Genomic DNA, 142,790 nt, shown 5'->3' on the forward strand with positions numbered 1-142,790 from the left:
GAAAGAACTGAAAACTGCTGTTCACAAATGCTCTCCATCCAACCTCACTGAGCTCGAGCTGTTTTGCAAGGAGGAATGGGAAAAAATGTCAGTCTCTCGATGTGCAAAACTGATAGAGACATACCCCAAGCGACTTACAGCTGTAATCGCAGCAAAAGGTGGCGCTACAAAGTATTAACTTAAGGGGGCTGAATAATTTTGCACGCCCAATTTTTCAGTTTTTGATTTGTTAAAAAAGTTTGAAATATCCAATAAATGTCGTTCCACTTCATGATTGTGTCCCACTTGTTGTTGATTCTTCACAAAAAAATACAGTTTTATATCTTTATGTTTGAAGCCTGAAATGTGGCAAAAGGTCGCAAAGTTCAAGGGGGCCGAATACTTTCGCAAGGCACTGTAATTGACAAATTAAGCATTTGTGTTTAGTGAGTCCGCCAGATCACAGGCAGTTGCGATGACCAGGGATTTTCTCTTGATAAGTGTTCAAATTGGGGCATTTTCCTGTCAAAATGCAACGAGTCCTTTTGGGTGTCAGGGAAAATGTATGGAGTAAAAAGTACATTATTTTCTTTAGGAATGCAGTGAAGTGATTAGCTCACTAAATAACTCTAAAGCCAAAGATGTGTTTGGGCTGGCCTCTACCTTTCTTAAAAACTACAAAGAGTCACTCATTGGCCCCATTACTAAGGTGACCAACACAGCTATTGGTCTCGGGGTGTTTCCAAGGGTATGGAAGTCGGCCATAATAACGGCCATCTTTAAATCAAGCGACCCTGCTGACGTGAGTAACTACAGGCCCATTAGTATACTACCTGTACCTAGCAGAACAACTGATTAACCACCTCAACAACAGCCCCTTCACATTACACTCCATGCAGTTTGGCTTCAGAGCGAAACACTCCACAGAAACGGCCAACTGCTTTCTTCTGGAAAATGTGATGTCCAAGATGGACAAAGGGGGCGTTGTTGGGGTTGTGTTTCTGGACCTAAGGAAGGCTTTTGATACTGTTAACCATGAGATTCTCATCACAAAATTGACCAAGTTCAACTTTTCCCCTGATGCCTTGAGATGGATGAAATCATACCTTGAAGGCAGAACTCAGTGTGTCAGAGTGAGTAATGAGCTGTGGCCCACTCTTAGCTATGATTTGAGCGTGCCACAAGGGTCAATACTGAGACCCCTCCTGTTCAGCCTGTACATTAAGGATCTGCCCTCTGTCTGTACTGGGTCTGAAGTTCAAATGTATGCAGATGATACAATGATATATGTGCATGCAAAGAGCAAACAACACGCTGCACAAGAACTCACTACTGTAATGGTCCAGGTTACAAAGTGGCTCAGTGACTCGTGTTTGCATCTCAATGTGAAAAAAATGTTTGCATGTTGTTCACAAAGAGGGCAACAGATGCCACTGAGCCAGATGTCTACGTGTCAGGAGAGAAGCTTCAGGTGGTATCTGATTTTAAGTACCTTGGCATCATGTTTGATGTGAAAAAGGTAATTCAGATAACCAAATTCAACCTAGCTAATTTCCGATTTATACTAAATTGTTTGACTACAGAGGTAGCAAAACTGTACTTCAAATCTATGATACTCCCCGACTTAACATACTGCTTGACTAGTTGGGCCCAAGCTTGCTGTACAACATTAAAACCTATTCAGTCTGTCTACAAACAGGCTCTCAAAGTGATTGAAGCCCAATAGCCATCATCACTGTTACATCCTCAGAAAGCATGAGCTCCTGAGTTGGGAAAATCTTGTGCAATACACCAACGCATGTCTTGTATTCAAGATCCTAAATGGCCTGGCTCCCCCCCCACTCAGTATTTTTGTTAAACAGAAAACCCAAATGTATGGCAGCAGATGCACAAGGTCTGCCATGAGAGGTGACTGTATAGTTCCCTTAAGGAAAAGCACCTTTAGTAAATCCGCTTTCTCTGTGAGAGCTTCCCATGTCTGGAATACACTGCCATCAGACACACATAACTGCACCACATATCACACTTTCACAAAATGCATGAAGACATGGCTAAAGGTCAATCAGATTTGTGAACATAATCCCTAGCTGTGTGTTGCCGCTTTCCATGCTGTCTGTTGTCTGTAGCTTGTGAGGTGTGGAAACACTTTGTTGCTTTTATTAATTTTGTCTTGCTGCTTTTTGTTCTATGTTGCTCTGTCTGTATGCTACGTCTTGCTTGTCCTATGTTGCTCTGTCTGTATGCTATGTCTTGCTTGTCCTATGTTGCTCTGTGTGTGCTCACTGCTCAATGATTGTATATATTGTAATTGTTTTTAATAACCTGCCCAGGGACTGCGTTTGAAAATTAGCCGGCTGGCTAAAACCGGCACTTTTATTGAAACGTTGATTAATGTGCACTGTCCCTGTAAAAATAAAATAAACTCAAACTCAAGTACAAGTTAAAGTCGGCAATAATATACATAGTAAAGTAAAGTACAGATACCCTCAAAAAATACTTAAGTAGTTCTTTAAAGTATTTTTATGTAAGTACTTTACACAACTGCACAATTTGAGAGAAATAAGCTTTTTATGCGCATGGAACATTTATGGGATCTTTTATTTCAGCTCATGAAACATATGACCAACACTTTACATGGAAATTTTTGTTATATTATATTTTTGTTCAGTATACAGTTCCAGTCAAAAGTTTGGACACACCTACTCATTCAAGTGTTTTTCTTTATTTTCACTATTTGCTACGTTGTAGAATAATATTGAAGACATCAAAACTATGAAATTTACACATGGAATCATGTATTAACAAAAAAGTGTTAAACAAATCTAAATATATTTGAGATTCTTCAAAGTAGCCACCCTTTGCCTTGATGACAGCTTTGCACACTTGGCATTCTCTCAACCAGCTTCATGAGGTAGTCACCTGGAATGCATTTCAATTAACAGGTTTGCCTTGTTAAAAGTTAATTTGTGGAATCTATTTCTTTCTTAATGTGTTTGAGCCAATCAGTAGTGTTGTGACAAGGTAGGGGTGGTATACAGAAGACCAAGTCCATATTATGGCAAGGACAGCTCAAATAAGCAAAAAGAAACAACAGACCATCATTACTTGAAGACATGAAGGTCAGTCAATCTGGAAAATGTTATAAACTTTGAAAGTTTCTTCAAGTGCAGTTGCAAAAACTTCAAGAGCTATGATGAAACTAGCTCTCATGAGGACCGCCACAGGAATGGAAGAACCAGAGTTACCTCTGCTGCAGAGGATAAGTTCCTTAGAGTTACCAGCCTCAGAAATTGCAGCCCAAATATATGCTTCATAGAGATCGAGCAACAGACATATCTCAACATTAACTGTTCAGAGGAGACTGCGTGAATCAGGCCTTCATGGTCAAATTGCTGCAAAGAAACCACTACTTAAGGACACCAATAATAAGAAGAGACTTGCTTGGGCCAAGAAACACGAGCAATGGAAATTAGACCGGTGGATACCTGTCCTTTGGTCTGATGAGTCCAAATTTGAGATGTCTGGTTCCAACCGCCGAGTCTTTGTGAGACGCAGAAAAGTTGAACGGATGATCTCTGCATGTGTAGTTCCCACCGTGAAGCATGGAGGAGGAGGTGTGATGGTGCTTTGCTGGTGACACTGTGATTTATTTAGAATTCAAGGCACACTTGTGGGCCGGGCGCAGTGCGTGCTAACCAAGATCGCCAGGTGCACGGTGTTTCCTCCGGAACACATTGGTGCGGCTGGCTTCCGGGTTGGATGAGCGCTGTGTTAAGAAGCAGTGCGGCTTGGTTGGGTTGTGTTTCGGAGGACGCTTGACTTTCGACCTTCGTCTCTCCCGAGCCCGTACGGGAGTTGTAGCGATGAGACAAGATAGTAACTACTAATAATTGGATACTACGAAATTGGGGAGAAAAAGGGGGGTCAAAAAAATTATAAAACAATAAATAAAAATAATTCAAGGCACACTTAACCAGCATGGCTACCACAGCATTCTGCAGCGATATGCCATCCCATCTGGTTTGCGATTTAGTGGCACTATTATTTGTTTTTCATCAGAACAATGACCCAACACACCTCCAGGCTGAGTAAGGGCTATTTGACCAAGAAGGAGTGTGATGGAGTGCTGCATCAGATTACCTAGTCTCCACAATCACCAGACCTCAACTCAATTGAGATGGTTTGGGATGAGTTGGACTGCGGAGTGAAGGAAAAGCAGCCAACAAGTGCTCAGCATGTGTGGGAACTCCTTCAAGACTGTTGGAAAAGCATTCCAGGTGAAGCTGGTTGAGAGAATGCCAAGAATGTGCAAAGCTGTCATCAAGGCAAAGGGTGGCTACTTTGAAGAATATCAAATATCAAATATATTTTGATTTGTTTAACACTTATTTGGTTAGTACATGATTCCTTGTGTGTTATTTCATAGTTTTTCTACAATGTAGAAAATAGTAAAAATAAAGAAAAACCCTGGAATGAGTAGCTGTGTCCAAACTTTTGAATGGTACTGTTTATGGTACTGTAGTTAAGGTAAACAAATGTCTTTCCATGTCTCCATGCATGTTGCTTTTTCTACCACTAGATGGCATTCTGACTGCAGTGTGGCACTTCGGGTCATGGTAAATATCTGAATTATGCATGGCTTACTTATTGAAGTTATTTTGACACTGATATATTAGTGTAACAATTGTTTTTTTGTCAGATGAGATTCACAATCCATAAAACTGAAAGAATTTAGTTTTGACTTATTTTCTCCGAAATGTCAAGTTACCGTTAGCTGAATTTAACTTTCTTAATTTCTTTCTTACAAAAAGAGAATGTCACTGCATGACGATGATGTTTAATTTCCGATAAATGTAATTGATCAAAAAAAGCAGGGTCTCCAAATACCGGACAAAAGTTTTCAAATGATACAGTAGCAAGAAAGACACCAGTTGAGTGTACATTTCTAATAATTCATTTTGAATGGCTATATCTACGAAAATACTTAATGAGAAAAATTATTTGCCTGTAATTAATTCAAATCTGGTCACTATACAGTTTGCTTAAAATGTCATGGTCATACCTAATGGCATAATTGCACATTGCCGTACAACTTCATGGATTCGACTTGGTAAATCTGATTGTGTAAATATAATCTATACACGTTTCTACTTTGGCATGAAACTCTCACCTTCTCTCAGCCCCAATTTAGCAGCCCTATTGACTCCCCTCACCTCCCGCCCTTACACCCCTCCCAAACTTCCGTCTGTTGTCTCTGTGACTCATACAAAACTAGTGCTTCGCTACTCCAACTAACTCACTCTTCAGTCTACCTTCAGCTCGTCTCTATCCATCCTCCTGGTATCCGCTATAACCTCCTGCTCAAACCTAACTCCTATCTCTGCAACCCAGCCGCCCTTTACAACAACGTCATCATGCTTTGGAAATCGCGAACGAAGACTGAGCCCTACTGTCTTCAGGTAACATTATTTGGCTATGCTTGAAGTTTATAAAATGGTAAACGAATTTGGAAAATTGTTTTCTCTCGTGCTTTTACTGGTAGGGCTGCTTGCAATGAATAGACACTTTTGTTTAAATAGTATGTGTAAAGTGTCAAGAACTCGTGTTAGAACTCGTTTGATGCTATAATGAGTTTGAGGACCGATTTAGCAAATGGTACATTTTCCAATTTGGGTGCATGAAATGCTATAAATAACATTCACTCATTGTAGAAGACAGAACTCTTAAATTATTCAAAATTCTGTAAATATATTTCAAGAACACTTTAAAAGTTGTTTTGAATTATCTGTATCATCTAACAAAAAGTTGAACCAGATGGATAGCGTGCGTAATGGTTTGATTACGAGGCAGTTAAAAAAGAAGGCTGGATATTGATTCATAGCCTAGCAAGTAGGATATTTGATGCATATTGCGTGCCAAAATTATTTTTAGATTGTCTGGGGACAAGACCTCTCATTTTTGGCGTTTAAAACAGGAGGCAAATAAAATGGGGGATGTTTGGCTAGTTTAATAACTACATTTAACAACCGTCTAATCTAAAAAGAAAGGAAAGGTAGGTAAATCATTTTTTTTAAACATAAATGTGGGAGAATGAATGAATGTCTGAATGAATATCTCTTTAAGAGAACTGGACCCCCCACCCCTCCCTTCATTCTGTTGAGCGCATTCAGAAACCTATAAGTAGCGCGCATGGGGAAAATTTAGGACACTTTCTGACAGCGTGTCGCAGAAGCATCCTTAAACCGCACGTGCTTGAGGGTTGACACGTTGAGACATTTCTAAAAGAAAGAAAAGAAGAAGCTTGAGCTACTTCCTGCATGGATCTTGTAGACAGATGAAAGTAGCTTGGATTATAACTATTTGGTGACGTAGCTAAGACATTGACGGCATCCATATCCTAGACTGTGAATTTTTGGTAACCAGAAGAGATGCTAGTCCACACATATTCGGCTATGGTGAGTCCCTGTACATTCAATACTACGCGCTAGTCTGCAGCCCAGATTAGGTCCTGTATGGTCTTGTCATCTTCAATTTCTACAACTTTGTCTTGATTTGAGTGGGCACAGATACGTGACGTTAACTTCGCACTGGCGGCGCCGCTACTGTCACTGTCAGCTGTCTGGATAGATCGGCTGTATGCGGAATGTCAGATGGAGGGAGAATCGGACCGCATCAAAGTGTCCGTAGAAATATTAATTTAAAGAGGGCCAACTAAACGAGGATGACACTTTGAGAGAAAAGTCCCATTGCGTTTTGCTGTGGTGAGCATAATGAAAGTTGAAACGGCTAAACATGTGAAGTGTACAAGGCATACAGATGGTAGCCTGTATTAGTCTAGTTGCTATCAGTTATATGTTGACATTTAGAATTGTATACATATTTTAAATGACCTTTTGCTTTTGCTTTTAATCCCCCCTTTGCTCGTTTCTAAAAATGGACAATGTTCCAACAACAAAATTGATCCGAGTGACCCAGCTTTAGAAAAATCGATTTTTTTAAAACCAGGAAGTGCATGCATATGGAGAGGAATGTAGGCTACATGACAATTGGAGAATATTTCAAAATGACTGCATTGATAATGGTATGTTATTACACTATTACATCATTACTCCCAAATTCGTTCAGACAAAATGGCTAAAGAATTTATGTTTAGGTTAAATCGCTTTATATTTCACTTGTAAATATTTGCAATATTTTGTAAATATTTCATAGGCTCTTGTAGTCATAAATGTGTGCACATATTTTATCAATTTGAGTGTTGTATTTCCTGGGGCAACATAATGCTGTAGCGCATTAGATACCTGTCCTTTGTTCTGTTGGGGTTCTCAGTGGCCATGACCTTTTTGACACTGCCAGGCAGCGATGCCAGGGGAACCTGCTGTCTGTCTGCATGCAAATCAAACCCTCCGTTTGAGTTATTTGGACATTTTAGAATTAAATAGTTGAATATTAGGATACACTGTATTGTTTTGTGGTCAAGATGTTAGACTAAGTTTTGTGCAGTTTTATATAGGCTATCGAACTGATTTAAATTGTATTTCTAACGTCCTTTTCTTTTTGTGTTATAGTTCAATTTCATTGCAGTTCAGTTAATCACCTAACATAATAATAACGAATTATAATGTGCTTATGATAAAGTTTAAGATACTATTTATAGTTTTGCAAAGATAATTTGAATCGAAAAAAATAAATATATAAACTTGAATTATAGGCCTGACATTTGGTGCATTTAATCGACGCATTTGTATGTAATATATAACATGCGTGGATTTACAAGCCTAACCAACTTTTTAATTTACGCACAGGACCGCGCAGACGGACTGACCGGCTCCTCGCCGAGTGGGCGACTGTCCCAACTCTCCTCGCTGAACCAGGCAGCTTACTCCTCGGCTCCCCCGCTTTGCCACACACCGGCCTCTGATTTCCAACCTCCGTACTTCCCCCCTCCATACCCACAGTCTTCGCTCTCATACTCCCAGAGCCAGGACTCTGCATACTCTCACTTATCGGACCCCTACAACTCCATCAACTCCATCCATCAGCATCAGCAAGCGGCATGGCACTCGCAGAGATCGCGGTCGGACGAGGGGGCGCTATTGTCACAGTCACACCGGGCTTTAAGCCTCGACCCCCGTCGGGAGTACCCCGGTGTACCCCGTCTTCTCCACGGACTCGGGGAGGGTGCCGCAGCTCTAGGAGACGGTCCTCTTGGAATGCATATTGGACATCACGGACTGGAGGACATGCAGGTGGGTTTATTTGTGCGTGGACCTTTTTATTATTCCTTCTCTCATTCACAAACACTATGTTGGTCGTGCGTAAAAGTCACCTTCTAGCGAAAAGCTTAAACCATGCACCCATTATATAGATAATTGCTGCATTAGTTTACTATTTTTTTGAATGGAATAATCTATAACAACTATTCTAATAATTGTGTGTATGGCAAGGATTCTTTCTGTCACTTTTCTTTTGTTATCGCAATCGTTTTTTCTTCCAAAGGGCCCACCCTACCAAAATACCTAATTGTAAATGCAATTCATATTGTAAAATATTGCATATTTACCAACATTTGGACTAGTAGTTGTCTCGAAGTGGTCACCTGTCAAATTGAAATGACCTTGCTCTTCACCCTGATCGTATTGTAAAGAGTATACGCACCGTTAACACTTTATTTAGAGACCGTGGACATCTTTTCCTTGTAAATAGGCTGGGAACGTGATGATTGCGTTGATGGATACATGTAGGCCTAGTCATGTTAAATGGAATTGGTCCACTAATTGCAGGGCCTCGCTTGTCTCGTTAGCTTAAAAATTATATTAGTTTAAGTGTTGTTAAGGTAAATATAACGAGCGGAGATCAAACAATTACATCTGATAGCAACTAACAATTACATTATCAGGCCTTGAATACATATCGTGATATGTTTAACTATATTAGCCTACTTTGTGGACGCAATTCTCAAATAGATGATTTGGATAAGCCATTTCTTTCAGGGAAATTTAAATAGACATGGATATCGGAAATATCAACAAAACATTATCAACAAATGAATAGGCTGATTTATACAATTGTCTTACATACACCTACTTTATTTCTAATTTCAATAGCCTATTGACAATGTATTAATTGCAGCGAAAACAATAACATAATTTATGTTAATCTCCTGAAGAAAAAAAAAATCTGAAATATCCTCGAAATGCATAATAGTAATAATATTAAATATAATATTAGGAATGTTGTAATTCTTTCCTAACTAAATAGTTGTTTTGTTATTTGTTTGGCAAAATTCAAGGCTGACTTAAGCCTATGGGCTATCCACAAACACATGAAGCAAGCCAACGTTTCGTTGATGGCTTTAGCCGACATCCATTGAAGTCATAGGGAGAAGTGTTCCACATACTATGGTATGCATTTTCAATTTAGTAAAAATAATTAGTTTCAACGTTGCTATGGATTTATTGAGTAGTCAACCACACACAAGCAGCTGCAGATTCAGACGCATTTGTTCAAAGAATCCTGCATCTCTGACACAATTCGGCGCAACAAATTGATTTCCTTGGTCATTAATACAAAGAAACACTTACTCAAGCAGGCAGGCATGGAGTCATCCAGGGCATGTTTGTGTTAAACGCCCTCTTTTGACAGACCCATTATTAGATTAATGCATTCAATTCGCACGTTTTAGCCCCTTGTAAAACATACTTCTCATGACACATGTAGAATTTCAGTAAAAGTACATTAAACGACGAATATCATAGAAAGACCCCAGAAATGGCCAACACTTCAAATTTTAACATGTTGAAATGTTTGTTGATTTTGTTATAGGGGATTATTGTGTTTACTTTATTTTGGAATTCAATGATATAAACAAAAAAAGTAATGCCAGGCCCCTGATGTCTGAGTGTATTAGTATAAACAAGCTACTTTTTTGTGTGTCTTTGCTGAATAGACAAGTAGGCAGCCTAATCCTCCCATATACAAATATGTGGGCTTAAGATAGATCATTATATAAAGATTTAGAGGGACTTTTTTTTCATCTACAACTTAAACATATAAAAAATACACACAACATAAAATGTGCAAAAGACATAGGCTTACGAAAGTGATTGATTCTCATGCCAATAGCCCTCTCTTAAGATCCGCCCCCCCCCCCCAGCTCACAAACACAAAACATGTCAGTTCTATGTCCAGGTTTTCATAGAGTAAAGACAATATTAAGCAGGGCCAATCATTGTCTTCTTTTCTGTTACCTGACCACACAACATTGTATATTTGCACTGCCAGTTTCAACAAATAGTGCAATTAACGTCTTTTTTTAACATCTTGGACCACCACTCCACTCTGTTCATAGAGCTCACATACACTGTAAATGTATTCACTTGGCCTTCGATAAAAGTGCCTGCTAAGTGGAATATACATTATTATTGGCCCTACAATAACCACCTCAACATAGAATTAATGCCGGCTTCTCAATAAACTGCACTAACGAAGCGCGAGACTGTAGCAAAACTGCCGATCAACTGTTATTATTTTCATACATGGTGATAAGAGCTAAATTATAGATTGCACTTGGCCCCAGACTGGTTTAAGATTGGCTGGTGAGGCTAGTGAATAAATGATCCTGACTGCCCACTGTATCTACCCAACACAGGGAATGGAGGAGGGATCAGCCTTGGGCATCCTGGACCACTCCGTCATTAAGAAAGGTAAGGGATGGCAGAACTCTGTGTGTGTGTTTGTGGGCAGCCTTCCCTATAAACACCAACCACCCCTCCAGCACACACACACACACACACACACACACACACACACACACACACACACACACACACACACACACACACACACACACACACACACACACACACACACACACACACACTATAAATAATTCTGTTTTGCTATTTCATTTGAAGTCCTCTAATACTCGGCTGCAGACTTCACCCTGAAGGCAGTCATTCTTAATGAACTGTTCATGGTCATATGAGAGAGAGAGAGAGGGAGAGAGAGGGGGATTAGAGCAAGGAGGAGAGAAGAGAAGTGGGGCAAAGAAAAAGGGAGGGGAAAGAAGTGATAAAAGAGGAGTTCTGGAGAAATTCACAGGCGTATGATCACTCTAATATTACCAACACTTTAGAACTAGGATTTTTCACAAGACACAGGGGCACGATTAACCATTTCAAGTTGAATTCCAAATCAGCTTGAGTGACTACACTGGAGACATGGTGCCTATGCATGAACAACGCTTAACATGTTGCAACCAACACTCATTTTCATGAGAAATGACTATCGTTCCAGTGATTCGCCGAGGTTGACTATGTATCAATTACAGCGCGTACTCATGGCCACAGATTTAAGAGCATAAGAACAAACTCAAAGCCCACACGAATAAGCGTCTCTGGGGATCTGAGGAGAGAGAGAGAGAGAGAGAGAGAGAAGAGAAACAGAAAGAGAGGGAGAGAGAGAGAGAGAAAGAGGGCTTAGAGACCTCTTCGCTGCTCCGCGGCCGGTCCTGGCTGGCTCTGAATGGGGGATCGAGAGAGCTCCCTTCTGTCCGGGAATCTGTGCCGCACAGTGGGGCGTCGCAAAGAGATGCACACCGCCCACGGAGAGAGAATTGAGAGACGGCATCACATCGGCAGCACTAGCACAGTTGGCAGTAGGCACAGAGATAATAACTCTGCAACAGCATAGCTAGTCACTGGGAGGATGCACTGAGCCAAAGGGATAAGGGTAGTAGGGAGCTGGGTATAGATTATATATGAGAGAGAGAGAGAGAGAGAGAGGGAGAGAGAGAGAGAGAGGGAGAGGGAGAGGGAGGGGGGGGGGGGGGGGGAGAGGGGGGGGGGAGAGGGGGGGGGGGGGGGAGAGAGAGAGAGATATTTGCAGACACACAGGGGCAAGAGAGGATACAAGGATACAGTTTCTAAACCATAGAAACACATTAATTCACACTCGTACATAACACACACAGACACAGACACATGCTCTCAGAGGGAAAGGGCTCATTCAATGCTCTCAATTCATCAGCCTTTAGATCCAAGCCCACAGTCCTGGCATGGGATGATATGTGATTAGTGGGCTCCACCAGCTAATCTCATGAAAACAAATTAAAGGTTTAAAAGATGATGTAACAAAGATGTTTGAGCACAAATGAAAAAGCTAAGGGGACAAATTTTTTTTAACGTCAACACAAATCATTATTAGGAACTGAATGGCAGTTTAAATCGTAATCATTTTCCGAATACTCCTCTCAAGTAACAGCAAATATTACCACAATGCTTCGATTTTGATGGTTCAAATGCTTTCTTAGCCATGGCAATTCTATAATTTGCGTTCATATGATAGTGTTGCCTGCCCCATTTTCTCCCCGATTTTAAACCTGTAAAGTGGCAATTGAAGTTCTAGCAACACTCAGTACTTGAGAATGAAGGTCTTCCAGCTTTAGCAGTCAGAGAAAAGTGACTGTGAAAGTAGTGAATAAGTTTTATATGAGATGTGTTACTTAAAGAAACATGGCACCCAGCTGCTGTGAACCCAACAACAACAATAGTGGTACCAGAATTAGAGCTGTAAACATGCCACTGAATTTATTATCCATGTGATAAACACATTACTTTCATTAGAACATCAAGGATGACCATTTTTCAAGTATATCAGAAAGGATTGTGGAAATATGATTTTTATTCAACTTTACTCTTTTTTTCTCCCTATATCATCTCTCCTCCTCTTCCTATCTTGCCATCTCTCTCTCTCTCTCTCTCTCTCTCTCCACAGTTCCCATCCCCTCCAAGTTGAACGGCTCCTCCCTGTCGGCTCTCCACCTCAGTAAGGATGGTCTAGGGATTGGTTCCGTGTCCAACCCAGGGGAGGTGTTCTGCTCCGTCCCCGGCCGCCTCTCCCTCCTCAGCTCCACCTCCAAGTACAAGGTCACCGTGGGGGAGGTGCAGCGACGTCTGGCCCCGCCTGAGTGCCTGAACGCTTCCCTGTTGGGCGGAGTCCTCCGCAGGTGAGAGGGGTGGGGTTTGGAGTTAGGGGTGGGGAGAGCGAAACAGTGGACAGGCTTCACACATGATAATAAATCAAATAAGGAAAGTCTGAACAATAGATATATTCATGTATTCTGAACCATAGAATACATTATTTGTCACCCCTGATTGCTTAATGTATCCAGTGAGAAAAGTCCCACTCCTCCTCAGAGATTGTAATAATGCATACATTATACAAAACATTTTAAATTCCTCTATTCATTTTTAATGCATCTTTTTTTTTTATGAAGCGCTTTTCCTGTTCATTGTTCATACGTTAGATTGCAGTGGTTCATATTTCAAATCATAGCCTACTATGAAATTCTTCAGCACCATATCTAACTGTAGAAAATGGGGTAAAAAGCAATGGAATCACAGAAATACTCTTTATCGTGTCCTAAAACGTCTTATTATTTCTAAGACGTCTTCTATATTTAAGATGTCTTGAGGTGTCTTTACGATGCGTCCATAGACATGTCAGCCAGACGTCTTTATTGACAGGCCTTAAGATGTCTCAGGACATGATGATGGCTGGGTATGAAATGAAACCCTCAAGTGGCAGCAGCACTAGACTATGGCCAAGGGGACACTCAGTGAGCAGCCAGGGACTAGGCTCCGTGGTTTGTTACGTGGCCACACAGACAGGTCTTAAGCTGCTCTCTCTGTCTCCTGTCTCCTCCCTCCAGGGCAAAGTCAAAGAATGGCGGGCGCTGTCTGAGAGAGCGTCTGGAAAAGATCGGGCTTAATCTCCCCGCCGGGCGACGCAAGGCCGCCAACGTCACCCTCCTGACGGCTCTAGTGGAGGGTAAGGGGCCCACAGTGACTTGTAGACGTACTGACAGACACGCACACACAGATTTAAAGAACAAATCTAAGTAGAGGACATAATTCCCAGTTATCGCTGAGTAAAAATCTCTAGTAAAATCTACTGCCACTGTAATTCACTTTTCAACAAAAATGTATTTGCACAATTAAATTGAATGTAAATTGGTAATAAAGTAATAACAACATATGTTCCTTCAGTAACATCAACCGATGGCGAATCCACACAAAGAGCTATGTTTTGCCTTATTTCCTGCCAACCTTCCAAATTGATATCCGGTCATTCTTTTCTATCTCTTCCAGGTGAGGCAGTCCACCTGGCCCGTGACTTTGGGTATGTGTGCGAGACGGAGTTCCCTGCCAGAGCGACAGCAGAGTATCTGTGTAGGCAGAGTGACCCCGAGCAGCTTCCCACACGACGCAGTATGCTGCTGGCCACCAAGTGAGTGTCTCATAATCCCCGTCTGGGCCTAGTATACTCTTACAGTAGATAGTCTCACTAATACTGAACAATCTCCAGTATCGCATATACAAACAGATATCTATAGTGTGCATTGAGTGAAGGGTAGACACCAACTAAAAAAGATTTTCAGCTCAACTTAAGCAGACAAAGCTATTTAGGAAATGTGTACAGTTTTAATGACCGTGATTATCGTCCCATTACATTGTTACATGTTGACCTGAAAATGTTGATCGGTATAATGAAGAACATTTTATTCAAAACTTAACGTTAGCATTGAAGAATTCTAACCCTTCTCCTACCTTTTTTTTCCTCAGGGATATCTGCAAGGAGTTTGTGGACCTGATGTCCCAGGACCGCTCTCCTCTGGGGGCGAGTCGTCCCAACCCCTGTCTGGAGCACGGGGTCCAGAGCAATCTCACCCACTTCAGCCTGCTCACCCACGGCTTCGGTACCCCCGCTATCTGCGCCGCCCTCTCCGCCTTCCAGAGCTACCTGGTGGAGGCCATCAAAATGCTGGACAAGGACCAGGGGGGTGGCAAGGGGCACCACGAGAAGGAGATGAAGCACCGCAAATAATTCAACGACGTCTTTGGAGGAGAATGGCGATTGGAGGTTGACGGACGGACTGAGTTCTCAATTCCATCTTCTCGTAGCCTCCTTTATGAAGACAATGACTGAGATTTTCTTTCTGAAATTCCTGCTCTGGCCCGATCCCTCACAGGGAAGGGCGTGGTGATGTTTGTGCTGTATATGTGTCGGCCACCTCACTCAAAGACGCATGGATTTTTTCTTCTGGGCTGCTGGTTTTCTAGGCAGTGTCCATTTCTAACTGCCAATGACATTTTCTGGATGAGTTCTGGTCTTCTGTCCCTGTCTGACTGTCAAGATGATACCCCAACCTGCTTTTCCCCCCTCTACTTCCCAAAGAGATACAACTATTTATCTCTATGCTTACTTCCCTTCAAGGTCTGTTTGACTGTCTGGACTTGGACCCACTTTGAAAACATCTCGTCACAAGAGATGAGCCATATCCATTACAACCAACTTTCTCAGTTTTGCTTGTTCCTCATCTGGACATTGGATACCGTCCAACTCCACCCCATAGGATGGGAAGTTTGTGTACTACGATTCTATGTGGGTGCTGCTGGGTAATTGAGTTTTTGGGGGTGGGCATGGGGGCGTGGTGTCAGAGGCAGCTATGGTTGAAGGGGAGGGTAGGTGTGGGTAAATTAAGAAAAAAAATGAATCATTTTGTACTTACTGTGTATGTTTATTATTAATGTTATTACTGTTATAATTATTGTATTACGGCATAAATGTAATATATTATTAAAGAATAACTGATGCGGACTGTCTGGGTATCATGTTTTATCATTCACTGTCGATAATGGTGAAAGGATGCTTTTCCTACGGCAATATTTTTAATGTCAATTCAAGGTTTATTCTAATACGTTTATTTATTCAGGAGTTAATACCTACAAGCCACGGGCCATAAAATAGATCTATCTTCAAAATATTAATGGTTAAAAAAAGTACAATTTCTGGTGATTAGAAAATGATATAAAAAATCTCAAGAATAATTTAAGATATTAAATTCAAATATTTACAAAAAGTAAAAATATAGATATTTGTTGCTAATCATTACAATAACAGAATATTCTGAAAAAGTAGCAATTCACCACTTGTGATTAACTGTAGACACACTACCCACCTCGCTTTCTCTCACACAAAATAATTACTGATGCGAACTTGCACCCCAGGGGCCACTCAAAATTCAGAGCCCATTTACGCCAAAGCGATGAGGTGAAAGCGATCCCTAACCATCACAGCGGCAACTGTGTCACCGCGCCAGGCAGCAGCCAGCCCCACCGGTACCTGGGAGACCGCCACGACCCCAGTGCACAACTCCACACCTCAGCTCCCGTCCTCCTCCCTCATCTGTTGTTACACCACCTCTCACCTGCTCGTTCTCTCTGGTTCTCTCCATTCTCTACACCTCCTTACCTGCCCCCTCCCTCCACAGTGTCAATTCCCCCATCCATCTATCTCCCTGTGACCTGCCCCTCCCCCCCTCCCCCCCCCCCTCCAATATCTTGACACTCAGCAGGGTTGTTCTCCATCTCCCTGTGCCTCCAGGCAAACATATGCTGCTCTTCCCGTCAGATTCCGGTGTGTTTGGGAGAGGAGGGATTGTTTAATGTTTATTAATCACCTGTCTGTGATATAGGAGAGAGGAGTAGGAGACACACTGGCTTGATGTTCACTACTGTGGCCCAGTTTTCCCATCCCGGATGTTTAGTTTTTCCTGAATGCAGAGGAAAATTAGGGTGATACTTGTTACAGCTAGATAATCAGTGGTGGGAAAAGTACCCAATTGTCATACTTTAGTAAAAGATACCTTAATAGAAAATTTAAAGTGAAAGTTACCCAGTAAAATACTACTTGAGTAAAAGCAAAGTATTTGGTTTTAAATATTCTTAAGTTTCAAAAAGATAAATAATTGCTTATATTAAGCAAACCAGACAGCAGTTATTTAAATAAATGTTCTCTTGATAATTGTGTGAATTGGACCCTTTTCCTGTCCTGCTAAGCATTCAAAATGTAATGAATACTTTTGGGTGTCAGGGAAAATGTATGGAGTACAACGCACAATATTTTCATTTAGGAATGTAGTTTAGTAAAATAAAAATTTGTCAAAAATATAAATATTAAAGTACAGATACCCCAAACTACTTTAGTACTTTACACCACTGTAGGTAAGAGTCAATAGCCTATTTATATAGTATATAAACATAATACTTAAAATATACTGTGTAAAGAATATACATCTGTAAAATGTCATAATTTATTTGTTACTTAACTACAGTAGAAATAAAGTCACATTTAATTGAGGTACTTTTAGATGAAAGGTCCATCATTATATATTTGTATTCATTATTCATTTCTGGTCATACGGCTTTTCACTTTCTCATGGTCGACAATGCACGTACAAACACAGAGGAGCACACAGACTACATCGTCAACAAGAGTACACAGCCAGAAGGCTGTTCTCTTTATAGGGAAGCCTGAAGAAAGCACTACGAGGACAAAAAGATATCTCAACAGTGCGTCACGTTTTATTGGAACATAAAGGGCAAGGTCTACGGTACAAAAATGTGGGCATTAGGGGTAAGCAGTGAGCGGTCACTTGGCGCCCACAGGGATAAGCTTCTCCAGGTCATGGGTGCCGTCCTTGTCAATCAAACGGACGCTGAAGGAGGGCAGGTTGAGGATGAAGCGGTGGTTCAGCTGGAGTGGAGAGAGGGGGGGGGGGGGTCATGAGTCATAAACCAATGCAAGTGTATAGGAGAAACAAAGCTATATGCATGTTATGGCTGTATGCATGTTATGGCAGTTCTCGCAAAATGTCGTTTTCCTAATATCAAGACATCTCTATTTGACAAATTAAAGTCACATGCACCCGACTGCTGATTGTGATTATCCCATAACATCTCCAAATGTGATGACTTGAAACCAACAAATAGTTTTTATTTTTATTTAACTAGGCAAGTCAGTTAAGACAAGTTCTTATTTACAATGACAGCCTTACAGGGGAACCGTAGGCTAACTGCCTTGTTCAGGGGCAGAATAACTTTACCTTGTCAGCTCAGGGATTCGATCCAGCATCCTTTCGGTTACTGGCCAAACACTCTAACCTCAAGGCTACCCGCCGCCCCATAAAGGTGGTGGTGATGAAGCACAGTGCCGTCATTCAGTTAGCTCTAAACAGGAAAAAGAAAGGAGCTCACCTCCTCAATGCACTTCTTCAGCAGGTCCATGGCTTCATCCCGAGTCAGATCTGAAGCACGAGTGATGAGAGAATTATGGTTAGCTTCACATCCAGATGAAGAAGAACTTAAATACAAGAACTCTTCAATCATTTAATATTAAATCCCGTGAAGAGTGTTGCGAGAGCGAGAGAGAATGGAGCAGAAGATAGTGGGCGACGGAGGCAGAAAGAGGCCAAGAGATAATGAGGCCAATAAAATAGAGGAACAGTAAAAGATGTGGAGAGAGAGAGAGAGATCCCACCTGGTCTGTAGTAGCGGTCGAGGATAGACAGGGTGAGGTAGGCTCCGTGGCCGTGGGCAGCGAAGGGGGCCTTGGCCAGAGCAGACAGGTGATCCATGTAGTAGAGCCCTGGGCCGTCCGTCTCATCAAACCCAGCCAGCAACAGGTTCACATGGTAGGGAGTCTGGTGAGAGAGGAGACGAGGAGGTATGGGTCAGTGAAGACATGGGAAAACAATTGGGATTGTTACGGCGATACTGTCGCCACATCTTGACATTATGGTGTTATGACAACGTTCTCACAATGGGCATGTGATGAAGGACGACACACACAATTACAATTCTTTGTCCGCATTCAAACAACAAAGGTCCTGTTTTCTCTTCCTCTGTTATTATCCTCCGAGGTTGGTGTTACGACATCGACCAATAGTCAGTCCCATAGAGACGAAACGATTTAATAATACACCTTCTCTAGCGATCTCTCTCTACGGTCAGCACACTTAACCATCATTGCACAAGCTGGGTGCCAGACACTAGGAAGCGGCAGTGTGATTAAGAGCACAACAGAAGGCAACTAAAAAGATACCCAGTAGCAAGTTATTTTCAGATTGTTCAAACGTCGCTGCTATTAATGATCAGCTTTGATTTGGAAGTAAACAAAACGGGAGGTAAAACAACAGCAGCACAAGAGAACAGGGAGGGGTGTGAAACTGTCGCAACCTGGAGGGTGGGGGGGTAGATGGGTTGGAGAGGACTGAGGGGGTTAGGTGGGTTGGGAGGGGTGTTGGGGGGGGTGTTGGGGGGGGGGGGGGTCGTGGTGTCACTGGCAGTGTGACATCTGCTGGGAAACGGACCCCCGCTGCTGCCCCCCCCCCCCCACTCCCGCCTTCACCCTATGCCCTGGAGTAATGCCAGGGCTCATTAAAAACTTCTGAAGTAGTCTCCCTCCTTCCCTCTCCCTTAAAATTACTTTTTACCCTTCTAGCCACTCCATTTCAATGAGCTCTTCTCCGCTTTCGCAATTCTCCCCTTTCACCATCCTCCCTCCTTGTTATAATCCCCCTATCAGGACAAATTGAAGTTACAGAAAGCGGTCATGGCGCAGCGCCCTGGATTGACGTTTGACAATTGCGGAGTTTCCTGGTTCAAATGAGTTAAACCCACTGACGCTATGAAACAAACGTTACAATTCAGCAGCTAAGCTTTGCATATGAACCCAGTCCTAGAGGGAGAGCGACACAGTGGATGTCCAATGTGACATCCCCCGAGCTGCAGTAACCTGCTGTCATCTGAACACCTGCCCCAAGTATCAACGTTGTGTACGTGCGAGACCCTTTCTTCGGGGGAAAGAAAGGCTGACTTGTCACGCTCCCTGTGGGTTACGTCTCGCCAGGCCATGCCTGAACTCATTGGTGTCCCCCGGGAAACACCCCAGTGGCGTCACCCACACTCACCCGAGCAACACCAGTCTTACAGGATACCACCCACACTCACGCGAGCAACACCCGTCTTACAGGTTACCACCCACACTCACACGAGCAACACCCGTCTTACAGGTTACCACTCACCCGAGCACCACCCACACTCACCTGAGCAACACCCGTCTTACAGGTTACCACCCACACTCACCCGAGCAACACCCGTCTTACAGGTTACCACCCACACTCACCCGAGCAACACTCGTCTTACAGGTTACCACCCACCCGAGCAACACCCGTCTTACAGGTTACCACCCACACTCACCCGAGCAACACCCGTCTTACAGGTTACCACCCACACTCACCCGAGCAACACCCGTCTTACAGGTTACCACCCACACTCACCCGAGCAACACCCGTCTTACAGGTTACCACCCACACTCACCCGAGCAACACCCGTCTTACAGGTTACCACCCACACTCACCCGAGCAACACCCGTCTTACAGGTTACCACCCACACTCACCCGAGCAACACCCGTCTTACAGGTTACCACCCACACTCACCCGAGCAACACCCGTCTTACAGGTTACCGCCCACACTCACCCGAGCCGTCTTACAGGTTACCACCCACACTCACCCGAGCCGTCTTACAGGTTACCACCCACACTCACCCGAGCCGTCTTACAGGTTACCACCCACACTCACCCGAGCAACACCCGTCTTACAGGTTACCACCCACACTCACCCGAGCAACACCCGTCTTACAGGTTACCACCCACACTCACCCGAGCAACACCCATCTTACAGGTTACCACCCACACTCACCCGAGCAACACCCGTCTTACAGGTTACCACCCACACTCACCCGAGCAACACCCGTCTTACAGGTTACCACCCACACTCACCCGAGCAACACCCGTCTTACAGGTTACCACCCACACTCACCCGAGCAACACCCGTCTTACAGGTTACCACCCACACTCACCCGAGCAACACCCGTCTTACAGGTTACCACCCACACTCACCCGAGCAACACCCGTCTTACAGGTTACCACCCACACTCACCCGAGCAACACCCGTCTTACAGGTTACCACCCACACGCACCCTAGCAACGCCCGTCTTACAGGTTACCACCCACACTCACCCGAGCAACGCCGCCTTACAGGTTACCACCCACACTCACCCAAGCAACACCCATCTTACAGGTTACCACCCACACTCACCCGAGCAACACCCGTCTTACAGGTTACCACCCACACTCAACCGAGCAACACCCGTCTTACAGGTTACCACCCACACTCACCCGTCTTACAGGTTACCACCCACACTCGCTCGAGCAACACCCATCTTACAGGTTACCACCCACACCCACCCGAGCAACGCCGCCTTACAGGTTACCACCCACACTCACACGAGCAACACCCGTCTTACAGGTTACCACTCACCCGAGCACCACCCACACTCACCTGAGCAACACCCGTCTTACAGGTTACCACCCACACTCACCCGAGCAACACCCGTCTTACAGGTTACCACCCACACTCACCCGAGCAACACCCGTCTTACAGGTTACCACCCACACTCACCCGAGCAACACCCGTCTTACAGGTTACCACCCACACTCACCCGAGCAACACCCGTCTTACAGGTTACCACCCACACGCACCCTAGCAACGCCCGTCTTACAGGTTACCACCCACACTCACCCGAGCAACGTCGCCTTACAGGTTACCACCCACACTCACCCAAGCAACACCCATCTTACAGGTTACCACCCACACTCACCCGAGCAACACCCGTCTTACAGGTTACCACCCACACTCACCCGTCTTACAGGTTACCACCCACACTCGCCCGAGCAACACCCGTCTTACAGGTTACCACCCACACCCACCCGAGCAACGCCGCCTTACAGGTTACCACCCACACTCACCCGAGCAACACCCGTCTTACAGGTTACCACCCACACTCACCCGAGCAACACCCGTCTTACAGGTTACCACCCACACTCACCCGAGCAACACCTGTCTTACAGGTTACCACCCACACTCACCCAAGCAACACCTGTCTTACAGGTTATGGCGTAAAAAATACAGTGCTGGAGCTGGCATCGAAAATAACCCTTCCTCCTCATGACACCTAGGAGGCCACCAGGCAGCAGGCTCGTTAAATCCAGCACCTGAACTCAGGCCAAGTCCCAAACACATATGTCTTCAAAAGAACCTCATCACACACACCAGAGAGATGGGGTGTCCAACGGTATTAGGCATTCAACTAAAAAGGAGGATGTATGGTTGTGTCTGGTGATGAACGAAGTGAACCGTGGTAAATCAACCCTGCTCGCTCTCCCTCTCGTCTTCCACGTGCCAGCGCTCGCTCCCCCACTCCTTCCCTCCCCCTCTCTGTGCACCGTGCCCTCCCTCCCACCCTCTTTGCACCGTGCCCCAGGACATGTTCTCTTTATTGGCATTTCCCCTCAATCTGCTGTATTAATTGTTCATCTGTGCTGGAACAGGGGAGTCATGTGCAATATGGCACTAGTAATTATTTGTGCCCGCGCTGTACTTAAAAACAAAAACCCCATATGCAACACTAGCACCAGGCAAACTGTTGCCGTGGCCTTTTTGCTAAATCTTTAAATAAAGCAAGAGGGCTTACTTGTTCTTTGGGATACAACCCAAGAGGCTACATACGACTGAGATAATGGTTTCTAACAGAGAAAGCCTGTAAAGTTCATCACCGCTCACGTTTTAAACAAGAACAGTGGCTGTGCTGTCCATTTTAAGAAAATCGTTTTTGAAATACATAATGCAGTTGACTTCAGGCTGCCCTTCTCTCACACCATTCCTGGTAGGTACACAGCACCCACCCACCCAATGCCAAGCACTATCACCACCACTCATCCCCTGATGTTTTCGCACCACAAGAGACATCCTCTTCGCTTAACAGCTTCGCGACCCTCCCCTCAGGTGGACGAGAGAGAAACATTCAGAAATGTTCCGGAACGTGTGGAAAACGTGTTTATCTAACATCTGTGCATGTCCAAATACTCTGGGGTGGGTGTGAATTGGACAGCACAGCTAAAGGAAGGTGTGGGATGTCGAGGAGAAACTGTTTGGAAGCCCTGCGAGAACTGAGAACAGCGTACGGAAATTCAATATACATTAACAAGGATATATGTACCACAGGGTAAAAAAATATGTTTTTACTGCCTTTGGGCAGGCATGAATTTCTGAATATTTTGTAATGTTATCCAATATCTAAAGCACATATTGAACCAGTAGCAGCCCAACTGTAACACCGACTCTCAATTGCACACGCCCTTCTGTGCCGTGTTGACTTCTGGGCCTAGTTCAAAGCCCTTGGGACTGGCCCCCTTTCTAGCCTCCCTCTCCCACTCCTTCTGCTCCCCCCTCCCTGTGTCCCACATTCCCTCAGCCCAACTAATTGTTTTTTGTAATTATTTTCATCCTTCTGCTATTGTGACAGGCAGGGGCTGCACTACTCCTAACATATTAACCTCGCCGCAACCATATGAGATTGAGAGGGACGGATACGAGGAGACTTGACTCGGATGTCCTTCCCACACTTTCCTTCCAGCACACACACACACAATCGTCATACACACACGTTCAATGCTTCACAACCAGGGAGTGGTAGGACAGGCACCCGATGGGTTGCGTTCTGTTTCTGCCGCAGGTGTTGCCTACCCTTGAGACTGGAGCGACACTTAGGCCAACTCACAACATATTGACAACAGTCTCTGGATCAGTCAAAATAAACTCGTCGCCCACATCTCAGACTGATATAGTAGAGGTACACAACGTAGAGACAAGATGCGTGTAACGTGTGCTACACGAGCGCGTCATGACAGCAGTAGTTTTTATTTTTGAGCTGCTTCGCTGGAAGAGGCAGGCATGAAGAGGCAGGCATTTCCTAGACCAGTTAACCCTACTGTTTCTAGACCAGTTAACCCTACTGTTTCCTAGACCAGTTAACCCTACTGTTTCCTAGACCAGTTAACCCTACTGTTTCCTAGACCAGTTAACCCACTGTTTCCTAGACCAGTTAACCCACTGTTTCCTAGACCAGTTAACCCACTGTTTCCTAGACCAGTTAACCCACTGTTTCCTAGACCAGTTAACCCACTGTTTCCTAGACCAGTTAACCCACTGTTTCCTAGACCAGTTAACCCACTGTTTCCTAGACCAGTTAACCCACTGTTTCCTAGACCAGTTAACCCACTGTTTCCTAGACCAGTTAACCCACTGTTTCCTAGACCAGTTAACCCACTGTTTCCTAGACCAGTTAACCCACTGTTTCCTAGACCAGTTAACCCACTGTTTCCTAGACCAGTTAACCCACTGTTTCCTAGACCAGTTAACCCACTGTTTCCTAGACCAGTTAACCCACTGTTTCCTAGACCAGTTAACCCACTGTTTCCTAGACCAGTCCAGTTAACCCACTGTTTCCTAGACCAGTTAACCCACTGTTTCCTAGACCAGTTAACCCACTGTTTCCTAGACCAGTTAACCCACTGTTTCCTAGACCAGTTAACCCCACTGTTTCCTAGACCAGTTACCCACTGTTTCCTAGACCAGTTAACCCACTGTTTCCTAGACCAGTTAACCCACTGTTTCCTAGACCAGTTAACCCACTGTTTCCTAGACCAGTTAACCCACTGTTTCCTAGACCAGTTAACCCCTGTTTCCTAGACCAGTTAACCCACTGTTTCCTAGACCAGTTAACCCACTGTTTCCTAGACCAGTTAACCCACTGTTTCCTAGACCAGTTAACCCACTGTTTCCTAGACCAGTTAACCCACTGTTTCCTAGACCAGTTAACCCACTGTTTCCTAGGGCCGTCAATGAAAATAAGAATTTCTTCTTAACTGACTTGCCTAGGTAAATAAAGGTTAAATAAAATATATAATTTCATTGTGATATTTTCACACGTCTTAATCCTGGAAAGAATTTTCTGAATGACAGTCAAGTAACCAATAGCTGTTTGACTATCACAACAGTCCCAGTGCTGGAATAAAGGTGTTGGGCGAGGAATGTCTAGAATATTTATGTCTCTCATTCGTTACGCCGGTGAAGACAGCCTGGATCCACATTGGATCTAATATCTCTAGCATATTGATGACCAGTTAACCCTACTGTTTCTAGACCAGTTAACCCACTGTTTCCTAGACCAGTTAACCCACTGTTACCTAGACCAGTTAACCCACTGTTTCCTAGACCAGTTAACCCACTGTTTCCTAGACCAGTTAACCCACTGTTTCCTAGACCAGTTAACCCACTGTTTCCTAGACCAGTTAACCCACTGTTTCCTAGACCAGTTAACCCACTGTTTCCTAGACCAGTTAACCCACTGTTTCCTAGACCAGTTAACCCACTGTTTCCTAGACCAGTTAACCCACTGTTTCCTAGACCAGTTAACCCACTGTTTCCTAGACCAGTTAACCCACTGTTTCCTAGACCAGTTAACCCACTGTTTCCTAGACCAGTTAACCCACTGTTTCCTAGACCAGTTAACCCACTGTTTCCTAGACCAGTTAACCCACTGTTTCCTAGACCAGTTAACCCACTGTTTCCTAGACCAGTTAACCCACTGTTTCCTAGACCAGTTAACCCACTGTTTCCTAGACCAGTTAACCCACTGTTTCCTAGACCAGTTAACCCACTGTTTCCTAGACCAGTTAACCCACTGTTTCCTAGACCAGTTAACCCACTGTTTCCTAGACCAGTTAACCCACTGTTTCCTAGACCAGTTAACCCACTGTTTCCTAGACCAGTTAACCCACTGTTTCCTAGACCAGTTAACCCACTGTTTTCCTAGACCAGTTAACCCACTGTTTCCTAGACCAGTTAACCCACTGTTTTCCTAGACCAGTTAACCCACTGTTTCCTAGACCAGTTAACCCACTGTTTCCTAGACCAGTTAACCCACTGTTTCCTAGACCAGTTAACCCACTGTTTCCTAGACAGTTAACCCACTGTTTCCTAGACCAGTTAACCCACTGTTTCCTAGACCAGTTAACCCACTGTTTCCTAGACCAGTTAACCCACTGTTTCCTAGACCAGTTAACCCACTGTTTCCTAGACCAGTTAACCCACTGTTTCCTAGACATAAACCACTCCAACAGTTTAACCCACTGTTTCCTAGACCAGTTAACCCACTGTTTCCTAGACCAGTTACCCACTGTTTCCTAGACCAGTTAACCCACTGTTTCCTAGACCAGTTAACCCACTGTTTCCTAGACCAGTTAACCCACTGTTTCCTAGACCAGTTAACCCACTGTTTCCTAGACCAGTTAACCCACTGTTTCCTAGACCAGTTAAACCCACTGTTTCCTAGACCAGTTAACCCACTGTTCCTAGACCAGTACCCACTGTTTCCTAGACCAGTTAACCCACTGTTTCCTAAGACCAGTTAACCCACTGTTTCCTAGACCAGTTAACCCACTGTTTCCTAGACCAGTTAACCCACTGTTTCCTAGACCAGTTAACCCACTGTTTCCTAGACCAGTTAACCCACTGTTTCCTAGACCAGTTAACCCACTGTTTCCTAGACCAGTTAACCCACTGTTTCCTAGACCAGTTAACCCACTGTTTCCTAGACCAGTTAACCCACTGTTTCCTAGACCAGTTAACCCACTGTTTCCTAGACCAGTTAACCCACTGTTTCCTAGACCAGTTACCCACTGTTCCTAGACCAGTTAACCCACTGTTTCCTAGACCAGTTAACCCACTGTTTCCTAGACCAGTTAACCCTACTGTTTCCTAGACCAGTTAACCCACTGTTTCCTAGACCAGTTAACCCACTGTTTCCTAGACCAGTTAACCCACTGTTTCCTAGACCAGTTAACCCTACTGTTTCCTAGACCAGTTAACCCACTGTTACCTAGACCAGTTAACCCTACTGTTTCTAGACCAGTTAACCCACTGTTTCCTAGACCAGTTAACCCACTGTTTCCTAGACCAGTTAACCCTACTGTTTCTAGACCAGTTAACCCACTGTTTCCTAGACCAGTTAACCCACTGTTTCCTAGACCAGTTAACCCCACTGTTTCCTAGGCCGTCAATGAAAATAAGAATTTCTTCTTAACTGACTTGCCTAGGTAAATAAAGGTTAAATAAAATATATAATTTCATTGTGATATTTTCACACGTCTTAATCCTGGAAAGAATTTTCTGAATGACAGTCAAGTGACCAATAGCTGTTTGACTATCACAACAGTCCCAGTGCTGGAATAAAGGTGTTGGGCGAGGAATGTCTAGAATATTTATGTCTCTCATTCGTTACGCCGGTGAAGACAGCCTGGATCCACATTGGATCTAATATCCCTAGCATATTGATGTTGATCATCTGTTCTCCGCTTGATTTTCAGCAGGGTGTCGTCAGATTTAACAGAGAAAGCGTCAAGGTAATGAGTTTGTGTTTTCGTGTGTTGGTGCCTTCGATTAGACACGGAGTATACTGTGCGCAATCATAGACTATTTCGCAACACCCAACGTTATTCCTATTAATTATTATGTATATAAAGATGACAAATTACATAGCCTAGTAGATCTGGTAATGAAATAACTTGACAAATACATGTTGGTTTCCATGTTACATCTGCAATTTTAAAAACAATACAAGGGGCTTGAAGTAGCCTAGGCTGCTTGAACTTGTTGGAGCTCAGAAATTCATGTACTGGAACAGACATACCTTGAAAATCAGACATTTCCTAAAGTTGGTGCTTGAGAAGTCCTTGTAATTATTGTAGCCAATAGGGTCTCCTGCTCCCCTATAATTATTTGCGATTTCATTTTAATATTTTTGGGGGGAGAGATGTGGCCACTGGTTGATTCTATTGAAAGGTGTAGCGCTACTCTGTTGCGGTAAAACTATGTGTAGTTTTGAGGACGACAACATCGAATGCTGGCTTTAACTTGGCTTCCTATACAAATCCCTCCATTACAAAAGGGAACAAGGTTTTTGGTTGGTTGCTCATTAAAAAAACAGCGATGGTGAGATTAATGCTACAGCTATTCGTGGCTTTATGATGTGTGCCTGTGTCGGCCACATAGGCTACAGAAAAATCTCCATGCATGTATCCAATTTATTTAGTCAGGCAATTCCACATTCTCACATAATTTTAAATGTAATAATAATTTGAATATCAATGCATTGACAAGGCCTACAAAATGCATTATTCTTAAAGTGGTAAGGGCCTACTTTTTTAAACACTTTTTTTAGGGGGGGGGGGTCTATATGAAGTCTTATGTACAATTATATAAAAATTACAATTAAGTGCTTGAAGACGTCCTTGAATTGGACTTGCCACTCTCTGTATGAGCCCTGCTTAAAGGATGTATAATCCTAGGCCTATGTTGTTGCATAGGTGGCGTTATGGGCAAATGTGCATATATTCCTCTAAGTACACGTGTGGACCTGGATAAAAGTCTGTTTTATTTATCCTAATGTCACACATTGGCCCCATGATTTATAGAAAATCCCTATGCAAAGCCCTCACTCACTCAGACACTTACTCCAGCGTACCTGCAAGCTGGAAATCTTTGCCTGTGTGTGTTTCGGCTACCTGCTCCTCTAAAGCATTAGGCTACTGTACTGACGTTACAAGCTTGATTCAGTAGACAGGGAGAGAGCTTTTGATGAGCTAGAGATGTATGGATTAACTTGTTCAATGCTAGTTAAGGATACTATAGGCCTAGTTATCACATTTCACATTGGATTAATTAACTACAACAAGGCAAAGATGTGTTTTTAATTCTGGTGCGCTCTGCACACATAAGCTCGTTAGCTAGCTACCTCGCTCAAGCTCGTTAGCTAGCTAGCGCTCAAAAGGCATTCAAAGTTCCTCTATAGAAACAGCTCCTAAGTATAACTCTGTGGACCTTATTCATATAATACGTCATAACAAGATGCACAGCGCTTCAAGCCGCCTTCTCTACCCTCCCTCGAGCCATTTGCTACACGTCTATCATGCATGTAAACAACTAGCTTGTCTGAATGATAAGCACTGATTGGTGAAGTAATGCAATGAGCAAAAAGTTAAATACTGTTGATTTCACAGGTTACAAAACCTACGATATAAGCCAGTACTTTTTTTTGTTGTTGCTGGTCAGAACATTGTAATGAATTTTTTTTGGGGGGGGGGGGGGGGGTTCTGTTCAGAACTAAACGATTGGAAAATTATTTTGGTTCCAACCAGTTTAAAACATTTCAATATCTTTGGCTTTGTCATACGCACTGGGGGTCGCAAGACTTCGAATGCAATTCTGATTTTCTTTCTCAAATGACACTGATAATTCGGGGCGGTCTCTGTATAAATGTCGCCGGACACACACCAATCCTCGGGTTTGACAGTCAAACTATCACTTAAATTTCAGTCAACTGTTGTCACTGTTGGTATCCTACTGTGGGTCGTGTTTCATTGAAGATAAGCAAAAAAAATTGAATAAATCAATTTTCCGCGATGGCAGCCTCCTGAAATAAACATCCACCATTTCTAAATATAGATGGGAGCCTTACAGGCTGACTACACAGCTTGAGACGCATGCGTGAGCGTCGCAAAATAAATGTAGCAATCTATATTATTCAATTATTGCACCCACACTGCTTGCGCGCGCCAACGAGAGTATGCATTGCCACGGGCTAAAACAGAAGTCAGTTCTATTTGTGACGCAGATCGCGCTGCAAGTCCTGCCTCTCCCATCTCCTCATTGGTTTCTAGAAGCAGGTACCCACGTGCCATCTCCTCATTGGTTATACCCACGTGGGTGTCTGAAAGATGAACGAGGTCAGTGGCGCTAATGCACCTAATTTCTTAAAGTTGCAAATCGCAATATAAAGTCAAGAGAAGAAAAAGCCTGGAAGGAAGAGAGATGACTAGAAACGATTCAATTGACCGTTTTTGTGTGGATTAATTGGCGGAGTAGAGAACCTTGTGCATTTCAGGTAAAATAACTAAATGTTTATATCCCAGGACAAATTAGCTAGCAACAGCAAGCTAGCTAAACAGGACAAATTAGCTAACAACTGCAAGCTAACTAGCCAAATTGCCATAAATGTTTAATGCTTTTCAACCTGTCCCCAAATTAATATAATTGGTTCAGACTTTGTTTTCGATATTTCAACCTGCATAGTATCCTGATCGTGTCTGGTGTGGGGGGTACAAAATCAACATGTGCGCGGTCGGTTTGGTCAGCATGTTAGTTTTAATAGGACATGCAACCTCATCTCCCCCCTCTAACGCAATTGATATCAAAGTGATAATAGATTTTTATTTTACCAGGTAAATTGACTGAGGACACATTGTCATTTACATCAACGACTTGGGGAATAGTTACAGGAGAGAGGAGGGGGGATGAATAAGCCAATTGGAAACTGGGGATGATTAGGTGACCTTGATAGTATGAGGGCCAAATTAGGAATTTAGGCATGATTGACTAAACAGTGTTGTGTTTTTCTTTCTGTTTTGGCGACCGCCATATTAAAACGCAACATTCCAAAATGTAGCCATCTGTGTCATGTTTGTTTTCCTCTAACCAATGATGTAAATATATTCAGTTTCCATGTGTTTTTTGCTTTGTGGAAGTTTCAACAGTGCCCCCCCCCCCCCCTCCAATCAATCAATCAGTCATTTATTGCCAATTGACAAAATAACAGGGTTTTTGGTGCGTGTGCAGTTTATAAGGTGTTCATAAAAATGTATGTGTAGATAATACATTTTATGTTTAAGTTTTCAATATATAAAATGTTCTGCATATTAGATATTGACTTGGACACTTAAACTGTTTTGACATTAGGCTATTTATCAATATGTCGTGTCAACAGGAAGTGGCATCATTTTCAATTTAAGTTTTAGGAATATATACTGAACAAAAATATAAAACGCAACACGTAAAGCGTTGGTCTCATGTCTCATGATCTACAATAAAATGTCCCAGAAATGTTCCATATGCACAAAAGGCCTATTTCGCTCAAATTGTGTGCACAAATTTGTTTACATCCCTGTTAGTGGGCATTTCTCCTTTGTCAAGAAAATCCATCCACCTGACAGGTATGGAATATCAAGAAGCGGATTAAACAGCATGATTATTACACAGGTAAATGCCCACTAAAATGTGCAGTTTTGTCACAACACAATGAAACAGATGTCTGAAGTTGAGGGAGCGTGCAATTGGCATTCTGACTGCAGGAATGTCCCCCAGAGCTTTTGCCGGGGGGGGGGGGGAGTACATTTTCATTTATCTGCCACAAGCCCCCTACAACGTCATTTTAGAGAATTTGGCAGTACGTCCAACCGGCCTCACAACCGCAGACCACGTGTAACCACACCAGCCCCAGACCTCCACATCCGGCTTCTTCACCTGCGGGATCGTCTGAGACTAGCTGATGAAACTGAGGAGTATTTCTGTCTGGAATAAAGTCCTTTTGTGTGTGTGTGGGGTGGGGGGGATCACTCCAATTGGCTGAGCCTGGCTCCCCAGAGGTTGGATTTCACATAACTGGGCAGGGGTGCAGCCATGTGTGGGCCTGGGAGGGTATAGCACAACCCCTTGGGAGCCAGGCCATGGCTGCGCCCCTGCCCAGTTAGGTGAAATCCATAGATTAGGGCCTAATTCATTCCTTTCAATTACCTGATTTCCTTATATGAACCTAAACTCAGTAAAATCGTTAATTATTGCATGTTGCGTTTATATTTTTGATCAGTATAACTTGAATTTTCAACATTAACTTCCAATAGTATTGTATTTATTCAGGTAAAAACTGCTGAATGAGTCCAACAATGTGCTGTGATTGATTTATGTTGATGACATACCAGAAATCACCAAAATAGGTTTGCTCAGCCAAGACACTGGCTAAGTGGCAATAGCACAGAGCAACTTTGGAGTATTGCAGTACAGTATGCTAGGCTACATTGGAAATAAATAAAAGCATTGGTCCACATTAAATAATTACCCTGCTTCGAAGGTAGTCTGCAAGGTTCTTGCGTGTGAAGTTGGCTGCTGCTGTTGGACTGAGTTCATAACCTGAAAGAGTCCAAATGAAAGGAAAGACCCATCAGATGTCACCATGGGGTAGACATTCATAAATATGGGGGAAAACATTCATAAATAAATATACAAACAATATTCACAATGAGTATTGAATGTACATATGTCAGTAGCGGTGGCATGAGTAGTACTAGGCCATCTTCATTTTGACACCAGAGAGAGAAGAAATGGGTGGCACTTACCATTCCTCATTTTGTATAGCTGAATATTCTTCTGAATATACTCTGCAAACTGCACTGTGTCTCCTGCCTCTCCCACACATAGCAACAGAATCTTATCGCTCAGCTTGAACATCTTGTCCTGGTCTGAGGGCGATAGACATGGTGTTAGTTATTTAATCAAATACGCACTCCAGTGACATGTTCAACATGACGTATGGAAATAAATCCAAATAATACATTCTTGAAGTTAGTTTGATTACAAATATCTCTACTCGTTCAGACTTTTCTTACTTTGAGGAAAATATTGCAAGTCATTTTGATAATAATCTGGGCCTGCTAGTGTGTGCGCTCCTTGCTGACTTTCACTTTCACAATTGAATGAAGGGAGTTAGCTAGATGGCTAGCATTTTTAGGTAGCTAGCGCAAATCTGCTTAGGGTTTGTGGACATGCAAGTTAACAAGCTTACTAGCTCTTCCAACACAATTGTTAGCAAACAAACGGTGATAACTGGAGGCCAAATCAATTCGGTAGCGAGTGTCCGCTTTTCTGATCTCGACTCATTGGCCAGGGAGGAAGCTTCCTAGCTGATTAGCTCACATAGATTCTAGCTAGTTTGCTAAACTACTGTTATCTCATAACATGTAAACTAGCATGCTTAGCTAACTAGGTAACAACAATTATAATTAATGTTTCATTAACGTTATATGATTCAAAACTGAAATGTGTGAGAAAAATATTTAGGCCATTTTGCTGATTTTACAAATGAGTTCATGGCTAACAAAAGCAGGCTAAATAACGTTAGCTAGCTGGCTAATTTAGCGACTAGCTAACTGCAAACGAGCAATGACTAGCAAACGAGCATACCCTGTTTCATCTTAACGATGCTGTGGGCTGCAACATTATCAGCAGCAACTAGGACAAAGTCTTGTCCCTGAATTCCGATCAAATATTCCATACTGTAACTTCCGAGTAACAATTTTGAAGTAAAGTTTTGCCTGAGGAACAACGCAACCTCGTTCGTTTCCTCAGATTACACAGCAAAACTTGAATGAGAGGCGCATAATGTTGACGTCATGAAATATGACGTTTTTCTCCTTCTCATATGACAAAGGTCTGGGGGTTTCCACTAGTTACCACAGCCACAAAGTCAGAAATGATTGAAAACAAAAAAACATTAATTTCAGGTTAGGGTTAGGCATAAGATTAGCAGTGTGGTTAGGGTTAGACTTAAAATAATATTTTAGGAAGATAAATTGTAGAAATGGGCGAGGTTTACGACTTTGTGGCTGTGGTAACTAGTGATGACCCAGGTCTGGGTGCTGCCACTGAAAGTCTACTGCAAATGATTGTGGTACAATCTACTGTATCTCTGGAATATACAGACTACTTAATTGTATTGAATTAAATTGGGATGTTTAATAGCCTAAAGCAAGATCAAAGAACAAAGACACATAAAAAAACGGTTGAACACAGACAGAAAGAGACACACACACACACACACACACACATTCTGCATAAAAGCAAAATTATTTTTTTATAATACATCTTAGATTGTATAATGAATTTGTCCTTTTATTGAGTATGATTTCCGTTTGCTTTGGTTTTCAAGTGGGATTGCTCGTTCAGTTTGTTTGGTCCAAACCTCCCAACTCTGTAGCCTGCTGAATGTCCGGTTAGAAAATGATCAACACACAGGTTAGAAAGCCATAAACACACAATTTGCAGATGCATTTAAACTGCTTGCAGAAAGTCTTAGCATTACTCATCATTCGTTTTCTGTCTTTTTCTGTCTATCTGGGCTTTGTAAGCCTCCAGTTTGAGCTCTCTGAAATGCACCTTGTAACATTAGAAATTGCTATGCAGTTGCTCAAGCTCCGACTGTCAGGCACCCTTTGTAGGCTTGTGTATTTTTAACAAGTTATTCATGTCTACTTGTCACAATGAGTGAAAGTTATAGATGTAGAGATGTGAGGAGTTTTTTATGCACAAGCTCCACTCAAACTGGGTGCTAGAGTTATTGATTTACAATTCTGATGTGTGTTGGCTTTGTGTGTTGGCAGGCTGACTTTGGAAGCTGGATATTTTATACTCATTTTCATATTTCTCTCCTCTCTCCCCTTATTTCACTCTCGGCAGTTGTCGCTGGTTCAGCTTGACTGCTTCGTTAGGGCTCATCATTTGCATTCAGATTAATTATCTAATTACCGACAAATGTCCGGCGGCCACCCCACACTGCGGCTCGTCAGCTCTGAGCCTGTAATTATTTTAATCATTTACTTTCATCTGGAGCATTCCTGCCATACTCCTGTGTTTAGAGGCCATTCTTAATTACCCTGCCAAGACACTCTTCTCCTCTTTTTGTGAAAGAGAAAGGGAGGGAGGGAAGGAAAGAGAGAGAGAGAGAGAGAGAGAGAGAGAGAGAGAGAGAGAGAGAGAGAGAGAGAGAGAGAGAGAGAGAAAGAGAGAGGGGAAGAGAGAGAAAGCCCAATGGGGACATGATCCAGGAGCACTGACAGCACAGAGGAAGCTCTCTCAGCTCTCCTAGTTGTTCACCCCCTTCTTCATACTCTCTCTTTCTTTCTATCTCTACCCCCCTTCTCTCTGCACAAACCCCCCCCCCCCCTTCCCAACTTCATCCCTCTCTTTCTCTCCCCTCTACAATCCCCCCCCCCCCCCCCCCCCCCACACACACTATCCCACCCTTTCCCCCCCTATCCTTCCTCCCTTTCCCCTTTATCGCAAGCACACACAGGAATCGCCCCTGGGCTTCAGTGCTCTGACTGCTAATACACTGACTCACACACACACACACACGCATATACACACACACAGAAAGCAAGAGAGTAGAGAGAGAGTAGAGAGAGAGAAAGAGAGAGAGAGACTAGATCAGAGTGGCGTGCACACGCACACTGTTTGTGGCACACATCACAATGCACACATCTTTCCACTATCCGCCTGGAAAATCTATACACCTCTCTGTCTGTCTATCCTTTATTTAGACAGCCATCAGCCAGCCTGTTCCATCTCTCAGTCTGGTTCCTGCCCAGCACATGAGAGATGGGTCAACTCCCCCATGACCACTCAGTAATGATGCTCTCACTGAACCCTTAAGCGAGATACACTCACCCTGACTGCTCTTGTTAAAGAAAAAAGATACAAGCTATGTAATTGGCCTCTTGAATATTTAAGTTAGCCCGGGATGAAAGTTTAATGAAAAGATTATTATCTACCAGTTTATCACACTATTTCATATTTCATTTTATTCACTGGCTACTGCTACAGCACTGTCCATTTGGACAGCCGTGGAAACAGCAGAGAGACTCACGGGTTGAAGCCACACGAGACAGCAAGTAGAATATGATGAATTGCATTAGTGAACTGAGCAGATTTTTTCTCCTTCTATGTATCTTCACAAAACCCTCAGTCAATACTTCTAACACACACACACGCACGCGCACACACACACACACACACACACACACACACACACACACACACACACACACACACACACACACACACACACCCACACACACACACACACACACACACACACACACACACACACACACACACACACACACACACACACACACACACACACACACACACACACACACACACACACACTGTAAGGTTGCTGTTATTTAGTCTTATTGTTTGTATTTATAGGGGGAATTAATCCTTTTTGCCAGAAATGGTGTGAAAAGCAGACAATGTTGTGCTTTGACAGACATAGCACTTTAGCCAAACCCCAGTGGGATACGTGACAGAGTTTGGGAGGATTATGTATGGACCCAATTTGCCCTAAGGGGAGAGCTGCTGGAATGGGACATGGTTTGAACGACAGAGATTAGGGATCAAGGTGCACGGAGCAAACCATTTGAGGGAATAGCCTACACTGGTTAAAGCCCCCATTTCACCATACAAAAAAAACAATAAATATGCTTGTCTTTTTGTAAACACTGAAAGATAAAAACAGTCTGGAAGACGAGGCTGTGGCTGTGAGGCTCAAGCATTTTGACATGGTTCAATTTGCTGAGATAAGATTCTTGATCTTCACACAGATTTTTCTTTGTGAATTTAGACAACATTCGCATGGATTTGTGAGATAGCCTAATTGGCCGCGTAGGCTAGACTGTAACCTGTTTCATTTGATAAGTTACTGCAATATTGCAAGAACAATTTCACACTAACCAACAGACTGGCCTATGATGTGGTGGATCATGATTTAGAAATCTAGGGGCTTGAATGGAAGTGTCGAGGGAATAGACAGAGTTATTGTGTTAAGACTTTGTTTAACCTTGCCTTCTTAGATTTTGGCATTCAATTATAGGTCCTGAAGAAATGCGAGGTCGGTATCAGTGGCACCGCTTATCGGTTTAATCCACAATTTCATGGCGCTGAGGCGGGATGGGTAGTGGCCCCCCGCTCGCTTTTGTTGATGGGATGTCACCGTTTAGTGGTCCCTTTCGTATCTAAACCGGGAGAGGACGTCGAGGGAACCTGGGCACGAGAGACCACTTCATCTCAAGGGGTTGAAAGAGAGCAAGCTAAATGGAAGTGACAAGCTCTGAAAAAAATCCTGCCGGCAGCTGCGCGCATTCGACATAGCCAGCTCCCCTACCGTCGCCGGCCGCACGACCCCCGTGCCTGGCACACACACCTGCCGCTCCTAGAAGCGCTTTCACCGACAGCCACATAATCCCTGGGCGTGTCGCGGAGGGGCTGCACTCAATGTGCTCTTGTGAAAACCCCTTATGCGTGAAAAAGCCCCCTTCCTCCATCTATTGTCCGACACAGTTTTATGGGACAACATTGGGCCTTATGAGGTTTCGGGATTTACATGGGACTTTATAGAAGGGTATAATCATTTCAATCAGAGAACGAATAAAGGTTTTAACACGCTGTTTTCATATTTATTAGCTGGTTAATGCAGCCGAGGCAGCTGAACCTTATACCCCAGACCCCACCAAAAATGCTCTCAGTCTCAGACCCCCACATTCAGAATGTCCCGGTGAACCCCCAGAGGACCCCTCAGACTTGGACAAGCAGGCAAGGAAATGATCAGTGATACAGGACTTCAGAAGGCCTAATATTTCCACGGGCATGTCAGCAAATTGAAATATAGGCCTATAGGTGCACTGCATCGGCCTAGGTTAATTTGTGGTACCAATCAGGGTCATCCTTTTATGTCAGCCAACAGGTTTGTTAAATCTGATATGTTAAAATCGGCCTACAATGACGTGCATTAAGATGATGATGCATTCGTCAGGATGAATGGTGACTTCGTTGAATTAGGCCATTTTATGTTCAACATAAAAACAAATACAGGCCTCGATGAATTATGCATTCATGAGGCCTCTTGTCTAAATGGTGGTTTACTTTATGGAGAATAACATTATTATTAGGCATAGCCTACATTTCAATAGCAACTTTACAACATGTATGCCTTTGGACTTCTGATACATTTGACCTTTATACATTTTCAACATCTTATTAAAATCAAATAAAAAATGTGTGGATTAATTAATTTTCATGTCATGCAAAGAGCACTTCCCATTCTCTATATGAGGACATATGTATCTTGTCCATCCCTGACTCTCCTTGGCATTTCTAAAGCACTCCATCAACACTTTTGTTAAGGCTCTCTGCACAATTTCTATCCTCACAGAACCCTAAAGGTTATGATGATATAGCCTAGTTGTGCTTTCTGTTGTAACGCTACAGCCCTCCAGTTGTACCGAAGGTAGTTTGAGCATTCACTAAGCATTTCCAATTTAGGCAATTCAGGAAGTGGTTTGATATTCAGTTCATTAATTAAAATGTGCCCAGTATTCCTATGAGGATCTTTTCCAGTCATTCATTTATATATATATGGAAGTGGAAAAGATCCTCATATATATATCAGTATCCACAACAGCGAATTAGAATTAAATGAATATATATATATATATATAAAATTAAATTATACAAAGTCTGGCTGGAAATGAACCAATAATTTGTTTTATTTTCAATGGGAAACCAAGAAAAAGCCCAGCACTCAAACCACCCACACAATTTCAAGATATATATACTATATGGCTCATGGGAAATATTAGTTCATTTTCAATTTGGTATGTGGATTCTTAGTAAAAGTGATGAGATATATCTATCTATCTATCTATCTATCTATCTATCTATCTATCTATCTATCTATCTATCTATCTATCTATCTATCTATCTATCTATCTATCTATCTATCTATCTATCTATCTATCTATCTATCTATCTATCTATCTATCATCTATCTATTCTATCTATCTATTCTATCTATCTATCTATCTATCTATCTATCTATCTATCTATCTATCTATCTATCTATCTATCTATCTATCTATCTATCTATCTATCTATCTATCTATCTATCTATCTATCTATCTATCTATCTATCTATCTATCTATCTATCTATCTATCTATCTATCTATCTATCTATCTATCTATCTATCTATCTATCTATCTATCTATCTATCTATCTATCTATCTATCTATCTATCTATCTATCTATCTATCTATCTATCTATCTATCTATCTATCTATCTATCTATCTATCTATCTATCTATCTGTCTGTCTGTCTGTCTGTCTGTCTGTCTGTCTGTCTGTCTGTCTGTCTGTCTGTCTGTCTGTCTGTCTGTCTGTCTGTCTGTCTGTCTGTCTGTCTGTCTGTCTGTCTGCCTGCCTGCCTGCCTGCCTGCCTGCCTGCCTGCCTGCCTGTCTGTCTGTCTGTCTGTCTGTCTGTCTGTCTGTCTGTCTGTCTGTCTGTCTATCTATCTATCTATCTATCTATCTATCTATCTTCTGCTGTATGTTTGCTCTTTCTCTTTTGGCCACAGGTCTTTCTATCCAGTTCATCATACACAGGCCGCGGGCCGCAGCCCTCTGCCCTCCCTCCCCCAATCCCCCACCACCCCCTTTCTGTCAAAGCTGATTGTTTCCACGCCAACAGAGTGCTGGGGGCTAGCACACTGTCACACTACATCAGGCAGAGGGAAGAAAGGGAGAGAAAGAAGAGAGGGACGAGAGAGTCTGCTCTATGGACTCATCCGACAGCACTGGGTAGTAGGAGCCTGTATGTCCAACTCAAAAAACACAGGGGTTGAACTGAAGCTACTGTACTTCATTGGATCATACAGAAGAGTGCCCCCTTGTGTTCTTCACACGCTATTTAATTTTATTTAAAAAAGTGACCAACGGGCTTGTGATGAATAGGCGTCCTCTGGTGGACTAAAACATATTTTCTTATTTCACTCGATTTTATAGGCCTACTCTAGGATACCAAAGATTTGTACAACTATCACTCATTGTTCTATCTGTGAGGATACTGTGTCATGGTGGGTTAAGCTTGTTGTCATTGTCATGTGAAAAAGACATGACGGAGTGATGGGGGAAAAAACACTTCAACAAAAGGCAAATAATTGAAAATCACCATCGTTATGGCACTATTACGCATAGGATGGACTAGCCTGATCTGGACGGTGATCGATCAATGCATAATTTACACAATTACAGGTGGTAGGCTAAATCAAGGCAATATCATTGATACAAAATATAATTCATGACAATGGTAAACGTTTTAGGCAGAACTCCACTGCTATTGAAATCCACGTTACCCACGAATGCGCGCACGGAGTGGCAAAGTTGCCAGATGTCTACACAATATCCCCAAAAGTCTGAACTGTAAATTCCATACAGTCCATTTTTTTGAGTTTATTGAGCAGGTGAATTGTTGTTTCGCAAATATCTCAGAGAAACACTTGAAACTGGGTGACAGGAGCCACAGCTGTGTGCACCTCTCTCTTTCTCTCGCCCGCGATAATTTGGGAGAAAACGCCTCAAACAGCGTTGCTAACGTTATCTTCGCTCGTTTTAACCGACAAAATTAGCAGTTCTGCTCGAGGAGAGAGACGGTGCGGCATCCCGCAACCCCCCCCCCCCCCCCCCCCCCCCCGTGCGTCTGCTTCTCCCCGGGCGGGGTGCTCTTTCACCGGTGTCGCTGTTCGCGCCCAGCAGGGCCCCCGTCACACATGCCTCGTGTCCCGCGGTGCGGCGAACCTATTATACAGTGTCGCTGAAACGAAGAGATGTGTTCAGGGTGAGGGCACGGTGTTTAACGTGAGACACTACGCAGAATACCGATTTGAGTTAGAATGTGCACCCAAGAAAACGTTGTTCCTTACAGAGAGAGACACAATATAAACATTTGCTTGAATTGGCCCTTTGTGGAGTTGAGGCCAATTCATGTGAAGATACTGCTCTTTTGCTTGGTATGGCAGACTAGGTAACAAGCCCGAATAAAATGACCATCACATCTAATTTTATAGGCTATAGGCCTATGGGTAACGTTTCCCTTCGCATTTTAACTTTAACTGTAAATACAAAGCCTAATTACATAATGGTAATTGTATATCATCAAAATGGGGTTTTGTTCTCCCCGTGTACTGTTTCTCTGCGCTTTTTGGAAACGGTACACAGGACAATAACAGAACAAACAAACGTGTTGGCTGGTTATCCCAGACGCTTCCCCGTTTGATGCCCTACATACATCCCGCTTAAAAGCCAATAAACAACAGATAAATATGTTAATTCTCTCACACTTTCACTGTCATGCCTGCGTCCAGGAGAGGCGATAAGCTTTAGAACATAAGCCTGAGCGCCCGGAGTTCGGAGGCATAAGCGAGGATTATCACAAACTTGCCCCGGGGTTTGGCTCATACTGCGGGACTGGACCGGAGGCTGCTCACCGGGCCGGATAGGACCACCGGGCCCTGGGGCGCAAACTGACAGATTCCCCGGGGGACTGGACTCTGCAGGACCAGCTCAACTCAGACTGCAGATTAGGTGGCGAAGGCTGGTATCTCTGGGAGCACACACACAGACACACATAGTAAGGCTAGACGTTCCCTGCCCGCGGCGAAGAGAGACGCAGTAACCATGCCTATAAAGATTGATGCATGTTCCTCACAGGGCTATCACACCCCCAACAGAACACACTCATGATGAGGCGATACAAACGAACTTTGTGCTGTTGATAAAGAGACGATTGTAGTAAAATTATCATGGACCAGAGGCTGCAATTTATGTATTTAAACAACGAATAAAAAGAGGCTTTAACGGTTCTATTAGTGCTTTATGAAAAGGATCAATTCCTTCATCTCAAATTGAAGATCAACATAATTCGCAAATAATTATCTCAAACGAAGGCCTATATCTTAGGTTTAGCATGTCTTCGTTCGACATAAACAATCTGACATTGCCTACTTGTTCTCATATTCTGCCAATCCACACCTTTCTGTGTACACCGACCTAACGTTGATGTTGGCTTTATACTGTGCGATGAGTGTAAATAGACTAGTAAAATCCCAACATCTTCTTCATAACTTTATACATTATTAACTCACAATAAACGAATATCTCTAAAAACTATTTTATTATGTCACTGGAGAAGACAAACATGATATACATATAATAAACATTTAAAAAACAATTCACCTCATATGTTGTATTTGGAATATTTTGGGATTATACCACAGTTATAGAGACAAATAAAACAGTACATTCTACACTTATATAGAACAGTTGAAGATACAGGCATATAATAAACTTCATATAATATGTTATATATTTGGATCTCAACACAGGGTAGGATGCCAACAAATCAAAAACAAACTGCATTACCAACATATTAAAACACCACATCAGAGTAAAATCTCAGAGGATGCTTGGAGATTGTCTAGTTTTGGGAAAAGTCAAGTCTAGGACACAATAAGCACAATAACCATGGCCAAGGCAACAATGCCTTTGTATTCCCCTTCAGCGACTGGCCGGTCTCTGCTGGTGACCACTTCCTGGTGACCACTTCCTCTGCTGGTGACCACTTCCTGTTGGGGCCTCTGCGCTTCCTTCCTGCTCTACGATTGGCTGGCTGTGGCAGTTGCAGTGGTGGCAGCGCCCATGCGCAGCAGCTCCTTCCTGTGGTCGAGGATGACGTCAAAGCTGGACTGGAGGCGGTTCTGCTGCTCCTGGACACGGCCCTGCAGGCTGCGGACCCAGCGGATCAGAGCCAGCCTGCGGTACATGGTGAGCTGGGCCTGGTGCTTCTCCATCTCCTGGGCCTTGAAGCGCTCGCGGTCCCTCAGGGTCCACACGGCATCCTCCAGCTCAGGCAGCTCGCCGCAGTCCGTGTCCGAGTCTGACAACGTTCCCCCGTCAAGCAGACTGTTCCCTGTTCTCAGAGGCTTGCTGCTCCTTTTCCTCTCCATTTTGTCATCCCACTTCCTGGTCAAAGAGGGGGTAAGGGGGCCTGCTGGGGTGGCAGGGGTCTCCTGGTTGCCCCCCTGGTGGTGGTCAGGCTTGGGCTCCCCCACACCGATGCGGTCCCACCCTCCCATGCCAGCCCCTTCGCCTCCGCTCTCCATGTTGAGAGAGGACAGGCTACCACTGGACCTGTAGCTGAACTCAAAGTCTGAGTCGCTGTCGCCCCATTCCTCTGGGTCCTCCACTTCCACCTCCTCCTCCTCCTCCTCCTCCGCCTCCTCTTCCACCACCACTCCTTGTTTCATGACACCTCCCCCCAGGTCTTGTTTCTCCTTCTCGTCATCGCTCATCCTCCCCATCTCCTCCTCCATCTTGCCCTCCTCCGCACCATCCGGGGGCACTCTTCCGTACCCATCGTCCCCACTCTCAATCTCAGGCAGGGACTCCAGGGGGCTCCAGCAGGGCAGGCGGGAGAGCGGGGACAGGGGCCCCGGACCGTAGTGGTTGGAGGAGGAGGGAAGGTGGGGCTGGTCGCGGCCCAATGGGCCCAGGTTACGAGGACGCACCTGGTTGCGATTCTCGTCTCCCCCCGTCATGACGTCATCGTCTTGACCCAGGAAGTTGAAGTTGCCGTCCTTCTCGCCTTGCTTCCTTTTGCCCCCCTGCTGCTGGCTGTTGTTGCTGAGGATCCGCAGTGGGGAGGAGGTGCCTCCCTGGCCTCGGTACTGGGGGTTTACGGGTCTGTCCTGGTGGAGCATTTTGCTTGGCTGAAACTCACTTCTTCTTGCTGGGGATTCAGTTCTCCGTGAATGAGATTCAAGTCTTCTTGACCGAGACTCAATTCTTGTTGAAGATTCACTTCTTGATCTTGACTGAGAGTCACTGTTTAGAAAAGCAGAGAGAGAAAAGGGAATACGATATGGAAGTTAATTAAGGCAATTGTTTCAAGGTTAATCCTTCACTATATATCAGATACATTTTGACTCATTTCTCTGATACAGTCCACTACCCTGCTGCATAACTCACAAGTTTGATATTAGCCTACTACCAGTTAATCTTCTAGCCATCGCTGCCATTCCGTCTCGTTCTAATATATTAAATCGTAGCTTCTCCGTGCATCCAATTGCACTCCACTTAGGCCTATATTACCATCAAATATTTACATGTCTCCTCAGAATGGAAATTTCACTAATCCTTACTTCGGGGTACTGCCACTCATTCTCCGCTCTGTCTCATGATGCGCAGGCACGTGGTGCTGAAGGACAGCGACTAACGTTCCGGGGTTGCGACTGGCACTGACGTAAATAAAGGTACTGGCACTGACGTAAATATTGGCGCTCGATTGGTGAGGATCAAGTAATCAAGTAAAATCGACATTGGGTGATGTGATATAACATATCAATATTATGCTTTATATTCGTTTGAGGTTCGTGCAATAGCCCAACAATAAAACGCACTCCCATCCTTCTTGTAGCCTATGTTTCGGCTAGGCTATAAAAGCTGTCAACTACAGAATGTTCTCTATGCACCATTAATTACGTCTTCTTACACTTGTGACAGTCAGAAGTGAAATACCATCAAATTCCTTCAAATTAATTAAGCAGATACAAAATTAAGATGTGCGATTTGACAGGAACGAACGACGACGCCCGATGAAAGCATATGCTTATAGCTTATCATAACACAAATCATTAGAATAGCCTACCTACACAATGTTGTTTGAGAAAAATAGATGACAAAAAAGAAACACGGTTTTATTAAATTAATATAAAAGAATTCATCTCCATTGTGCGTTACGTAATAGCCCAGACCTAGTTCATCAGCAGCGCTATCAGCTCACCCCATATCCTTGTTCTCCTCGCTCGTCCGCAGCGATAGCCTCGCTTCCACTTATACAAAACAACCGTTACCATTCCTTATTTCATTCGCTGATTACACAATCATTCGGATTGACAAATGTGTGAATCGATACATAAGAGGGCCTTGTCTTACCGTATGCTCGTAAAGTGCTTCGTAAAGGAAGTAGATTGGGAGCCCTCCCTATTTCCCCTCCTCTGGTCGACCCTCCTATGTGATGTTTATCTGCGACTACCCCCCCCCTCCTCTCTCGCTCTCTCATCCACTCTTTCTAGCACTCTGATAGAACGGACTACCCAATGACTCACTTCCGAAACTGGGCAGGGACGGTAGAACGAGAAAATGCAGAGAGGTGAGCAGAAAGTAGAGTGCAGCAGAAATTACATTGGAATGTCTCACCATATCCTTGTTTTTTTAAAGGGAAAGTACGACCAGAGAAGTATATACCACCAACTAATATTTGTTTAGGCTACTCAAATGTAACTAACCTATAACACATTCTCATAATTTTGCCAAGGGAGACAGACTGCCATTTGTTGCATTAAACTGGTGACTGTATCTGTCGGTATTAGATTAGAGAGAACGCCTGTGTTGAGTGCGAGTGTGTTTTCGGGTAGGAGGTGTGGCACATCAGACAGACTTTGCAAGTATACTCCCTCCCCATCTCCTGTCGCTTGCGGCAGAAGAGCGTACCCCCCCCCAACCCCCCCTTAACCCCTTTCCACTTCAACAACATCCCCATTCAAGTGCTGCACCTCCAGGCTGTCCCCTCCTCCCCATCGTTCAATAGTAGCCTAAGCACATGAAAAATACATCAAACACAGCGGCCGCCCGCGGCCTCATCACATGCAAAATCATCTCCATCTTCCAAAACCGAACACAGAACCGTGGAGCAGGACACCGATATAGAGAAACAGATAGCAACAGGGCCAGAAAATAGAAACATTGAGAGACAGAGAGAGAGAAACAGAGCATGCTTTTGCAGTGCATGTGGACCAAATGTTCACACGAAGGGTCATCCGCGAGGTCCCTCGGGGCGCTAAATAAATATTGTGCGTCGGTTATTGCGTAACCGAGGCAACTCATAAGCACCCATCTCACAACACAGGCATTGAATAAAAAGAGCATGACTTACCTAGTGAATAAGACCTTGTTATTTAAAAAATGTTTTTTTTTTACACAGCCCCGAGTAATGACCCACTTCCCTCAGATCTGCTTCATCTCCAGCAACACCAGTCCTTACTGTGACAGTGGCCAAGGGGAATGACCCATGGCTATACCGTCAGCTCACAACACCACAATGCATAGCGGCAGATACAGTACAGAAAACCAGAGTAGAGTGGACCTACAGCTCTCTCTTCTCGAACAGAGATCGTTCAATTAACCAAGACAAAGTAAATCAAATAAATAGATTTAGATTTTCCACCCCTTGGGAAGCATCACGGAGAGTGAAAGATCTCATGTTTCTGGTGAATTATTCTAGCCTCCTCTTAGTTGGGAGTAAAATAAAAACTTTTCCTTTAGATTTTGCGGTTGGTCAGGGCCCACATTTAAAACAAATGTAGATACTATTTCCCCATCTTTCAAACGAGGGGGACTTGGTTTGGGAGTTGGGATAATGTTATGACTGAATAAATAAAACCCAGGATTACATCTCCGCCTAAAGCTAAGAGGGTATACATGGGGTTCATTCCAGCCCCTATGCCTGCTCCTAATGTTGTGTAATGAGCCTTCCTGCATCCCCTAACCCCGAGACCTGCTGCTAAATCACCATGGACTAATGAGATGGAGAGATAAAAGCGGTCATTAAAAGTACTCCTAACGAGATCCTATTATTAGCCACTTATCATAATCATTAGATTATAAACTGCAATTATCTTTACTGGACCTATCTGAGCCTAGAGGTCAACAGAGAATGGATGGAAGTAATAAGGGGCAGTCATGATTCCGTCAAAAGTCAACTTATATTTATTCTATTGTTTAAATTCTGAAGCCAAGGTAAGACTGAGCAAAATTAAGGTGCAGAGAGCGAGAGTGACATTAGGGACACATTTAAGTATGCGATAAGTATGTTACTTATACTTTCGCACAATTCTACTGACATCGATGCAAAATTTGCACAAAATTTAGTGTGGTGGTGGGAGGGGCATTTCTCCAACTAGGGTTTCATCCGAAGCTAAGTCAGATACAGGTGCCTTCAGAATGTATTCACACCGCTTGACTCTTTCAACATTTAGTTGTGTTAGAGCCTTACTTTAAAATTGATTAAATTGAGATTTTTACACCATCAGTGGTGTAAAGTACTTAAGTAAAAAAATAAATACAAATACAACTTCAATCGTTTTCTTGGGGGGTATCTGAGCTTCACCATTTATACCTTGGACGACTTTTACTTCACTACATTCCTAAAGAAAATTATGTACTTTTTACTCCGTACATTTTCCCTGACACCCAAAAGTGCTCGTAACATTTTGAATGCTTAACAAGACAGGAAAATTGTCAAATTTACACGCTTATCAAGAGAACATCACTGTTCTTCCCTACATCCTCTGATCTGGCGGATACACTAACCACACGTTTGCTTCGTTAGTAAATGACGTCCGAGCGTTAGAGTGTGTTCCTGGATAATGATAAATATATAAATATAAAAAATTGTGCCGTCTGGTTTGCTTTAATAAATAATTTAAAAGTATTTATACCTTTACTTAAGAATATTTACTAGTGTTTAGTCGTGTTTTACTGGGTGACCTTCACTTTTACTTGAGTCATTTTCTATCTTTACTTTTACTCAAGTATGACAATTGGGTACTTTTTCCACCACTGTACCCCATGTCAAAGTGGAATTATGTTTTTCCAAAGTTTTAGAAATGAATTAAAAAGGAAAAGCTAAAATGTCTTGAGTAAATAAGGATTCAACCCCTTTGCTGTGGCAAGACAGGAGTAAAAATGTGCTGAAGTCACTTTTATTTATTTCATTGAACAAGATAAGTCAAATTCTTATCGACACGGGGCCATTTATGCGCCACCCTATGGGACTCCCAATCACAGCCGGTTGTGATACAGCCTGGAATCGAACCAGGGTCTGTAGTGATACCTCTAGCACTGAGATGCAGCGCCTTAGACCGCTGCGCCACTCGGGAGCCCCTATGGACTCACTCTGTGTTCAAAAATAGTGTTTAACGTGATTTTTTTAATGACTACCGCATCTCTATATCTACACATACAATTATCTGTTAGGTCCCTCAGTCGAGCAGTGAATTTCAAACACAGATTCAACCACAAAAACCAGGGAATTTTTCCAATGACTCGCAAAGGGTATTGGTAGATGGGTAAATAAAGAAAAAAGCAGACATCGAATATCCCTTTGAGCATGGTGAAGTTATTAAGAACACTGTGGATTGTGTATCAATACACCCAGTCACTATACCCAGTATTAACCGTTTCCGGAGAGGAAGGAAACCGCTCATTGATTTCACCATGAGGCAAATGGTGACTAAAACATTTTGAGCTTAAATGGCTGTGATACGAGAACTGAAGATGGATCAACATTGTAGTTAACTCCTCAATACTAACTGAATTGGCAGTGAAAAGCCTTTTTACATCCTGTTTGCAACAAGGCACTAAAGTAATACTGCAAAATATTTTGCAAAGCAATTCAGTGTTTTATTGGATTTGCCACAAAAATATTAGAGCACAGTAGTGGCTGCATCATGTTATGGGTATGCTTGTAATTAATCGTTAAGGACTGGGGAGTTTTTCAAGATAAAAAAGAAACAGAATGGAGTTAAGCACAGGGACAATCCTAGATGAAAACCTAGTTCAGTCTGCTTTTGAACAGACACAGAGATGGTCGCCTCGCTTCGAGTCCTAAGGAAACTATGCAGTCGTTTTGTTTTAGTCACTTTAAATTGTTTACATAGCTTAGATTACTCATATGTATATACTGTATTTAATATCTATTGCACCTTGCCTATGCCGCTCGGCCATCGCTCATCCATATATACATTTTCTCATTCACCCCTTTAGATGTGTGTGTATTAGGTAGTTAAGATTACTTGTTTGATATTACTGCACTGTCGGAGCTAGAAGCAAAAGCATTTCGCTACACTCACATTAACATCCACTAACCATGTGCATGTGACCAATAAAATGTGATCTTTCAGCAGGACAATAACCTAAAATACAACTGGAGTTGCTTACCAGTGAATATTCCCGAGGTCAATCTAGTTTTTTTTGACAGAGCTCAAGCTTTTTTTTCTTCTTTTTTTACAATCCAGGTGTGCAAATCTTAGACGTACCCCAAAAGACATCACTGTAATCGCCGCCAAATGGGATTTTAACATGTATTGACTCAGGGGTGTGAATAATTATGTAAAATTAGACTTCTGCATTTCATTTTCAATAACATTTGCAAACATCTCTAAAAACATGTTTGCACTTTGTCATTATGGGGTCGTGTGTAAAATGGAAGAGAGAAAATTCTATTGAATCCATTTTGAAAATAGGCTGCAGCAACAAAATGGGGAATAAGTCAAGGGGTAGGAATACTTTGAAGGCGCTGTACCTCTATTTACCTACAAGCAACCTGCATGTGAGTAGAATAGAACACACCAGGATAAAACAGATATTAGAGCATGTGGTAAAATACGCTTTAATTTACAAACTTAAAACAAGTACATTTAAAAATCCGAAAAATAATAATAAAATCAAACCCATTCTATTTACATGATAAAAAAAAATAAAAAAGATTCAGGACACAAATTAAGTAGGACACAATCAAGTGTTGTCCAAAAGAGTCAATAGGGTACCGGGAGAAAGTGTGAATGTTGTTGACACCAGATTTTACAAGGTAGTACACACTCTGGATGGGTGTATGATTGGCACATCAGGCACCTCAGTTCTCCAGGTAACAGAAAATACTTCTTTGGGGTCCTTTGGCTGCTGGTGCGTTGTTTTCTCGACATGGCCGCTTAGCAGCCGGGGCCAAAACCTTGATTTGTCCCCTCTTCTTCATCATCTGCGAAATAAAGAGATATTCAGAGTTAAATATCGGAAATGACTCCTGTTGCTAAAATAATGGACCAGAACTTGTCAGAGATACACAGAGCTTGTCAAACTCTCCACCACGTTAGAAGCAAACGCCCCATGACGATAATATTCAGATTTAGGGATTCTTCATTTCTTACTGGAATGTAATTATTTGGGAGATTTTAGCACCAGCGTGGAGTCCCATTAAAAATTATACATGTCCAGCTGTGTTTGTGGACGTCTGTATGACTCGGAGCAGTACTACAGCTATTTAAAAACATCAATTACGCCTCAGTTTAAAACAGAACTCCCCAAAAGTCTTAACCTGGTTAGCATGATCCGGCATCATTTTAAATTGTAATTAAAATGTCATCATGACAAATACAAATTTGAGCCAATTTTAAAAAGACAATGTTAATGCCCTGAGATAAAATACAATTTCACGTTGACGCTGTGTCTTCCCTGATCGGTTCAGAGATTATACATGCAATAATATAGATATTCCACACAGATCCAGTTTGGATTATGTCATGTTGTACACATTTTCAGCTAAAAACCCAGTTGCAGTATATGTAAACATAGTAAAAAAAAAGAAAGAAAAAAAAGGTATGGATAAGAGCGAGCAATGGTTCAAGTCAAACAAAGACTGCACTAACACAGTTTTTACCAGGGAAACATTGACAGCTTGGGCTTTTGGCACCACCCTATGGTCAGACATCGGTACTACACTACAGTCCAAAGTCCCATGATTAGAATTACAAGTACAGTAATGACCAAACCGTCACAAGTTCTAGAGAAGAAACTCTTAAAATGTGTAATGGATGTTTTTATTCTACAGAAAAAAATAAAAATAAACTGTTGGGAATGGAGTGAGGCTTTCAAGAAAAACAAAACATGTTTACTGAAACACTACACACGGTTGTAGCCACAATACTGACCAACTATCATCCAACTGTGTGCATTAGGCCCACAGGGTTACATATAACACCATTATATTTTCTCTCTATGGTTGGACCTGCCTGTTTTTTGGGGGCTTCTGCAGCCGAGGACTCTTTCTCTGGCGATAGGCTTTGGAAGACGAACCCTCGGGTGTTGCGGGGGGCTAGCGGGTTCCCCTCGGAGATACAGGCCAGCTTCTGCAGGACCGAGCGGGGCTGGCTAAGCAACGAGCCCCTCTTCACCTGAGGTGGGGTTCACAGGTTAAATGGAGGTGAAACGGTCATAGAGGCAGTCATCTAGTAAAGATTCTTAGAAGGCTCCGTCCGATTACACAACAGTGAAAATCACAAGTGTCACACTAGAGGAGAGATGGTGACTTCAAGTCCAGACTAGTATGAGGAAGGTACTGACCATGGTGGGTTGAGAAGGTCTCTGGAAGGGGTTCTGAGCTGGGAATTCTCTGTCCGCCTGGGGTGCAACAGGCAGCTCTGGAAAACAAAACAGAGAGACGGAGGGATTGAGATAAGGGGAGGGTTAAAAAGAGTAACTTGAGAAATTCGCAGTCATCTTTCTTATATATATATTTTATATCTCATCTCTCTTGTACATCAGCTCACCTTTCTTCTGTAGTTTCTTGGCGGTCAGTTTCTTGGCCAGCTTCATGAACTGGCTGTCCTCCCCGCCAATCTTCTCCTCCTCCTCCTCGTCCATGTCAAAGTCCTCCCCTTTCTTGGCCTTAGCATCCGACTAGAACGTCAAAGGGTGTTAGACAAACATGAGACACCACACACACACACACACACACACTACATAGGATACAAACCAGGGGAGTAATCATTAGTCCAAACCGTAGGAAAACGGTTCGCAACGAATATGAGTTTATTGGAGAAATTCAAGTAGGCTCCTCCCTGTTTCATGCCATTTGGTTCCTAGTGAGTTTCCCCTGACAGAATAGAATGACACACACCAAGTGTTCGACACACTCCCATATGCTATACATACACTACATGATCAAGTATCGGTTGGGCGATTAAGCATGGCTCGCACGGGGGCATTGTCATGCTGAAACAGGAAAGGGCATTTGCCAAACCGTTGTCACAAAGTAGGAAGCACAGAATCATCTAGAATGTCATTGTGTGCTGTAGCGTTCAGATTTCCCTTCACTGGAACTATTGGGCCTAGCCCGAAACATGAAAAACAGCCAGACTATTATTCCTCCGCCACCAAACTTGTTGGCACTATGCATTGGGGCATAATCACGTTCTCCTGGAATCCTCCAAACCCAGATTAGCCCTGACTGCCAGATGGTGACACGTGATTCATCACTCCAGAGAAAGCGGTTCCACTGCTCCAGAGTCCAATGACGGCGAGCTTTACACCATTTTAGGCAACGCTTGGCATTGCACATGGTGATATTAGGCTAGTGTGCAGCTGCTCGGCCACGGAAACCCATTTCATGAAGCTCCTGACGAACAGTTCTTGTGCTGACGTTGCTTCCAGAGACAGTTTGGAACTCGGTAGTGAGTGTTAAAACTGAGGACAGACGATTTTTATGCGCTTCAGCACTCGGAGGATCCGTTCTGTGAGCTTGTGTGGCCTACCACTTCACGGCTGAGCCGTTGTTGGTCCTAGACATTTCCACACAATAACAGCACTTACAGTTGACCGGGGCAGCTCTAGCAGGGCAGAAATTTGACAAACTGACTTGTTGGAATGGTGGCATCCTATGACGGTGCCTCGAAAGTCACTGTACTCTTCAGTAAGGTCATTCTACTGCCAATGTTTGTCTGCGGAGATTGCATGGCGGTGTGCTCGATTTTATAGCCCGGTCAGCAACGGGTGTGGCTTTAATAGCCCGAAGCCACTAATTTGAAGGCGTGTCCACATACTTTTGTACATGAAGTGTACCTGTTCTCGTAGCCACTGCTCCCTCTCCAGCCTCTCTTTCCTCCTCTGCAGCTCTGCCTGGTCCAGCTCTTCCTCCTCCTCATCTTCCTCCCCCTCTGCCCCCATTCCGTCCATGTCAAAGCCATCGTCTAAAGAGAGAAAAGCACCACAAAAACAGACGGCATTGGGTTAAAACGCGACTGTTGAATAAAGCTTGTGGAACAGAAAAGCAGGATATCTGTCGAAGGAGGACGCCAACTCAGGACACACCCACCTATGTTCTTCCAGCGGAAGCGGCGAGCTCGGCCCGGGCCGTCTGAGTGCAGGTCCCCGTCGGCTAGGTAACGCTCTTGGTACAGCCGCAGTCGCCGCTTGTCGTCGTCAAGGACCTGTTTCCTGTAGACGAGCGGGTTACACTAAGCTTTAGGGTAACATTTTTCCCCCCACACAGACGCCATGTGATCAGTTGCTTCTTCCAATAAAAATGAACAAATTAAACTTCTCTACTACCAAACATTACCTATGAAGATAAAGCACATTGTGCTTTGTTAAGGTAACCCAATAGTAATAGTATTGAGTATAGAAGTTCTTAAGATTTCTTTTTGTTCCGAGGTATTTAGAATGTTATTTTTTGAGGGTGTGGGTATTTGCGTCAGTACATACATGTGGATCTTGTTGACCTGGTCCTGCAGCTCTTCATCAGACGGCAGCTCGTCCAGCAGCTCCTCCTCCTCATATTCATTCTCACCGTCATCCTCATCCTCACTGCCCACATCACTACCTGAGAGCTCAGCCTCAGAGTCCACAAACTCTGCCATGCGCCTGCAGAGAGCGGAAAACACAACCAGACGACATGAATACAAAGTGGGCTTGAACTATCCTTCTGTGTGGAAACCGCACAGAAGGAAACTGATACATAAAAGGGGTTTACAGTTTGTGCAATTGAGTTCATTTTCAAAAACAGGACATTCGACAGACACTCATCCTAAGACCTAAAGTTATATTGACAGACCAAGCACCAAACGCATTTCACTGTACTTGTGCATGTGACAAACTTGAGCTGTGTAAGTTCATCATTCAGGAACAGTTCTCTACGTACATTTTCTTCCTTCCTTGCCGGGGTGCAAACACAGCCTCCCTTTCCTCCTCCTCTACCTCGTTCTCTTCATCCTCGTCGCCATCATGGTCTTCCTGGAAGGAAAGGAGGAAGGAGTTAAACTGATTGGGGTATACGTCATCAATGCAAAAGGTGCGATTGCATGTGCCTTACCTGCTCACTCTGGCTCTCCACGTCTGACAAAAGTCGAAACTCACAATCCTCTTCCGCCAGTCTCGTTCTACTGAAACAGCACAGAACAGCATTTAGCCTTACGGGGATACATTTTTCGATTTCTTTGAATGTATAGCCTGAGCATATCATAGTGGTAAGTACAAGAAGTATAACATAGTACTCCGTTACGGAATTTAATAAACTTTATTGATACCGAGAAGGTAAATTAGTCATCAGATACAATATTAGGGCCCTATCAAATCAGCTTCATTTTTTTTGCCTGATTTTGTTATTTTCTCTCTCCAAAATCCATTTTCTTCAGGTTTTCACCCTCAAAATCACTTTAAAAAAATAGAAAAACAAGAATGGGATGTTCTAAGTACACAACAATGCTCAAACTACATCAGGAGAAAACTTGAGGTCTGGTAAAATCTAAGAAATGTTGAATTGTAGGTGCACAGTTTTTAATGCATGTGCACACCAGCCAGAAAGCGTTGTTCGGTTGGCAGTGTTTCTGTAGCAAAATAAATTATGGTTGGTTTAATGCAAATAATCATGATATCATTCTGCCAGGTAGGTATAGGCTACTTTGTAGTTAACATTTAATTGAGAAGGTTTTTGGAAAAGCCTTTCAATCTACCAGTAGAGTAGAAGGTTATCATTAGCATTATCGCTAACGGCTGCACAGAGCATAGACTAGACATACGAGCACCACACAACACACAGACAGTGGTATATTCCTGTGCAGGAAAATACAAATTACTACATTTTGTCTTATTAACTTGGACAAATAAATTAACTTTCTAATAAATTACAATACATTTAGTTTATTTCCTAATAAGTTCACTACATTCAATATTGTTGAATTCCATTTTAAATGTCTGGAGTCAGTGATTGTCTGCGTTGAAAAAAATATTAGGGTAGCTGTTTTTACCGGTCTTCCGCAGTTGAAGAGTGTGGGGCGTAGCTAGAGTTGGATCGCAAGGGGGAGACACCTATACGGAGAGAGATTGAGAGGAATGGAACCAAAACATTATTACACCCAATCACCCAGACGTACACCCAGTACTTGGGAGACACGCTTACCTTGAGTAGTAAACTTCCCAGAGCAGAGGCCGAGCAGCTGATCCATGTCATCGTCTCGGTCCATTTCCAACTCCATCTTGGCTTCCTCCCTCTTCCTCCCTTCCGCTCCCTCCTTCTCCCTTTCTGCCTGTGTGGTGGGGAACACTCCCGAACACAGCCCCAGCAGCTCATCCTCCTGGGTCGCCCCCAGCCCTCTAACTCCTCCCTCGCTCTTCCTCTCCATCGCTCCCTCCGTCTGTGTGGTAGGGAACATTCCAGAACACAGCCCTAACAATTCATCCTCCTGCGAGGCCCCAAGCCCCCCCACTCCGCCCTCTCTGGCAGTCCCGAACCCCCCAGAGCACATTCCTAACAGCTCCCCCATGTTAGCGTCCATAGCGTTCTCATCCAGGCTGGCCAGTAGGAGCTGCCTCTTGTGGGAGCGTGGGGGGCCAGTGCGGGGCCCCACGTTGAGGAAGCCGTCGGCATCCAGGAGCTGGGAGTCCTCCTCCAGAGAGAAGCGACCCTGGGACGGTGCCCCCAGGGGGCCAGAAGACTCGCCGGGGGAGGGGGGAGCGTACAGGTCCTGAGAGTCCTCCACGGGCAGCGAGAGGGAGGGCTCGGAGAGTTTCCCTGAGCTCTGTGGGATGGAGAGAGAGAGGGGGATGAGATACTGGGGATGAGTCTCAAAGGAGTCCGTCTCAACATTTATAGAAACTGCCTTTCTGAATCCTAACTTAACAATAAACATGTCTGTATGGGTTTGGGGGGGGGTGCTGCTGCTCATCTGAACTAAAAATACACATTTGGACACAGAAGTTTTAGCCTAAACATAGCCTGAAATATAGACACTGACTGTAGGGCTATTACTCTCACATGTTGCCTAATATAATGTTATTTCTTGAAGTAAAATGATACACCAAATGTTAATTTAGTCTTGGGAATAGGAGTGGAGAAATGACTTTCTTTCAGCATCTTGAGAGAACCAGAATGCACAGTTAGCACGTTCGCACGGTCCCTGTCTTTGTCAGTGACAAAAGCTGACTGTAGGCTATTTCAACTACATAAACATATGTATCCAGGACAAACTGAAATCTAAATCAGATTCATGTTGGATTGTTTTCACAGCTTTTTGTTTCCTTGAAACCGGTGGAACCTACTTCATTTAGACATTTTGAAGGGAAAATCTTTCGGCGTTTTAATTTGTTTTATTAGAGTTAGGCTATTGCAGGCTTGCCCCGGTCGCTACACGTCCTTGCTCTGTGAGTAGAAATGGAAGACAAAACTTTACCAATGTCAACTGGATTAGGTTTAGGACTTTTACTGATACAGCCATTCTATTCATTTATTACATTGTTCTGGTGAGCTCGGATTTTTTGTCTCCTAAGGCAACAAGTAATGAGAGAATAGTAGCTGCAGGCCTAAGTCGATCAACAAATAGCCTACAAAATGTTGGAAATTTAATGCAGAATTCCCCCCCTCGCTAAAACAGGGGTGAAAGTAGACTGAGACGACTGTCTGGGACAGTGACGCATGCGATCAGCAGTGGAGGCATCAATGAATTCAGGCTACATGTGTGCCTAATAGTCGCTGAATGTCATTACACGTTCGGTGTTAAGAAATAATAATAACAAATATTTTTTTTAAAACATGTCTTTCCATCGCATTTTCAACTCGACCGATAGTTTTGTTACAAAAACCATGCCATTAAATAGTCAAATGTGCTTACTGTGGACTTTGCACGTGCGCTCTAGCCAACAGCTCGCAGACAGTGTGGGTAGGCTAGGTCACACAATGAGACTAGCTTATTATGGATAATGATTTTTAGATTGTCAAATGGCAGTCAAGCGTCGATCACCATGTCACCAGAATAAGACCCTCGGTATTTATTGAAAGGGAGCATCGAGCTCGTCACCATCCACCTTCACCACCCTGTGAGATTCATCGTAACTTATTTAATCAGTAGCCTAATAAACTGAGTTGTAGTGGAGGACCACACATACACACCATAGTTTACTTCCATATGATGGTTATTATATCAATACTGGCCCAAAGGCGTTTCCACCACCATTTCTCGCGTAATGAATTTTACCGACAAAGATCACATGTTGAACAAACAAATGATCTGTCAGCGGTTTTTTTATTTTAACGGTCCTGAAACTTCCTGTTTCCATCACAGCGGACGTGATGGAAAGGTGGTTCATCAGATGAAACATCATGCCTGGTTGTGTTCATGACACCTTAAAATGCAATACATTTTTTTACGGTTAAATTAGTCTTTACTATGATGCCCAATGAAAACAAATTGGCAAGCACACACATAGGTCACTGCACCCCCCAGTCAAAATCGTTCCGCGGTCCCTGATTGAATTCACATAACGCATGCATTACTGGGAGACATGCATACTTGGGTCTGTGTGGTTCCGATAGGCTCTCTTCTGACACTGTCATACAGTGGTAAGGAAAACACTGTGCCCTAGACATACAGGATATAAACCCCCCTAAACGGTCAGCGTCTCACCTTGGAGGCAGATCCCAGGAAGCTGGGTCTGAAGAAGCAGGGTGAGGGGGAGCGAAAGGTTCTGGCTGACAGGCCCCTGCCTCCTGTGGTGCTGCGGTTAACAGGCTGGTAGGACGGCAGCATGGAGCCCAGCAGCTCAAAACTACTGTTGTGACTGTTGTCCTTGGCCAGGGACAGAGAATCTTCTTCCTCTGTAGTAGAAAAGAGATATAGAACTTGCAATACAATTTTACCAGTGAAATCTCCCTTTTTCAAAACCATCAGCCCCCCCCCCCTATTTTTTTTAACCTAGAATGGAAAAGAGACACCTGATTGCATCAAGGATGAGAGTATTTTATGAAGTAGCATAGTTCTGATAATTTACTATGAAAGTGAGATGTTCAGTCTACTCACCCATCTTTGTGTAACTGTCTTGACCACCGGGCCCTGTCCTCTTTACACCATCCCTGTAAGAAAGACAAAAAATTTCACAACTTGGAGGGAGAGATAACACACACATACTAACTCACTTAGTATATGCATTTAACGTACACCAGGGTTCATTTCGGTACTCTATTTTAGATGTAGTCTAGTCTTAGTCATTTTGACTAAAATATCATTCAGTCTGTCACATTTGTGCCATTTGAATAATGGATGGTCTAGTATTGCCTCATTAACCGATAGCTTACATAAACCACTCACTTCTATGGGCACAAACATACATAGCCTTGTCCTACCAACTTTTTGGGGAAGAACATCCTATTCTCTCCCAACAGCAGAAATATGACAAACATAACAATATATAATTACTTGGCCATGTGATAATTATCTTGCTCTGCGAGAGCGAGCTGGTCACAGATCACCAGATGGTCCCCTAAAGTACTATGGGTTGCACCTCCGTCACGTCACTGCCATCGTTATGAACCGGTTCAGATGCCGCAGCCACATTGCTGTCCAAAAGTAGAATGGGAGCTAATGACTGTTTCGCCCAGTGATTTAGTCAAATCACAAAACCTTGAGTCCGAATCGAGGCCCAAGTCCCTATGGCTTAAATCTGAGTCCCAGTGCGCGAGTCCTGGTCCAAGCACTCAAGTCGAGAGTCACTGGGTCCAAATTAACTCAAAATAGAAGTCATTTGCCCAGTCAGTGTAATGGCAAGAGGAATTTTGTCAATAACTTGTGTGCTATCCCATTTCCTTTCTGTGCCACCAAATGTTTCCACTATAAGCTACTGGTAATGTTACCTGGGAAACCGTAAGTTGAAAAACGTTCTTGAATGTTGAAGATAGAAATTCCATTAATATATACTTTTTTATATATTTTATGATTCAACACGTCAGTGGCATGTTTGTTCTCCATAGCATATTTCTAGCAACGTTCCAAAACTTTGTGTCCTGCTGAGCGTGCCCCCAGGTTGTTAGCGATAGCTAGCTAATGAGGTATAATGAATGAACAAGTGTGTAGCCTAATAAAACGGTTAACGGTCCAGTCCGCCAGTAGCCAAATTTTAGAACACTTTTTTTTTAATGCAAAATGCACGATAGAAAAACAAATACGCTTGTATTACGGATCATATCTTTTGAATGGTAAGAGCTAGAATGAAGCCATTTTCTCCAAGGAAAAGAGAGTGACTTGGCTACAGAACCTGGCTAAGAAATACAGTGGGGAAAGGTTGAGCGAGGCTACAAATTAAAATCCAAAAGATCATTAATTTCGTTTTTATCATTAATTGTTTAAAAAAAGTAATGTCTTAATCACACAGACAGTGCATCTATTTTGGTACACCAGAAGTACATTGATTTCCATTGGAACACTGCATGTGCCTTGTACCGTTGCGATGCAGAGGCAGCTGCAGTGCGATTTTTATTTGACTGACAGATTGTGCCTAAGTAAATGACATTAACAGAAATGAAGTGTATAATTGGAAACGGAGCCCATCTGCCCACACGCATCGCTTGCTACCCGGTAGCTCACCAGCTGGTGTGCCAGGTGAGGCACTATCTTCCCATTGCTGAAAAAGCCTGTGCATATCTGCTGCTAATATTAATTGTGCTCATCATTGAAAAGCTCTGAATCTCGCCAAAAACCCAGAGATAATCGTCTCGTTTTAGTCAACTGAAATTAAAAATAATTTAGTCCATTTAAAAGTTATAGTCTCGTCAATTACCACAGAAATATTTGTGTTGGATGAATATTTGAGTCACTACTTTTGTTGACGAAATTAAACGCTGGCTTACACACCTTTTCAATACATTGCTTGAATCCAGTACAGTCGAGAAAGGAGTCTAGGACACTGACATCTGGACACTTGAATATAGACAGCACTTCCTTTTCCACACAACAAGGCTGCCCATGACCAACGACATGGAGCACTACCTCGCATTCTACTTTGCCTTATGCAGGCCTGCAATCTAAAGGCCACGTATTGTCAGCCTATGTACGTGGCCGAGACTCCCAAATATCAGCGCCACACACACATACCCCGTGCGCGAGCAGGAGCTGCTCGCAAACAGCATGAGGGTTCCGTCTGTGTTGAGCATGTCTGGTGGGGGAGAGGGACCCTTTAATCTTAACAGGGAGGGGCTCCTCACACCCCTCTGTGCCTCGCTGCCCTCCTCCTGATCATCATCCTGGTCGTCATCCTCATCCTCGCCATCAGCATCACCACCCAGTAGCTCATCTACACCCTGTGGAGAGAAATAGGTTTTTGACAAACTCCGAAAACACACCAACACAATTAATGGTTCCATTACCATTAATTAGACAAGACATTCCCTCTATTACCCTTAGTCTAATTTTTCCCACTTAAAAATGCTTTGGTCTTCAATGTGTAGGTTCCCATCGCGGAGCATCACTGCGAAAAGTGTACGGAAAGCACTGACACGCAACCCAAGACTGCCTGAGGCAGGTGCGGTGGATGGGGGTAGAAGGTCAAAGCCGCCGATCCACTCTTACCTCTTCCCCCTCGGAATCCGTCATTTCCTCTTCCTCTTCCTCGCCACAGTCCTCGTTGTCTAGGCGATGGAGGGCGGCCTTGCGTTCTCGATCCTCCCGTCTCTTTACGGCCATGGCCTGCTGCAGACGGGACTTCAGGTTGGTCAGCTTCTCACCTGAGGAAAGGGTGAAACCAGGCTGGTTAGGAAAGAATATTGCAGCCAGTGGACAGAGAATTAAGACATTTGGAAATGTGTGTGTGGTGGTGGATTTCAGGAAATTGGCTTATTATGCATGGTATGGGATGCCTCTTTAGCGAGTGTGTGTGTGTGGAAGTTTAGAGAGAACGTGTGTGTGTGTGTTTGTACCAGGCGCGGTGTGTGCAGCCTCCTCCTCCCCTTCCCTGATGGTGGTGGTGACAGTGTCTTGGTGGAGTTCTTCGCTGCTGTCTTTACGGATGACGCTGAGCTGCACGGTGCGTTCCCCTCTGGGCCGGGCCACAGGCTGGACGTGACGTAGGAAACGCTCCTTCAACGCCTCCACGCCTGTGGGGGGAAACAAACAGGTTAACGACAGAAGACCATACATGACAACCAACTTGACTGGGTTTCTTCTCAACCCAATACATTCAAGCTCACCCATTTCGCCACAATACAGTGTGCTTGTGTTGTGACCCACCAAAATCCTTTTGTGTGCCACATGAAATGTACAAAAGCATGCATCTAAACACAAGGCTTTAAACCAAAACCCACCATTTGGAAAATAATGCGCTATAGAGCTCCGACCTTATGGAGCTGAACATTTGCTGTGGTGCTCTCACCTGGGTTAACTTGAAGGGGCTCCAGATCAAAGGACCCATCGTCAGCACACAGTTTGGGGACAGGCGGGGGCTCCACCCCCAGCTCCCTCAGTCTGGCCAGCCTGTCCTTCTTGAGTTTTCTGATTGGTGGTGCTATGGGGTCCACGCTGGCTCTAGCAGGTAGCGGCTGAGCTCCCTCCCAATCCCTTGCCTTTGCCTCCATCTCCTGGGCTTGGGAGTCAGAGGGATCTGCCTGGTTCTGCTCTGGGGGTCCAGCCTCCATATACTCTAGTGGTGGAATTTCAGCACCAACAAACACTGAAATATTAGCCCCCTGCATAATGGCGGCCAGTTCAGGTAGTGGGAATTCATTGTCGTCGAGCTCCTGGGTTGGAGAGGTCTCCCCTGCCCTGCGGTGGTTCTCCTGGTGTGGGGAGGAAGTGGCCGTTGGCTGGGAGAGAGCTTGGGTCTGGGTGGAGGGTGGGTCCAGGGAGGCTGAGGGCTGTTGGGACTCCTTGGGTGGGTTGGGGGGAGGAGGTGTTGGGGTTGCCTCCTTTATCAAGTCCTGATACTTGGCAGACCTTAAAAAATAAATACAAATAAAAGGGGTTTATATGCTTAAAAAGGGGCAATATGGAGTTCAAACAATAACAAAATGGAATCCCCGCCACTGTTTTGGTAAAAAGCTGAGGGATAGGGCAGGAGAAATGTAACAATTCAAATTCATAGACAGAGATATGGATGCAAGGACTGACCATCTATTAGATCTGAGAATTACCCGGGACCTCACGATACCATATTATCACGATACTAAAAGGCAATGCATGGTCAATACGACGTCCGCATTGGCCGTGCAGCATTTACAGGGATACGGCCTCTGCAGAAGTCAGGGCATTCATACTTCTTCGCAGAGCAGTGGTTGCTGTTGTGAAGGAAGTTGTCAAGGAAGTGAGTGTGTGTTTATACCCCCTGTCCCCAACTACCATCAACCAATCATGTCAATGCGGAGCTATACGGAGCCTTGCGCATTGTTACAAAATTTGGCAGACGCGATGCAGTATGGAGCTGGAGATGGTGTGATGGTGCTTTGCTGGTGACAATGTCTGTGATTTATTTAGAAGTCAAGGCACAATCAACCTGCATGGCTACCAGAGCATTCTGCAGTTATACGCCATACCATCTGGATTGCGCTTAGTGGGACTGTCAACAGGACAATGACCAAACACACCTCCAGGCTGTGTAAGGGCTATTTGACCAAGAAGGAGAGCGATCGAGTGCTGCATCAGATGACCTGGCCTCCACAATCACCCGACATCAACCCAATACTTATTTTCCACGATAATTTGCAAATAAATTCATTAAAAATCCTATAATGTGATTTTCTGGATTTTCTTTCTCATTTTGTCTGTCATAGTTGAAGTGTACCTATGATGAAAATTACAGGCCTCTCTCATCTTTTTAAGTGGGAGAACATGCACAATTGGTTGCTGACTAAATACTTTTTTGCCCCACTGTATGTTGTTGTTAGAGTCAAACTATCGATATAATATCACTGGAAATAATATTGCGATATGTAACTGTATAGATCCCCCGCCCCCCCATCTATATGCAATTATAGTTTTAACTATGTTTTCAGACTATACAGTGTTTGTATACAATGATATTGTTCACAAAGGAGTTAAACAAGCTATTTTGGGTTCTGATAGGGTACGACAGCTGAACCAACCTCATGAGGCATTTATAAGTTATATTCTTAAAGAATCAATGGGTATATCAGATTGCCCCTTTAAATTATTTGGACAAAACTAGACGAGCATAGTTCAGTAATTGCAAAGACAAAGCAGGTAGAAGTAAAGAAATCCTGGTAGATAAATGTCTTCTCACTTCAGTAGTGCCATAGCAGAACCCTCAGGTCGGGCTCTCCTCTTGAAGAACTGGTCGATGCTTTTGGGCTCAGGCATGTGGTAGGGCAGCCCGCATGTGGATTCTGCAAAGGAATTAAGAACATGCAACAAGAAGCACTGAGTTGGACAATAGAAGCTACACAGGAAAAGTGTGTAGCAAGCCATGTAGAAACAAAGCATATTGGAACACAGGCAATGCACTCCATATAGGGACACGCTATTGTAATATGCACGTAGAACAAACTGACCTCGGACCAGCCTCTGGGTCTCACTATGCAGCTGCTTCATGGCCTCCTTGCTAGCTCGAGCTGCCTTTCTCTCCTGGGGACGCTGTTTCGGTCCAGCCTCATCATCTCCCTCATCATCATCATCAAATAAAGGCTCCTGAGGAAAAGATACAGAGCCCAGTTCTGAGACACATCGTCTGCCTGCACAGCACAATATACAGACACAAAGATATGTAAGATTAGTCAAATTCAAATGAACTCACAAACCACTTCACATTCAAAAAGTTATCCTGGGTGATTTATATCTGGCATACGCTTGCTTTTTAGTGACCTCACACCTACTCCTGAACTACAGATAGGACTTTTAAAATGTTGCTCTTACCTTGTGCTTCTTGGATTTCTGCTTTACTGCTGCTCTGATGGCGTCCAGAGACTCTTCCTCTTCATCATCATCCAGACCAGCATCATATAGGTCATTGTCACCAAGGAGACAGCCGCTGTCATTCAGAGCACGGGGCAAAGGGGTCTCCTACAAAACAGAGAGTGACGGGAAAAGGAGTCTTTACTTCATTAGAAAAATAGTCTTTACTTTGTATCAAAACTCTGAATTTTACAATGTCACTATAACACAACCTCTCACCTCTTCAGGTCTCTCTTTGTTCTTCAGTCGCTCCACAGCTTTGCGGCGCTTCTCTTTCTTCCCTCTGTGTCTCTGGCTCTTCTCCCTCTTCCCTTCCACATCCTTTTTGACCAGCTCTTCCTCCTCCTCTGGCGTGCTGCCATCACTGTCGATAGGGGCTATCCGGGATATCTTCTTGCTCTTTAATTCTGCCCTTTTGACCTCTTCCTCAGCAGTCTCCATCTCATCCCCGCTGGATGCTGACAGGACCAAAGCCTCTGCTATCTCAGGCACAACCTCCTCGCTATCACTGTCTCTCAGGGCCTTCCGACAACGGGACCGCCGGTTCACTGTGATGTCATCATCTGAATCTGGGAAAAAAATATTACAAGCCATCTTAATGACTAAACGCGGGAAAGGTGGCATTCCGTTTACATCACAAAGCAAACTATTTCCTACTAAAGTAAGCAGGTTAGTTTGCATTGGTAGTTGAACAGCCAAGTACCGTAGTTTGCTTCAATGATTGGATTGTCTAAAGTCAAAGACTAGACAATCCATTGTTTCTTATCAAGAAGCAAATGGCCCAGTCCAGAGCAGCCTATTTACATTAACAGGGGGCTCTGGTCAGGTGGTCTGTTTAGGCACTGATCACCCATGTTGTGTCACTGTACCTTGCGAGTCGACAGTATTGGTAATCATTTTAGAAGCAATCTCCTCCACTGGTGAGCCCATCCCGCTGTCTGAATCACTCTCGTCTACTGGTTCCTCAGCAGGGAGCTCCAGTGCCTGGACAGAGGGGGGGGGGAAAGTCAGAAATTCACCAAATGTTTATGTTGTTTGAGGGAACCATGCTGGTGACGATGCCATTCTCTCTTTCCTACAAAATAATAATGGTCTGTCTTCTTTCTAGTGACAAGACATAAGTATAACTGACGTAAACATAGAAAAATTGAAATGTTAAGAAAAAAACGATTGTAAATTTAGGTGTATGATCTTGCTTGCTTAAATGTGATGCTTGTCTGTTGTTCAATGTTGGGTCGCCAAATGGCTGTTGTGGCGCCTTCTCTCTCAGCTGCCACAAAGAGCATACGGTTACCGTAGTTAGCCAGCTGGACATTCAATAGTGGCTAATGTTACACATAGCATAGAAAACTGTCTAGAATAGTAATTTAGTTCACACAATGTTAATTGGTTACACAGTCACATTGTTTCCCTATGCAAATGTCTAACAAACAGTCGATCAAACTAGCCAAAGGACGAGAATTGCTAGCTAGCTAATCCAACTCAATCAGTAACAAGTCAGGTGAAGTTAGCGAGCTAACTAGCATGGGGTTATGGCGGACTCAATCCCCACCTAATGTTAGTCAAAATTAACCAAGTTAACGTTGGTTTAATGTGTTGAACTATGTATTGTATGTAGCTAGCTAATGTAACTAACAATTTGAAAATATACATTTCTTACCTGTTGCGAGATCACCACACTCATCTTAAATTACTTTATCCTTCTTTTACTTGTGTAGTTAGAGTGAACCTGCATTAAAACCGTGAAATCAAGACTTCCGTATTCTTTCCGACCACAAGACAGTACTATTGGTATAAAAAAAATGTTGCCTAATAAAATTGAATGGTGTTATTGATCCGCCTTTAGCTAGCTTTCTCTCCCTCCCGCTTGTTCCTGTTCTGAATTAATCATTTTTGATCTTTCGCGCGCTGACAATGATAGTCTATCCTCACATCTGTCAGTTATTGTCGTTGTGCTTTTCTATTGGATGATACTCAAAATTGATGTCCACTCTCATCCAATCGTTGGATGGTGGTCATGCCAATGACAGAGCAGAAGCATTTGATTGGTAAATCCACAGCTGACCAGACATGTCCACCCCCCCACTCCAGGACAAAAACAGTATTTTATTTTCTAACACAGATAATGTACATTTTGTTTTCAATGCAATGTCAAGAAAATATTGCCAGCTGAGTTAATAAAAGTAAGTGGAATCAAAATAACAATGAGTGTTTAACTGGGTAAGGTAAACAAGAGTTTGGGGAAAATGTAGCAAGATGACCTGGAGATAGGGGATGAAATGATGTATAGTCTAATGACAAACAAGTCAGATACAGCTACTTTTAAGTACTGTACTATGACTTAGTAACCTGTTGTATTATGAGTCACATTTACAGTAAAAATGTATGTTGTCTAATTGGGTGGAGTAGTGTACTAACCGTAACTGTACATGGGGTGGCGCTCTTTTGATACTGTTGCGCAAGCGCATAATGAATTTATAGCACCTCCCAGCGCATGCGCATTTCCAAAACTACAGGATCTGTTTTAAATCACTCAGAAGACAACGCATCCACAACACTGCTGGACATTTACGCATTATATTCCCTTTCTTAAATTAGCCCCCCTCAGCTTCGCGATACCGCCCCCAATTTCAGTGTCGGTACGGAGCCGCCAGGCCGGGACAGAGACGGAGAGAGAGCCCTCGGCCATGGAAGCGCTCGGACCCGGTAAGAATATGATATGAGAATCCGGTGTCGGGAGAGTGTGCCCCTATTCATTGCTCAACTGGGGACCGTGGTTGTTGGTAGGCCTCGACGACAGAGAAAAAAAAACAAACGAGCATATCAGGCCCAACGCGTGTAAGATGAATACAACGGAGATCATGTTCTTACCGTGGCTACTACAGCTTGATGAACACATGTTATGCAAGACAAAACGAGATATTGTTTTCGTCAATCTTGGCTGCTGGTTTTCTAACTGAAGCGCGCAGCTCGATACTAGGGCTAGACGGTATTGTGTGTGTGTGTGTGTGTGTGTGGGGGGGGGGTTAACCAATGCCTTCCCTGTCGTGTGTCTTATCTAGCCTATCGATTCATCATCAAACACGCTCTTTTTTCAGCTTTATGATACGTTTAAAACGATTCCAGTTGAAATACGTATCCCCTCAAGCCCACATAGCTTTAGAAAATGTTATTATGAAGCCTGGTAGTTAGCTAATTGTGCAATCGACACACTGTCTTCCTTTCTACCTATTGAACGTGACGAGAGACGCTAACTAACGTTACAATGCTGCAGCACTGTCTTTGTTCACGCTGAAATATTTAAATGTCATCGACTGTTAGTTAGCAGTACATTATTTTAAAAACGTGTTGATATGCTTTCTTGTATTTCTGTCAGTGGTTTGGTCGCCTGGGGGTAAATGATCATGCTCCCGTGCATGCATGGAGTGGAGCCTGGCTTTTGAATAGATCGTGTACTCAATACGTACTCTTTAACAAAACCATTTTTACTGTGACGCAATGGCTACTAGTTGACTTAAAGGCTATCTATCACGTACGAGATGCTGCACTGCCAATTGACAGTTTACCAATATATATGGTTCTTTCACACCTGATATACAAATAACTTTCATGCAGTTGGTGTGAATTCCTATCCTTATTAAAAGCGATTAACAAGTTATCAGCCTTTTTGTCGCCTGAACTTTACAGAAACAATTTTACCCCAGCAATGAAACCCATGCGGTCGTTTACTACCACAAGCATATACATTCTTCTCAATTTCCTGTTTGCCACGCAAATGTTAAGTGTCACTTTAGGTGGAATTGATGGCCACAATGGTTACATCCATACACAAGCTTGTGCATTTATGCGTAGGCATATATAATGTAGTAATTAGCATTTTATGGTATACTGGAAGGCTTCAATGATTGTTTAACTGACTCATCAGCCCAGTGCATCATGTCTGCAGGTTTAAGCCCGTCCCCAGTCTCTCACTTGCACCAGAGTAAAAGCATGGAGACTTTATGGTCATTGGGCCTGTATGTTGACCATGACTGAAGATGGTTTTGTATCTGTTACCACCGCGAACCCTAACCTATTGCCTTTACCTGGAACTCCCAACCGCTAGGCCTAAGACTGTTGGCCACACTGTCACTCTTCAGACTTTTTTTTATGTCAATTTAGACCGTTAGTAGGTCAACAACCAGTGCTCCTTATTTTAAGCCGGGTATGATCAGTAATTTACTCACCTTTATTAAATAACCAGACAGCAGTTTTGGCAGTGGTCCGGTTTCTCTGATGGCATTCTCCTTTGGTGCAGTGCAACCACGGTAACCAATTGGCTTTTTTATTTTTTAGATTGTCCCTGATTGGATTTGATCACCAAAGAATCACGGTGTAGCCGCATTCTCACATCGTGACCATGTACAATGCACTAATTTGCGTGGGCAGTGGGCTTGATCAGGGGCAATTTGCCTGAAGTGCATGTGACAGCCAGCCAAGCCCTGCAGGTTGTTGCTGCAGACCTGAATCCATAGTTGAGGTACCAGTGTGAGACCCCCCCCCCCCCCCATTCAGGAAGGGACCTGGTCTAGGTTTGAGGACAAGGAAGGGGTCCAGGCATATCACACAGTGACACACTGACAGCCCCTCTCAACCGCCCTGAGGCAGCAGCTGAGGGGGTTATATATAGATCCGGTGCTGTTTTTGGTGAAAGTGGGTGAGGTCGGGTTGACCCAACCTGACTGTTACACCTGCTGGGATCCCTCTCTCTGAACCTTACCTACAGCACATGCACACCTTTATACACCCCACACACACTGTGTATCCCTGTGGCTGTTGTGGTTGGTCCCGTCGCAGTTACTATTACAGGGACGTGGTGTGAGAAGACGGGTGTGAGTGGAGTGTTTTAAGGAGGGGATCAGGATGTTTTTAGGAAGCAGACGACAAAAGCAGTAAGCGTTGCCCTCCCTCCCTTGCACCCAGCCTTAAATCATGATAAACTCAACTCTCTCCTTTCCCTCTCTATAAGTTCTGAATCTTGAATGTCTAGGCCTAAGACAAACGTTTTTTTAAGTGTCTACAGAGTAGGTATGTTAAATTGGATAGTCCTATTTTGTAATAGTCTTTAACACCAAGGACAATTGAAATGTAAAACAAGTATACAATAGTGGTGCATCTCACTTCCCAACATCCACCCAAGTAATTGTCTCATTTTCATTGGCTGTATAAATTGCTAACTACATGCCTGTGAGTCAGTATTGGGGCTTGGTACAATAGGACTACACAATAAGTTGTGGGATATACACTGAATGTATGAGCCACATCCTCTATAAGACGTGTGGCGAGGCAGTGTTTGTGTTGTGTCTAGTGGTAAATCCCCGCTGTCTCTGCAGACCCTCATTTGGCCTTGCTGCCGTCTGTCTGACGTGCTGCTCTTTGTCTGAGGCGAGCCCTGTGCGTCAGTTTATGTTCTGGCTTGAGTGGGGTGGGGGCTGGGTAGGGACATTTGTTTTCTCCTCTGTTGACCTATCTGGGTCGGAGGCCAGGGAGATGGATCAATAGGTGTGTTTGGGCGGGTAGCCGTGACCTGTTCATGAGAGTTCGTGTGGGAAACCGTGGCAAGGAATGTGATTGGACTGATTTCAGAAATTTATTCTGCAAATAGACCAACAACTCTAATAATGCAAAAAAGAAATGGCAAACGCGTACAACAATTTTTGTTGGTCAGCTTTGATGAGTTTCTGAGCATCCTATCCATATAGCTTAGCTACCAATAATTGCACCCACCGGTGGTCACTGTGCTGCTTAGCCTCATTGCCCTAAAGGCCTCTTAACTACTACTTACTTGTCCTTTCCTCTTAGTGCCATTTTAACAGGGTCTTATTTGTTAGAGCACACCGTAGCAGCAATTTTTGCTCCACAGACAAAACAAACATTTCTTATTGAATAAGTTCAGGTAGCTCCTCACTGTTTGTCTATTTTCTTCCATTTGGTACATAGTGAATACGAAATGAATGTATCAACCAACAAATGTGTGTGTTTCTGTGTTTGGACCCCCCTATAGGCCCGCCGGCCCCGCCCTCCCTCTTCCAGCCCCCACGGAGACCTGGCATGGGCACCGTGGGGAAGCCCATCCGCCTGCTGGCCAACCACTTCCAGGTGCAGATTCCCAAGATTGATGTCTATCACTACGATATCGACATCAAGCCTGAGAAACGGCCAAGGAGGGTTAACAGGTAAATACAACTGGGAAGGAGAGAAATGTCTCTTTTTGAGGAGAACTAGAAGGTGGAAATGGATTTTCAGAGAGAGGGGAGCTTAAGTTGATACTTTGAGGGTTTATTTTTGGTGGGGGATTTGAGGGAATGGAAGTGTGTATTTGTCAGTGAAACAAGTCAAACTCAAGTGAGTTGTACATGTGAAAATAAAAATGGGTCTTTAACAGAACAGCCGGTGGGAAGTTTATTTTTATTTAACCTTTTAACTAGGCAAGTCTGTTAAGAACAATTTCCTATTTACGATGACGACCTACCCCGGGCCAAACCCTATTTGAATGTATAGGGAAGGACAGTCGAGACAGCTCTTTTTGTAAGCAGTACTGTCTGTGTGAATGCATTATCTGGCCATCTCATGATTTCTCCCCCTCTCTCTCACAGGGAGGTGGTGGACACAATGGTTCGCCACTTCAAGATGCAGATCTTTGGTGATCGACAACCGGGCTACGACGGGAAGAGAAACATGTACACGGCCCATCCACTACCCATCGGGAGAGACAGGGTAAGCAATCGTCTTTTAAGGTCTTAACGACTCTTAACGACTCTGGCACCTCTGGTTTTTGTGACCATGTAAATGGGGCTGTTTCTCCTCCCAAGCACCCCTATCAGTTCCTGAAAGAGTTTTGAATAGCCTTTGTTTCGATAGGTGTTTTTCCTGCCCCATCCAGAACCACAGGATTGATTTGCCCCAAACTCGATTGTCATCATTTGTGTTTTCCAGTCCTTGACAAGTTTGTTTAATGTGTACAAAACATGAGGAACGCCTTCCTAATATAAAGTTTTGCCCTCCGAACAGCCTCAATTCGTCAGGGCATGGACTCTAAGGTCCATGCCCTTTCCACAGAGATGCTGGCCCATATTAACTCCAATGCTTCCCACAGTTATCAAGTTGGCTGTATTTGTTTGGGTGGTGTGACCATTCTTGATACACACAGGAAACTATTGAGCTTGGAAAAACCCAGCAGCGTTGCAGTTCTTGACACACTCAAACCGGATTGCCTGGCACCTACAACCATACCCCATTCAAAGGCACTAAAATCTTTTGTCATGCCCATTCACCCTCTGAATGGCACACGTACAATGTGTTCGTAAAGTATTCAGACCCCTTCACTTTTAAGCACAGTTGTAGAAATACTTAAAGAATGATCAATGGAAACAGCTCAATTTTGAGTCTCATAGCAAATGGTCTGAATGATGTAAAAATGTTTTTGTTGAATAAAAAAAAGAAGCTGTTTTGACATTGTCATTTTGGGACATTGTGTGTAGATTGAAGAAAAACAATTATTGTATCTATTCTATAATAAGGCCGTAACGTAACAAAATGCAAAAGAAGACAAGGGGTCTGAATAATTTCCGAATGCACTGTAAGGTTTTGACAGTGCATATCAGAGCAAAAACAAGCCATGATGTCAAAGGATTTGTCTTTAGACCTCTGAGACAGGGTTGTGTCGAGGTACAGATCTGGGGAAGGGTACCAAAACATGTCTGCAGCATTGAATGTCCCCAAGAACACAGTGGCCTCCATCATTCTTAAATGGAAGATGTTTAGAACCACCAAGATTCTTCCTAGAGCTGGCCACCCAGCCAAACTGAGCAATCGGGAGAAGGGCCTTGGTCAGGGAGGTGACCAAGAACTCGATGGTCACTCTGACAGCGCTGAAGAGTTCCTCTGTGTAGATGGTAAAACCTTCCCGGAAGTACAACCATCTCTGCATCACTCCACCAATCAGGTATTTATGGTAGAGTGGCCAGACTGAAGCCACTCCTCAGCAAAAGGCACATGACAGCCCACTTGGAGTTTGCCAAAAGGCGCCTAAAGACTCTCAGACCATGAGAAACAAGATCTTCTGGTCTGAATAAACCTAGATTGAGCTTTTTGGCCTGAATGCCAAGTGTCACGTCTGGGGGACACCTGGTGGTGGTATCATGCTGTGGGGATGTTTTTCAGCGACTGGGAGACTAGTCAGGATCAAGGGAAAGATGAACGGAGCAAAGTAATGAGAACCTGCTCAGGACCTCAGATTGGGGCGGAGGTTCACCTTCCAACAGGACAGCGGAGGCTAAGCACATGTTAAGACAAGACTGGAGTGGCTTCGGCACAAGTATCAATGTCGTGGAGTGGCCCAGCCAGAGCCCGAAGTTGAACCTGCTCAAATATCTCTGGAGACCTGAAAATAGCTATGCAGCGATAATCTCCATCCAACCTGACAGCTTTAGAGGATCTGCAAACATTTGTTTGCTTTGTCATTATGAGGTTTTGTGTAGATTAGGAAATAAGAAAATGTAATCCCATTTTGGAATAAGGCGTTAACGTAACAATGTGGGGAAAGTCAAGGGGTCTGAATACTTTCTGAATGCACTGTAAATATACAATTCATAGGTAATTTCCCGCAAGGCTTAAAAATCCTTTAACCTGTCTCTTCAGCTACACTGATTTTGAAGTGACATCAATAAGGGATCATAGCTTTCACCTGGATGCACCTGGTCAGTCTGTTATGGAAAGAGCAAGTGTTCATCATGTTTTGTACACTCAGTGTGGTTTGAAGCGTATTATATATGTGTTTATTTGTGGCTTTCCTTGCTTTTCAACCATTTCCTAACACCCTGCCCTCTCCCTGTCTAGGTGGATCTGGAAGTAACTCTGCCAGGGGAGGGTAAGGACCAGACGTTCAAGGTGTCTCTGCAGTGGGTGTCAGTGGTGAGCCTGCAGATGCTCCTGGAGGCCCTGTCAGGCCACAACGAGGTCCCCGAGGACTCTGTTCAGGCCCTGGATGTCATCACCCGACACCTGCCTTCCATGAGGTAAACATGGCTTACGCTATACATTTGCCAAGCTACAGAGTCAAAATTGGCTATAATGTGAGAAAAGAAATATGAATACAATAATGTGTTTTGTCTTTAATTTAAGGTTAGTCATTAGTAGGGCTGTTGCGGTGGCCGTGTTACTGGCAGTCATGGCTGCAGTAAAATTCAACGTGATTGTTGAGTCACGCTATTCTCCTCTTATGCACTCTGGACATGCGTTGGTAGTACCCAATTCGCTAACGATCATCAGGTCGCTAATGGCCTGGTACTCCTTGTCCCTCTGACCACTGACATCAATGCAAATGAAATTGAAAATAACATCAACCACATCAAACAGTATTGTGTTTATACACAAGCTCTAATATGTGTACGTACGGGTGTTTTAAATTAATCACCACCTTAGAAAACACTGCCCATATATATATATATATATATATATATATATATATATATATATATATATATATATATATATATATATATATATATATATATACTCAGCATTAAAATAAACGTCCTCTCACTGTCAACTGTGTTTATTTTCAGCAAACTTAACATGTGTAAATATTTGTATGAACATAACAAGATTCAACAACTGAGACATAAACTGAACTAGTTCCACAGACGTGACTAATTGAAATGGAATGTGTCCCTGAACAAAGGGTGGTCAAAATCAAAATTAACAGTCAGTATCTGGTGTGGACACCAGCTGCATTAAGTACTGCAGCATCTCCTCCTCATGGACTGCACCAGATTTGCCTGTTCTTGCTGTGAGATGTTACCCCACTCTTCCACCAAGGCACGTGCAAGTTCCCAGACATTTCGGGGGGGGAATGGCCCTAGCCCTCACCCTCCGATCCAACAGGTCCCAGACGTGCTCAATGGGATTGAGATCCGAGCTCTTCTCTGGCCATGGCACCGAACGAGCAGTACGGTTGGTGGCATTGTCATGCTGGAGGGTCATGTCAGAATGAGCCTGCAGGAAAGGTACCACATGAGGGAGGAGGATGTCTTCCCTGTAACACACAGTGTTGAGATTGCCTACAATGACAACAAGCTCAGTCCGACGATGCTGTGACACACCACCCCAGACCATTACAGACCCTCCACATCGATCCCGTTCCAGAGTACAGGCCTCGGTGTAACGGTCATTCCTTTGACGATAAACGTGAATCTGACCATCGCCCCATGTGAGACAAAACACTGTCTCGTCAATGAAGAGCACATTTTGACAGTCCTGTCTGGTCCAGCGACTGTGGGTTTGTGCCCATAGGCGATGTTGTTGCCAGTGATGTCTGGTGAGGACCTGCCTTACAACTAGAGGTCGACCGATTATGATTTTTCAACGCCGATACCGATTATTGGAGGACCAAAAAAAGCAGCTACTGATTAATCAGCCTTTTTTTTTTTTGAATTTTCTTTTGAATTGTTTCTTGTAAAAATGATAATTACAACAATACTGAATGAACACTTATTTTAACTTAATATAATACAGCAATAAAATCAATTTAGTCTCAAATAAATAATGAAACATGTTCAATTTGGTTTAAATAATGCAAATACAAAGTGTTGGAGAAGAAAGTAAAAGTGCAATATGTGCCATGTATAAAAGCTAACGTTTAAGTTCCTTGCTCAGAACACATGAAAGCTGGTGGTTCCTTTTAACATGAGCCTTCAATATTCCCAGCCAAGAAGTTTTAGGTTGTAGTTATTATAGGACTATTTCTCTCTATACCATTTGTATTTCATATACCTTTCACTCTTGGATGTTCTAATGGGTATTTTAGTATTGCCAGCCTAATCTCGGGAGTTGATAGGCTTGAAATCATAAACAGCGCAATGCTTGAAGCACAGCGAAGAGCTGCTGGCAAACGCAGTAAAGTGCTGTTTGAATGAATGCTTACGAGCCTGCTGCTGCCTACCACCGCTCAGTCAGACTGCTCTATCAAATCATAGACTTAATTATAACATAATAACACACAGATTTACGAGCCTTCGGTCATTAATATGGTCAAATCCGGAAACTATCATTTCGAAAACCAACCGTTTTATTCTTTCAGTGAAATATGGAACCGTTCCATATTTTATTTAACTGGTGGCATCCCTAGGTTTAAATATTGCTGTTACTTTGCACAACCTTCAATGTTATGTCATAATTATGTACAATTCTGGCAAATTAATTACGCTCTTTGTTAGGAAGGAATGGTCTTCACACAGTTCGCAACGAGCCAGACGGCCCAAACTGTTGCATATACCCTGACTCTGCTTGCACAGAACGCAAGAGAAGTGACACAATTTCCCTAGTTAAAAGAAATTCATGTTAGCAGGCAATATTAACTAAATATGGTTTAAAAATATATACTTGTTTATTGATTTTAAGAAAGGCATTGATTTTCATGGTTCGGTACACATTGGTGCAACGACGGTGTTTTTTTCCCCCGAATGCGCTTGTTAAATCACCCGTTTGGAGAAGTAGGCTATGATTCAATGATAAATTAACAGGCATCGATTATATGCAACGCAGGACAAGCTAGATAAACTGGTAATATCATCAACCGTGTGTAGTTAACTAGTGATTTATATTATGATTGATTGTTTTTTATAAGATAAGTTTAATGCTAGCTAGCACCTTACCTTGGCTCATTACTGCACTCGCATAACAGGTACTCAGCCAAGTCTCCTCCTGGAGTGCAATGTATTTGGCCACAATACCCATTGTTATGAAAACAACTTGAAATTGGCCCTAATTAATCTTCCATTCCGATTAATCAGTCGATCTCTACTTACAACAGGCAGTTGTTGCCATCCTGTACCTGTCCCGCATGTGTGATGTTCAGATGTACTGATCCTGTGCAGGTGTTGTTACACGTGGTCTGCCACTGCGAGGACGATCAGCTGTCCGTCCTGTCTCCCTGTAGTGCTGTCTTAGGCGTCTCACAGTACGGACATTGCAATTTATTGCCCTGGCCACATTTGCAGTCCTCATGCCTCCTTGCAGCAAGCTTACCGTCTGTAAGCTGTTAGTGTCTTAACGACTATTCCACAGGTGCATGTTCATTAATTGATTATGGTTCATTGAACAAGCATGGGAAACCACTGTTTTAAACCCTTTACAATGAAGATCTGTGAAGTTAATTTGTAAAAATCCAAATATCTTTGAAAGACCAGGTCTTGAAAACAGGACTTTTATGTTTTTTGTGTGTATGTAAACACACACACCAATTAAAATGATTGTGCCTTTTAAACAACATACAGTGTCCCGCATATTACGCAGGGCAGGAAAACTTACAAAAATGTCTTGGGTACATAATTGGTCTAGCCTGTACGCCAAAATATATTCAGAGTTAGGTTAAAATTAGTGACTTTGTATTTTATTTTGAATAGCTTACTAATGGGGCATTTTTATATTAGCATAATTCATTGACTGACACATTCCCTTTGGCAACAGAATATCTCACCACTGTGCATTTCAATCTCCTCCCCTCTCTCCTTCATTGCTTTCTCGAGCGCGCATCGAGAGGGGCTGTCAACTGTTTAATGAAACCGGTTTCCTTCTGTAAACGGGTTACTATTCATTTTCCACAACAGATTTCACTTGGTTTCCCAATGTATGCACTGGGTAGCTGCAGGAACAGGATTGGAGAGTCCATGGCACACAGAGTTTGGGTGGAATAGAGAGAGAGTGATATAACCGGAGTAGCCTACCCTCACATGAGTTAAAAACAAACGGTGGCCTCCGTTCGAGTGCATACGGATGACATGAAATCACATATTTTATTGGTCACGTACACGTGTTTAGCAGATGTTATTGCGGGTGTTTCTAGCTCCATCAGTGCAGTAATATCTAACAAGCCATATCGAACACTTTCACATCCCACACAAACGTAAAGGAATGGAATTAAGAATGTATAAATATTTGGACGAGCAGTGTCGGAGCGGCATAGAATACAAATGATTCATATGAGACGAGTAAAGCAAAATATGTAAACATTAAAGTGCCTAGTGTTCCATTTATTAAAGTGGCCAGTGATTTCTAGTCTGTGTATAGGGCAGTAGCCTCTTATGTGATAGTGATGGCTATTTAAAAGTGTGATGGCCTTGCGATAGAAGCTGTTTTTTAGTCTCTCGGTCCCAGCTTTGATGCACCTCTACTGGCCTCACTTTCTGGATGATAGTGGGGTGAACAGGCAGTGGCTTGGGTGGTTGTCCTTGATGCTCTTTTTGGCCTTCCTGTGACATCTGGTGCCGTAGGTGTCCTGGAGGGCAGGTAGTTTGCCCCCGTTGATGCGTTGGGCAAGCTTTTTTGGTACTTTCTCAAGTCATCAATAGCCTATCATTGCATCATGCTGCCCATATCTTCTGATTTCTAAGTCATTCTATCATTCATAATTAAAGTTGGCAAATAACTCTAAATCTAGTGTATAGGACCTGTTTCAAATGATCACTTTTATGCTCAACATAGCCACTTGATATGCACACTCGCTCCGGAATGGTTAAAAGCGTTCCTTCCTATATTATTCAGTTCAGTTATATTCTTATAAAATCACAAGATAATGGCACGGGACTTAAGCATATCTTGTCTGCTAAATTAACAAGCCTACAGCCAAAGAAGGCATGGTGCATAGCCAGATAGCAACTCCTTCTGTTCATCTGAAATACATTTTTCTTCAAATCATGTTTCTTTTGACCTGCCTAAAATATACAGAACAAAAATATAAACGCAACATGCGATGTGTTTGTCCAATGTTTCATAAGCTGAAATAAGATCCCAGAAATGTTCTAGTCACATACAAAGGTTATTTCTCTAAGATGTTGTGCACATTTGTTTACATCCCTGTTTGTGAGCATTTCTCCTTTGCCAAGATACTCTGTCCAACTGACAGGTGTGGCATATCAAGAAGCTGATTAAGCAGCAGGATCATTACACAGGTTCACCTTGTGCTGGGGGAAAATAAAAGGCCCCTTTAAAATGTGCAGTTATGCCACACTACACAATGTCACAGATGTTTTGAGGGATTCTGCAATTGGCATACTGACTGTAGGAATGTCCACCAGTACTGTTGCAAGACACTTTAGTGTTCATTTCTCTCCCATAAGCAGTCTCCAATGTTGTTTTAGAGAATTTGGCATTTCATCAACCGGCCTCATAACAGCAGACCACTTGTAACCACGCCAGTCCAGGACCTCTACATCCGGCTTCTTCACCAGCTGTGTCGTCTGAGACCAGCCACCCGGACAGCTGATGAAACTGTGGGTTTGCACAACTGATGAATTTCTGCACAAATGGTCAGAAACCGTCTCAGGGAAACTCATCTGCAAGCTTGTAGTCCTCACCAGGGTCTTGACTGTAGTTCAGCCTTGTAACCGTCTTTAGTGGGCAAATGCTCCCCTTCAATGTCCACTGGCACGCGGGGGAAGTGTGCTTTTCACAGATGAATACCGGTTTCAACTGTACCGGGCAGATGACATCGTGTGGGTGAGCAGTTTGCTCATGTCAACATTGTGATCAGTGCCCCATGGTGGCGGTGGGGTTATGGTATGGGCAGGCATAAGCCACGGACAACAAACAGAATTTGAATTTCATCAATGGCAATTTGAATGCACAGAGATACCGTGACCAGATCCTGAGGCCCATGGTCGTGCCATTCATCCGCCGCCATCACTTCATGTTCCAGCATGATAATGCACGGCCCCATGTCGCAAGGATATTTACAGAATTCCTGGAAGCTGAAAATGTCCCCGTTCTTCCATGGCCTGCATACTCACCAGACATGTCACCCATTGAGCATGTGCGGGATGCTCTGGATCGGCGTGCTCAACCGCATGTTCCCGCTGATATCTAGCAACTTCACACAACCATTGAAGAGGAGTGGAACAACCATGCCACAGGGCCACAATCAACAGCCTGATCAACTATGCGAAGGAGATGTCACATTGCATGAGGCAAATGGAGGTCTCATCAGATATGGAATGCTTTTCTGATCCACGCCTACAGATTCATATCTGTATGCCCAGTCATGTGAAATCCATAGATTAGGGCCTAATTAATGTATTTCAACTGACTGTACTGCGTTACAGTTCATATAACGAAAATCAATCTTAAATTGTTGCATGCTGCATTTATATTTTTGTTCAGTGTAAATAAAGGATTGTGATTGTGTGTTGTAATTGATTTATTCAACTTAAAAAAAAAAAAATGTAGATGTTCCAAAGGCGGCGCCTCAGCGGCTTGTAGGCTTGGAGATGTTAAACATGTCTGTTAATTAACGGGTCAATTATGGTGAGATCGACAGTCTTTTGCATGACCGGTTGACAAAATGTCATGACCCCCATGGCTTTTATAACATGGCCCCATAACATCTCTTTTATCATACTATCAGTTGTTGTTCATGGCATTGTTACTGCTTGGTATCCTATATCAAATGGCTTTGCCTATATAGACAGTGAATAACTCTATGGCCTGTTACCATACAAAATGACCAAACGAGTAACTCTGCCTATTGAGTTATTCCATAAGAACAAAAGTGAGACCTTATTTTGGAGATGTATTTTTTTTTTCCCCCAGAGGGAACTTACTTTGTGTCATAAAGATCTCTCACAGAATAAGCTTGTCCGGCATTTATTTATTTAGTTCCTAACGGACTGTCCATGTGGCTGTTTCCAGGTACACCCCAGTGGGGCGCTCCTTCTTCTCCCCTCCGGAGGGCTACTACCACCCCCTGGGCGGAGGGAGGGAGGTGTGGTTCGGCTTCCATCAGTCGGTCCGTCCTGCCATGTGGAACATGATGCTCAACATCGATGGTAAGAGCAGTAGTCAATACATTGACTCAAAAAAAATCCCGGGCTGTGTGCTATAACATAGATTGATGGTTTCACCCCCCCCCCCCACAGTCTCCGCCACTGCTTTCTACCGTGCCCAGCCCGTGATTGAGTTCATGTGCGAGGTGCTCGACATCCAGAACATCAACGAGCAGACCAAGCCACTCACCGACTCCCAACGCGTCAAGTTCACCAAGGAGATCCGAGGTGGGTGGGGACCTGCAGGTCAGACCAATGTTTTTACCGTGTTTCTACACACCAAGTCTGCATCTGAAATGGCACCCTATAGACGTGTTAGCTGACAACGTCACGAAAACTATGCGCACGCTTCAATGGGGCAGAAGGCTCTGTTGTTGTGATTCTGGATGGCCAGATGGCTAGCAACAATGACAAGAAGCTGCCATGTGGGGTATCGTAGGTGTCTTGTTTCAGCTAGTTTTATATTTCTCTTGATACAATGTCTTGTTTTGACTGATGTCACGTCTATGCAAATATAGCAAAAATTCGCTGGCTATTCAACAACTGTAACGATGTATTTGAGACAAGTGCTCATTGTGCAAATGTAAGTTTGTTTTCAATAAATATTGGGAGACTAAATCTAGTTTGCATGTTGTCAACAGTCAAAGCCAACCCCGTCTGTTTTGCCCCATAGTTGTGCACGCATCGGTTTTGTTGCTAAGCAACCAAGCAGTCTATTCACTATATAATGCACTACTTATGGGTCCTGGTCAAAAGTAGTGCACTACATAGCGAAGGGTGACATTTCGGAGGTGAACCACACCTTTATTAGACAGCATCCACCCACCCAGACAATTGTAGTGTACCTCAGGGTCGTGTGTCAAGTCCATTTCAATTCAGGAAGCTTAAGAATTGTGAAGAATCTTTACTGAAAATAAATGACCCTTTTTATAACTATTTTTATAACTTTCAATGGATATGAATTGAGATGGATTTGACACCCATCTGTGATGTACACCCATAATTTGCACTGTAGGCTGAATCCTAACGTAAGATATGCGTGCTTGACTCTAACTTACTGTAACTTTTGTTGTACCATGCATTGCTGTGAATGGGTTTGAGTTATGCACAGCAATAGTAAGTTCGAGTTAGGCCATTTTGACAGTCCGATGGAGTGACTCGCCAACTGTCTACATTTTCAATGTCAATGATGCTTAAATGTCTCTTTTCAAACTCCACTCGTTATATCTCCCCCGTCTTCGTCTGTGGCCGTATTTTGATGTGCTCTTCTGGGTGTTTCTATGCGTATGTTTTTCGCTCCCAGGTCTGAAAGTTGAGGTCACCCACTGTGGTCAGATGAAGAGGAAGTATCGCGTGTGCAATGTCACTCGCCGCCCCGCCAGCCACCAAACGTAAGTTCTGCACTCGTCGCTACACATTCCAGTTAGCGGCTTTCACATGTCCCTGCGGCCCTAGCTGTCCTACGTGACTTCTCTTCTGATTTCATTATTATTATCATTTAAAAAAAAAATTATATCAGCCCATGCTAAAATATAAACCGTCTATCTCTTGACACAGAAAACCCATGACAGATGCATTGCTCTTTCCTTTTTATTTTTCTGTTTTGGTTTATTAATACGATCTGTTGGTATGTATTTATGTCCTTGTCTGCCTGTTGCTCAGGTTCCCCTTACAGCTGGAGAATGGCCAGGCCATGGAGTGTACCGTGGCTCAGTACTTCAAGCAGAAGTACAGCCTACAGCTGAAATACCCCCACCTGCCCTGCCTACAAGTGGGGCAGGAACAGAAGCACACCTACCTACCCCTGGAGGTAAGAGAGTGGCTCTAAAAGACACACACACACACACTCTACAAATTAACTCCTACTGTATGTATAGAGGGCACTCAAGATATCGCTGGAAGTTTCTTTCACGGTGGTCTTCCAAGCATTTGTGGCTTTGACGAAATTGCCTGAAGGCATCACTGATGCACTCTGTGCACCTATGCATTGTTGAAAAAAGAAAAGGAAGGGTTTGGGACGTAGGCATGGTCAGACTTTAGTTTCCAGTTTACTGCAGTTCATTAGGCACCAAATGGAGGGAAACGAGAGTACCTGTCCCATAAGAAACAATCCTTTCATGTTTCTCCATTACTTGAATACGCCGTTATTCAGTAACTAACTATTCTCTGTCCGCATACAGGTTTGTAACATTGTGGCCGGGCAGCGCTGCATCAAGAAGCTGACAGACAACCAGACCTCCACCATGATCAAAGCTACAGCACGTTCTGCACCCGACAGGCAGGAAGAGATCAGCCGACTGGTGAGTCATTACTACTCCCTCAGTGGCGCAAGTGTGAACTGCAACACAGGAAGTTGAGAGCCATAGTCTGAGGCAGCCGTGAGGTTTTTTTGCAAGGAAAATACCCTGTTGGGTCTTTTGAGTGTTTTTCCATGTCAGTGTTACTGTTTTCTAAAGTTGTGTGGTTGTCCAGAAATGGTCCCCAGTCTTGAAACGCCAACCTTGGTACACATATCTCTTGCCTGGAGTCTCTGGTTTCTCTACTCTGAATATTACATTTCCCCCCAAATCATCGAGGCTGGGTTAGTGTAAAGTAAATGTTTGTGTAAAAAGGGCTTTATGAATTGATTGAGCCATTACTGGTATTTGTGACAGTCGATTTGATTGATGATGATTGATTCACAACTAAAAATGTGACCCACCATCTTGATTCGGTCCTTTTGTAGCAACTTTTTGAATAATTTTTTACATTGGATAAAAGTAGAGACTCTTGAGCTAGAAAATGGTAATCAACTGCAGTTGATAAACTTGTAACCCCAAAATGTCCTGTGAATGTTTTGGTAAACCTACTGGAGAGCTCTTCTTTGTCTACACCCATTCAGCATCGTTCACACCCTCTTAAGCCTTAGCCCCGCCCATCTCTTCCAGGATTCACGTGTTAGGCCATGTGCTAAACAGAGTAAGTTAGTGTAGTAAACAACCAAAGATAAAGACTTAAAGGGGTGAAATTAGTAGTAGAAATACACGATCTAGTCCTTGGCCTACATCCTAATCGGTCTTTGGTGCAGGTCATGTTAACATTACCGTCTCTGGTAAACACACTATATCAAATAAAGTCGAAATAGATTTGTCACATGCACAGGATACAGAAGGTGTAAAAGGTACAGTGAAATCGTTACCTGTGTAGTGGCGTCTTTTGTTTAGACCAGGGGTTCTTAAACTTGTTCAGCCTGGGACCCAAATTCGAAATTCTGTGTTTTTCCTGGGACCCAAGCATATGAAAACAACATGCAACTACACATAAATATCCCTACATGTAATTGCCCTTATGCCTAAAACAAATGCAACAGACAAACAAATAACAATGAAATAAATAGCAATTCATGTTTTATCTGTCTAGGTTGAAACGGTTGCGGCTCAGTTTTTGATAGTGCAACCCTAAGTAACAGTACAGGTAACAAATTACTGTAGAAAGTATTGTTAAAAAAAGTCTAGGTTGGAACTGTTGCTGTTAAAATACAATAAATGTTTTATTTTGAACTGGAATAAACTGATTGATCACATCACACAGAGAAAACACACCATTCTAATGAGAGGTGTGTGTGGCTGGTTGAAGTTTTCAACAAGTATGTTTATTCTGGGCTAAATTCTGGACAGTGCAACCCTGAGGTAATCCTCTGCATTGAGCGTTTCTGTACTTGTTTTATTTTTTTAATTTTTTTAAGTACACCAGAGTTGAGGACCAGAACATCTACTGCTTTCTCAGTCAGGCAGGGAACTGCTTCCTGCTGTAGATGAGCAACCCAACTACTGTAGATGCTTTTTGCCTCCAAAAAGCATCTTGCTTCAATCAGTTGATTCCAGAATAAAAATGATTAGTTCCAACCTAGACTTGTTTTCAACAGGAAGTAGGCCAGAGTTTTTCCATCTTCAGCTGTACAGTTACTTAGGGTTTTACTTCGCCAAAACAAGTTAGTTAGCTACTGTACTAACGTTAGCTAGCTTTTAGCTGTGTTCAAGGGGATTGTTTTGAAAGAGAAACTCACATCTACTACTACTACTACTGAGCGATACTACTCCCTTAATTCTGCTTATCATTTTTCCCCCCACTGTCGAAGCGTTGTGCACTGTTCTGAAAGAACTCCCTGGGTTTACTGTCATGCTGTGGATGTTTGGTCAGGACGTGTTGTTTTGAGACTCGTTACTAAGCACTTCCACGCACAAAACACATTGTGTGCGCTCTATTGATTAGCACCTGTTAAAATCAGGGCAGCAATGTTAAGAGCAGTAGCAACACTTTTTTTTTTTTTTTTTTGCAGTTCATGATTTCTTAAATGCCGCGGTAGAAAGGATTTATCTACACATAATGAGCAGCTCCTGTTATAGACGGATGCATGCTAATGGTAGACCAATCCGAACGAATCTCTCGGCCCATCCGTTCTATCAGCCAATCATGGCTAGTGGGAAGGTTCTTGTCTTTTTCCAGGGCTAAACAAACTAGACTTGTCTTTTTTTTTAAACATGTTTTGTTCGTATTTACAGATGGTACAAGTTTGTTATTAAGGCACATGAAAGTTCACATTGTCCAGAAGGAATTCTTGCCCCAAAAAATTTGAGCTTTTTTGTTTGTTGTTCAAATGAGTTTCCTGTGACGTGCGACATACGCCTAGCTTCCTGGAACGGGTCGCAAATGTTCTAGACACTAGCAGGAAATCCATGTGGTCTCTGCTTGCCTCTAACCCCTTTTCCTCCTTTTCACACCAACCTCTCTCTCTCTCTTTTGTCCCACCCAGGTCAAAAGCAACAGCATGGTGGGTGGTCCCGACCCTTACCTGAAGGAGTTCGGAATCGTGGTGCACAACGACATGACCGAGGTGACGGGCCGAGTCCTCCCAGCACCCATGCTGCAGTATGGGGGACGGATTAGTACCGACACTGGGCGGGACTGTGGCAGGGTGAGTACTAGGGCACTGGGCTGGGCCAATCACGGGAGAGAGTGGCTGTTGGTGTTCGTGTGTGTGAATGAAAAGGGTGAGTGGATTAACCAAGGGATGAGACTTCATGCCACACAACACATTTCAATTAAATAACTCTTACCAAAAAAACAGGCTTCTAGCAAACAGTTGTGGCAAACATTTGGCAAATTTGCCTCAAATGTGCTCCAAGCTCCTATTTTCACATGCAAATTAGTTTCTTGGCAAACTGTTGCGGAAACGTGTGAAATTCTGGTAAATTTGTGGCGAACATTCTACTGTTTGCTGCATATTTTTGCTGAAAATGCTGTCTGAATATGTAAATTAGATCAGGTTTTTGGTTACTGTGTGTTAACATGGTTTATGTAGATCAATCACATAGGCCTAACTTTAAATGAACTTGCTTCACACAGAGAACTAAACTAAACATACTAAATATACATGTATTCAATGTCTTAACAGATTAGAAAAATACAATACAATTTTAAAATCATGCTAATGAAGAAAAGAGCAAAGTCTGGAGATTTCCCAAATGGTTTATTTAATATATTTATGTATCTACAATATTTACATGAGGCAGCAGGGTAGCCTAGTGGTTAGAGCGTTGGACTAGTAACCGGAAGGTTGCAAGTTCAAACCCCCGAGCTGACAAGGTACAAATATGTCGTTCTGCTCTTGAACAGGCAGTTAACCCACTGTTCCTAGGCCGTCATTGAAAATAAGAATTTGTTCTTAACTGACTTGCCTAGTTAAATAAAGGTAAAATAAAATACAAAATAAAATGAGAGATGTGAACACTATGGGGATGTTGACCTTAGGATGTTTAACTACAGAATTTACACGAGCCAAGTGATAACTGAGAAATAGATTTCAACCAATTGAATTTTCAATGATAATTAAAGTAATTTTAATAATTAAAACCACAAACTAAATCAAACCATGTTCAGAATTCTCACAGCAAGAACTGGCAAGTCTGGTGCAGTCCATGAGGGGGAGATACCAGATACTGACAGACACCAGATACTGACTGTTACTTTTGATTTTGAACCCCCCTTTGTTCAAGGACACATTATTCAATTTCTGTTATTCCATATCTGTTAGTCACATTTCTGTGGAACTTGTTCAGTTTATGTCTCAGTTGTTGAATCTTATGTTCATACAAATATTTCCACGAGAAGTTTGCTGAAAATAAATGCAGTTGACAGTGAGAGGACGTTTCTTTTTTGCTGAGTTTATGTAGACTATATACACGGTCTCTACATAAGTTCCGTACAGTCTTTATATAATCTAATTGTGTTCGGTTTGTGTAGACGTCTTCCACAGACATCGTTATAGGTCCAATGTGGACTGTAAAAACCATGTTGCATATGGATACTTGATCTGAACTTGGCTTGGAATTGCACGTTAGAAAAACATTTGGTCACAGAAATAGCTATAATAGAGATGTACTAACAGTTTTGGCACAGTGTTGCTGGGTTATACGCCTTTTATTGGGCCCATTTTACAGTCTCTTCTTGAGTGGTTTGGCCTGCTGGGTAGTGGAGTTTTATCATCCTCTGAAATGTGGACTGATTGCTTTTGTCGTCGCAGTTAGTTATTAATTTGTTTGACTGGCACGTCTTTCAGACCTTTTCAACTGTCATGGTTATATTGTTGTAGCCGTAATAGGTTTGTGATGGGAAAAGCGACTCTCCTTGTGTTTGTCACTCCATCACTGTGTTATCATGCTGGTGTTTATAAAATGTTGCTGTAATTACAGTGGAGAGCTTTGCTAATCATCGCTTAATTATTCACTGATAACCTTTCTCTAGCATCACTTGCTGTTCATTTGATGTGATGTGCACGACTGTGTTAGTATTCAGTGTAATCACAATCTAATGTATATGTGATTCCATGCTGGTTCAGCACCCCAGTATTCAGGGATTTTTCTTTCTTGAATTGCACATTTAGTACATGTATAGCTTGCTGGAGAACACAATATGGTTGCCCAATTGTTACAAGAGAGGTTAGCTAACTTGACACAGTGCAAAATGTAAGTAGACGCTTTGGGCTCTGAACACTGAAGGTACTTCTATTCATAGCTAGAATGATCTGATAATATCTGGGCCTGTATCCACAAAGCATCTCGGATTAGGAGTGCTGATCTAGGATCTGTTCATACAATCTTATTATTCATTATGAACTGAAATGAAAAACTGGTCCTAGATTAGCAGTGGCACTCATACGCTTTGTGGATACAGATCCTGATATACAGTACCAGTCAAAAGTTTGGAAACCTACCAAGGTTTTTCTTTTATCTGTACTACATTGTAATGTAAAATAATAGTGAATACATCAACTCTAACACACATGGAATCATGTTTTAAACAAATCAATCTATTTTATATTTGTTTCTTCAAAGTAGCCACCTTTTGCCTTTGACAGCTTTTCACACCTGTGGCATTCTCTCAACCAGCTTTATGAGGTAGTCATCTGGAATGCATTTCAATTAACATGTGTGCCCTGTTAATTTGTGGAATTTCTTTCCTTAATGCGTTTGAGCCAATCAGGTTTGTTGTGACAAGGTAGGGGGGTATACAGAAGATAGCACTATTTGGTAAAAGACCAAGTCCATTATATGGCAAGAACAGTTCAAATAAGCAAAGGGGAACAACAGTCCATCATTTTAAGACATGAAGGTCCGTCAATACGGAACATTTCAAGAACTCTTCTTCAAGTGCAGTCTGCTGAAGAGGGTAAGTTCATTTGTTACCAGCCCAAATAAATGCTTCACCGAGTTCAAGTAACAGACATATCTCAACATCAACTGTTCAGAGGAGACTGTGTGAATCAGGTCTTCATGGTCAAATTGCTGCAAAGAAACCACTACTTGCTTGGGCCAAGAAACACGAGCAATGGACATTAGACCGGTGGAAATCTGTCCTTTTCGTCTGCGTCCTAATTTTAGATTTTTGGTTCCAAACGCCATGTTTTTGTGAGACACAGAGTAGATGAGCAGATGAACTCTGCATGTGGTTCCCACTGGGACTGTCAACGGGACAATGAACCAACACACCTTCAGGCTGTGTGAGGGCTATTTGACCAAGAAGGAGAGCGATCGAGTGCTACATCAGATGACCTGGCCTTCACTTTCACCCGACATCAACCCAATTGAGATGGTTTAGGATGAATTGGACCGCAGAGTGAAGGAAAAGCAGCCAACAAAGTGCTCAGCATGTGGCTACTCCTTCAAGACTGTTGGAAAAGCATTCCTTATGAAGCTAGTTGAGAGAATGCCAAGAGTGTGCATAGCTGTCAAGGAAATGAGTGGCTACAAATTTAAAATATATTTTAATTTAACACTTTTGGTTACTACATGATTCCATGTGTTATTTCATAGTTTTGATGTCTTCACTATAATTCTACAAAGTAGAAAATAGTAAAAATTATGAAACCCTTGAATGAGTAGGTGTCAACTTTTGACCTGTACCCTATGTTCTTTTATTATAAACTGGGTGGTTCAGGCCCTGAGTGCTGATTGGCTGACAGCCGTGGTATACCATGGGTATGACAACGTATTTTTACAGTTGTAATTACTTTGGTAACCAGTTTATGATAGCAATAAGGCACCTCTGGGGTTTGTGGTGTATATGGCCAATCTACCACGGCTAAGGGCTGTATCCAGGCTCTCCGCGATGTACCGTGCATAAGAACAGCCCTTAGCCGTGGTATATTGGCTATACCTCCCCCCCCCCCCCCCCCCCCCCCTGTGCCTTATTCCTTAAGTTGTGATAGGTGCCACGTGTTATTCATTTAAGTGTGAATCAGCAAAATATGTTTAACTAGAAGGGTGGAAGCCTGCATTGTCAAGTATTTGCTCACCTGTAGATTGGACAATTCTGAGCATATCTTGTATTGTACAATCGTAAATATGAAAGTCATGTCTATTCTATACATGAATGTTCTGCCCTGTTGAATAAGCTTCTGGTGCTGTCTAGCCCGTGGAGGTTTTACCTGTAAGCTACTTGCTATGGGATAGTGTGTAATTTTCCTTCTGAACACAGATCTAGGGTCAGATTCTCCTACCCTCCCAATCCTAATCACCCCAATTTAGACACACATGTAAAATGATCTGTCGCTGTATCAGTGGTAAGAGTCATCTTCTACCCCAAACGTGTGTGTGTGTGTGTGTGTGGTGCGAGCTGGGGAGTTGTATCTGCTGTGTCGGCTGGTTAAACCGGGGGGTTCACTAAGAGCGTAGGGACTCTCTCCGCAGAACAAGACAGTTGCCACGCCCAACCAGGGCGTGTGGGACATGCGGGGGAAGCAGTTCTACGCCGGGATCGAGATCAAGGTGTGGGCCGTGGCCTGCTTCGCCCCACAGAAACAGTGCAGAGAGGACCTGCTCAAGTGAGTCATCTGCCCGTCAACCTTGGTAGACGCACCACTCCACCCAAAAATCCCCATAGCCCTCCTTAGTCTGTGTGGTGACCACTACTCATTTTAGGGCCAAATCCAAACTTGAGATCTGTGGGCTTATCTAAAAAATTATACACATCTCTCAATGATGTACGCAAACTAGTTGGGCAAATGTATTAAGTTAGGATTCGGACCACAAAACTTTAACTTATTGTTCAACAGTTTGAATGCACTTTTCTTTCTCTAGACTACAGTCCCTAAAGGTTTGTTCATGGGTTTTCTAGGAGCTTCACAGACCAGCTGAGAAAGATCTCGAAGGATGCCGGTATGCCCATCCAGGGCCAGCCGTGTTTCTGTAAATACGCCCAGGGAGCGGACAGCGTGGAACCCATGTTCAAACACCTCAAGCTGTCTTATGTGGGACTGCAGCTTATCGTGGTCATCCTGCCCGGCAAAACCCCTGTCTACGGTAAGAATAACTTTCATACCTCTTTTGTTTGGGAAATCAATTTAGTCTGTTTTGTCTTTTGATGCATTTCCTATGTCTTATGGTTTTGCATGACTTTGCCTAAAATATTTGATAAATATAATTGGAAGAATTGAAAATGGCGGTAGGGGAAAGAACACCCTCAAGTCACTAGTGGAAATTGAGGGAACACCAGTTCACTCCTCCTGCTTAGTATGTTAAGAGAAACCAATCTGCTAGCTACTGTTTTCACTTTGCATTTGAGATTATTAGCGCTACATTATTATTCTGTGGTCCTGGTGCCACAGCGGAGGTGAAGCGGGTAGGAGACACTCTCCTGGGCATGGCCACTCAGTGTGTTCAGGTGAAGAACGTGGTGAAGACATCCCCCCAGACCCTCTCCAACCTCTGCCTCAAGATCAACGCCAAGCTGGGAGGCATCAACAACGTCCTGGTGCCCCATCAGAGGTGACGACACACACTCACTCACTTATTAACTCAGGTTGACCCTCACTGTTGACCCTCACGGATGTTCTCACGATGGTCTTCCAAGCCTTCGTTGCTTTGACGAAATTGCCTGCAGGCAACAAAATGCAGTAAATCTGTGAATAATGCACCCACTGCTTAGTCATCAGCGAAGGCATTATACACCCACACAACATACAATTACCTCATGACATGTCAATCAAATGTGTTCTGTATTGTGTCAGACCTAAACCTCTTCTCTGAGAGCAAAGCAACACGTGACAAACTCTGTTTATTTTATTTGCCAAATCTGCCTTTTTAATTTAAAAAAATGGCAACCTCTTCTCCCCAGACCCTCTGTGTTCCAGCAACCCGTCATCTTCCTGGGGGCAGACGTCACTCACCCTCCAGCCGGCGACGGCAAGAAGCCCTCCATCGCGGCGGTGGTGGGCAGCATGGACGGCCACCCCAGCCGCTACTGTGCCACGGTGCGCGTGCAGACGTCGCGCCAGGACCTGTCCCAGGAGCAGCTGTACAGCCAGGAGGTCATCCAGGACCTGACCAACATGGTGCGCGAGCTGCTGATCCAGTTCTACAAGTCCACGCGCTTCAAGCCCACCCGCATCATCTACTACCGCGGCGGTGTGTCCGAGGGCCAAATGAAACAGGTAACTGGGAGGGTGATCCGCGTCTGGTGTGTGTCATTTCGGTCCATTAGTTTCAGTTCTCTCTCCTTGGACTGAATTGACCATTGAATTACATGATCAAAATGGCGTGTTGTATTGAGTCGGTGGCTGGTTAACCCTTTGAGTAGTTATTCTTTGTTGAAATTTCAGATGAAATAAGGCTTTAATTCGCAGCCCTTTTGCAATACCTTAAGTGGTGTAAAGGGTAGCATATGCTATCAGTACTCCAAGGGTTTAGAAGGTGCCAGTGTTTATTTTGGCACCACTTTTTTATAACCATGGGCCATTTTAGTCACCTAAATCACTGACTTCCATGTGCACAAACATACATGGCCTTGTCCTACCAACAGATTTTTTTGCATAGCATTGGCAGAAGAACGCATTACTCAGCAGCAGATTTAAAAAAATCACACCCCTTGACTGGGCCCCAGATTACATTTTTTTCAGTTGGTGGCACCAGCCAGTGATTTAGTTGCACCAGTTTTTTCCCCAGCAGCGTCACACAATGGATTATACTTTTTTTTGTTATCACCTGAAGTCATTAGATTGTCGTAGATTTCTGCGATGGTAGGCTCGTCAAGAAGTAAGTCGTTTCATCGAACACATCCAAGCAGAAATGCATGATTCAAGATCATTTGATGTGCAACCTAATCCAGTGATTGCCATGTATTGTGTTATATTTTTCTTTTGAAATAGGGCTTCTCAATTTCGTTGTGCAATAGAGATGAATTTGCCTAAATATTTGTGCACTTATGTCATAGGGGTCTTAATTCACCACAAGGAAGTGAACTCAGAACACATGAGGTAGATCGCTGACACTACATATAATACCCACGGCTATGTATTAATCTATTAAACAGTCAATTGAGTGTCCTAAAAAAAATGTTGTAGCCTGTTACCCTTTGCACTCAGTGGCAGATGTGCATTTCACGTGCTTCCCCATCAAATCTGTCTGTTTAATCTAGAGAGAACATTTACAACAATAAAAAAAATACATTCAACGAAAGGCTTTTATTTATCTCAATCCACCAATGTCGCCCTTCCGCATCTGCGGTGAAAGGTGGCAGAGCAACAGCGGTGTTTTTCAGACCAATGAGACATCCCGAAAAATCAGTCTTAGTACAAATGTCTGTAGCGCCCGACCGGTTTGTCCTTCAAAATATGACGGTGTTCGATAGTGTTTTCCGTTTTGCTCTACGACCCACACAATCGTCACGGTACTCGATTTTACTGCTTTTACAGCGTCTGTCTAGCGTTCGAACAGTTTGGGCTTCACCATTTTATGGAAAGGTGAGTCGCTCACGAGCACGTACATGTTGGTTGTTTTGGTCTAGCACAAACACAAAACTAATGGAAAAAATTTATGGAAGTAGTTTAGTGCCGAAAATAAAGGGTTCGGAACATATTCTTATTTACAATGACGGCCTACCAAAAGGCCTACTGCGGGGACGGGGCCCTGGGATTAAAATAAATAAATACAATATAAATATAGGACAAAACACACATCACGACGAGAGACAACACTACATAAAGAGAGACCTAAGACAACATAGCAAGGCAGCAACACATAACACAGCATGGTAGCAACACAACATGGTAGCAGCACAGAACATGGTACAAACATTATTGGGCACAGACAACAGCACAAAGGGCAAGAAGGTTAGAGACAACAATACATCACACAAAGCAGCCACAACTGTCAGTAAGAGTGTCAATGATTAAGTCTTTGAATGAAGAGATTGAGAACTGTCCAGTTTGAGTGTTTGTTGCAGTTCGTAGTTACAGTTCATATAAGTAAATCTGTCAATTGAAATGAATAAATTAGGGCCTAATCGATAGATGTCACGACTGGGCAGGGGCACAGCCATGGCTGGGCCTGGGAGGGCATAGGCCCCACCCACTTGGGAGCCAGGGACACCCATTTTCATCAGCTGTCTGGGTGGCTGGTCTCTGATGATCCTGCAGGTGATCCTGCAGGTAATTTAGTTTTTTTGCTCCTTTGCAACCCAGTATCTCTACTTGCATATTCATCTTCTGCACATTTATCACTCCAGTGTTGTTTAATTGCCAAATTGTAATTATTTTGCCACTATGGACAATTTATTGCCTTACCTCATTTGCACACACCGTATATATATAGACTTTTTCTATTGTGTTATTGACTGTATGTTTGTTATTCCATGTGTAACTCTGTTTGTCACATTGCTTTGCTTTATCTTGGCCAGGTCGCAGTTGTAAATGAGAACTTGTTCTCAACTATCCTACCTGGTTAAATAAAGGCTAAATAAATAAAACTGTTTGACCAGATCATGGTTTTAGCCAGCAAACAAATAGGACGTTTTTTTAAATTTGAGTGAGGTGACCATGTAATGTGACCAATCCATTTTTCTTTACTCGCACAGCCAAGTCAAAGGGTCACGAAATGTGACTAAATGGTAGACCAATTCTGATGTTAACGCCGCCGACTTGGCTTCAACCAGAGAGTCATAGCAATGCAATTTTCCATTCAATGTGAAGCTCACTTTTTTTATAAATCTCTTCCCCGTGTGTGTGTGACTGTGTGTAGGTGGCGTGGCCAGAGCTGATTGCCATCAGGAAGGCCTGTATCAGCCTAGAGGAGGACTACCGACCGGGCATCACCTACATCGTGGTTCAGAAACGCCACCACACCCGCCTCTTCTGCTCAGACAAGACCGAGAGAGTGAGCGGAGACCCGTGTAGAGCAGGGCTGTCAAACTCCATTCCTGGAGGGCTGTGTCTGGTTTTTGATGGGAGTTCCTAAGCAATTTATCTTAAACAAATATATATCTTTCAAGTACATGGGAGGAGCGAAGACACGCAGCCCTCCAGGAATTGAGTTGACACCCCTGATGTAGAGGTTTAAATTATCCGCAGGTATAGGATCAGATTACCCAACTGTATCAGGGGGATGAAACCTCTGACCCTGTATCTGTGGTTAGGGGCAACTTCTACGAACAGTATTTCATGAGGGAGGGCATCGAGGGCTGTGGCAGTGTTCCAATACTTTTTAAATGCACCTCTCCAACCACATATCCTTGGAGTAACCTCTGAGCTGGCATTTCACTGGATTGATGATTTAGACACAGCTGAAGTTAGAGGGGTTGCAACAATGGCCCCTTTTTTGACGAGCACTCCAGCATGTCTGTCTGTAATCACAGCTATCTCCCCCTACAGGTTGGAAAGAGTGGCAACGTCCCAGCTGGAACCACGGTGGACAGCACAATCACCCACCCCTCCGAGTTTGACTTCTACCTGTGCAGCCATGCTGGGATCCAGGGCACCAGCCGGCCCTCCCACTACCACGTCCTGTGGGACGACAACTGCTTCACGGCCGACGAGCTCCAGCTGCTCACCTACCAGCTGTGCCACACCTACGTCCGCTGCACCCGCTCTGTCTCCATCCCCGCGCCAGCCTACTACGCCCGGCTGGTGGCCTTCCGCGCCCGCTACCACCTGGTGGACAAAGATCACGACAGGTAATGATGAAAGTGGCAAGGCACAAGGCGAGAATACTGAGGGGTATCACGGATAAACAGGAAATGTTATTTTAGTCAGAACAGACACGAATGGACTCTGTTAGCTGCCCTATATGTTCGATTTATATCTGCAACATTATGTATCTAGCTTTACTGAATATACCGTTTTTGTTTGGCATGTTGACACAAATACATTACGGTACATGTTGTTTAATACGACTACAGTTGGTGGAGCCCAACAGTAGTGGATTTGTTTTATTTTTCTCTTTTGTCATGTATCTGGCCCATCTCTCTCGTCCTGTCCTGCAGTGCGGAGGGCAGCCACGTGTCGGGCCAGAGTAACGGTCGGGACCCCCTTGCCCTGGCCAAGGCAGTCCAGATCCACTATGACACTCAGCACACTATGTATTTCGCCTGAGCCACGTGAGCAATGTGTGCAGTTCTGTCCTCTATCTCTCCTCTCTCTCTTTTTGCCAGTCTTTCTCTATCTTTGTCTTGCGTCTTGATGTGCACCAAAGCGGTTCGAAGCCAGTGGAGTATTTTCCTTTTTGGGAAAGACGACATCCGGCGTTCCCGATCGAAGCCGCCCTCTACCAGCAATCCGGCACCGAGAGACCGTTGGGGTTTCCGATGCACAGAGAAAACAAACAAAAAAACACAAGTTGAGCCATTTTTTTTTTTTGGAGGGGGTGGGCGTTGTTTGTTTTTGAATGTCTCTTGTTTTTGAAAGATAAACTGAGCAATGGAGCGGACTGACGCCAATTGTCAGTGGCAGCTCTTAGCTCTCCCAGCTAAGCAGGACTACTTTTTACCTCAAAGCCCTTTCGGGGCGAAAATCTGTCAAGTTCTTGGGTTGGGGGGTTAGCATGGAAACATGGGTGGAGAGGATCTTTTGAGAATGATATATATATATTTTTTTTTCTTTTATGATCGTGTTTTAACTTTCTCCTTCAGTCTTTTACAAGCGAGGTCACCTGGGTATCCATACCCATTAGTCTTCTCCCATTTAGCGAAGAATTAAGTGCTTGAGTGTGTGCGTGTGTGTTTGTGTGTGTGCGTGTGTGTTTGTGTATATACGTGTGTGTGTGTGTGTGTGTGTGTGTGTTTCATGGCAGGCCACTGAATTGTAAAGGGAAAATCAAGAACTGCTGTAAATGCCTCAGATTTGATGTTTTTTTTTAAATATATTCACACATGACATATAAATATTTACATCTATAGAACAGATTGAACTATACAGGCTTCACAGAGGCCGGTGGGTGTATGTGTAGCAGTAGCAACCGTGGTTTAGCCGATGTGATTGACTCGGCATTGGGACCTATTGAATGGTTGAGAGCTTTGGCGGGGTTACGGCATTGGGCTAAGCCGCCTTATTTGGTGCCCCATGTGAGGAAGGGGATTCATCCCTTAAACCTGTTTGTCTGAATGGTTATGACATTGTTAGGGCGGCGCACGTTTTTTTTTAGCAAGGCGCTAGTCGTCTGAATTTTTCGGAGGCGGAAAACCCATTCGCTTAACTTTTGCGGTCTCCTTTGCTACCGGCCAATTCATTGCACTGACCCGGGACGCTAGGCAAGCAACAGAGGGCACTCTCTCTTACCTTTTTATGCATTTATACATCAGAATCAAAAAGCAGAATTTGTAAGAGTTTAATATAAAACCGTTTTGTGGCTAATCTTAACTGTTGTTCAGACTTAGTAGTTATATTTGATGTTGTTGTTATCTACGATTATGATAATTATCAGACTGGCAGCAATCGGATGTGTAGTTATGAGATCAGGGTAAGAGTGGCTGGGTTTAGATTTGCACACTTTGGTAGCATTCTGGCCTACGGTGGAGGGAGGCCCAAGGTGTATCGGTTTATGCTCCCTTCTGCTCCTCAGTGATGTAGTAGGGAAGGGTTTGGCTGTGTTCTCCAGTAGGAAAGATCTCTGTTGAGCTATCACCGTTACCCCAGACTGGTAAAACAGGAGGCAGAGGAGTACTGTTGGCAGCAGGGGATTTCGGTTCGAAATGGAAGAAAGTTGACAATCAGAGCTGGCATTAGAAAGAAACTGGGACCGAGCGAGTGGTAAAAAGAAGTATGAAATAGGCAATGAGTAGAATTTTTAGAACTTCATAATGTGTATCTATGACTGTTTGTGTGTATTTGAACAAGTATATCTATTCAAGTCTAAACTTTTGGTGTTTTTTAAATTTTTTAAATAAGGTTTTGAAAACCGGATATGAATTGACATAAAGCATAAACACTGCCCATGGACCTAAGAACACCTGACCAGTCACGACCTCGGTCAAAGATCCTATTTAACTAGTCGTGGTTAAGGTTATTGCCGTGCAAGACTGCGGTGAGGATGGGGGGGGGGGGGGGGGGGGCTCGACTGCGGTGCACCCACCTCGCCAGGGGGGGTCGGCTCTGCGAAAAAACCTTTTGTAATAAACCATCCGTAAAGCAGCAGGTTTGCTATGATTGAGTTTGAGCCCCTATCTGTCGAGGGCTTGGGCACCGGCCTGTGGGAGCGAAGCATGGTGGGTTTCCAGGCATTGCATGCAATAAGTTTTGAGGGGCGGGGCTGAGCTGTTGAAGACGTGCACTAGTTTTCCTACGGGGAAAGGGGGCTGCAGAGAGCCAGGTGTTGTCCTCTGTGGGTGTGACCAGACTGGAGGAGTGTGCAGGATGTGGGTGTGGTCTCCTAGCAGGGGATCCAAAAGGCGGTGATGACTCCTCAGTTTTGAACATATTATCATTGCAAAGCAATATTAACTCTAAATCCAGTTTTCGAATGTGTAAAAATGTATAATTCTTCTTGTCGACGTGGCTGTTGGTCTGCTCTCTGTCGCCGTTTCTGGAACTATTATTTTGTTTGTTGCCTGTATCAATCAGTGGGAATGTGCATTCGGTGGACTAGCTCTTTAGGCACTGAGAAAAAAGGTCAAAACATTTAGACTTTTCTCACCTGCATGCCAGAGTATTGTCCCTAAATATAAAATAAAAAAATTAATAAAAATAAACTCTTTAGAATCAAGTGAGACAGAAGGAGAAGAAATATTGGGTAAATGTATATGAATTTAGTGAGACTGTTTTAGGCTAGCAATATTGTCCAGTCTCTTCAAGATGTTTTTGAAAGATTCCTACACAAATGTCAGTATAAAAAAAAAAAACGGAGGCACAGGCCGCTGGAGGTTGAGCGTTCGAGCCTTTGCATCGTGACCCGAAGACAAACGAGGTACTTTCTTCAAACGTGGGCCCGGTAAAGACTTTACCCCTCGACCCCTCACAGGCCCCAGTGTAGCGTCCATTTAGGCCTCCACTTCCTGGTTTGTGCCCATGCCACGCCTCTCGGGGCTCCCTAGTCTCGTGGCGCCACCCTGCTGGCCACCCACACAAGCGCACTTCCTCTCTGTGGGGGGCCTCGCCCAAGGCGTCCACAGCCACAGGAATACCTCTTTATAACATTTTTAACGATCCATTCTTTCTGTGCCCCGTTTGAAAGAGAGCATGATTTATTTTTTAATTCCTCTTTGATATATCTACAGATTTGTTATTTGACATTGTAAGTGTAAGTACATTTTTTTTTTTTTTTTCTTTATTCTCGTGTGTAGCTCTGCTGTTTTCTGCTAGTGGTCTGAGCTGTGTGACTGTCCAACAGCAATAGAACAGTACCCTGTCTGACCTGCTGGGGAGGGGTGGGGCTTCCTCAGGCCCCTCCCACAAGGGTGCCCAATCACTTGCTGTATTGCTATGTGACATGTTTTAAACTTTTTTTTTTTGTTGCCTGCAGGGAATATTTGTTATTGTGTAAAGTAATAAATTGGTATTTTATGCCTATATCATATGCTGGTGTTTCCTCTTTATTCCTTATTTTTATCCCAACACCACACATGACACAAAGGGAAAACGCTAGTCTTCTGTTCCATTTTATAATATATTCTTACTAATAAATGTACTAATACATTTGTTGAGTGATTACATGCATAGGCCAGTAGATGGCATTGTTTTCTCTGTGTGGGGGCAGGTCTGTTATTGGCTCATTGGCTGACAAATAGCAGTCTGAGGAGATGGGACTCCTGGGGGAAAAAACCCTCCTTACTCACAGTTTAAGGTAACCAAAGATAAGAAGCTGTCATTTTATGACAATGCCACTGTATCATGTTCCAAAGATAAAAATCTGAAGTCTCTAGGGTACTTGTTGACAGCATTTGTTGACTTGGGACAATAAGTAATGTGGTCAGCTGATAGTTCTATCTCAGAGATGAATACACTCGGGGATGTCCATCTTAAATGTACTACTTATGTGTGTTCGGGTGTATGCGCACACATCCTGTTCTGTAAAACATTGTGTGTACAGCCTTTTTGAAGCACCGACTAGACAAATCAATGGAAACCTGGCAATATATTTGTCAATCATTTATTTTGACTGTCGTGTGTGTGCGTTAATGATTCCAGTGGATTTCTTATGCTGTGGTATTCATCAAATGTAGTACCACAGGTAAACATGTCTCATTCACAATAGACAGCTATCCTTTGACTCTGCTCCCCTTTCCCCCGCTCCTGTGCTGTTGTCATGACCACTGTTGTCAAGGAGAGGTCCTACTCACACAAGAAGGGGAAACTCAAACCGCGGATCTTGTTGCCATATTTAATTAATCAACATAGGCACACCAAGGATCAATGATGTCATGAGCAGAAATAAAAATTTAATTTGTTCTCCATCACAGTTGGGCTATTGGCCAGTATACACAGTTGCACTTGTAACTGAAGGCAGCAGTAAAGTGTAAATCCATTGATTTATAATCCATGAAGTGGGATATCCGCCATTTTATTTGTGACCATATTTTTATCCAAGAGTGAAAGAATCAAACTACCTCAATTTATACATTCAATAAATGAAATGTTTGATTACATTTTAATAGCACTTGTTTAGGTAACACCACCTTTGATGGAAAGGGAATGCTTACACCTGACCTGTATTTCTCATGCGGGTGTTAAGCTTTGTAGTCCAGTTCATTCTGCTCACACACATCCACTCCACCTAGCCCCCTTTTTAGCCATCTCTTCCTTTTTCTGCAACCCCCAGACATAAAACAGATGTAAAATGCTCCTTTAGAGACGAGTAGAGCAAAGCAGAGCATTTAAGACCCATTGTATGGGCCCCCTGGATTGGCTTTGTTTATTGATCGACCTACAGATACCACTCTCCCTCCCCCTGTACTGTCTCGTTCCCTCTCTCTCTCCAGGCACACAGTGTTGCTCTCACAGGTTGACAGTAAACTGAGGCTGTTCTGAAGATGGGAGGGATGGACTGACTATTCCACTTACCTGGCAGTCTGACTAAGTAGTCTTACCTACTATCAACCCTAACACCCGGGTTGGACTGACCCAATTGGGTGTGGGGTGGGGGGCAGAAAGCTGAACCTGCGTAGAGTCTGAAGTGGCTTTGGCAGGCTGAGCCCTTTGTGACGAAGACACTCCAGCAGGCGCCGCTTCATTTTCCAAGGCTTTGTTCTCCAAGACACCGTAACTCCATTTTAAGCTGTAGCGGTGAAACTTGTTTTGCATCAACCATCAAGCTTTGGTGCATTTGGAGGCATAGTTTGGATGCACTTGGACAAAGGCCAGAATTGGACCAAGCCCTTATTTGCGCTTGATCAAGACATCGGTCTTTTTGTTTTGTTTACCTTCTGTGGAACCTCTTTGCTCATGGGACTGTATCAGTTGTTTTTGACTTCCAGCGATGGCGTACATCTTCAGCAATGTCCCTTGATCGAGTATCAGGTTCTATTGGCATGACCCATCTAGGTAAGGCCACACCAAACCTGTGGGGTAATAGACACTTTTCATGTAATCAGCTCCGCGCTTGGGTTAGTGTGAGGTTACAGGGCCAGAACTGCTGACATCCAATTGTACCCTACGCACAAACCCACTGGGTGTGATGGTGACGTCTCTGAAGCTCAATCAATCCAAAATAGGGGAGCTGCCACAAGTGGCTGCACAGTCATTGGATCTTAAATAATGAATAATTTCAAAAGATAAAGCGGAAGGAAAGCAATGGAGTCTTTTCTCCCTCTGCCACCACCTGTCACTCTGATCACTGGGGGGGAAAAACCTTGAGTTAAAAAAGAAAAGCTAAATTGAAGACATCTGATGTTGAAAAGAAACGGAGACATAAGAAGCTTGAGAAAGGAAAGTAATTTCAGAAAAGGACAGTGAGTGACTCAACATTCAGGACTGTGAAAGGCCCAGACAGAGCAGGCAGGTATAGCAAAGGAGTGGGCCTTGAAGTGAGAAAGACGACATAGACAAGGGTAAAGGTCAGTTTCAGGTGGTCAGAAGACATCAAGAGCAGCCATCATGGTCAACACAGGCATGCAATTGATCAGCTTCACCTGTGCGGTAACAGGTTGGGTCATGGCCATCGCTGTGACTGCCTTGCCTCAGTGGAAGGTGTCTGCCTTCATCGGCAGCAACATCCTCACCTCCGAGATCAAGTGGGAGGGCATCTGGATGAACTGCATCTACCAGGCCACGGGCCACATGCAGTGCAAGACCTACGACTCCATTCTGGCTCTGCCCCCGGACCTCCAGGCAGCTCGTGCCCTCATGTGTGTGGCAATTTTCCTGGGCTGGCTGTCGTGCACCGTGTCCTGCTGTGGAATGAAATGCACCACGTGCGCTGGTGACGACCGCCGCGCCAAGGCAGGCATCGCCCTCTCCGGCGGCGTGCTATTCATCCTGACGGGCCTGTGCGTGCTGGTGCCCGTCTCCTGGACCGCCAACACGGTGGTCCAGGACTTCTACAACCCCAAAGTGCCTGTCATGTACAAGCGAGAGCTGGGTCAGGCGATCTACCTGGGCTGGGCATCTGCGGTTATTCTGATGATCAGCGGGGCAGTGCTGAGCAGCACCTGCCCCCATATCGAGAGCAGAGGAGGGGAGTACCACCGGGGGTACATGGGCCGGAGCTTTCCTAACACGCGCCCCTCCCCCCTCGCATCTGATCCTCCGAAACCGATCACCTCCAACAGCGTACCACTAAAGGAATATGTGTAGTCCAGAGAAAAGATGTGAAGAAGAATGTCCACAAGGTTGGAGTATGGGAAGGTGCAAGGTTGAGAACGAGAAGAGGAAGTAGAAGGCTGGAGTAGGACAAACTGTGACTGACTGTAGTGGAGGTGAGGTGTTGTGACTTGGAAGGTTTTTGAAGATGTGGCGCATTAGATTTGAAACTCTGCCGTTCTCTCGCGTTCTTCTACTGTGATGCATTTTGATGTACTGTAAATATTTATTTCAAATGTATTTTGTCACGGCCTCAATTGTTTATTTATATATATATATATATATATATATAATTGAGGCTGTTTCCATAATGCCTATCATTATCCGCCTCATGTATTCCCTTATTGACTTCATTACACATGTCTTACACTGTGATATTTGGTATTAGTGCGTGGACAGATCACAATATTCTGCCTGGAAGACACGACATCAATCACCATAAACACCTTTTAAAATATTATGGTTTTGTGACTTGTGGTGTGAAGATTGGAGTGATTTTCTTTCACAATTCTTCTCCGATGACTATTACATTTGTGAGTCTCGGCACTACTTCATTGAGTTTGAATAAGTCAAAATTGTAACAGAATAAACTGTTTATTCCAAGGGTATTTTAGTAAGTTTGAACTTTTTCGTTCCATATGTTATAGTTCATGACAAACTGATGGTGTTTTGAAGTTTGCCCAGAATATTGAAGGTGCCATGTGCTCAATGTTCAGCTGTGCACAACTCCAAACAGAAAGTGTTCCCTTTGCACATAGTGATGGATCAATCTAGCCCTCTTACAGGCTGTTTGGAATTGCTGTCAAATGAATTGTATCTTTCAGGGCAGCAAGGGCAAACCATGTGAGGTGAGGGAAAGGGGCAGCCATCCTGAATAAACCCGATAGTTGGAGAAAGAAAAACGTAAAAATGTTATATTTATAATTTCATTTCATTGTTTTTCCACAGAATTTATTTTCGCTTAGTCAGAAGTTATACTATTCTAGCTCAGGGCCCGTATCCACAAAGCATCTCAGAATAGACAATTGGTCATAAATGCTGAGAATAGAGACATTTTACTCGTTCTCTTATGGGTAAAAAATAAAAGCAATGCGTGAAGCCTCTTTAGTCAAGTCACACCTAGTCGACAGATATTTAGGACACCTCATGAGCTGTCCTAAACAGTTAAGTTACCAGCAGATGTCTTGATCAATAATCCAGTGAGTCAGTGGTTCCTGTGCCACATGCAATTGCTTTGGAGTTGTTCGTGTTTTCTAATTCTATATCGTCAATCCATAAATAATCTAGATCTACAGTATATGCAACAGTATCTCTTGTGCCTCTACCAATGATTTCAGATGATATGCCTAAATACTTATGACAAATAGGTTAATAAATAAATGTATTTCCATTATTGAATTACATTGTTATTTCAAGTTATCCCTTTGGAGTGCAATACCACGTATTTTATTTGTATTTTTTAAAGATGCCTAAATTGGGCACTTGAAGGAATCTAGGAATTATGTTGCCTTTGATTGTGTTCGATAACAATTTTATAGACCTTTCACGAGTTGTATGAAACATTATTGGCAAGTGACTTGAGGCCGACTGTGCCAAAGCGAATTCGTTTTTAGAACGATCCTTTGCGGTACCTCAAACTGTCGTGATTTCCAGCTGAGAGTTTGTCTGGGCATTGTCTTAAAATCTACTCTGAGCTGGGAGTTTTTAAAAAATTGTTTTAAAAACAAGTTTTATCAGGATTCCTAGGACCTTTTACCTGAGATGCTTTGTGAATATGGGCCCTGGTCTTTGCTGTTGTAGCAGAGCTCTGTGACAATTCTAACATGCTCTGTCTACCTCATGGTCCTCTGCCTTGTTCACATCCAGGTGCTCTGCTCCTATCAGGGTTGACACATCCAAAGTCTAAGTCAACCCGAACCCAGTCTGTTCCTTTACCCTTCAAGCCATTAGTCTTATTTTTAAATGGTCTACTTTTCAGGTGGTTCTCATTTTACTAGGACTCAATGAAAAAGGACACTTAAACGGTGTAGAATAACTACATCATTAGTTTATTAAATTCAGTGAGGGTAATTACAATGCCTTCAGAAAGTATACACACCCCTTGACTTTTCCACATTTTGCTGTTACAGCCTGAATTTAAAATGGATTACATTGAGATTATGCCACACAATACCCCATAATGTCAAAGTGGAAATACGTTTTTAGAAATGTTTACAAATTAATAAGAAATGAAAGCTTGCATCAAAGTATTCAACCCTTTTGTGATGGCAAACCTAAATAAGTTGGAGTAAAAATGTGCTTAACAGGACACAATAAGTTGCATGGACTCACTGTGTGCAATAGGATTTTAACATGATTTTCAAATTACTACCGCATCTCTGTACCCCACACATACAATTATCTGTAAGGTCCCTCAGCCGAGCAGTGAATTTCAAGCACAGATTCGACCAGGAATGTTTTCCAGTGGTTCACAAAGAAGGGCACCTATTGGTAGATGGTGCAGTTACAGTATTGACTACACTTTGGTGTATCAATACACCCAGTCACTACAAAGATACAGGCGTCCTTCCTAACTCAGTTGCTGGAGTGGAAAGAAACTGCTCAAGGATTTCACTAGGAAGCCAATGGTGATTTTAAAACGGTTACAGAATTTGATGGCTGTGATTGACGATGGATCAACAACATTGTAGTTACTCAACAATACTAACATAAATGACAGAGTGAAAAGGATGCCTGTACAGAATAAAAAAATATTCAAAAACATGCATCCTGCTTGCAATATGGTACAAAGGAATACTGCAAAAAATGTGGCACAGGAATGTACTTTTTGTCCTGAATTCAAAGTGTTGTTGTTGGATTTGCCCCAAACATATCAATGAGTACCACTCTTCATATTTTCAAGCATGGTGCTGGCTGCATCATGGTATGGGTATACTTGTCATTGTCAAGGACTAGTTTTTTAAAATAAAAATAAATGGAATAGAGCTAAGCACATGCAAACTCCTAGAGAAAAAAACTTGGTTCCGTCTGCTTTCCAACAGACACGGGGAGACTAACTCCCATTTCAGCAGGACAATTATCGAAAATATGAGGCCAAATACACACTGGAGTTGCTTACCAAGAAAACATTGAATGTTCATGAGTGGCCTAGTTACAGTTTTGACTTAAATCGGCTTGAAAATGGCTATGGCAAGATTTGAAAATGGCTGTGTAGCAATTATCAACAACCAACATGACAGAGCTTGAATAATTTGTTTAATAATAATGGTCAAATATTGTACAATCTAGGTGGGCAAAGCTCTTAGATACTTACCCAGAAAGACTCACAGCTGTAATCGCCGGTGATTCGAACATGTGCCACACAATACCCCATAATGTCAAAGTGGAATTATGTTTTTAGAAATGTTTACAAATGAATTAAAAAATGAAAAAGCTGAAACCCAGTTGATGGTGAAAAGACAGTCAATAGACATACTTGTCGGGGGTTGTTTGGCGAGTAATCTGGCTAGCCTAGCTATGTTACATTTTACCGCTATTTAACACTTTACCGCTAAAACGTATGGACTCCGGTAGAAATCTACGCAGTGGTGAGAAAAGCATGGAGCAGAATGGATCAAATAAAGAAAGTGCCAATAGCATGACGGAGATAAGGAGTCTAATTAAACTGAGTATTGAAAAAGGAATGAATAGTAAAGTTTACGTGCATCTTTGGAGAAAGCCATTCAGGATAATCATACAGCTTTGCTGACTCAATTGGAGAATAATAACGTGACCACATAACTCTTGAAGTTGGACGTCTGGAGTCCCGTGTAGAATTCCTAGACTCTGGGAGAATAGGCCTTGCCAAAACAGCATTCGACCCATACGTGTCTATAATAGTGGTAGGACTGCCTGCTGATTAAAACGAGGACCTAATCTTGAAAGTGAACCGGGTTGATATCGGTAGGCCTAGGCTGCGAAACAGGTGATTGCAGTTGAGAGGATGATGGAGAGAGGTAAAGGTCCCGAGGTTGTGAAGGTGGAGTGTCGGTCTGTGGAGGAGAAAGTGGCTCTGTTACGGGAAAAAACAAAAGCTGCGAGACCATCCTGATTTATAACAGTCTTCCTTTGATCATCTAAGTCCCACACTGATCGCCTTATATAACTGAACTTCAAGACGCAGCTGAGAGAAATACACGGAGGAAATGACTATTTTGTCACGGGAAGCGGACGGGTCATGAAACGAGATCAACCAGAAGGACAACGTGGACAGGGGGTGGACAGACCTACTACATACTGAGGGGCTTCCCATCCCCTACGAGATTCGATTTCAATAGTACATTGGGAATGTGAACAGATGGACCACACTGAACAATAAATTACGAATAACAATACTAAAATCCTTAAACCCAGACATTATCTCAATAAATGAAAAGCATTTGCCTCGGCAAGAAACTGTCGATATTGAAGGGTATGTATGGTATGGACACAACAGGAACACTCACGTGAAAGGGAATATGTGTAAAGTCTGATATGAGGAAAGCATATAAAATTGAAATGATCGATAAAGCCATAGAAGGAATTATTGGTTTGAGCTTTGAACATAGGGAGTCAGATTGTTTCGTTGTGTTTTCATGCTATTTGCCACCTGAACAGTCCACATGGGGTAGAGATGGTCATTTGTTAAGTCAAATATACCTATATACAGAAGCAGATGCTATTTACATATGTGGTGATCTTAACAGTCGAATTGGGAGGTTAGATGACTATATAAATGATATTGATGATAGTCCATTGCGGGTTAAATTCCTTTGTGAATTAAAATCATTTCTTAAAACAATTTCTTTGTGACTCTAAAATGTGTATCTGTAATGGAAGGTTATGACCCTTAAGCGACAGCTTTACATCCATATCGGCAAAGGAAAAGCTGTGGTGGACTATACAACTGTCTAGAATAGAAACTTGTTTGGGATTTAAGGTGTTATCTCCTACACTGATGGTTGAAGAATGCAGATGTTTTGACTTAATTGGAGAAAATAAGTAGACTTCCTGATCACTCTTTCTTATTTATGATATTTTCTGTTGGCCACAAACTTTCTCAACCAGGTATTGTCATAGGCCTAAATGTAAGAAAAGAAATGTGCCAAAATGACTTTCTATGTTCTGAAATGGCATGTAGAGCTCTGATGGAACTCATCGAAACAACATTTGATTTAGATGTGTGTTATGAAACATTTTGTGACATTATATATTCTGAAAAATGTGAATAAAGAATACAAGCCGAACAAGCCTTATTGGAATGATGAGTTAAGGGATCTATGGTCAGTAAATGCGCAAGGAAGGCTGAGTACTTTTTTATACAGTGTAAAGATAGGAATACAAGAGAACAGTGTTGGAAGAAATTTAAGAAAAAACAGCATGTGTTTGATGAAAGACTGTGCCTTTTTAAACGGAGATATCAGAGAGGGCAGTTATTACACCTTGAGGAGATACAGACAAGAAATCCTCAACAGTTTTGGAGCCAAATAAACAAGTTAGAACCAAAACGACATAAGAAAATTCCAATGGAAGTCATGGCACAGGGGACTGAATTCTGATATTACACAGGTACTTAAGGAGTGGGAGAAGGGGTTTGCTCGCTTGTTCTCAGGTAACGAAAATGTGACATTTTGAGGAAGATTTTAATAAAGACATATGTTTCCTGAGAACTAAATTGGAAAATACAATGCTAGAACCCTCTTATCTACATTTGAAGTCGGTCGTTCACATACACCTCAGCCAAATACATTTAAACTCCATTTTTCACAATTCCTGACATTTAGTCTTAGTAAAAATGCACTGTCTTAGGTCAGTTAGGATCACCACTTTATTTTAAGAATATGAAATGTCCAAATAATAGTTGAGAAAATTATTTATTTCAGCTTTTATGTCTTTCATCACATTCCCAGTGGGTCAGAAGTTTACATGCACTCAATTAGTATTTGGTAGCATTGCCTTTAAATTGTTTAACTTGGGTCAAACGTTTCGGATAGCCTTCCACAAGCTTCCCACAATAAGTTGGGTGAATTTTGGCCCATTTCTCCTGACAGAGCTACTGTAACTGAGTCAGGTTTGTAGGCCTCCTTGCTCGCACATGCTTTTTCGGTTCTGCCCACAAAGTTTCTATGGGCTTGAGGTCAGGGCTTTGTGATGGCCACTCCAATACCTTGACTTTGTTGTCCTTAAGCCATTTTGCCACAACTTTGAAAGTATGCTTGGGGTCATTGTCCATTTAGAAAACCCATTTGCGACCATGCTTTAACTTCCTGACTGATGTCTTGAGATGTTACGTCAATATATCCACATAATTTTCATGCTTCATGATGCCATCTCTTTTGTGAAGAGCACCAGTCCCTCCTGCAGCAAAGCACCCCCACAACATGATGCTGCCACCCCGGTGCTTCACAGTTGGGATGGTGTTCTTCGGCGTGCAAGCCTCCTGTTTCATCAGACCCGAGGACATTTCTCCAAAAAGTATGATCTTTGTCCACATGTGCAGTTGCAAACCATAGTCTGGTTTACTGTGGATATAGATACTTTTGTACCTGTTTCCTCCAGCATCTTCACAAGGTCCTTTGCTGTTGTTCTGGAATTGATTTGCACTTTTCGCACCAAAGTACGTTCATTTTCTAGGAGACAGAACGCATCTCCTTCCTGAGCGGTATGACGGCTGCGTGGTCCCATGGTGTTTGTACTTGCTTACTATTGTTTGCACAGATGAATGTGATACCTTCAGGCGTTTGGAAATTGCTCCCAAGGATGAACCAGACTTGTGGAGGTCTACAGTCGTGGCCAAAAGTTTTGAGAATGACACAAATATAAATTTTCACAAAGTCTGCTGCCTCAGTTTGTATGATGGCAATTTGCATATACTCCAGAATGTTATGAAGAGTGATCAGATGAATTGCAATGAATTGCAAAGTCCCTCTTTGCCATGCAAATGAATTGAATCCCCCCCAAAAACATTTCCACTGCATTTCAGCCCTGCCACAAAAGGACCAGCTGACATCATGTCAGTGATTCTCTCGTTAACACAGGTGTGAGTGTTGACGAGGACAAGGCTGGAGATCACTCTGTCATGCTGTTTGAGTTCGAATAACAGACTGGAAGCTTCAAAAGGAGGGTGGTACTTGGAATCATTGTTCTTCCTCTGTCATTCATGGTTACCTGCAAGAAAACACGTGCCGTCATCATTGCTTTGCACAAAAAGGGCTTCGCAGGCAAGGATTTTGCTGCTAGTAAGATTGCACCTAAATCAACCATTTATCAGATCATCAAGAACTTCAAGGAGAGCGGTTCAATTGTTGTGAAGAAGGCAGCAGGGCACCCAAGGAAGTCCAGCAAGCGCCAGGACCGTCTCCTAAAGTTGATTCAGCTGCGGGCTCGGGGCACCACCAGTACAGAGTTTGCTCAGGAATGGCAGCAGGCAGGTGTGAGTGCATCTGCACGCACAGTGTGGTGAAGACTTTATGAGGATGGCCTGGTGTCAAGAAGGGCAGCAAAGAAGCCACTTCTCTCCAGGAAAAACATCAGGGACAGACTGATATTCTGCAAAAGGTACAGGGATTGGACTGCTGAGGACTGGGGTAAAGTCATTTTCTCTGATGAATCCCCTTTGCGATTGTTTGGGGCCTCCAGAAAAAAGCTTGTCCGGAGAAGACAAGGTGAGCGCTACCATCAGTCCTGTGTCTTGCCAACAGTAAAGCATCCTGAGACCATTCATGTGTGGGGTTGCTTCGCAGCCAAGGGAGTGGGCTCACTCACAATTTTGCCTAAGAACAAAGCCATGAATAAAGAATGGTACCAACACATCCTCCCAAACATCCAGGAACAGTTTGGTGACGAACAATGCCCTTTCCAGCATGATGGAGCACCTTGCCATAAGGCAAAAGTGATAACTAAGTGGCTCGGGGAACAAAACATCAATATTTTGGGTCCATGGCCAGGAAACCTCAATCCCATTGTTGCGCAATGCAGAGAACGCCGGAAGAAGAATGATCATTTAATTACCACAATGAATTATTATAGTGTTTGTTAAATGTGTCAATTAATCCCATAAGGGATGGATTGCCATTTGGCGATTTGAGAACAAATACAATGTCATTCATTCATTTTATTGACTCCGGATGTGAATACTTATCTGATCAAGATATATTAGTGTCTTATTTTTCATACATATATTTTTTAAAGTAAGCCTTTTTCTTCCACTTTGACATTAGAGTATTGTGTAGCTCGTTGACAAAAATGACAATTAAATCCATTTTAATCCCACTTTGTAACTACAAAATGAGGAAAAAGGTCCAGGGATGTGAATACTTTTTGAAGGCACTGGATATACGGAAAATAGAGCACCATATATGGGTTTACCTGATATGCTCTCTTCTTCGCTGTTTTCAGGGACCCAGATCTCTCTTGGGAGCAGTTTCCAGAAGGCAGGGGTCATCAGCCCTCAGTGTCTGCAGCACGTTCTTTCTTCTCAGGAACCTGTGCACGCAGATGATGATCAACTATCTTTCTCACACAAATCAACAATAGAAACAACCTTTACCAAATGGTAGATTTCAAGATTTACAATGCCACACACGGAAGTGATGCGTTTCAGCATCAAGCCTTCCGCGGCAGTATGCAGTCTAGTGGCATGCTCACAATGACCATTTATTGTGCATCATTAGTAATGGTACAGTAATACAGTGACACAGAAAGGATACTGTTGATGACAGTAATGCCCCGCATCCTGAAGCCACTCCAAGCGATGGATGGAGCGACTGCAGATCTCTGGGTGTAGGTAGCAAGGGTGTCGAGATTCTGCTCATACAACAGGAACCTGAACCTGATTACTGATAGCATCTCGCACAGACTGGAGAGAAATAAGAGGGCCAAATAAGAGGGTCATCTGTGGTTACAAAATGTGTTCAAGCTCTCTCATGAGTTTATGGAGTGAGCTACCATGTATCTTACATTATGTCTACTGCCCTGTAGGAGCTTGAAGTGAAGACGCTGGTGCAGATCAGGAAAAGTGTGAAGAGAGGTGTTGGCGATTTGGATCTTTTGAAACGCCCTCAACTGCTCTTCTATGTTTCCAAGTGAAACCATTAAAGGCTTGCATTCAGCCAACACTGAATTACATACTTTCTTGATTGTTCTCCAAGCTTTTTTTCCTCAATACTTGGTTACGCGACAATAACGCAGGCATCCTAGTTCACATTCAGGACAAGTGACGTGAACGTTCTTCGAAATTATAGGTAAAAAATGACGCCAAGCGAAAGCGTATCCTCATTGGCTGATCTCCGGCATTGTCTGCGTGTACATTTGAAAATTTCGCCAACTGGAAAGAGAGGGAGGCAGCAGGATTAACTCGCTAACTAGAAAATAAAGAAAACATCGCCAGGTAAATCACAATTAAAGTTCATTTGTCAAACAATCTCATTGTTTAGATTAACATTGTATGTATTTCAAATCTGAAATGAAACAGTCATTTTTAAACGGAGTAGCTTCAATCTGGCTAACTACTAACGTTAACGTAGCCTAGCTAACAACATTTCCGGAAAGGGGCTAGCTAACAGTAACTAGCAACATTTTACCTGTTTTGCTAGCCCACGCACCATTACTAATTTAGTGTACGTTACCAATATACAGAGAGTCATGGGACGACCAAAGAGGACGACCAAACAACGTAAAAACCCCAAATTGGACAAATTGGAGGCTTTTCTCGAAGATTTCGACAGTGAGGGTATGGATGACAAAGAACATGTAGATGCAAGTTGGCTGCTAGCCATTAACGTTATATGAACAGAAACCACCGTTTGTGAATTCACTTTGGTGTAACTTATCCAATCACACGTTGTCTTTGCAGTTAAAACCGTAGTTGAAAGGCTGAAGGAGAAGACAAACAGCCTCCTGAAAGATGCAGACAACTTCTACAACATGGCTGTGATCAAGCTGCCAAAGGCAGTGAGACAGATGAACTGGCTTGAGCATTGTGGTAAGTTAGCTGGCTAGCTAAGTGAAGAAGCATGCACCTGACTGTTCTCTCAGCTACCGCACAGCAAGCGGTACCGGAGCGCCAAGTCTAGGTCCAAAAGGCTCAACAGCTTCTACCCGCAAGCCATAAGACTGTTGAACAGTTAATGAAATGGCTACCTGAACTATCTGCATTGACCCTCTCCTTTTGTGCTGCTGCTTTTTAAATGTTTAAATGAATTTTTTAACTAGAAGTCATTTAACAACATTTATATTTACAATGATGGCATGGAAACAGTGGGTTAACTGCCTTATTCAGGGGCAGAAAGACAGATTTTTTTTTACCTTGTCAGCTCGGGGATTCGATCTAGCAACTTCTCGCTTACTGGGCCAAAACTCTAACCACTAGGCTACATGCCACCCCACTCGCTGTTTATTATCTATGCATAGTCCCTTTACCTCGGCTAACCTGTACCCTGCACATTGACTCTGTTCCGGTACCCCCTGTATATAGCTTCACTTGTTATTTATTTTATTGTAACTTTTTTTTGTTAGACTTTATTCTGGGTAAAATTTAGATACTATTTTAACTCTTATTTCTCTTAACTGCATCATTGGTTGAGGGCTTAAGTAAGCATTTCACAGTAAGGCCTACACCGGTTGTATTCGGCACACGTGACATATGATTTTGATTTGGCGAAAGGTGGGTTAGAGATATGTTTTATCTGACGAACTGACACTTCTCCTTCATCCCTTCAGGGTCAGAGAAACCAAAGTCACCCGTGTCACCAGTGGAGGATGCCAAGGTAGGTTTTCTAAATTAAAATAGAAAAACCAACAGTTTATGAATTATTAAGTCAGGCCATGGTTTTGACACCACAGATAATGCCACCCAGCCAGAGTCGCTCTTCACTCTTATTTGTCTACTTCCAGAAAGTAGAGGAGGCTGCCCAAGTTGAGAGTGTTATGGCTGAAGTCCATACTATTCCCCCCAAGACTGTTAAAAAAGGTAAGTATTTGCTATATACCAGTTGTTATAGGTTATGTGTCTCCTTTGAATCCCTCTGGATGTTAAAGTTACTCTGCTCCCCTCTGCAGCAAAGTTGAAAAGGGGTGGAGCCAGGACAAGTTCAGAGGATGAGGAGAACACTTTTACGGCCACAGGGAAGAAGGTTAGTGCTGTATTTTTTTTTTTTGTTGCAAGGTTATGGAGACTTACCGTGTGACTCAATGTAGTCCTCAATAGTCTCCTTTCTTTTAGGCTCTTGCATTTTATTCCAAATGATAGCCCGAGTCATTATTAGTACCAAGCCATGTCTAGCTCAAGCTGAAGACTTACACTGTTGCCTCATCGCCCATTTCTTCTCTATTTCTCAGGGTAAATCAACTAGGAAACCTCCAACGTCAAAGAGAGCCAAAGCACTGTCAGTCAGCAAGCGGAACTCGTCCATCAGAAAGTAGGACCCTTTCAGCTGGAATCTGAAAATATTTTTGTTTGTGTTTTATGGTTGTACAAAAATGACTTGCTAATATTAATTTGCCACTTCAGGTCCAGTAGGAAGCCACTGGTCACTCCTTCCAGGAACATGTTGGACAGTTCCCTCATGGGCACTACCCCTCTCATCACACCACGCTTTGACTCCAGGTAAAGTGGCAGTAGGTAATGTTCTGTGGCTTGTCCATGACAATTTTTGCCTAAAGCTGGTTGTTGTTAGAGAACAGTCTATCCAGTCTTTCCCATAGTAAAATGTTCCAGTTGGGACACACAGGCCCTCAAAGCAACATTGGGTACCACTGCTTGACTTGTTGTCGTCATATATCCCAGGCTTCCCAAGACCCCAGCGGTGAGGATACCCCGCCACAAGGAGAGGGTTTACAGTATCTCGGTCAATGGCTCCCCCATCTCAGGAGGCGGTAATGATATCGTCATCAATGTTCCTGTGGGGAATGGAGAGGTAAGCAGCCTCCATTTTTAGACTGATCCGTACTGAACAGTATGCACGACCATCTGACTTGGCTAAATACCCTCACTAGCCCCTCTGACTGTTTATGTTACGCGTGTACAATTATTTCCATGACATAATTCAAGAAAAAAACTATTTTGGATTGACCAATGTAAACATTTTCAAATATATGCAACTTAAGTTTTATATCATGAAATTTCAACCTGAAAGAATTGTCATCAGCACAATGCTGAGGGAATCCTATTTGAGTCAGAAAAAAATACTCATCTGTTAGTTAAGATATACAAAACCTTGCAGAGAACCTATCCAACTGACAATCTCTAAGGGGGGTAGAAACTATTGAACCAAGACTTAAAAAGAACTGATATTGGCAAAAGATGGAGACAGCCTAAAGGGACGTCAGAGACCTAGCAGTGTAGTGCCAGGACAACAACCTCCCCCTCAACTTGAGCAGGACAAAGGAGCTGATCGTGGACTACTGGAAAAGGAGGTCTGAACACACCCCCATTCACATTGACGGGGCTGTAGTGGAGCGGGTTCAGAGTTTCAAGTTCATTAGAGCATTAGTGAGGTCGAGCGATGTTGTTGGGTGATTAGGCATGGCTCGCAGTCAGCTTTCCAAATCAACCAAAAGGTGTTCGATGGGGTTGATGTCAGAGCACTCTGCAGGCCTTTCAACTTCTTCCACACTGATCTCGACAAATCATTTCTGTATGGACCTCGCTTTGTGCTGCATTGTTATGCTGAAACAGGAAAGGTCCTTCCACAAAGTTGAAACTAAGGGACCCGAACCATGAAAAACAGCCCCGGGAATAATGATTCCTCCTCCACCAAACTTTACAGTTGGCACTATGCATTCGGGCAGGGTTCTCCTTGGCATCCGCCAAACCCAGATTCGTCCATCGGCCTACCGGATGGTGAAGCGGGATTTATCACTCCAGAGAACACGTTTCCACTGCCCCAAAGTCCAATGGCGGCGAGCTTAACACAACTCCAGCCGACGCTTGGCATTGCGCATTGTGATCTTAGGCTTGTGCGGTTGCTTGGCCATGGAAAACCATTTCATGAAGCTCCCAACGAACTGTTCTTGTGCTGACGTTGTTTCCAGAGGAAGTTTGGAACTCTGTAGTGAGTGTTTCAACTGAGGATAGACAATTTTTTACACGCTTCAGCGGTCCCGTTCTGTGAGCTTGTGGCCTACCACTTTGTGGCTGAGCCGTTGTTGTTCCTAGATGTTTTCACTTCACAATAACAGTACTTACAGTTGACCAGGGCAGAAATTTGACACACTCACTTGTTGGAAAGGTGGCATCCTATGATGGAGCCACCTTGAAAGTCACTGACCTCTTCAGGAAGGCAGTTCTACTGACAATGTTTGTCTATGGAGATTGCATGGCGGTGTGCTCAGTTTTGTACACCTGTCAGCAATGGGTGTGGCTGAAATAGCCAAATCCACTCATTTGTATGCGGGTGTGTTTTTTATTTATATATATTTTTCTAAAGTACTTGTCGACGTCATTGGCACATTTCATGTGTGTTAAGAAAGTTCCTCTGCTGACCTGAGTTTTTTTTGGTTCCAGTGCATTCAGCTGCTGGCCAGTCAGATGGACACTGTGGACCTGGGACAGCTGGATGAGACAGCCATGAGGAGCATCCGTCTGCTTCAGGTATGGTCTTCACCAAATAGAACTATACAATATGGCCACATCCATATGTCATGCTTCTAACAGAAGAGAAAGGGATGCGTTATGCATAACCGTAATAGCAGGTTATGGCAATCTCCAAATGAAAAGATTACAGTAAAGACTACATTTGCACATCTACGGTCCAATTACATATCTGGATCAGGGTGTGCTATTTAAAAGATTATTCTTCTGCCAACATGACTAGCTAAGTGTTGAGCTTTCACAAGGCACTTTAGAGAAATGCATTGTCATTTTGGTTTGCACAAACGGGAGTTGTGTGCATTCAGGTACTTTCATGGTAAATTCTCACAGTATGTGCTCCTTTTGTTCAGAACAACCCTGAATGTAACGCCATGCCATCTTTCAGTACTGTAAATGCTATGCATTTTGTTATATAGAAATGTGAATTGCACATTGTATGGTTGTTTTTATAATGCGGCATCTATTATAATCTTCCACCTGTCTTCTTTCAGAACACATCCATCTATGATGGCGTTTTACATATTACTCATGTTTATCGAGCGGTGTTGAAGTGGATTTCTATGTCAAACCCGTGTGTGTAAACAGTAGCCGTTACCATAACTCACGTTCACTTTTCTCTCCACAGAACCGCCTCACAACACTGTGTGAATCCTCCGAATGACCTCTTCAGTGTCTTTTTTGTTGTTGTACAAGAACCCCCCCCCCCCAAAAAAAATGTTTTTTTTCTCTGTATATTTCTCTTTTAATACATAGTTGTTAATAGCTGTCATGTCTGCTTTTGTGTAGTTATCTTAGCGCTCTTTATTGTTATGGTTTAAATGTTTTAAAATGGATGCCAAGCACGTGGGACTATACAGGCTATTTTTCAGGGATGCAGTCTTCCATATAAAATACATTTAAAATGAGCAACATTAATAAACCCTAACTACACTTCCCCTCGAATAGTCTAACATGTTTGAAAGTTACTTGCGTGCCCTGTGAGTGAAAGAGAAGGATATGCTGCATGCCTTCGTCTCATCAATAACACTTTGTCGGCCCTCTTGTGGTTGAGGTTTGCCAGTTCAACTTGTACTGTTAGTGTGGATGTGGAAATAAGAGGTCCATGCATTTTAGAATTATTCAGTGACATTTTACAATACTTTGTTTTAATGTAAATATGCCATTTTGTTCACTTTTCTCAAAGTGAACTCTTTCAACTCTGGTGAATGTCTTATTTGTGTGGTGGAAGTTGGGGAACCACTGCTTGCTGTTGTTTGGGGTGGTTGTTTGTAGCCTAGATGAAGATCCTGGGGTAGTACTGGTAATACAGTACAGAAATACAACCACCTTTTCATGTTTTCCCATTGTCATCGTCGCTTCAATATGCTGTAATCACAGACAACTAGATGATACTGTTTGCCTGCTTAGATTTCCTGAGACCACCTGCTCATTTGTGTTTCTGGAGGGTGCGTTATTCATGAAGACTCCAGGCAAATCAAGTTCCCTTGGAATTCAATTTGTCGCTAAGTATCAGTTTGACAGGATTACGTAACACGAGATGCATTGCATTTTGATGTTTAAAGTGTACATTAGACAATGAGCTACAGCTTCAGATGTTTCCATTAACTCTAGCTGTCATACTGGTCACAGCAGAAGGAGCCCTGCCACGGCATAACAAAAATATGGGCTTGTAGAAGCTTGATTAAAACGTTGGGGTCAAGCGTGTGGGGGTGCCAGACTGCTTAAATAAATAAACTCTCTTATACCACCATAGCAGGGATTCAATCTGCCGCGTTGTCAAACTCGCTGCACTTATTTTAATGGTAATTTAGTTGGGGGGGGGAAAAATCAGAGGAAGATGTTCAAGAAACAACTCCAGTTCTATGTAGAATGCAAAACTAAATGTATGGCAACCATTAAATTAAGTTATTTACCTTTATTTAACCAGGTAGGCAAGTTGAGAACAAGTTCTAATTTACAGTTGCGACCTGGCCAAGATAAAGCAAAGCAGTTCGACAGATAAAACGACACAGAGTTACACATGGAGTAAAAACAAACATACAGTCAATAATGCAGTATAAACAAGTCTATATACAATGTGAGCAAATGAGGTGAGAAGGGAGGTAAAGGCAAAAAAGGCCATGATGGCAAAGTAAATACAATATAGCAAGTAAAATACTGGAATGGTAGTTTAGCAATGGAAGAATGAGCAAAGTAGAAATAAAAAATAATGGGGTGCAAAGGAGCAAAATAAATAAATTAAAATTAAATACAGTTGGGAAAGAGGTAGTTGTTTGGGCTAAATTATAGGTGGGCTATGTACAGGTGCAGTAATCTGTGAGCTGCTCTGACAGTTGGTGCTTAAAGCTAGTGAGGGAGATAAGTGTTTCCAGTTTCAGAGATTTTTGTAGTTCGTTCCAGTCATTGGCAGCAGAGAACTGGAAGGAGAGGCGGCCAAAGAAAGAATTGGTTTTGGGGGTGACTAGAGAGATATACCTGCTGGAGCGTGTGCTACAGGTGGGAGATGCTATGGTGACCAGCGAGCTGAGATAAGGGGGGACTTTACCTAGCAGGGTCTTGTAGATGACATGGAGCCAGTGGGTTTGGCGACGAGTATGAAGCGAGGGCCAGCCAACGAGAGCGTACAGGTCGCAATGGTGGGTAGTATATGGGGCTTTGGTGATAAAACGGATTGCACTGTGATAGACTGCATCCAATTTGTTGAGTAGGGTATTGGAGGCTATTTTGTAAATGACATCGCCAAAGTCGAGGATTGGTAGGATGGTCAGTTTTACAAGGGTATGTTTGGCAGCATGAGTGAAGGATGCTTTGTTGCGAAATAGGAAGCCAATTCTAGATTTAACTTTGGATTGGAGATGTTTGATATGGGTCTGGAAGGAGAGTTTACAGTCTAACCAGACACCTAAGTATTTGTAGTTGTCCACGTATTCTAAGTCAGAGCCGTCCAGAGTAGTGATGTTGGACAGGCGGGTAGGTGCAGGTAGCGATCGGTTGAAGAGCATGCATTTAGTTTTACTTGTATTTAAGAGCAATTGGAGGCCACGGAAGGAGAGTTGTATGGCATTGAAGCTTGCCTGGAGGGTTGTTAACACAGTGTCCAAAGAAGGGCCGGAAGTATACAGAATGGTGTCGTCTGCGTAGAGGTGGATCAGGGACTCACCAGCAGCAAGAGCGACCTCATTGATGTATACAGAGAAGAGAGTCGGTCCAAGAATTGAACCCTGTGGCACCCCCATAGAGACTGCCAGAGGTCCGGACAGCAGACCCTCCGATTTGACACACTGAACTCTATCAGAGAAGTAGTTGGTGAACCAGGCGAGGCAATCATTTGAGAAACCAAGGCTGTCGAGTCTGCCGATGAGGATATGGTGATTGACAGAGTCGAAAGCCTTGGCCAGATCAATGAATACGGCTGCACAGTAATGTTTCTTATCGATGGCGGTTAAGATATCGTTTAGGACCTTGAGCGTGGCTGAGGTGCACCCATGACCAGCTCTGAAACCGGATTGCATAGCAGAGAAGGTATGGTGAGATTCGAAATGGTCGGTAATCTGTTTGTTGACTTGGCTTTCGAAGACCTTAGAAAGGCACGGTAGGATAGATATAGGTCTGTAGCAGTTTGGGTCAAGAGTGTCCCCCCCTTTGAAGAGGGGGATGACCGCAGCTGCTTTCCAATCTTTGGGAATCTCAGACGACACGAAAGAGAGGTTGAACAGGCTAGTAATAGGGGTGGCAACAATTTCGGCAGATAATTTTAGAAAGAAAGGGTCCAGATTGTCTAGCCCGGCTGATTTGTAGGGGTCCAGATTTTGCAGCTCTTTCAGAACATCAGCTGAATGGATTTGGGAGAAGGAGAAATGGGGAAGGCTTGGGCGAGTTGCTGTTGGGGGTGCAGTGCTGTTGTCCGGGGTAGGAGTAGCCAGGTGGAAAGCATGGCCAGCCGTAGAAAAATGCTTATTGAAATTCTCAATTATGGTGGATTTATCAGTGGTGACAGTGTTTCCTATCTTCAGTGCAGTGGGCAGCTGGGAGGAGGTGTTCTTATTCTCCATGGACTTTACAGTGTCCCAGAACTTTTTTGAGTTCGTGTTGCAGGAAGCAAATTTCTGCTTGAAAAAGCTAGCCTTGGCTTTTCTAACTGCCTGTGTATAATGATTTCTAGCTTCCCTGAACAGCTGCATATCACGGGGGCTGTTCGATGCTAATGCAGAACGCCATAGGATGTTTTTGTGTTGGTTAAGGGCAGTCAGGTCTGGGGAGAACCAAGGGCTATATCTGTTCCTGGTTCTAAATTTCTTGAATGGGGCATGTTTATTTAGGATGGTTAGGAAGGCATTTAAAAAAAATATCCAGGCATCCTCTACTGACGGGATGAGATCAATATCCTTCCAGGATACCCCGGCCAGGTCGATTAGAAAGGCCTGCTCGCAGAAGTGTTTCAGGGAGCGTTTTACAGTGATGAGTGGAGGTCGTTTGACCGCTGACCCATTACGGATGCAGGCAATGAGGCAGTGATCGCTGAGATCTTGGTTGAAGACAGCAGAGGTGTATTTAGAGGGGAAGTTGGTTAGGATGATATCTATGAGGGTGCCCGTGTTTAAGGTTTTGGGGAGGTACCTGGTAGGTTCATTGATAATTTGTGTGAGATTGAGGGCATCAAGTTTAGATTGTAGGATGGCTGGGGTGTTAAGCATGTTCCAGTTTAGGTCGCCTAGCAGCACGAACTCTGAAGATAGATGGGGGGCAATCAGTTCACATATGGTGTCCAGAGCACAGCTGGGGGCAGAGGGTGGTCTATAGCAGGCGGCAACGGTGAGAGACTTGTTTTTAGAGAGGTGGATTTTTAAAAGTAGAAGTTCAAATTGTTTGGGTACAGACCTGGATAGTAGGACAGAACTCTGCAGGCTATCTTTGCAGTAGATTGCAACACCGCCCCCTTTGGCAGTTCTATCTTGTCTGAAAATGTTGTAGTTTGGAATTAAAATGTCTGAGTTTTTGGTGGTCTTCCTAAGCCAGGATTCAGACACAGCTAGAACATCCGGGTTGGCAGAGTGTGCTAAAGCAGTGAATAGAACAAACTTAGGGAGGAGGCTTCTAATGTTAACATGCATGAAACCAAGGCTATTACGGTTACAGAAGTCGTCAAAAGAGAGCGCCTGGGGAATAGGAGTGGAGCCAGGCACTGCAGGGCCTGGATTCACCTCTACATCGCCAGAGGAACATAGGAGGAGTAGAATAAGGGTACGGCTAAAAGCTATGAGAATTGGTCGTCTAGAACGTCTGGAACATAGAGTAAAAGGAGGTTTCTGGGGGCGATAAAATAGCATCAAGGTATAATGTACAGACAAATGTATGGTAGGATGTGAATACAGTGGAGGTAAACCTAGGTATTGAGTGATGAAGAGAGAGATATTGTCTCTAGAAACATCGTTGAAACCAGGAGATGTCATTGCATGTGTGGGTGGTGGAACTAATAGGTTGGATAAGGTATAGTGAGCAGGACTAGAGGCTCTACAGTGAAATAAGCCAATAAACACTAACCAGAACAGAAATGGACAAGACATATTGACATTAAGGAGAGGCATGCTTAGTCGAGTGATCAAAAGGGTCCGGTGAGTGGAGAGGTTGGTTGGTGATTTAGACAGCTAGCCAGGGCATCGGTAGCAAGCTAGCATAGGATGGAGGTCTGTTGTTAGCTACCTCTTGCGTTCCGTCAGTAGATTAGTGGGGTTCCGTGTGGTAGAGGGGATTAATCCAAATCACACAACAACAACAAAAATAAAAACAATAGATATAGTTATAGAGGCCCAAGAAGAAAACATAATAATAATAAAAAAATAAAAAATAATAATACAAAAAAATTGTCCGATTGTCTATTCAGATAGCAGCCGGTAAGACAGCTAACGGTTAGCAGGCCGCAGATGGGCGTTCAGGTAACGTCGCGACGGAGGAGCCAGCTGGATAACTCCTTCGGGTAGATAACGTCGGCAGTCCAGTTGTGAAGGCCCGGTGGGGCTCCGCGAAGGCAGTAAAACGGGTCCGGATAGGTGACTGCAGCCCAGGTGTGATTGATGGAACTCAGGAGTGATTGACGGAGCTTGCTAGCTCCGGAATAATTGATGTTTGCTCCGGAATCGACGAAGGCCGATAGTCACACGGATAGCAGCTAGCTAGCTGTGAGATCCGGGTATGAATGTCCAGAGAGCAGTCGAAATCGAAAGTTACTCAGTGCGGAGTTGAAACGTAGATGGGTGACAATCCAAAACATCCAGATACCCTCTTGTAAAAAAAATAAAGACAAAGCAGTAGTAGTAGATAAATTAATGCATAACTAACTAGTAAGTTCCAGGGAAAGTTGTGGCTTTTGGCAAAACAATTACCCATATTGCACCACCCCCTTGTTAGGTTTTAGATTTGGTATTTGTTGTTTAAATGCATGCAGTAGGCACTTCAAGACATTGCATACAGAACATATTTTGTGTGCAATGTGAGTAATACACAATTCCACCACGAAGGGGCAGTGTCATACTGCTATATGAGCCCTTTCTAAAACAGCAGCTTCGTGTTCTGTAGTTTCAAGCCCAGCCATAACTCCCCCCTCAATCAAACAAATACCCTCTATCCCGAACACCAAAAGGTAAAATGATCCATGTCAGTTTAACATTATTCTCCACGGCTGTTTCGCTGAGTGGGATTGAGCACAAAAACAGTCAGATTTAAAGAAGGGCCATCCATCTGTCAGGATGAGACACAGATCACCCATTGATGAGGAAGTACATTTGATGGTAAAAAAAAACAGTAGAGAGGATGGGTGGGTCTTGGCATTGGGAGAGATGAAACATGGTGACAAAGGCATGGCGATAATGACTGAGATGAGTGTACTGGGGAAAATAACGCGATAGAGAGAACTACTACACAAGCATAGATCCAAGGTGAAGATTGTCTGACTGTTTGCAGTCAGGCTGAGACAAACAGAGCGAGAACTAATAAAAAGGAGCGGGAGGGGAGCTCCCAGCCACATGGCGGTCACGCAGTTTCATCTGAGCTCAATGGAAAGCTGTGATTTAAGCGGGACTGAACTTGTGCACCTCTCAGTGGATGGAGAGAGAGAGAGAGGGGAATTGGTGATAATGGAGTCTCTTCCATCAGGAAGAGTGAGTGAATGAGGGATTTATGATCATATCAAGGCCAGATCTGAGCATTACAGGCCATTATGACTGTTATATGCTGCACCTGTGCTAAAGAGCGCGAGATAGACGTAAAAGGAATAAAGAGTGTGTTCTAACAGTAAGTGAAGTTCTTGCTCTTTTCTCCCAGGAGTACACAGGATGATTGTTCAACCTTTTTTTCTTTCATTTTAACCCTATACCCATTCTCTAGCTTTCCCTCTTCTTTACTTACACACACTCCCTAGTGAGCGTGCACACTTTCTCACCTAGAATAGCCCCGTTGTCCCTTAGCTCACTGTACACACATGCACACTCCCAGGTCCCCTCACTGTCCCCTGTTTATTTATGCCCCAGCCACAATACAGGGATTAATTTCTCAAAGCCGATTTGAGCTCCGGCACGCTTCCTTTCAACCAAAGAGCTGGAGCAACTTTAGCACTGGGGGAAGTTTCCCCTTCACACTGGCTTAGAGGTGGACTCTTTCATCTTCTGAGGGAGGCGAGAGAGAGAGCGGCCCTTACCGATGCACAGCTGGGAGTCACTTCAAGTCTTTACTTCGCTTCCTCTTCTCTCCCTCTTTTTTTTGTTGTTTCTCTCTTCTAACTTGTTGACTTGTCCTGGCCAATCAGTGCATGGGGTTTGAGGTTGAGGAGGAGCCATTTTATTAAACTTGATTACTTACGGGCCCGTACTGTGTGCAAGCTTTTGATGTAGTCAAGGTATTCAATGATCATGAAGCAGGTGTTAGCGCTGGGCTGGAATAAAAGCTTGCATGAACAAGAATGTCTTACTGTTCCTCCATATTCAAAATCAAATGAAAGTTTATTGGTCGTGTACACAGTTTAGATGTTACAGCGGATGCAGGGAAATGCTTGTGTTACTAGAGCTTAACAGTGCAGTAACATGTCAAACAAGTACACAAATATAAAAATGAAACAAGAAATCTCAATCCAATTAACAACCCCCCAAAAACAGTGTCAGTAATCCAAATGCAATCTGTGTATATACACCGAAAATATATCCTGAGAATGATACAGTACGTACAACAGTAGATGGAGTATCTTAGCTATGACAAGAATCCAGTATGTACATGTAGATATGCGGTGTGTACAGTGGCCACCTGTCATTTTGAGGCCCACCTTTTTTAGCAAAAAATAAATAAATGGGGGGGGGGGGGGGGTTGCCTTCTTTTCCATGTTATTTTTGACATTAATACGTGTCATATCAGTGTACAAACAATGTAAAAAAAATATGAGAAATCATTGAGTTAATAAAACCACATACAAACTTGGTCTCTTTTTTGCTTTCTTAGTAAAGGCAGCTCCAAAATGCAGGTGTTTCAGCCTAGTTTAGTGCTTTCTGTGGTGTTGGGGCAACCAGCAGAGAATACGGAGCGTAGGAGTTGGTAATGTTCTCTAGTTGCTCAGTTATTGACTCAGTGTTCTGTCACTCATGGGGACACTATGTAACCGCCAAATTGAAGGGTAGAGCAAAAAAATTCAAGTCCCTTGGGTGCTGACAGAGTTACATTAGAAGTGCCCGTCCAATAAGTCTCAAGGTCATTGGCCACAGATAAAATGACGTCAAATCTACAGTAGCTTTGATTGGACTGTCATCATCATACTTTCTAAATCTTAGCTAGCAGTCATCATCACGAATCAAATCGACAATCTACTGGTAAATAGAATTTAATCCTCGTCAGAGAGAAAGAGAAATGATAGATAAAACGTATCGGTGCTCATCGGCCATTGGACATAAACATTACACAACAAGTAGGAAATTGCAAATTCAACGAGTGGTTTGGAAGAAATCAGTGGCTAACTACAAGCATTGCAAAGCAATCACTAGCCTGCTATTCAGTGGAATGAGTGTGTGGTCCCAAGTCTGGGTTTAATGGCGTCTTTTCCAAGCTTAAAAAGGATAAACATTCAACATTGGTCATGCTGTCAATCCAGCATGACTTCTGCCGTGCTCAAAATAACTGGAAACTCAGAACTGGGAAACTGGAAACTTCAAGTGAGTTCAAGACAACTGAGAACTCTGGGGAAAAAAATGAGCTCCGACTGGGAAAATACGTTTTGAACGGTCATCTAACTCGGAATTTCAAGTCGGGAACTTGAGCATCTTTCTTGAGCTCCGACCTGAAGATCACTGACGTCACCATGATTCAACCTTGTTTTTTTCAGAGTTCCAAGTTGTTTTGAAAGCCTCATAAATCCAGAGAATGCCAGACTTTGTAACCAAAATTTGCCCACAAAGGACCGCCGCGCCACCTTCCTGTTCAAGTGAGCACAGAAAGGTGAGTCCGAAAATGTCTTGTATGCTGCTGCATAAATGATGTAATATGCCAGGGAGATATGTATACTGTAACTAAGAAAGTAATACTAAGTGTATGTTGTGTAGTAAGCTGATAGTTGCCGATGTGCAACCCTAATAATTTGGTATTTTTCCTCCCTCATAACTTACTGTTCTGACTTGGTGGTACACATGTAGCCTATAGCCTGTTTAAGATAAATGTAATCATTGAATATTGTAAGGGCTTTCATTGTCTGCTTATATGCCCCCTTTATTTATCCTACGGTTCTAACTTGGTGTGCAGGGAGAATACTGTAAGAACAGCCCATGTACAGCGACAGAATTCAGAACATTTCAAAGTGCTGAACAAATAGTTGTCTGTCCTAGCTCGCTCATTGTCTTCATTGAAATTACGGATCACCCCTTATCTGCTCGCCATCCCCTTATGCCATAGTTTGTACATATCAATTGTCAGTAAGTAAGTCAGCCATATCAGCTATGTTTAAAAAAAAAACCAGTAACGGAGGCTGAATAAACAGACAAAGCTCCGCTGATAGCCAGGTGTAGCAGTGGTAAGGTATTGGGACTGCTGTTGGGACTCTGCTGTTGGGACAGATCTTTGTAGGCCCTAACAGTTTGTGGGCACACCGTTTGTCACCGTTATAGTGCAATTAATGTATTGTTTAGTGTTGTGTTGTGTAGTGGCTTTGCTGGCATGCATCTAAACATTATATACATTTTTTTCCACACCAAGATTTGCATGCTAAAATCACCACTGGGTGTGTATAAACAGTAACAAAAATGCAACCTACAGCAGTAGATAGCTCTTTCGAATACAGTATATGTTAAGAATACAGTATATAAATACAATGTGAAATACAGTAAAAGAAAACGGAGTGTCCAGTGTTTAATGTCTCTATACACTGTACATGGGACAGCAGTGTTTGCTGTGTATGTGTTTGTGAGTATGGCCTTAAGCATGTGTTAGTGTATATGTGACTGCAGGTTTCTGTGAGCTTGTGTGTGTGAGAGTATGTATGTATAAAAATCAGGAAGGTGCAGAACAGAGTACTGGGCAGGTTGACGGCTAGTCATGGCTGTTCAACATTCTGATGGCCTGGTGATAGAAGCTGTTTCCAAGCCTGATGCACCAGTACCATCTGCCAGAAGGTAGCAGAGTGAACAGTCCGTGGTCCGGTTGGCTGAAGTCTTTAATGATCTTCTAGACTTCTTGGAGGTCAGGCAACATGCCCCCGATGGTGCGTTGGACAGTGCAGATGCTGTACGAAGCAGCCCGAAAGAATGCTCTCAATGGTGCATCTGTAGAAGTTTTATTAGCCATGTCGAATTTCTTCAGCCGCCTGAGGTAGCAGAGACGCTGATGTGATGGAACCATTTCAGGTCTTCAGTGATGTGCATGCCAAGGTACTTGAGGCTTTTAACCAGCCCCAATGTGGCCCTGTCGATGTAGATGGGGGTGTGCTCTCTGATTTGTCTCCTGTAGTCCACGATCTGCTCTTCACTCTAAAAAGAAATGGTTCCTGGAGGATCCTTTAGGATAACTTAAGGTGAAAAAAGGAACCTTAGGGTTAATTTAAGAACCTATACTCTGCCATCAGTTTGTTTTTGAACCTTTGCAGACTTAAGGGGTGCTTTGAAGAACCCTTGTCAATAGAGGGGTTCGTTTTGGAACCAGCAGTGCGCTTGTGAGTAAAGGGCATTGTGCGTATAATTAAGCAATAATGCACAAGGAGGTGTGGTATATGGCCAATATACTACTGCTAATGGCTGTTCTTATACATGACAATGCGGAATGCTTGGATACAGCCCTTAGCCGTGGTATATTGGCCATATACCACAAACCTCCGAGGTGCCTTATTGCTATTTTAAAATGGTTAACAATGTAATTAGAGCAGTAAAAATAAAGGTTTTGTCATACCCGTGGTATATGGTCTGATATACCGCGGCTGTCAGCCAATCAGCATTCAGGGCTCGAACCACTCAGTTTATAATTCAAATTAAGAAACGTTGGTCAAAAGGCAACTGGAAACGAGAAGCGAGTGGATGGTTGGAAAGATGCGACAGATAAGAGATGACTTGCAACGGATCAACGTGAAAGGTGAGCGAACCTTAGCTATTCGCTAGCTAAAGATAATAATTCATTCATCAAACTACGATCAAATAACTCAAAAACAATACATAGTGTAATCTTCGTTTTTCATCAGCTAGCCAAGCTACAGAGCCTGTAATGTTAGCTGGAAATTGTTGTAAAAGTGTTGGTACGTTTTAGTTAACGTTAGCTAGCTAGCTAGTTAAAGTTACTGTAACCGTAGCTAGCTAGATTCCATATCGAGACATTTTTGTCCTCACTTAAACCCATGCTACACTCTCTGAACATCTCCTTCCATCCTCCTCCCTTTAGTCCCTGGCTTGGGAGCGGTGAGCTCTGATAGAGAAATGTATCAACCTCCACGAACAGGTAAGACGCACATACAAACGACCCAATGTAGGTTATGTTAAACTTGACAAAAAGAAGAACACATAACTGATCAGATTCGTTAGATCCATTTGATATCGATTACTCATGTTGTTGACGTTGTGTTTGTGTCGAATTGATGTCTTTCAGGTTGGTGTTATTGGGGCGGCCCGTTCTGTCGTCTGTATTTCAGACCAAAGCAAGACTATGTTTAAAGCTCACTATGGATCTACAAACAGGTTAGCCTCTATAAAGTCATTGAATGTATTTGCAGTGTGATTATTGTTGGCTCTGGTAGTCCGATGTCTTTTCAAATACCAACAATGGTGAATTAATGCATTTACAGTCAATCAATCAATCAATCATTCCAGTGTGATTATTGTATGTACTGCGTAATTCCTTTGTCTTTTCCAGTGCCAACTGAATGGTGAATGTCTGGTGTAATCTTATCTTCTTGTATGGGAGAAGATAAGTTGTTTCTTATGGGAAGGGAATTTTTTTTTCTTCTCCATTCTGTATATTTGAACAAAATTTAACTCCAGTTTAAGAACTGGGATAAGCTACAAATCTCATTGTGGGGTCGGCAACTTGTTATAAAGATGGTTAAAACTCCTAACCTGAATTACATCATCAGCATGTTTCCACTGTCCATACCTTCCTAAACCTTTAACACCATAGACAATATGATTACTCAGTTTATATGGACTATTAAAAGGACAAGGATTAACCAAGCTAGATTACAGGCAAAGATTTATTAGGGAGCTTTAATCCTCCCTTCTATGTAATTATATCAAGAAGCCTTTAACTGCCCAAATAGGCTCTCCTTATTGAGAAATCTAATAGGCCAGTTTGGGTTGACACGGAATAACTAAATGTCCCATTTGGAGGAAGAACTAAATGTCCCATTTGGAGCATCATATTATCGGAGTCAACACTTAAACGTGGGACTGCAGAATCCCATAATGTCCCATACTAAGAAATATGGCATCAGATAAATTAGAGACGGACATCTTCACCTTTCCTGACAAGCTCTGCTTCGTTATGGAACAACCATCAATACAAATTAGGAGGACAGGCGGTTGTCTGGAAAGAGCCTCAGCACTAATACATTTCACTTTTGCTTTGAGTGTCAACTTGAATTTGAGGTGTGGCTGTGGAAGACTGGTCCCATGATGATGTCTGCAAGTGGCTGAGTACCAATGATCTCCATGATTCCATCCCATCATTCCAAGGCTCACAATCTGTCTGAAGAATGCCAACTCTATTCAAATTGTCCACTTTGCAACTAACATACTTTCTCTGTGTCCAGACTACTCACACATATTGGCATCTATCACCAGCATGAACCACATTTTAACGTGAGCGATGTAGAGAGTCTGGCATCCCAACTACGGTACAGAATAGCATTGTTGAGGACCTCCGAACCCCTTTTTTATACATGTTTGACACACTACAGTGATGCCCTCAGGTTCCACCTTACAAATAAATGTGGCTGAAGATGACTATCTCAGGGACTTGCTTAACACCTCTGCAGTATTTGAGGAATGCCTAAGCTCTGAGTGAATGCTGGAGCATTACTATGTGAAAGAGTTGGTTTTGGTCAGGCCAATTGAAGGTTATTAAAACAAGGTGATTTCAATACATCCCATTGGTCAGCATACTGCAAAAAAAAAAAAAGCAAGTAATGAAGAGGTCCGGGCCACCTTGAATCAAGACCAAAAGACACATGATGAAATTCTGGAAGACTTTACTGGCGGTGAATTGGTCAAATCAAATCCCACCCTAACAAATCCGAGCCTCCGACTACAGTTCTATGTGGATTCATTGGATGTTGTCAATCCACTGGGTTCTAAGAAAGGCAAGCACAAATTGACCACAGTGTACTTTAAACTAGGATGTCTTGACCACAAGGATACTACCCAACTCCAAAATATGTGCCTCTCCACATTGGTTCATCACCACCTATTTCAAAAACAAGTGACCAATTACGAAGATTCATTCAAGCCTTTGATACGTGACATCCAGGAATTGGAAACACTGGGTGTGAAGTTATCATGCAATGGTGAAAACAAAACCTTCCGAGGCACAATCACAACAATCTCAGCAGAGAACCTCCCTGCACATGCAGTTGCATGTTTGAGCAAAAATGTTTCCTCTGGTCGGCAGTCTGCTTGATACTGCAAAGCTAACTAAAAAGAAGCATTCCCCAAGAGAGGATGGCTTTCACTTCAGCAGTGATAAATTCATGAACTTCTTTGACGATAAGATCATGATCATTAGAAAGCAAATTACGGACTCCTCTTTAAATCTGCGTATTTCTCCAATGCTCAGTTGTCCTGAGTCTGCACAGCACTGCCAGGACCAAGGATCAAGGGAAACACACATTTTTAAATACTATATCCCTTGACATATTGATGAAAATTGTCAGGGCCTCTAAACCTTCAAGCTGCATACTGGACCCTATTCCAACTAAACTACTGAAAGAGCTGCTTCCTGTGCTTGGCCCTTCTTTGTTGAACACAATAAACGGCTCCCTAACCACCTGTGTGTACCACTGGGTGTGTACCACACTAAAAGTGGCAGTAATAAAGCCTCTCTTGAAAATGCCAAACCTTGAACATATAAAAAACTAATCAGCCTGTATCGAATCAGCCTGCATCTGTCCTCATGCTCCTAGACCTTAGTGCTGCTTTTGATACCATCGATCACCACATTCTTTTGGAGAGATTGGAATCCCAAATTGGTCTACACGGACAAGTTCTGGCCTGGTTCACATCTTATTTGTCGGAAAGATATCAGTTTGTCTCTGTAGATGGTTTGTCCTCTGACAAATCAACTGTAAATTTCGGTGTTCCTCAAGGCTCCGTTTTAGGACCACTATTTTCACTATATATTTTACCTCTTGGTGATGTCATTCGGAAACATAATGTTAACTTTCACTGCTATGCGGATGACACACAGCTGTACATTTCGATGAAACATGGTGAAGCACCAAAATTGCCCTCCCTGGAAGCCTGTGTTTCAGACATAAGGAAGTAGATGGCGGCAAATGTTCTACTTTTGAACTCGGACAAAACAGAGATGCTTGTTCTAGGTCCCGAGAAACAAAGATCTTCTGTTGAAACTGACAATTAATCTTGACGGTTGTATAGTTGTCTCAAATAAAATTGTGAAGGACCTCGTTACTCTGGACCCTGATCTCTTTTGACGAACATATCAAGACTGTTTCAAAGGACAGCTTTTTTCCACTTGTGTAACATTGCAAAAATCTGAAACTTTGTCCAAAAATAATGCAGAAAAATGTATCCATGCTTTTGTCTCTTCTAGATTAGACTACTGCAATGCTCTACTTTCCGGCTACCCGGATAAAGCACTAAATAAACTTCAGTTAGTGCTAAACATGGCTGCTAGAATCTTGACTAGAACCAAAAAATGTGATCGTATTACTCCAGTGCTAGCCTCTATACACTCGGTTCCTGTTAAGGCTAGGGCTGATTAAGGTTTTACTGCTAACATACAAAGCATTACATGGGCTTGCTCCTACCTATCTTTCCGATTTGGTCCCACCGTACATACCTACACTATGGTCACAAGACGCAGGCCTCCTTACTGTCCCTAGAATTTCTAAGCAAACAGCTGGAGGCAGAGCTGTCTCCTATAGAGCTCCATTTTTATGGAATTGACTGCCTTTCCATGTGAGAGACGCAGACTTGGTTTCAACCTTATGTCTTTATTGATGACTCTCATCTTCAGTCGGTCCTATGATTGAGTGTAGTCTGGCCCAGGAGTGTGAAGGTGAATGGAAAGGCACTGGAGCAACGAACCACCCTTGCCGTCTCTGCCTGGCCGGCTCCTTTCTCTCCACTGGGATTCTTTGCCTCAAACCCTATTATGGGGGCTGAGTCACTGGCTTACTGGTACTATTCCATGCCGTCCCTAGGAGGGGTGCGTCACTAGAGTGGGTTGAGTCACTGACATGATCTTCCTGTCCGTGTTGGCGCCTCCCCTCGGGTTTGTGCCGTGTGGTTGTGCCGTGGGGGAGATCTTTGTGGGCTATACTCGGCCTATATCATTGTGTTTACTTGATAGCTACCTACACAAATAGCTAGCTAGAACAAATTGTTAATAAGATAAAAATTCATTAAAAAGATTTAGGTTGGTGGTTGAAATATCCCTCTAGTATTGCGGGGGCTGTGCTTCGGCGGGGTTATATCCTGCCTGTATGGCCCTGTCCGGGGGTATCGTCAGGATGGGGCAACAGGGTCTCCTGACCCCTCCTGTCTCAGCCTCCAGTATTTATGCTGCAATAGTTTGGGTCAGTCTGGAGTATTTCTCCTGTGTTATCTGGTGTCCTTTGTGAATTTTAAGTATGCTCCCTCTAATTTTCTCTCTCTCCTAGGACCATACCTCAGGACTATCTGGCCTGATGACTCCTTGCTGTCCCCAGTCCACCTGGTCGTGCTGCAGCTCCAGTTTCAACTGTTTTGCCAGCAACTATGGAACCCTGACCTGTTCACAGGACGTGCAACCTGTCCCAGACCTGCTGTTTTCAACTCTCTAAAGACAGCAGGTGCATTAGAGATACTCTGAATGATCTGCATGAAAAGCCTGAATGAAAAGCCAACTGACATTTACTCCTGAGGTGCTGACCTGTTGCACCCTCTACAACCACTGATTATTATTATCTGCTGGACATCTATGAACATTTGAACATCTCGGCCATGTTCTGTTATAATCTCCACCCGGCACAGCCAGAAGAGGACTGGCCACCCCTCATAGCCTGGTTCCTCTCTAGGTTTCTTCCTAGGTTCCTGCCTTTCTAGGGAGAATTTCCTAGCCACCGTGCCTCTACATCTGCATTGGGGTTTTAGGCTGTGTTTCTGTATAACACTTTGTGACATCTGCTGATGTGAATACATTTGATACTACCAGCCAGTTTCAACAGCCTTCACCACGCATACATGGTTCAACACAGTCAACAATGGATTAGGCCTGTTGATGAGATGGATTTCCATGGGTTAGCTGGATACAGGGACCCAGAGGGAAGTGTCCATTCCACTCCGCCACTGGATTGCAGTTAGTGAAAATTAATTGATTTATTAACTTATTAATAAGCACAACACACTTTTGTTTCCAAATGTTCATATGCATTTCCTACAGTGACGTCACTGACCAGAACTCTGACATGTTATTTTGTATATTTTTTCCCCCACAGAGCACCAAATTGATGGAGTGACATTGATGTCATTGGACCAAAAGAATGGTGGAGCAACTGGTTCCAATAATTAAAGTCTGAATCAAATTCACAAAATGAATGGAGAATCTAAAAGCTGTAAATAGGTAAGTCAATGCATGACTGTTATCTGCATCATTGATCCTATTCCAATTCTCTGCAGTTTAGTTTTTTCAGAGCCTGAAAGCACTAAACGGTGTTATTGTGAGTTCACAGCTGCAGCAAACAGCCCAGCAAAATGACCCAGCATCTGTCCAGCACAAGTACCCACCAATTGGACTTCAGCATGACACATCAATCAGCCTAAGAGTCTGGCCATCTGTGTTTAGATTTCCAGGAAAATTATTATTATTATTTTTTCCTACTGTGGAAGTCTCAGATTGTGCAGGTGTTGTTCAACTTCAAGTGTACCAACACTTCGTGACTATAGTTATGTAATATACTGATCTTAGCTTAATGTTAATGATGTAAATTCCTCACTTATGAATCATAATGGGCGCGTGCGTGTGTGTGCATCAGCGTCACCTCGAGCCCTTCCGTCTGTCCATACCGTTGTCATAATCACTGCAGCTGATAGCATAGCACAGGACATACTCAACTTTTGCATGATGATAATCAACCTCAATGTAATTTGTATTACAAACAGAATTGTTCGTCAAAATGTAATGTTGTATGTTTCTCATTTGCTTTAGGTACCCCAGCAATACATGGATGTGTGCCCAGCGCTCATTCAAAAGTACCCCTCGTTGAGAGACCAGACAGGGAAGGGATATGAAAGAATTCTTCAGTTTTCCTATACACATTCATTCACAGTAATAACCTTTTTACACCATATTGTGCTGACTTGGATATTTTCTTCTCACAATGTTAAACTATCACATTCCCAGCAGCTTAACAAGACCATCTCTCGTCTGCTCTTCTGATCTCAGTCCCAATAATCCATCTTGACATTTCTCCTCTCCACATTTGATTTTTTAAGGAGTCATGGCACGGGCATGATAAAAAATAAATACAAAAAGAAGAGTGGCAGCCGCTTGCTCACGTTGCACAAGTGCAGGAAATGCAGAAGAGGTTTGAGAGGCAAGTGAAACAAATGAGACCAGACGCTACCAAAACATGAAGACCTGACCAAAAGAGCCAAGGTAACTACACACAAATAATGGCGCATATTCAGTGCGTCAAAGTCGAACCGTTGATCCCGGATCAGTTTTTACGATCATAAATAAGATTGTATGGACATGTGGGGGAGGACCTGATCCAAGATCAGCACTCTGAGATGCTTTGTGAATATGGGACATTTAGCCTTTTTCTATAGACTTGATCATGTTTGATGCTGTATGTATCAATATCAGACTGAGACTGGTGAGGATTCCTTCAGGCAGAAGTTACATGTTGAAAAGATGCAGGTGGAGTACCAAAAAGTGAGAGAACTTTATGAAACCACAAGGCACCAAGGACATTTTCAAACATTACCCAGCACTCAGTTTGTCAGCCATTATAAGTAGACAAAAAGTCTGATAGAAAGAAATGGTAAAAAGCACAACTAATGTAACATAGCCAAGTACTGTCATCTGAATCCAAGATATATTGATGCATTAGAAACAAATTCTTTCAGATTTTCGCAGACATGAGAATTCGGTACGATGTGGACAGAAACACTGTCCGTATTTGGCACAATGGCCGACAAAATCATAGCAGAAATGGAGAGGAGGGGTATGGCCGTAGAATTGCTGCATCTCTCTCGCACGCGGAGGAGGTTCCCAAAGGTTTTTTAATCAATGTAACTGCATGTAAAATGTACCCTTAACAGAATGGAGCCGTTCTTATTCTATTGATCCAGCCTTTTTAGTACACACGCGCCACTTTAAGGTCTGAAGATTACTGCAGCCATTTCGCTCCTCCCCTACCTCTTCAAAGAAGATCCAAGTGGGCTGTGAGTCACAGACAGGGTATGCATTTCCCTGCAGGCAAATAAATAATTGCACATTAGTACTGTGTAAGGTGTACTGTGCTCAGTTGTTAACTTACTGTTTGAAACAGGACTTGAGTAACCTTAAATGTGCCATTTTTACAGTGTGTAAAGTTCACCTAGAATAAGAATAGCGAGGAATCCCTTAGCGGATGACATACACATCCAACTCTTCCTGGATGGAGAGGAGCTACTCACTGAAGGACTATTAAAGTCAAATCAAATTAACTTGTGACTTTACAAGTTTGCCACTCAACGTTATTTGTATTATTCTTGTTAATATTATTATTCATAATAGAATACATGGGACATGAAAGGTTCCTACAGGAACCTTAACACCCTTAAAGGTTATTTGAGGATCAGGGAAAAGGTTCCTGGAAGCACCTTAAGGTTCCGCCGATGTTGCAATCTGAGGAACCTTTTATTTTTAGAGTGTTGGTTTTGTTGACGTTGAGAGAGGTTATTGTCCTGGAACCACTTGGCGAGGGCTCTAACCTCCTTCCTGTAGGCTGTCTCATCATTGTTGATGATCAGGCTTACCATTGTCGTGTCTTCAGCAAACTTGATTGAGTTGAAGTCGTGCGTGGCCATGCAGTCGGGGGTGAACAGAGTACAGGAGGGAGCTAAGCACACACCCCTGGGGGAGGTTAACACGCTTGAATGTCTTACATTCGTTGGCTACAGAGTTCGAGAGCCCACAATCTTCCTGAGCAGCGGGGGCCCCGCAGTGCCCGGCACAGTGTTGTTTTTCTCGAAGCGCACAAATAATGTTTTTATCTTATCTGGAAGTGAGGCTTCAGTGTCCACGATGCATCTGGTTTTCCCTTTTAATCCGGAATTAGCTGAAGTCCCTGCCTCATGCATCTTGTGTCTGTGCCATTGAATTGGGACTTTTTCCCTGCACTGTCTTTTTGCCTCGAATTTCCTTTCAGAGGTCGTAGCTGGACAGTTTGTACTTCACGCTTTCAGTTTTGCACGAATACTGCCATCTAACCATGGTTTTTGGTTGTTCGAATCGTCACCGTTGGCACAACATCCTCTATGCACTTCCTGATGAACCCAGTGACAGAGTCAGTGTACTTGTCTATGTTATTCTCGGAGACGACCCAGAACATTTCACAGTCCACGGAAGGGAAAACAGTCCTGAAGCATATTCCAACAGTTCTAGTTACGGGGAATTCCTGCTTCAGCTTCTACCTAAAAGGTGGTTAGGAGCAGGATGGAGGAGTGATCTGATTTGACGAAAAGGGGGCGGGCTTTGTATCCATCCTGGAAGGGAGAGTAGCAGTGATCCAAAGTCTGGTCTGAGTGTGTGGAATTTGATAAACCGGTTCTTAAATTTGTTCTGTTAAAATCCCCAGTCACAATGAACACAGCTTCTGGATGTGCCTCTTTCAGTTTATTAAAAGTCCTGTATAAATCCTTGAACTCAAGTGGCATCAAGTGGTCATTTATACAGCCGTGAGGATAACGAAAGAAAGTTCCCTCGGGAGATAATTACGAGTGCTTTTGGAAATTGCCGTGGTCACACAGAGTTGTTGATCATGAAACATATCCCACCTACTTTGCTTTTCCCTGACGCCTTTGTCCTATCCCCCCATTCGATGGAAAACCCTGTGGGTTGAATGGCTGGGTCGAGTACTGATGGTGTAAGCCACGTCTCAATGCCCAATGAGATCAGTTACTGCCATTTTGCTGGATAATGGTAATCCAATCACAGATTAAATGGAAAAATATTTAATTTATTTGAAGAGTTCATTGGGTTTATGAAAATCTGGTGGGTGGAGGTATTGTTGATTGTGTAGAACATTGTTCCCCAAATGGCGGATGGTTTTATTTGGCCATGAGCAACAACAAAAAAATAAAATATTATTTTGTTGGACATAAGACAAAAACATCAGGAAATTAGCTCCAAGTGATTTTAATTTAAGAAATATGTTCAAGTATTCCCACGCATAATAGAGAGAAACGTGATCGTATACAAATTAGTCAAGTTTTTAATCTGTTTGGGCTTCTTGCCGTCTACAAATTATTTGTTATTATGTTCCGCATTTTCCAACTTGTTATTCCCGGTAACCATTTAAATTCTTATTAAAATGTACCATTTTTATTTCTTAAACCGCTGTCTGTCTCGTTGTTACAATACCACACAAACGTGATGTGACAAGCCTCTCCACCTACAGGCTTGCATGCCACATAGACATCGCAGGGGGTGTTTGCCTTAAATTGGCCATGGTAGAGACTACACGGCCCATAATCCCCTGCTCGACAGGTCACCTGGCCCGAGTGGCCTCATTATGGTTTAAATAGAGTAGAGGAGCAGGAGCTGCCAAAGTCAGAGGTTCAGTCCACCCACACTCGTCGCCTCTCAACTCCATCGTAAGTCATGGAGTTAAATTCTTGGCTACCACCCATAAGGCCTTCTTTTAAAAAAAACATGTTTTACTCTCACATGTAAACTCCACTGACGTGTCACTCTAAGCTCTGCCCAAAGCTGTCATCCAACTAATCAAATTAGTTCTGCACTTAAAGTGGCGCCAGAGACAGAAGAGGAAGTGAGATATCCCACTCCCTCATTTTTTGTGGTTCATATACAGCAAATTAACTAAGCAGACCAGACCCAGCTGCTATTGCACTGGTGCCTATGGGAGAGCCACCCCTTAAACAGACCGGAGCTGAGACAATTTTCTTTCAATGGTAAACGGCCTGAGTAAGACATCTTCATTTATCCACCATCTTTGGAGGAGCTTCCCCAGAACAAGATTGAGGCCTGGGATTCACTCCTGACCACAATTCCAGGGCTCTTTCTCAATTAAGGCCTGGATTCAATCCGGAGAGTTCTTGCATGAGGTTGTGAACAGAACGTTTGCAGAGAAGAACAAAACAAAAAGGTGAACTGAAAGAGTTTAGTTTTCTGTGAGCTGATTGGCTGCATCATTTCACAAGGGGAATGAATCAGACTTGCATTGGAAGCAAGAACAGAATCTAGCTCAAAGCCTGAAGCACCCCAAAAACACAGACAAACGCTTGCTCTTAAGGGAGATAGTTTTTTTTATAACACATTTCAATATTGCAACAGCCATCTGTCTTTCTAACAGGTAAAAATCATCCAAAAACTAAACAAAGAAAATATGTTTTAATATTCCAAACACACACGTTCATTGGCAACGGCCCTACATTTAAACAATAAAACCCCTACACAGTGAGCAGATATTTTCAACACATTGTTCTTCAAAGAAATTATAAAAATAGATTGCATTTTCAAATACATATTTACAGTATTAAACATTTTGTAATCGTCGAGTAGTAAACAGTGGGTGGGAGGGACAACAACTGAGTTAAGTCGCTAGTGAAAGGTCTATTTTGGTGTCTGCGTATACAGGGGTGGTGAGACTTTGTAGATATGTGCATGTGTGAGTCTATAGGGCTGCGTTTACACAGGCAGCCCATTCTGATCTTTCGACCGATCAGATTAGCTCTTTCTACAATAAATGGGCAGAATATCAGAATTGTGCCTTTTGTAAACGCAGCCTAGGAGTATATTTTGGGTTTATATACAGTAATGTTAAGGCAAAACAGCTACAAAGAGAGAGTATGTAGGGAAGAGAGGAGGACATACACTGGTAGTCCTTTCATACCAGATACCTCACTATTACAATAACCCATCAACGAACCAAACGGAACCAATAAAACATCTACCGTGTAGCTAGCTACATGAGTAGGAGAGAAATCAAATCATTCCCCAAAACGTGTTAACTACGATTAAATGTTACCGTTTTTGTAAAATACATAATACTGACAAATGGAAGGGCTTGTATATGCAGTGGGGGGTTGTGGGTCCTATGTCAGCTTGAGTTGCTGTCCCCCCCCCCAAAATAAATAAATAAATGAGATCACTCTACGACATTCTGAAATACTGCAATACTGTTTCTATAATGCAACACATCGATACCGTACATCCAGCGACACTGGACTCAAAATGTATAAGTCCTGTATCAACTACTGGTGATTTGTTAACAGTATCCAAATTATTCAATACCCCTGTCTATGAGAAGAAAACAGTCAACATACTATAGTGTAAGTCCTCTTCATAATACCTTGTTCAGTACAGGACACCATTATTCAGTAACAGAATCCCTCGAACTGTAAAAAAAAATATTTTAAAAATACAACATTTCATGATTTACACTGAAACCAGAGGACATGTGCTTTGCAGCATCCTTAAACACAAAATGTAATTGATTATTTATTCAATCAAGTATGTCTATTTTGACCCTCGTAACCTCTTCCCGTCAGGAGGTTGTGTGAGAGTCTGTAAACTGTAAATGCATAAATAAAAATGAATACATATTAAATATACTGTATGTCAGCTTGAGACTTGACCTTTATTCTTAACAGTGCAATATACCCTTGTAGTGAAAATGCTTTTTAGATGGGAGAAATATATTAGCGAGACGCTACATGACACACCACTGACATCCCGGCTAAGGGACATTAGCCATTCCACACAGGGAGAGCAGACACAGTTAATGGAAAAATGTTCGGAAAAAGATAAATTGTGTAACAGACGAAATAGGAATGAACAATCAAATACACGTAAATCCATTGTTTTGATTTACACAAATTCCTAGTTGTTTTTAAATCAGTAGTTTTTTCCTGAAGGTAAGTTTTTTCCAGCCTCATGATTGGTCAGGCCAAGACAAGACACAGCCTGGGATCCGCCCACACCGTGGGAACCTGTCACTTGAACAAACAACCGGGATAGGAGGTTTTTAACCACTGAACTGAGACCAGATTTACAATGTCAACTCTGTTCGACAGACAGCACTTTCTCCATTGGTACCTTATCCCACTGTACTGAGGCCAGTGGTAGTGGGCCAGCCCTGTTAGATGAACAGTACTTCTCAACCAGGGTGGCTTTAACCTCAGTTTTGAGACCAGTGGTTCAGTAGAGTATCACTTGAGGGGACTGTTCTTCTCCATCAAGGAAATGTTATTACCCCATGTTCTGAGACCAGTGGTAGAGTGCCAGACATTTTAGATGGACAGTACTTCTCCATCAGGGTAGTTTTAAGTCTATTTAACCTCTGATCCAGGGCCAGTTGTAAGAGAGGAGATCTAGTTGATTCGGGTCAGCGTGCAGACAGAAGTCATGTGACCTCCGACAGAGTACGCTGATCACATGACTGGAAGATGCCTCCTTCCCAAGGACTTAAGAGAGGGAGGAGGGGCAAGACGGGGGAGAGAGAAGGGGAAAGAGTGGGTGGGTGAAGTGTGGGCAATATCTCTGCCCACCTCACTATCCACTTGATTTCGTCCATCTGAATGAGCGACGAGTCCTTCTATCCATCCGCTCGTCCGTCCGTCTGCACGTGTGTGTATGTGTGTGTGTGCGTGTGTATGTGTGTGTGTATGTGTGTGTGTAGGTCAGACCTGCACCCCTCTGCCGTGCATCTGGATGACCTGGGCTCTAAGGGTCTGGATGGCAGACAGGATCTGTTTCTGGTGCTCCAGAGAGGTGACGCCTAGACTCAACACGTCTCTGTGAAGGAGACCCACAGCACAAAGACATCCGTTAGACTATACCAACTCGCATTCAGGTGCGCAAGCGCAAAAAGCAAGGCTTACGGAAAACGCACACTTGTTCACGCATCAATGCACACGCGCTCATTCAGAGCCACTCACTGGACTGTCATACGGGCCACAGACTCCAGGTAGCAGTATCCTGCCGCGGTGAAGTTGTCCTTGTAGCGCCCCATGTCCACCGCATCCAACCACTCCCCTACCGAGTTAAACGAGGGGAAAGACGGAAGAGTCCGGTCTGCCAGGGAGATGGAGGAGCCCAGAGGGAGGGTTCCTAGCTGAGGGAGGGTTCTACAGATAGAAAGGGAGAGAGAGAGAGAGATTCATGGGTCTATTGTTATCATAAGCGCTAGTATTTCTACTCTGGTATCAAAACTCAGTGGGACGTGGGGAACCTGCTTGGACGACATAAACCATTTCCATGTCAGCCCACGTTGGCCAGCAGAGTCCTGTTACCTGTTAGCCTGTATGTTAACCCATGTTTAGCCCGTTAACCCATGTTTCCAGTGGCCTATGTCCTACCTGCGTGCCAGTGTGGAGGAGCCGATGCCGTCGGGGCTGCGGATGCTCTTGCTGAGAGCTGAGTGGATCTGGCTGAAGGTGGGTCTCTCGGTCCTCTCCTTCTGCCAACAGTCCAACATCAGCTGGTGGAGGTGGGGTGGACAGTTCATAGGGGCGGGCAGGCGGAAGCCATCCTCTATCGCTTTGATCACCTAGGACGAGACGGAGAGAGAAGGCGTGTTAACCTACGGGGAGAAATGTTGATAGTGAACGAGGCTTCAGGAGACCTCCGAAACAATATCCCTTTACGCAAGGTTCTCTCAAAGAGCGAACCCATCAAACAGATCGGTCCCCCCTGTAAAGACTGCTCCAAAAACACTTAACAAATATCATCTCTCAGTTTTAGAACACCGTGCTCCCAAGAAAAAGCTCGACCCGTCAATAAAACAAACAAAAAAGGTTGAAAATGTTCCTTTGAACCACATTCACCAAAAAACACTGTCCTCTTCAGTTCCATCCTGACCTCAATTCAACCAAACAGTGTTTCTCCATTGGCTAGCATCTTCCATTTCATCAGAGATGAAAAACAAAGGGCATGTTAGAGCAGGGTGTGGGTCTGGGTGAGTTAACGGTGATATTAACTATCCGTTTAGTGCATTAATATCTCAAGCGCTCAGCCAGCTTGGACTTTGACATTTCATTTGGAGAGTTCAGTGCCGTGAACATGGAGGTAGACAAAACATCTGGATCGTGATAAACCCTCACGGTTCCTATCCTAGCCGAGGGAGGGTTCATAGTCGGTCATTTCAACATGACACGGTCGTCAAGTTTGCCACTTTATTGTTCAGTGGAACGTTTTCATAAGGTCATTTTAGACGGCATATTTGCACGAACAAGCGGTTGGCTTAAAAGTGAACTTTGAACTCTGACGAACCCTCTGTCTACTCTTAATAGTCATGATGCTGCCTTGGATAAAGACACTTTGAAATCACATTGTCTCACTTTCCTCTTCAACAAAGTGTCACGCAACACTTCCTGCTGTGCTCGTCTGAAGTCTTGTTTTCTTCCAAAGTATTTTTTATTTTTTTAAACTGTCTAGGAAAAGGAGAGGGGAGGGAGGGAGAAGGGAACAAAAAAAAACACCCTCATCGACTTCTCACACAAACAGGTGATGGCAGGGTGCTATCGATTGGACAATCTCCACACCCTCCTAAAATAGCTACACTTTCATTTCCTTAAAAGAGACTGTCGCTTTCTGCCGGGATTTTATGCTTCCTCTAAGAGCCGGGCGCATGGTGGCACTTTGGGACGGCCACTAGAAAGGGACGTGGTATCCTTAAGAGAAATAGGATTGGTCACAGAGCTGAAGTGGACTTATGCCAAAGAGTCTCTTAGAGAAGCACCTGTGGCTTTCCCTCTTTAATAAGATCTGAGCTATCCCGAGTCAGAGTTCACACAGTTTTAGAGGGGAGAGGAGAGAGAGAGAGAGAGAGCAAAAGGGAAGAAGAGAATGTATAAATAGAAAGGAGAAGAGAGAGATGGGGGGGATGCGAGAGAGAGAGAGTGAAGGAAGAGAGAGATGGGGGGGATGCGAGAGAGAGAGAGTGAAGGAAGAGAGAGATGGGGGGATGCGAGAGAGAGAGAGTGAAGGAAGAGAGAGATGGGGGGGAATGCGAGAGAGAGAGAGTGCAGGAAGAGAGAGATGGGGGGGATGCGAGAGAGAGAGAGTGAAGGAAGAGAGAGATGGGGGGGATGCGAGAGAGAGAGAGTGAAGGAAGAGAGATGGGGGGTGCGAGAGAGAGAGAGTGAAGGAAGAGAGATGGGGGTGCGAGAGAGAGAGAGTGAAGGAAGAGAGAGATGGGGGGATGCGAGAGAGAGAGAGTGAAGGAAGAGAGATGGGGGGTGCGAGAGAGAGAGAGTGAAGGAAGAGAGATGGGGGGATGCGAGAGAGAGAGAGTGAAGGAAGAGAGAGATGGGGGGAATGCGAGAGAGAGAGAGTGAAGGAAGAGAGAGATGGGGGGGATGCGAGAGAGAGAGAAGGAAGAGAGAGATGGGGGATGCAAGAGAGAGAGAGAGTGAAGGAAGAGAGAGATGGGGGGATGCAAGAGAGAGAGTGAAGGAAGAGAGAGATGGGGGGGATTCGAGAGAGAGTGTGAAGGAAGAGAGAGATGGGGGGATGCGAGAGAGAGAGAGAGAGTGAAGGAAGAGAGAGATGGGGGGATGCGAGAGAGAGAGAGTGAAGGAAGAGAGGTGGGGGGGTGCGAGAAAGAGAGAGTGAAGGAAGAGAGAGGTGGTGGGTGCGAGAGAGAGAGTGAAGGAAGAGAGAGGTGGGGGGGGTGCGAGAGAGAGAGAGTGAAGGAAGAGAGAGATGGGGGGTGCGAGAGAGAGAGAGTGAAGGAAGAGAGAGATGGGGGGTGCGAGAGAGAGAGAGAGTGAAGGAAGAGAGAGATGGGGGGGTGCGAGAGAGAGAGTGAAGGAAGAGAGAGGTGGGGGGGTGCGAGAGAGAGAGAGTGAAGGAAGAGAGAGATGGGGGGGTGCGAGAAAGAGAGTGAAGGAAGAGAGACATGGGGGGTGCGAGAAAGAGCGTGAAGGAAGAGAGACATGGGGGGGTGCGAGAGACAGAGAGAGTGAAGGAAGAGAGAGATGGGGGTGATGCGAGAGAGAGAGAGAGAGAGAAGGAAGAGAGAGATGGGGGATGCGAGAGAGAGTGAAGGAAGAGAGAGATGGGGGGGATGCGAGAGAGAGAGATGGGGGGGGTGCGAGAGAGAGAGAGTGAAGGAAGAGAGATTGGGGGATGCGAGAGAGAGAGAGTGAAGGAAGAGAGATGGGGGGGTGAGAGAGAGCGAGAGAGTGAAGGAAGAGAGATGGGGGGTGAGAGAGAGAGAGAGAGTGAAGGAAGAGAGAGATGGGGATGCGAGAGAGAGAGAGAGAGAGAGGTGGGGGGGTTGCGAGAGAGAGAGAGAGAGAGGTGGGGGGGTGCGAGGGTGTGAGAGAGAGAGTGAAGGGATGAGAGAGATGGGGGTGTGAGAGAGTAGAGTGAAGGAAGAGAGAGATGGGGGGTGCGGAGAGAGAGAGAGTGAAGGAGAGAGAATGGGGGGGGGGTGCGAGAGAGTGAAGGAAGAGAGAGGGTGGGGGGGGGTTGCGAGAGAGAGAGAGTGAAGGAAGAGAGAGATGGGGGGTTGCGAGAAAGAGTGAAGGAAGAGAGACATGGGGGGGGGTGCGAGAAAGAGAGTTGAAGTAAGAGAGACATGGGGGGTGCGAGAGAGAGAGAGAGTGAAGGAAGAGAGAGATGGGGGGTGCGAGAGAGAGAGTGAAGGAAGAGAGACATGGGGGGTTGCGAGAGAGAGAGAGAGAAGAAGAAGAGAGACATGGGGGTGCGAAGAGAGAGAGAGTTAAGGAAGAGAGAGATGGGGGTGCGAAGAGAGAGAGTGAAGGAAGA

At 43.4% G+C, this 142,790-nt stretch overlaps 8 protein-coding genes across 19 annotated transcripts in view; 4 read left to right on the forward strand and 4 right to left on the reverse strand.

Moving 5' to 3' along the window:
• The first annotated feature begins 5,263 nt into the window (after positions 1–5,263).
• tfap2e (transcription factor AP-2 epsilon) lies at positions 5,264–15,644 on the forward strand. Of its 4 annotated transcripts, none has more exons than XM_031793754.1 (7): positions 5,264–5,438; positions 7,785–8,240; positions 10,631–10,685; positions 12,757–12,988; positions 13,694–13,812; positions 14,133–14,271; positions 14,607–15,643. In XM_031793754.1, the coding sequence occupies exons 1-7, from the start codon at positions 5,394–5,396 to the stop codon at positions 14,866–14,868; spliced, it is 1,308 nt and encodes a 435-aa protein (XP_031649614.1). In that variant the 5' UTR covers positions 5,264–5,393; the 3' UTR covers positions 14,869–15,643. The 4 variants fall into 4 exon arrangements, with proteins under 4 accessions (XP_031649614.1, XP_031649615.1, XP_020362738.1 ...); XM_031793755.1 differs by having other exon boundaries at positions 5,265–5,438; positions 7,785–8,228; XM_020507149.2 differs by lacking the exon at positions 5,264–5,438 and adding an exon at positions 6,183–6,434 and having other exon boundaries at positions 7,785–8,228; positions 14,607–15,644.
• A 1,742-nt stretch (positions 15,645–17,386) lies between these two features.
• LOC109907595 (proteasome subunit beta type-2) lies at positions 17,387–33,066 on the reverse strand. Its single transcript, XM_020505650.2, has 6 exons — positions 32,860–33,066; positions 32,016–32,138; positions 31,739–31,809; positions 18,364–18,526; positions 18,081–18,130; positions 17,387–17,580 (listed from the first exon to the last, which is right to left on the reverse strand). The coding sequence occupies exons 1-6, from the start codon at positions 32,948–32,950 to the stop codon at positions 17,476–17,478; spliced, it is 603 nt and encodes a 200-aa protein (XP_020361239.1). The 5' UTR covers positions 32,951–33,066; the 3' UTR covers positions 17,387–17,475.
• Positions 33,067–41,444: 8,378 nt separating this feature from the next.
• Positions 41,445–44,544, reverse strand: LOC109908467 (UPF0500 protein C1orf216 homolog). 2 transcript variants are annotated; one of them, XM_020507115.2, is made up of 2 exons: positions 44,283–44,544; positions 41,445–43,172 (listed from the first exon to the last, which is right to left on the reverse strand). In XM_020507115.2, exon 2 carries the CDS (start codon positions 43,046–43,048, stop codon positions 41,945–41,947), a length of 1,104 nt encoding a protein of 367 aa, XP_020362704.1. In that variant the 5' UTR covers positions 43,049–43,172; positions 44,283–44,544; the 3' UTR covers positions 41,445–41,944. The 2 variants fall into 2 exon arrangements, with proteins under 2 accessions (XP_020362704.1, XP_020362703.1); XM_020507114.2 differs by having other exon boundaries at positions 44,131–44,470.
• A 4,230-nt stretch (positions 44,545–48,774) lies between these two features.
• On the reverse strand, positions 48,775–65,041 carry LOC109907596 (claspin). 3 transcript variants are annotated; one of them, XM_020505651.2, is made up of 23 exons: positions 64,782–65,040; positions 63,991–64,105; positions 63,341–63,690; positions 63,083–63,229; positions 62,722–62,857; positions 62,454–62,556; positions 60,591–61,150; positions 60,139–60,315; positions 59,792–59,946; positions 59,318–59,523; positions 57,251–57,303; positions 56,858–57,048; positions 54,358–54,976; positions 54,206–54,266; positions 53,272–53,341; positions 53,101–53,192; positions 52,665–52,823; positions 52,276–52,397; positions 52,023–52,150; positions 50,732–50,861; positions 50,526–50,602; positions 50,195–50,356; positions 48,775–49,164 (listed from the first exon to the last, which is right to left on the reverse strand). In XM_020505651.2, exons 1-23 carry the CDS (start codon positions 64,803–64,805, stop codon positions 49,042–49,044), a joined length of 3,960 nt encoding a protein of 1,319 aa, XP_020361240.1. In that variant the 5' UTR covers positions 64,806–65,040; the 3' UTR covers positions 48,775–49,041. The 3 variants fall into 3 exon arrangements, with proteins under 3 accessions (XP_020361240.1, XP_020361241.1, XP_020361242.1); XM_020505652.2 differs by having other exon boundaries at positions 48,781–49,164; positions 53,272–53,338; positions 64,782–65,041; XM_020505653.2 differs by having other exon boundaries at positions 48,781–49,168; positions 50,198–50,356; positions 64,782–65,041.
• Positions 65,042–65,639: 598 nt separating this feature from the next.
• Positions 65,640–97,295, forward strand: LOC109907597 (protein argonaute-4). Of its 6 annotated transcripts, none has more exons than XM_020505654.2 (17): positions 65,640–65,827; positions 69,153–69,336; positions 69,757–69,877; positions 71,999–72,177; positions 78,845–78,981; positions 79,072–79,224; positions 80,282–80,369; positions 80,641–80,788; positions 81,159–81,278; positions 83,771–83,932; positions 88,191–88,339; positions 88,633–88,817; positions 89,123–89,282; positions 89,632–89,947; positions 92,532–92,666; positions 93,161–93,462; positions 93,772–97,295. In XM_020505654.2, the coding sequence occupies exons 1-17, from the start codon at positions 65,809–65,811 to the stop codon at positions 93,878–93,880; spliced, it is 2,667 nt and encodes an 888-aa protein (XP_020361243.1). In that variant the 5' UTR covers positions 65,640–65,808; the 3' UTR covers positions 93,881–97,295. The 6 variants fall into 6 exon arrangements, with proteins under 6 accessions (XP_020361243.1, XP_020361246.1, XP_020361247.1 ...); XM_020505657.2 differs by having other exon boundaries at positions 88,206–88,339; XM_020505658.2 differs by having other exon boundaries at positions 79,072–79,206.
• A 1,872-nt stretch (positions 97,296–99,167) lies between these two features.
• On the forward strand, positions 99,168–100,726 carry LOC109908144 (claudin-7-like). Its single transcript, XM_020506653.2, has one exon. It carries the CDS (start codon positions 99,812–99,814, stop codon positions 100,508–100,510), a length of 699 nt encoding a protein of 232 aa, XP_020362242.1. The 5' UTR covers positions 99,168–99,811; the 3' UTR covers positions 100,511–100,726.
• An 8,774-nt stretch (positions 100,727–109,500) lies between these two features.
• Positions 109,501–115,463, forward strand: cdca8 (cell division cycle associated 8). Its single transcript, XM_020505662.2, has 11 exons — positions 109,501–109,922; positions 110,171–110,264; positions 110,388–110,516; positions 111,254–111,300; positions 111,428–111,503; positions 111,593–111,666; positions 111,872–111,951; positions 112,044–112,139; positions 112,320–112,449; positions 114,039–114,125; positions 114,751–115,463. The coding sequence occupies exons 2-11, from the start codon at positions 110,177–110,179 to the stop codon at positions 114,784–114,786; spliced, it is 843 nt and encodes a 280-aa protein (XP_020361251.1). The 5' UTR covers positions 109,501–109,922; positions 110,171–110,176; the 3' UTR covers positions 114,787–115,463.
• A 20,837-nt stretch (positions 115,464–136,300) lies between these two features.
• Positions 136,301–142,790, reverse strand: part of LOC109908468 (ephrin type-A receptor 7) — a 175,572-nt gene continuing 169,082 nt past the window's right edge. Inside the window, exons 12-14 of the mRNA XM_031793291.1 lie at positions 139,373–139,563; positions 138,953–139,141; positions 136,301–138,809 (exon numbers count right to left, since the gene is read on the reverse strand). Of these exons, the coding sequence (XP_031649151.1) occupies positions 138,695–138,809; positions 138,953–139,141; positions 139,373–139,563 (495 nt within the window). The 3' untranslated portion in view covers positions 136,301–138,694. The remainder of the gene's footprint in view (positions 138,810–138,952; positions 139,142–139,372; positions 139,564–142,790) is intronic.

The sequence above is a fragment of the Oncorhynchus kisutch genome, linkage group LG17, assembly GCF_002021735.2.
Source record: "Oncorhynchus kisutch isolate 150728-3 linkage group LG17, Okis_V2, whole genome shotgun sequence".
Classification (NCBI taxonomy): Eukaryota; Metazoa; Chordata; class Actinopteri; order Salmoniformes; family Salmonidae; genus Oncorhynchus; species Oncorhynchus kisutch.

Excerpts from the sequence above, each read along its gene's own strand:
- tfap2e (XM_031793754.1), top strand. The coding sequence starts at position 5,394 with ATGCTTTGGAAATCGCGAACGAAGACTGAGCCCTACTGTCTTCAG. Across the intron at positions 5,439-7,784 it reads CTGAGCCCTACTGTCTTCAG|GACCGCGCAGACGGACTGAC; the intron begins GTAACATTATTT and ends ATTTACGCACAG. Across the intron at positions 12,989-13,693 it reads TTGGGCGGAGTCCTCCGCAG|GGCAAAGTCAAAGAATGGCG; the intron begins GTGAGAGGGGTG and ends TCCTCCCTCCAG.
- LOC109907595 (XM_020505650.2), bottom strand. The coding sequence starts at position 32,950 with ATGGAATATTTGATCGGAATTCAGGGACAAGACTTTGTCCTAGTTGCT. Across the intron at positions 18,527-31,738 it reads CAGACTACCTTCGAAGCAGG|ACTCCCTACCATGTGAACCT; the intron begins GTAATTATTTAA and ends CTCTCTCACCAG. Across the intron at positions 18,131-18,363 it reads CGACCGCTACTACAGACCAG|ATCTGACTCGGGATGAAGCC; the intron begins GTGGGATCTCTC and ends CTCGTGCTTCAG.
- LOC109907596 (XM_020505651.2), bottom strand. The coding sequence starts at position 64,805 with ATGAGTGTGGTGATCTCGCAACAG. Across the intron at positions 60,316-60,590 it reads GCCCCTTCAAGTTAACCCAG|GCGTGGAGGCGTTGAAGGAG; the intron begins GTGAGAGCACCA and ends TTCCCCCCACAG. Across the intron at positions 59,524-59,791 it reads CGGATTCCGAGGGGGAAGAG|GGTGTAGATGAGCTACTGGG; the intron begins GTAAGAGTGGAT and ends TTCTCTCCACAG.
- LOC109907597 (XM_020505654.2), top strand. Across the intron at positions 79,225-80,281 it reads AGGTGGGTGGGGACCTGCAG|GTCTGAAAGTTGAGGTCACC; the intron begins GTCAGACCAATG and ends TTTCGCTCCCAG. Across the intron at positions 80,789-81,158 it reads ACACCTACCTACCCCTGGAG|GTTTGTAACATTGTGGCCGG; the intron begins GTAAGAGAGTGG and ends GTCCGCATACAG.
- LOC109908144 (XM_020506653.2), top strand. The coding sequence starts at position 99,812 with ATGGTCAACACAGGCATGCAATTGATCAGCTTCACCTGTGCGGTAACA.
- cdca8 (XM_020505662.2), top strand. The coding sequence starts at position 110,177 with ATGGGACGACCAAAGAGGACGACCAAACAACGTAAAAACCCCAAATTG. Across the intron at positions 110,517-111,253 it reads GAACTGGCTTGAGCATTGTG|GGTCAGAGAAACCAAAGTCA; the intron begins GTAAGTTAGCTG and ends TCATCCCTTCAG. Across the intron at positions 111,504-111,592 it reads CCCCAAGACTGTTAAAAAAG|CAAAGTTGAAAAGGGGTGGA; the intron begins GTAAGTATTTGC and ends TCCCCTCTGCAG.